This window comes from Hemitrygon akajei, chromosome 6 (assembly GCF_048418815.1).
Source record: "Hemitrygon akajei chromosome 6, sHemAka1.3, whole genome shotgun sequence".
In the NCBI taxonomy this organism is placed as follows: Eukaryota; Metazoa; Chordata; class Chondrichthyes; order Myliobatiformes; family Dasyatidae; genus Hemitrygon; species Hemitrygon akajei.
Window position 1 is genome coordinate 22,320,669 of NC_133129.1, and position 144,179 is coordinate 22,464,847.

General features: G+C 45.7%; 1 protein-coding gene across 2 annotated transcripts; it reads left to right on the plus strand.

Annotated features, from left to right (window-relative positions):
* Window positions 1-12,867: 12,867 nt before the first annotated feature.
* fbxo4 (F-box protein 4) lies at window positions 12,868-90,821 on the plus strand. 2 transcript variants are annotated; one of them, XM_073047994.1, is made up of 12 exons: window positions 12,868-12,883; window positions 12,988-13,108; window positions 20,148-20,245; window positions 21,007-21,099; window positions 32,282-32,472; window positions 39,853-40,017; window positions 52,157-52,383; window positions 71,994-72,214; window positions 72,676-72,751; window positions 75,001-75,203; window positions 77,805-77,980; window positions 87,014-90,821. In XM_073047994.1, exons 6-12 carry the CDS (start codon window positions 39,937-39,939, stop codon window positions 87,092-87,094), a joined length of 1,065 nt encoding a protein of 354 aa, XP_072904095.1. In that variant the 5' UTR covers window positions 12,868-12,883; window positions 12,988-13,108; window positions 20,148-20,245; window positions 21,007-21,099; window positions 32,282-32,472; window positions 39,853-39,936; the 3' UTR covers window positions 87,095-90,821. The 2 variants fall into 2 exon arrangements, with proteins under 2 accessions (XP_072904095.1, XP_072904094.1); XM_073047993.1 differs by lacking the exons at window positions 12,868-12,883; window positions 12,988-13,108; window positions 20,148-20,245; ... (1 more) ...; window positions 32,282-32,472; window positions 39,853-40,017 and adding an exon at window positions 47,756-48,533.
* Window positions 90,822-144,179: the final 53,358 nt, after the last annotated feature.

The window sequence follows — 144,179 nt, forward strand, 5'->3', positions numbered from 1 at the left end:
CCGGGGTACAGTACCGGTGGGGACGGGTCTGTCACTGTATAACACCGGGATACGGTACCGATGGGGACGGGTCTGTCACTGTATAACACCAGGGTACAGTACCGGTGGGGACGGGTCTGTCACTGTATAACACCGGGATACGGTACCGATGGGGACGGGTCTGTCACTGTATAACACCAGGGTACAGTACCGGTGGGGACGGGTCTGTCACTGTATAACACCGGGGTACGGTACCGATGGGGATGGGTCTGTCACTGTATAACACCGGGGTACAGTACCGATGGGGACGGGTCTGTCACTGTATAACACCGGGGTACGGTACCGATGGGGACGGGTCTGTCACTGTATAACACCGGGGTACAGTACCGGTGGGGACGGGTCTGTCACTGTATAACACCGGGATACGGTACCGATGGGGACGGGTCTGTCACTGTATAACACCAGGGTACAGTACCGGTGGGGACGGGTCTGTCACTGTATAACACCGGGATACGGTACCGATGGGGACGGGTCTGTCACTGTATAACACCAGGGTACAGTACCGGTGGGGACGGGTCTGTCACTGTATAACACCGGGATACGGTACCGATGGGGACGGGTCTGTCACTGTATAACACCGGGGTACAGTACCGGTGGGGACGGGTCGGTCACTGTATAACACCGGGGTACGGTACCGGTGGGGACGGGTCTGTCACTGTATAACACCGGGGTACGGTACCGGTGGGGACGGGTCTGTCACTGTATAACACCGGGGTACGGTACCGGTGGGGACGGGTCTGTCACTGTATAACACCGGGGTACGGTACCGGTGGGGACGGGTCGGTCACTGTATAACACCGGGGTACGGTACCGGTGGGGACGGGTCTGTCACTGTATAACACCGGGGTACGGTACCGGTGGGGACGGGTCGGTCACTGTATAACACCGGGGTACGGTACCGGTGGGGACGGGTCTGTCACTGTATAACACCGGGGTACGGTACCGGTGGGGACGGGTCTGTCACTGTATAACACCGGGGTACGGTACCGATGGGGACGGGTCTGTCACTGTATAACATTGGGGTACAGTACCAGTGGGGATGGGTCTGTCACTGTATAATACCAGGGTACAGTACCGGTGAGGATGGGTCTGTCACTGTATAACACCAGGGTACAGTACCGGTGAGGATGGGTCTGTCACTGTATAACACCGGGGTACGGTACCGGTGAGGATGGGTCTGTCACTGTATAACACCAGGGTACAGTACCGGTGAGGATGGGTCTGTCACTGTATAACACCGGGGTACGGTACCGGTGGGGACGGGTCTGTCACTGTATAACACCGGGGTACGGTACCGGTGGGGACGGGTCTGTCACTGTATAACACCGGGATACGGTACCGATGGGGACGGGTCTGTCACTGTATAACACCGGGGTACAGTACCGGTGAGGATGGGTCTGTCACTGTATAACACCGGGGTACAGTACCGGTGAGGATGGGTCTGTCACCTTATTTGTGTGCCATTTGAAAAAGCACAGCAGCACCTCTACTTTCTCAGGAGTATGCAAAGATTCAGCATGACATCTAAAACTTTGACAAACCTCTGTAGGTGGGTCATGGAGGGTTAATTGACTGGCTGGATCACATCCTGGTAAATAAACACAACTGCCCTTGAACAGAAAAGCCCACAACAAGTAGTGGATACAGACAGCCCCGTCCATCACAGCTATACTGCTCCCTAGCACTGAGCACATCTACAGTATATGAAATACTATCGCAGGAAAGCTGCATCCACCATCAGGACCCCACCATGCTTTGCTTTCTTCTCGCTGCTGTCATCAGGGGGTAGGTACAGGAGCGTCAGGACTCACACCACCAGGTTCAGGAACAGTTAATACCCCTCAACCATCAGGCTCTTGAAGTAGAGGGGGAAACTTCACTCCACTTACCCCATTACTGAACTGTTCCCACAACCTATGTACTCACTTTGAAGGACTGTTCATCTCATGTTCCCAATATTTATTGCTTATTTATTTATTATTATGTTTCTCTCTTTGTATGTGCTGTTTGTTGTTTCTGTACACATTGTTCGTCCTATTGAGGGTGATCTTTCATTGACTATATGTGCCCCTTGGATGCCTGCAAGAAAATGAATCTCAGGGTTGTACATATATGTACTTTGTTTATAAATAGACTTTGAACTTTTCTATTTTGTACTTAGTAGAGCCATGCAATCATAGAATACTACAGCACAGAAACAGGCCCTTCAGTCCGTCCAGTCTGTGCTGAACTATTAACCTGCCAAGTGCCATCGTCCTGCATCCGGACCGCAGCCCTCCACACCCCTCCCATCATGCACCTGTCCAAATTTCTCCTAAATGTTGAAGTCAGCCCTGCATCCACCACTTGTGCACAATCTCACACGACCCTCTGAGGGAAGAAGTTCCCCTTAAACATTTCACCTTTCACCCTTAACCCATGACCCTCTAGTTCTAGTCTCACCCAGCCTCAGTGGGAAAAGCCTGCTTGCACTAACTCTCTCTATACCCCTCATCATCTCATAATTTGTAAATCTCTATCAAACCTCTCAATATTGAAATCCAAACCTATTCAACCTGTCTCTATAACTCAGGACCTCAACCCCTGGGTAAAATCCTTGTAAATCTTCTCTCCGCTCTTTCAATCTTATTGACATGCCGTGGTAGGCTTGTGGTGTGAATCCAGCCTGCCACTGTCTGATCATTGCAATGGTAAATGAACTGTGGAAGGACGACAGGCTGAGAGGGAACTTGCTCACCCTCAGGCAGTCCAGGGTAACATCCATAGTTTTCACCTTGCCCTTATGCTTCTCGTCACATTTCACCTTCAAGGACCTTGCAACAGGTCTACATCTAGGCCCTGTAAACTCTGACCCCAGGATGCAACTGGGCCTACTGGGGGATAAACTAAGCAAGGGATGTGCCCCTTCCTGTAGAAATGGAAGTTAATTACTTCAACAGTTCAGGAAATTTAAATGCATTATCAGTCATTCATTGCCACAGCCGTCTGTGGAAGCTGAGTCACTGTGCATATTCAAAGTGGATTGATAGGTTCTTGATTATTAAAGGTGTCAAAGGTTGCAGGGAAAAGACCTTTGGCGTGTCTGCAACATTCTGGAATATTATAATGAAGGGCTTAAGTAAACTACTTACTTACAAAATGGATTCCACTAGGCGAGTAATCAGCTCACAACACAAAGAGATAAAGATCACAAGAATGTGGAATATCTCATCTGGCCTGATTCTCAAACTTTGCATTCTCCAAGTCAAGATGTCAGAACATGCAGTTCCCTGCTTTTATACGTCCTGCTGGGAGAGGCTGTGATTTTGTAACGTATTAACAGAGCAATCAAAGTTTAAAGTTAAAAGCAAATTGAATATCGAAGTACATATATGTCACCATTTGCAACCCTGGAATTCATTTTCATGCACGCGTACTCAGTAAATACAAGAAACGCGATAGCATCAGTGAAAGACTGCATTCCACAGGACAGTCAAACAACCAATGTGCAAAAGTCAATAACTTGTGCAAATACAAAATGTTTAAAAGTGACAGTAAATAAATAAGCGACAAATATCCAGAACATGAGATGAAGAGTCCTTGAAAGTGAGTCCTTAGGTTGTGGTCCAATCACAAACAGGTAAAAATCTGCAGATGCTGGAAATCCAGAGCAACCCACACAAAATGCTGGAGGAGCTCGGCAGGTCAGGCAGCATCAGTGGAAATGAATAAATAGTTGACGATTCGAGCTGAGACCCTTCTTCAGAAATGCAGATAAAAGGTGAGAAGTCAGTGTACGAAGGTGGGGGGGGGGGGAGGAGGGGAGGAAGAAATGCAAGGTGAGAGGTATGTCCTCCTCCCTTTCCCCCCACCTTCTCACTCCGATTTCTCATCCTTTTTCTCCACTTCTGAAGAAGGGTCTCGGCCCAAAACATAGACTGTTTATTCATTTCCATAGAAGCTGCCTCACTTGCTGAGATCTCTAGCATTTTGTGTGGGTTCCATAGGCTGTTGGAACAGTTCACTGTTGGGCGAGTGAAGTTTTTCCCTCTGGTTCAAGAATCTGGTGGTTGAGGGGTAATAACCATTGCTAAACCTGGTGATGTGGGGCCTGATGGTTGAGGGGTAATAACCATTGCTAAACCTGATGGTTGAGGAGTAATAACCATTGCCAAACCTGGTGGTGTGGGGCCTGATGGTTGAGGGGTAATAACCATTGCCAAACCTGGTGGTGTGGGGCCTGATGGTTGAGGGGTAATAACCATTGCTAAACCTGGTGGTGTGGGACTTGATGGCTGAGGAGTAATAACCATTGCCAAACCTGGTGGTGTGGGGCCTGATGGTTGAGGGGTAATAACCATTGCTAAACCTGGTGGTGTGGGACTTGATGGCTGAGGTGTAATAACTGTTGCTAAACCTGATGGTTGAGGAGTAATAACCATTGCCAAACCTGGTGGTGTGGGGCCTGATGGTTGAGGGGTAATAACCATTGCTAAACCTGGTGGTGTGGGACTTGATGGCTGAGGTGTAATAACTGTTGCTAAACCTGATGGTTGAGGAGTAATAACCATTGCCAAACCTGGTGGTGTGGGGCCTGATGGTTGAGGGGTAATAACCATTGCTAAACCTGGTGGTGTGGGACTTGATGGCTGAGGTGTAATAACTGTTACTAAACCTGATGGTTGAGGGGTAATAACCATTGCCAAACCTGGTGGTGTGGGGCCTGATGGTTGAGGGGTAATAACCATTGCTAAACCTGGTGGTGTGGGACTTGATGGCTGAGGAGTAATAACCATTGCCAAACCTGGTGGTGTGGGGCCTGATGGTTGAGGGGTAATAACCATTGCTAAACCTGGTGGTGTGGGACTTGATGGCTGAGGTGTAATAACTATTGCAAAACTTGATGGTTAAGGAGTAATAACCATTGCTAAACCTGGTGGTGGGGGCCTGATGGTTGAGGGGTAATAACCATTGCTAAACCTGGTGGTGTGGGACTTGATGGCTGAGGTGTAATAACTGTTGCTAAACCTGATGGTTGAGGAGTAATAACCATTGCCAAACCTGGTGGTGTGGGGCCTGATGGTTGAGGGGTAATAACCATTGCCAAACCTGGTGGTGTGGGGCCTGATGGTTGAGGGGTAATAACCATTGCTAAACCTGGTGGTGTGGGACTTGATGGCTGAGGTGTAATAACTGTTGCTAAACCTGATGGTTGAGGAGTAATAACCATTGCCAAACCTGGTGGTGTGGGGCCTGATGGTTGAGGGGTAATAACCATTGCCAAACCTGGTGGTGTGGGGCCTGATGGTTGAGGGGTAATAACCATTGCTAAACCTGGTGGTGTGGGACTTGATGGCTGAGAGTTAATAACCATTGCTAAACCTGGTGGTGTGGGGCCTGATGGTTGAGGGGTAATAACCATTGCTAAACCTGGTGGTGTGGGACTTGATGGCTGAGGGGTAATAACCATTGCTAAACCTGGTGGTGTGGGGCCTGATGGTTGAGGGGTAATAACCATTGTTAAACCTGGTGGTGTGGGGCCTGATGGTTGAGGGGTAATAACCATTGTTAAACCTGGTGGTGTGGGGCCTGATGGTTGAGGGGTAATAACCATTGCTAAACCTGGTGGTGTGGGACTTGATGGCTGAGGGGTAATAACCATTGCTAAACCTGGTGGTGTGGGGCCTGATGGTTGAGGGGTAATAACCATTGTTAAACCTGGTGGTGTGGGGCCTGATGGTTGAGGGGTAATAACCATTGTTAAACCTGGTGGTGTGGGGCCTGATGGTTGAGGGGTAATAACCATTGCTAAACCTGGTGGTGTGGGGCCTGATGGTTGAGGGGTAATAACCCTCATGGAGCTTGATGGAGAAGGAAAACTCTGATTTCAAACCGCTGCTGTCTTGAGGCTATACCCACTCATGGAGAAGGCTTCAAGAAAAAACCCAGAGGGAAAAGTCTTTTTTCTTATGATGAGGCAGCTCAAGTCAGTTGGCAGAGGCACTAGTGATGTCTTTGTGACCAGAGGATTGACACAGAACAACAATTTTCCTTTGTCTCCAGCCACCTTTGATGCCACTGACTTCAGAGTTCCCACAACTCCTCAATGTAACACCTGGTCAAATGCTGCCCTGATACCAAAACCACTCTCACCCCTCTTTACACCGGTGGCTCAGCAGTGGAAACTCCCGGGTGTGCGCGGCACGCACAACCCCTCGTGGTCCCGGAACATGTCCTACACAGTCAGGAAAGCTCACCAACACCTCTGCTTTCTGAGGAGGCTGAAGAGAGCTAGACTGTGCACACCTGCACTCTTGTCATTCTACAGATGGGCAGTAGAGAGCGTCCTGACAAACTGTGTCACTGCATGGTGTGGAAACCGCTCTACAACGGGTAGTCAAAACTGCCCAATGCATCACTGGCATCAGCCTACCCACCATCAAGAACATATAAACAGAAAGGTGCTGGACAACCTCATGACAGATCCCGCCCACCCTCCTTATGGACAGTTTATCCCACTCCATCACAGAGGAGGGTCTGTAGCATCCACACCAGGACCAGCAGACTCAAAACAGTGACTTTCCCCAAGCAGTGAGGCTGATCAACACCTCCACCCCCCACCCACCCCTCCACACCCCCAACCACCACTACTTTATCATTTCCTGTCAGTCACCTTATGTACAGACACTCCTGTGCCCTGTGTCACTTTATGGACATACAATCAAACTATGCATATATTTATTGTGTTATTTATCTTATTGTGATTTTATGGTATTGCATCGGATCTGGGGATTAACAATTATTTCATTCTCCTTTACACTTGTGCACGGGAGATGACAATAAACAATCTTAAGTCTTAAATCTTGAATGTTGAGCTCATTTAGACCGAGCCTGCAAAGCTGTCTCCAGGCCAGTGGTGTGCCAGGCAGGGTATGTGTTTCCTAACAGCACTACGGATGAACATTGGATCCTGGATTGGAGAGCAGTAGTTAGTCTGATTGCTGGGTTGGGAGGGGTTTCTAGGGGTGAAAGGGCTTGCCAGTTCCCTCCTGGGGCACCTCATTCACCCTGGGCTTCACCAGACGCTCAGTTCTCACCTATGGCCACACCCTGCTACACCACTTCGACGGGTGGGCTAAACCAGCTGTGGGAGCCAGTGGGCTACACACCCCGGTGAGATGGGGGCATGCCAGCTCCGGCAGACTGGGTGGCTGAGATCTACAGTGAGATTGAACGGCCAGGAAGGTGGTTCTACAACACTCCATGGAGAGCAAAGGGCAGGACAAGGCACAGAAGACGTCATGGTTATCCACTGCAACTAAGGAAGACCCCAGTTTGTGGATATCACTCATACCTCTGCACCCAGGCTTGTGAGGTCGAGAGAGTGGAACTGTCCCAGTGCAACACTTTTCCACTTTAAAAACTCTCCAGCACAGGCGTCCTGTCATTCTTGGACATGATGGACAACCAACCAGACTGATTGGTGAGAACAGGGATGTTCTTAAAGTCTCCCTCTTGCCATTAGCCGTTGAACTGTTCACAAACCGATAGGGCAAGTGATCCAATGCGGTGGTTGTGAGTTTACTCAGTTCCATCTACAAAATGCTGGTTTGCTGCTTAGCGCTAGAGTCACCAAGTCACAGAGCACAAAAACAGGCCCTCGAGCCTACTGGGGTGCCATGGTAGCACAGCAGTTAGTGTAACGCTAGTACAGCTCAAGCTGTCAGAGTTCAGAGTTCAATTCCGGTGCCCTCAGTAAGAAAGTTTGTACGTTCTTCCCGTGTGTGCTTGGGGTTTCCTCCAGGTGCTCCAGTTTCCTCCCACAGACCAAAGACATACTGGTTAGTAGGTTAATTGGTCATTCGTAAATTGTCCTGTGGTTAGGCCGGGGCTAAATCAGTGGGTTGCTGGGCGGTGTGGCCCAGTGGGTCGGAAGAGCCTGTTCTGTGCTGTATCGTTAAATAAATAAATAAACCGAGTCCATTAATTGAAGTACTGCTAATTTCCACTGAGTACTCCACTAGCTAAACATTTGCTTTTATAGGCTTTTACAACAGGTAGAAACCTATAGCCAATCTCCGGCCCACTTGTCCCATAACCAAACCTACAGTCAATCTCGTGCCCACTTCCCATTTGCATCATTCAGGCCTTCTATCATCAATTTTGTTTCCTTCTCTGTTTTCCCAGAAACACTTCCAGCCACTTCCCTACTTCCCACTCCCACCCTGACATGTCATTCCATGGACTCCTCTACTGTCATCCTGACGGGATTTCTTTAATTTCTTGACATCCATCCTCGCCCTGCACTCGACACCCTGCCTCTCCAGTCTATCTGGGCCACTGTTTAGATTGTCCCAACAGTGTATTGTGCCTCACATTAGGATCTGGGGCTCATTGCAGCGAATCGCTCCAGGTCTAGAACACGTCGCCCAGGGATTCGCTTCAGACCTGGATTTCGCTGTCGAAGAATACGTTCTCGACCTCTCCAAATCAGCTTGGCACCTAGAGCAATCCACCCTTGCCCCCAGGCCAGCTGGACGGACGTTGCGACTCCTCTGTCCTCTCTGAATCGTTCACTCCAAGAGCACGGCTCCAACTCCAAGTGTGTCAATTTTGCAGCGCACCAGCAGGGCACATCTCACAGATTCACTTTGCCCTCACTTGCCGTTTCATTGTTTGAGGAGATAGCTCAGCATAATTCACCTCAAAGAAGAATGTAATTAGTAATGCTTTTTATCAAATTCCTTTGCGTTTGAACAACTGGTAAGCTGTCGCATGTCTTCGGTAGCGCCATCTTAAACCCGAAGAATCCTGTACCTGATTTGCAGCCACTGCCCCTCTGTGCAGCTGAGAACCTGTTTAACTCTTGCGGTCATCACTTTGACCTACGATGTCTCCTTCTGCTTGAGTATGATTGAAACACTGCTTCCTCTGGGCCTGTACTTACTGGAGTTTTGGAGGATGGAGGGGGTGAGGGGGTCATCTAATTAAAATTTATTGAATATTGAAAAGCCAACATAGAGACTCTGCCACTATAGGAAACATCGAGTCTAGGACCAGAGGGCACAGATAGAGTGGATGTCGAGAGGATGTTTCCTATAGCGGCAGAGTCTAGGGTCAGAGGACACAGATAGAGTGGATGTGGAGAGGATGTTTCCTATAGCAGCAGAGTCTAGGGCCAGAGGACACAGATAGAGTGGATGTGGAGAGGATGTTTCCTATAGTGGCAGAGTCTAGGGCCAGAGGACACAGATAGAGTGGATGTAGAGAGGATGTTTCCTATAGCGGCAGAGTCTAGGGTCAGAGGACACAGATAGAGTGGATGTGGAGAGGATGTTTCCTATAGCGGCAGAGTCTAGGGCCAGAGGACACAGATAGAGTGGATGTGGAGAGGATGTTTCCTATAGCGGCAGAGTCTAGGGCCAGAGGACACAGATAGAGTGGATGTGGAAAGGATGTTTCCTATAGCGGCAGAGTCTAGGGCCAGAGGACACAGATAGAGTGGATGTGGAGAGGATGTTTCCTATAGCGGCAGAGTCTAGGGCCAGAGGACACAGATAGAGTGGATGTGGAAAGGATGTTTCCTATAGCGGCAGAGTCTAGGGCCAGAGGACACAGATAGAGTGGATGTGGAGAGGATGTTTCCTATAGTGGCAGAGTCTAGGACCAGAGGGCACAGATAGAGTGGATGTGGAGAGGATGTTTCCTGTAGTGGCAGAATCTAGGGCCAGAGGACACAGATAGAGTGGATGTGGAGAGGATGTTTCTTATAGCGGCAGAGTCTAGGGCCAGAGGACACAGATAGAGTGGATGTGGAGAGGATGTTTCCTATAGTGGGGGAGTCAAGGACCAGAGGGCACAGATAGAATGGATGTGAAGAGGATGTTTCCTATAGTGGCAGAGTCTAGGACCAGAGGACACAGATAGAGTGGATGTGGAGAGGATGTTTCCTATAGTGGCAGAGTCTAGGACCAGAGGACACAGATAGAGTGGATGTGGAGAGGATGTTTCCTATAGTGGCAGAGTCTAGGACCAGAGGGTATAGATAGAGTGGATGTGGAGAGGATGTTTCCTATAGTGGCAGAGTCTAGGACCAGAGGGTATAGATAGAGTGGATGTGAAGAGGATGTTTCCTATAGCGGCAGAGTCTAGGACCAGAGGGTACAGATAGAGTGGATGTGGAGAGGATGTTTCCTATAGCGGCAGAGTCTAGGACCAGAGGCACAGACTCAGGCTAGAGGGACATCAATTTAGAATAGAGCTGAAGAGGAATTTCTTTAGCCAGAGGGTGGTAAATCTGTGGAATTCATCGCCACAGACAACTGTGGAGGCCAAGTCATTGGGTACATTGTTGATTAGTCAGGGTGTAAAAGGTTACAGGAGAAAGCAGGTGAATGGGGTTGAGAGGGTCAATAAATCAGCCATGATGGAATGGCAGGGCAGACTCGATGGGCCAAATGGCCTGATTCCAGTCCAAAGTCTTATGGTGTTTTGTGTGTTGACTGACCTTGCCTTTGCTGCCTCAGTCACTGTTTAACGGCAGCCTTTACTGAGGACGTTTTTAGCTGCTGGAGCCGGCAGCAGAGACTGTGAAAGAATCCCATGGGTGTAGAAAATGTTTTTGAAGGTGAACTCTGTGTGAATTTAGTGCAAGAATCTGATAATTACAATTCCACATGGTGCCTGGTGCTGTGTCATGTGTGTTTACTGAAGACTATTAGAAATGTCCTTTGTTGGAGGACAGCAGGAACTCTGTCGGTCACTGTACAGTGATGGTGGGTTTGCTCTGGCCGGTAGGAACTCTGTCGGTCACTGTACAGTGATAGTGGGTTTGCTCTGGTCGGTAGGAACTCTGTCGGTCACTGTACAGTGATGGTGGGTTTGCTCTGGGTTGGTAGGAACTCTGTCGGTCACTGTACAGTGATGGTGGGTTTGCTCTGGTCAGTAGGAACTCTATCGGTCACTGTACAGATAGTGGGTTTGCTCTGGTCGGTAGGAACTCTGTCGGTCACTGTACAGTGATGGTGGGTTTGCTCTGGGTCGGTAGGAACTCTGTCGGTCACTGTTCAGTGATGGTGGGTTTGCTCTGGGGTGGTAGGAACTCTGCCGGTCACTGTACAGTGATGGTGGGTTTGCTCTGGGGTGGTAGGAACTCTGTCGGTCACTGTACAGTGATGGTGGGTTTGCTCTGGGGTGGTAGGAACTCTGTCGGTCACTGTACAGTGATGGTGGGTTTGCTCTGGGGTGGTAGGAACTCTGTCGGTCACTGTACAGTGATGGTGGGTTTGCTCTGGGGTGGTAGGAACTCTGCCGGTCACTGTACAGTGATGGTGGGTTTGCTCTGGGGTGGTAGGAACTCTGCCGGTCACTGTACAGTGATGGTGGGTTTGCTCTGGGGTGGTAGGAACTCTGTCGGTCACTGTACAGTGATGGTGGGTTTATTCTGGGGTGGCAGGAACTCTGTCGGTCACTGTACAGTGATAGTGGGTTTGCTCTGGGGTGGTAGGAACTCTGTCGGTCACTGTACAGTGATGATGGGTTTGCTCTGGGGTGGTAGGAACTCTGCCGGTCACTGTACAGTGATGGTGGGTTTGCTCTGGGGTGGTAGGAACTCTGCCGGTCACTGTACAGTGATGGTGGGTTTGCTCTGGGGTGGTAGGAACTCTGCCGGTCACTGTACAGTGATGGTGGGTTTGCTCTGGGGTGGTAGGAACTCTGTCGGTCACTGTACAGTGATGGTGGGTTTGTTCTGGGGTGGCAGGAACTCTGTCGGTCACTGTACAGTGATAGTGGGTTTGCTCTGGGGTGGTAGGAACTCTGTCGGTCACTGTACAGTGATGATGGGTTTGCTCTGGGGTGGTAGGAACTCTGCCGGTCACTGTACAGTGATGGTGGGTTTGCTCTGGGGTGGTAGGAACTCTGTCGGTCACTGTACAGTGATGATGGGTTTGCTCTGGGGTGGTAGGAACTCTGCCGGTCACTGTACAGTGATGGTGGGTTTGCTCTGGGGTGGTAGGAACTCTGCCGGTCACTGTACAGTGATGGTGGGTTTGCTCTGGGGTGGTAGGAACTCTGCCGGTCACTGTACAGTGATGGTGGGTTTGCTCTGGGGTGGTAGGAACTCTGTCAGTCACTTTAAGGCCATGGACTCATCTCTATCTGCCTGCCTTTTCCCCAATTCCCCTATTACGCAAAAATCTATCCAACCTTATCTTAAATATATTTACTGAGGGAGCCTCCACTGCCTCATTGGGCAGAGAATTCCACAGATTCACCTCTCTGGGAAAAGCAGTTCCTCCTCATCTCCGTTCAGCCCAAGGAGCTCACGCCACCCAAGTACACCCATGTGACCGATGAAGCTACCACACTGAACGTCTTTGAAGGGTGGGAAGAAACTGGAGGGATACCACATGGATCATGTGGAGAGTGTACAAACTCCTCACCGACAGCGGTGGGAATTGAACCTAGGTCGCTGGTGCTGTAATAATGTTATGCTAGTCGCAACACTGCCTCTTGGCGTTTAACTTCCCTATTCTTGCTTGCATTTTTTTATATTCACGGATATATGTGAAACTGTTCAGTAAACTTGCCAGCAAATATGTGCAGTTGCTTCCGTATTTTTGCAGAAACCTCATAGTTTTCAGTCTCAGATGTCACGGTATTTCAGCCAGGCTGTTTTATAGGTTGACTGTTATCTCAAGTCTGGGTATGAGACAACCAGGACTGCTTTTTCCTTAATCTTTTCTTCTCTCAGCTCATCTGTCCTGTCCGTTGCTTGCTCTTGAAACAGTTAATGAATCAGAATCAGACTCGGCTTTAAATTCTCTGGCCTATCTTGTGAAATTTGTCATTTTGCAGCAGCAAAGTAAGTACTTTGCAATTCATAATAATAAGATTTTAAATTACGATTACTGTCGTAAATTTAAAAAAAGTTAATCAAATCAATTTCAAATGTAATTTTCATTCAAGCATGCATGGATACAGCCGAACAAGACAAGTGTACAAGATATTAAGAGGAATAGACAGAGTGGACAGTCAGCGCCTCTTCCCCAGGGCACCACTACTCATTGCAAGAGGACATGGCTTTAAGGTAAGGGGAGGGAAGTTCAAGGGGGATATTAGAGGATGGTTTTTCACTCAGAGAGTGGTTGGTGCATGAAATGCACTGCCTGAGTCAGTGGTGGAGGTAGACATACTAGTGAAGTTTAAGAGACTACTAGACAGGAATATGGAGGAATTTAAGGTCGGGGGTTATATGGGAAGCAGGGTTTGAGGGTCGGCACAACATTGTGGGCCGAAGGGCCTGTACTGTGCTGTACTATTCTATGTTCTATTTTCTATGTTCCTCTGGGGCCAAGGTGCAAAACATACACAGCACATTCAAGATAGCAAGCACACACACATAGTCATGCAAAAAATTAAATACAGCGCAAAAACAGAGGGAAAAGTACTGAGGTAGTGTTCATGGGCTCATTGTCCATTCAGAAATCGGATGGCAGAGGATGGAAGAAGATGTTCCTGAATTATTGAGTGTGTGCCTTCAGGCTCCTGTACCTCCTCCCTGATGGTAGCAACATTAAGGGGATCCTTAACGGTTGATGCCACCTTTTTTGAGTCATCACCTTTTGAAGGTGTCCTTGATGCTGGGAGGTGAGTGCCCATGAGGGGGCTGGCAGAGTTTACAACTTTCTGCAGCTTTTTCTGATCCTGTGCAGTGGCCCCTCACACACGAGAGGGTGATGCAATCAATTAGAATGCCCTCCATGGTACAACCGTAGAAATTTCTAGAAATAACTCTATAACACCATAAGACATAGGAGCAGAATTAGGCCATTCAGCCCATCAAGTCTTCTTCTACATTCCATCAATGCTGATCCTGGATCCCACTCAACCCCATACACCTGCCTTCTCACCATAACCTTTGATGCCCTGACCAATCAGTGAACAATCAACTTCCACCTTAAATATACCCACGAACTTGGCCTCCACTGCAGTCTGTGGCAGCGTATTCCACAGATCTACTATTCTCTGGGTAAAAAAAGAAATTCTCCTTACTCCTTTTCTCAAAGGCCCTCAATTTTGAGGCTGTGCCCTCTGGTTCTGGACACCCTCACCAGAGGAAACATCCTCTCTACATCCACCTTATCTAGTCCTTTCAAAATGAGGTAAGTTTCAATGAGATCCCTCCGCATTCTTCTAAATTCCAGTGAGTACAGGCCCAAAGCTGACAAACATTCCTCATATGTTAACCCCTTCATTCCCGGAATCATCCTCCTGAACCTCCTCTGGACTCTCTCCAATGACAACACATCCTCTCTGAGATGTGGGGCCCAAAGCTGTTGACAATACTCCAAGTGCGGCCTGACTAGTGTCTTATAAAGACTCAACATCAACTTCTTGCTTTATTCTAATCCCTTTGAAATAAATGCCAGCATCACATTTGCCTTCTTTACCACAGACTCAATCTGTAAATTAATCTTCTGGGAGTCTTGCACGAGGACTCCTAAGTCCCTCTGATGTTTGAACCTTCTCCCCATTTAGATAATAGTCTGCACTATTGTTCCTTTTACTAAAATGCATTATCATAAATTTCCCAACTCTGTATTCCATCTGCCACTTTTCCAATTTGTCTCGGTTCTGCTGCAATTGCATTGCTTTCTCAGCACTACCTACCCCTCCACCTGTCTTCGTATCATCCGCAAACTTTGCCGCAAAGCCATCAATTCCATTATCCAAATCATTGACAAACAATGTGAAACATAGCGGTCCCAATACTGACCCCTGAGGAACACCACTAGTCACTGGCAGCCAACCAGAAAAGGCCCCTTTTATTCCCTCTCACTGCCTCCTGCCTGTCAGCCATTCCGTTGTCCATGCCAGTATATTTCCTGTAATACCATTGGATTATATCTGGTTCAGCAGCCTCATGTGTGGCACGTTATCAAATACCTTCTGAAAATTCAAGTAAATGACATCCACTGCCTCTCCTTTGTCTGCCCTGCTTGTTACTTCCTTGAAGAATTCTAACAGATTTGTCAGGCAGGATTCATACCTCATCCTTGACTTCTGAAGAACCTTTGGACCATGAACACCAACTAATTGCCAAAGCATGCTAATCCCATTTGCCTGTACTTGGCCCATATCTCTCTAAACCTTTCCTATCCGTGTATCATTGTGTACAATGTACTGTGTACGTTAATCAAAATGGCTTCTTTGTTTTGTTAAGAGTAGGAATGCTTCTTTGTTATCTCTTGCAGTGCTTTCTCTTGCAGTTGTTTAGCTTTAGACTTGCTGATATCGGGATTGTATTCATTTGTTAACCAATGGGGTAATGTTATTTTGTCTTGTGAGTCTGGGAGCTTGGGGGTTTTGCGGTCTTTTCAGGGGAGGGGGAAGGAGACGCCGAGGAAGGTGGACCTGCGCTGCACTGCTCGGTCGACCACCGGGGTGGTCCCAGGTGCGAGGACGTGGAGGTCAGCGGAAAGCGACGAGGGGTCGAGTGGTTCGATGGTTGAGCTCCAACGATGTGCACTAAACTGACTGAACTTTGATAAGTTTTGGCACCTTTTATTTTATTTTATTTTCCTTCACATATACTGTATTGTTAGTAACCTTTCAGTTCGAGTAAAATCTATAAAGTATATTCTATAACGGTATCTGGTGTGAGTTTGATATTGTGTCTGCGTCGCTGCATTAACTTGTTTTCCACGGCACCTGCGTATACGGGAGGTGGGGTTGGAGAGTGGCTGGACTTCTTCCCCTAGACGTAGACCAGTCTATTGAGCAGGTGTTACATTTGGACGATTGAAAGGTGCTCCTGTATGCTAAATGGATTCCACCTCACAATTTACCTCATCATGACTTTCACCTGTCTGCCTGCATGACACTTTCTCTGTAATTATAACACTTTATTCTGCATTCTGTTATTGTTTCCCCTTATACTACCTCACTGCACTGTTGTAATGAACTGATCGGCACACAAAACAAAGTTTTTCACTGTACTGTACCTCAGTAAACGTGGTAGTTACCTGGTTGGGGCAGACATGGTTAGCGTAACACTTTACAGCGTCAGCAAAAGGGGTTCGGTTCCCAACGCTCTCTGTAAGGAGTTTGCATGTTCTCCCCATGACCGAGTAGGTTTCCTCTGAGCGCTCTGGTTTCCTCCCACATTCCCCAGAGACTCATGATTGAGTAAGCTATGGGTGTAATTGGGTGGTGCGGTCTTGATAGGCTGCTTAGCACACTGTATCTCAGTCCAAATGAAATAAAGGAAAGTGATAAAGTAAACCAATTTACTAATTACCTGCCTTTTAAATGCTGTAATTATACCTGCCTCAACAATTCCCTCTGGCAACTTGCATTAAAAATGTTGTCTCTCAACTTCCAATTAATTCTCCTCCCTCTCACCTGAAACCTGTGTGCACTAATTGGTGGTTTCCTCAAAAGGGTGTGACCATCTTGATTCTATTAGCCTAGAAAAGGTCCCTCCTCCTCCTCTCCAAGGAAAGACCCAGCCTATCCAGACTCTCCTAGCCCATGCCCTCCAGTACTGTGTGAACAAGAGAGATCCCACAAAATGTATGCACAGAAGCTCGCTTCTCTCTCGCAACGCTGGACGATAGTCTTTGCCCCAGTCTGCATGTATTACCATGGTCACTCTTTACTCTGTGAGCTTCACGCGAGCGAGGGATTTAATTGCACCCTGGTGTATATGACGAAAAACTAATATTCAACAGTTCCTCAGCTGTCTGATTCCAGCTGCCTCCTGCTATGATCTCATTTCTATTTTCTCCTTATTGTTTGTTTACTTGGGTTGTACACTCCATCTGCGTTTCCTGTTGTGTCATGGCATTGCTTTTGGTGGCATTACACACTCCTTCCCTCTTCTCCTCCAATCACACCGGTCGGGTCAGCCGCGAGACAGCGGGGTTGGATAAGAGACAACAGGTCACCGGGGTGACTTCGAACGTTCTCTCGCGAGAGCAGCGTTTGATGTGAGGAAGCAGAGGAAGTTATATCCTGTGACTAATCTGTCTGAATGATTGTAATCAGAATCGGTTTTACTATCACTGGCATACGTGGTGAAATTTGTTGTTTTGTGGCAGCAGTACATTGCAATACTTAATAATAAAAACTGTAAATTACAATGAGAAGTATCTATAAAAATTAAATTAAGTAAGTAGTACAGAAAGAGAGGAAAAGTAATACTAAGTTTGTGTACATGGACTCATTGTCCATTCAGAAATCTGATGGTGGAGGGGAAGAAGCTGTTCCTGAAATGTTGAGTGTGTGCCTTCAGGCTCCTGTACCTCCTCCCTGATGGTAGCAATGAGAAGAGGGCATGGCCTGGGTGATGGGGGTCTTTAATGACAGATGCCACCTTTCTGAGGTATTGCCTTTGAAGATGTCCTTGATGCTGGGGAGGCTGATGCCCGTTATGGAGATGACTGAGTTTACAACTTTCTGTAGCTTTTCCCGATCCTGCACAGTGGCCCCTCCCCTCCATACCAGATGGTGATACAACCACAGCTTTCACAGAGCAATACAGCACAGGTACAGGCTCTTCAGCCCATCTAGTCCATGCCGACCACGGTGCCCACCCCTCCAGTCCCAATTTCTTGAGTTCAGCTCATATCACTCCAAGCACCGCCCCTTCATGTACCCACTGAGTCCATGCCAAGTGCTTCTTAAATGTTGTTCCTGTCCCCACCACCTCCTCAGGCAGCTCATTCCATATACTCACCACCCTCTGTGTGGAAAAGTTGCCCCGCCGGTCACTTTTAAATCTTTCCTCTCTAACCTACATTCCTAGTTTTGGATTCCCCTACGCTGGGGAAAGGACTCTTATCAACCCCTTATAGTCACAGTCATAGAACATTGCCTCTCAGTAACAGGCCCTTTGGCCTACCTGGTGTATGCTGTTACTCTGCCTACTCTCATCAACCTGCACCTGGACTATAGCCTTCTGTACCTCTCCCATCCACGTACCTGTCCAAACTTCTCTTAAACATTGCAGTCATAGAAAACTACAGCACAGAAATAGGCTGTTTGGCCCGTCTAGTACATGTCGAACCAGATAATCTGCCTAATCCCATTGGTTTGTACTTGGACCATAGTTCTCCATACCCTTCCCATCCATGTACCTGTCCAAACTTCCCTTAAATGTTGAATTCAAAATCACATTCACCACCTGCACTGGAAGCTCATTCCACACTTTCACCACCCTCTGAGTGAAGAGGTTTCCCCTCGTGTTCCCTTTAAATACTTCACCTTTCACCCTTAACCCATGACCTCAAGTTCTAATCTCACCCAAGCTCAGTGGAAGAAGCCAGTTTGCACTTACACTCTCTATTTGATAGAGGGATACAAAATGATGCAAAGGGATACATCATTTTGTATCCCTCTATCAAATCTTCCCTCCTGGGGATGAATAATCTATGCTTCTCACACTTCTATAAGGCAGCTCTTAACACTGCAGAAGGATTTGAAGACAGGAGATGATCCTAAGGTGAAGGTGTTGCTGGATCAGAGCAACACCTCTGATATTATCTAGTATTACTAGATAATAGATAGACAGTAGGCTGAGGCACAGTCAGGGCTGAGTTGCTGACAAGATGGTGGTCGATTACAGGAAAGGGCCGTCTACTCCAAACTCTGAGACAGGGCAGGAGACACGGAAACTCCGTTCTCTGGGTAGCCATGAAACCAAGCAGGAAAAGAAAGGCAGCACGATCACCAAACTCCAAATCTCACCTCCCCGCGGAAAAAATACAAACAAAAACAGATCAGGCATGTCAACTCCCAAATCCGCCCCTCCTCCGCCAAAAAAAATGAACAAAAATGGTACAGGTACATTAACCCCGAAATTCCTCCCCCCCCCACCACTAAAATTGAGCAAAACAGAATAGGCACACCGACCCCTAAATCCCTCCTCCCACTTAGAAAACGAGCAAAACGTATCAGGCATGTCAACATCTAAATCCCTCCTCCCACACAAAAACTGAGCAATACAGATCAGGCACATTGACCCCAAATCCCTCCTCCCACATAAAAACCAAGCAAAACAGAACAGGCATATCAACCCCCAAGTCCCTCCTCCTGTATAAAAAATAAGCAAGATGGTTGAGTTTTTTGTATGGGAGGAGTTTTTCCAAGAACAGCTTCTTCCCTCCACCATCATATTTCTGAATGGACAACGAGCCCATGAACACGACCTCATGATTTTATTCTCTTTTTGAACTACATATTATATAATGATAATCCCTTTCTCCTACGGGAGTCCACCTTCCCCTCCTATCAGATTCCTTCCTCTCCAGCCTTTTATCTTTCCTACCCACCTGGCTTCACCCATCACCTTCGAGCTATCCTCCTCCCCTCCCCCACCTTTTTATTTTGGGATCTTCCCCCTTCCTTTCCAGTCCTGATGAAGGCTCTCAGCCAGCAACATCGTCTATGGAGAGGTTTGTTAACAGACACTGCCTGACCTGCTGAGTTCCTCCAGTGTTGCTGTGGATTTCCAGCGTCTGCAGAATAGCTTGTGTTTATAATCACATGTCTCTCTTTCTTTTGTATTGTATTCTTTTTCTCTTTCTTAATATAATTTATGTCTTTTATGTATTGCAATGTGCCACTGCTGCATAACAATGAATTTCACAACATACGCCGGTGATATTAAACCTGATTCTGATTCTAAATCACTATGCGAAGGGAAACAGTTAACGTGTCTGGTGCGTGAGGGCCTTCATCAGAACTGAGTCTAGATTGCAGGAACAGCGCAATGTGATGAGAGATTTGTTTCATTTGTCACATATACATCAGATCATACAGCGAGGTACATCGTTTGTGTCAACAAGCAACACGGTCTGAGGACGTTACGGGGGGCAGCCCACAAAGTGTCACCGCGCTTCCAGCACCAGCATAGCACGCCGACAGCTCACTAACGCCAAACAGTACGTCTTTGGAATGTGGGAAGAACCTGGAGGAAACGCGCGTGGTCATGGGGAGAATGTACACAGAGTGATCACTGACTCTACACGCTAACAGAGATCTCTAACTCTTCCCTCTGCACAGAGATGGTTAAGTATAGTAACAGTCGTTGAGTCTAACCTAGCCTCGTTTTGACTTGACAGATGGGCATTTTGTGCAGCAGATGGAAGAGAATTCCAACAGCAAAGTGGATGCTGGGAATAGGGATAAAGTCTGTTCTGGAAATACTCAATAAGACACGGTAAGTGATTAGGCCACTCGGCCCATCCAGTCGGCTCTGCCATTCAATCATGACAGTTTTTATTTTGCCACATTTGCCCCATAACCCTTTAAGGAAAAGCTGAAAGTAAATTGAGATTAATTTACTCGTGGGCATTCACAGTAAGTACATAGAAACACAGTGGGATCAATGAAAAACTACACATGACAACGGCAGACAAATAGCCAATGTGCAAAAGGTTTCTTGCCTTGTGGCTGGCTGTAAGCAGACAGATCTCAAGGTTGTATAATTTATAGATACTTTGAATCTTTGAGATCCCAGCCCCTTCCCCCCCCATTCTTTCAAACTCCAGTGAATACAGGCCCAGAGCCATCAAATGCTGCTCACATTTTAACCCTTTCATTCCTGGGATCATTCTCAAGAACTACTCTGGCCCTCACCAGGGCCAGTACATCCTTCCTTAGAAAAAAGGCCCAAAATCGGCCACGTGGTCTGACCAGCAACTTATAAAGCCTTAGCATTACATCCTCGCTTCTATGCTGTTGTCCTCGTGAAATGAATGCTAACATTGCATTTAGCTTCCTTACGACTGACTAACCTGCCAGTAAACCTTCAGGGAATCCTGCACAAGTCCACTTGCATCTCTGATTTCTGAGTTCACTCCCCATTTAGAAAACAGCCTCTACTTTTGCTCCTTCTGCCAAAGTGCATGGCCATACACTTCGGTATTCCATCTGTCACTTCTTTGCTTGTTCTACTAACTTGTCCAAGTCCTTCTACAGACTTTCTGCCTCCACGACACTACCTGGCCCTCCACCTGCGAGGAAGGACGGCACGAGGACGCACTTCAGGTCAATGGCTTTTCATCACAAGAGGTGAGCGCCAGCTCCTCGTGCAGTAAAGATTACAAGAGACAAGGAGTGAACAGAAAGTTCTGCGGTAACACTGAATTCAAAGTCCAAAGTAAATTTATTATCAAAGTACATATCCATCACTATATACATTCCTGAAGTTTGCTTTCTTGTGAGCAGTTACAGTAAAGAGAAAGAAACACAACAGGACAAATTAAAAACCGCACTTAAGACAGACAAACAGTGCAAAAGATAACAAACTGTAGAAATGCAAAAAGAAAAGAATGTAATAATAATTATCATAAAATAAGCAATAAATATCTAGAACACATCGTAGAGTCCTTAAAAGCGAGTCTGTAGGCTGTGGAATCAGTTCATTGTCAGGAGAGGAAAGTTACTTGCTCTGGCTCAAGGGCCTGATGCAACTAAACTTGCAGTGGTGTAGGGGGTTGCACAACGTTGCAACGGCTCGGGACATCGAGTTCGGTGTTCAATCGCAGCATCTCTGTGAGCAGTCCGTATACCGAGGGTTTCCTCCCACAGTCCAGTTGGAAGGTTAATGGGTCATTGTAAATCGTTCAGCCATTCGGCTGGGGTTAAACTGGGGGATTGCAGGAGGGGTGGCACAAATGTCTGGAAGGGTCTGTTCTGTATCTCTAAATAAATACAAATGCAGCGCAGAGCGACACTAGGTGCCCTATATCACCAAACATGGACAAAGTGCAGGGTCAACGAGCTGATAGGAAGATTCTTCAATATTTCAGCTGGAGGTAGGGACATACGACCCGTCATAACACCTTCGCATAAAAACATAAAGAATGTCGTTCACTTTGCACTGATTCTCAGTAGAATGAATCACTGAATTATCAAAGCCAGAATCAGCATCGTGTTTAATATCACCACACACGATAACATCACTAACACATTAACTTAGCAGCGGCAGTACAATGCAATACTATCAATGAATCACTGAATTATCAGAATCAGTTTTAATATCGCTGGCACATGTTGTTTTGTCCCAGCAGTACAGGGCAATACACAATAATAAATAAATTATAGTTTACAAAAAGAAGTGTGCAGTTTATGTAAAATAAATTAAGCAGTGCAAAAAGAGAGCAAAATAAAAGCTGAGGAAGTGTTCATGGGGTCAACGTGTCACAACCATGGACTTCAGGCCTTGCACAAGCAGGCTGCACAATCGGTTTGGCAAGTGTGCCGGTAAGGATGCATGTTCCGGCTAATTACTATTTCATTATGGTGGTATTTAACTTCCTTTTTCCGTTCCAGTCTTGTCGAACTTGGCGAAAAGCACAGCAACATTTAGCCTCCCTGCTCACCTTCGTACTTGTCTGGGTAAAAGGGCTACCGTTTTGACTGACGCTGTGAAGGAGCAGTATTCATTAGTATTTCGTTATGGCTTCCAGCTGCTACATTGGTACTTTTAGTTTTAGAGTTTTAGTTAACGTCCCTGATGGTCTAGCAGTTATTCTTTTCTCTTGTCCTTTAAATTCTGCAACAGTCTCGTTAAAGTTAAAGTGAGCTGTCGCCGGCTTCAGAGCCTCTCTCTCTCTGCACTTGGGCCATATCAGACAGTAAGTCTCAACCACAAAAATAGATCAAGCAGACAGCAACGCTCACAGAATGCTTAAGGAACTCAGCAGACCAGGCAGCATCTGTGAAAATAAAAAAACAGTTGATGATTCAGGCTGAAACCCTTCATCAGGACTGATGAGAAGTCAGAATACGAAGGTGGGCCTCCATTCAGCCTGTTTAACGCTCAGTTGGAGCAAGGATCCCCTACAGCCCAGTCGATTTAGCATTTTGTTGCCAAGTTTAGGTGAGTGTTTGACCTTCCAGTACGGCACCAGGAGGCTGCCAACTGACTCCTTGACCTGCAGCAAGGTAGAGGGACAGTGAGGAACTATGCAGTTAAATTGCGCATGTTTGTGGAGGTGAAGGGATGGAACGAGAGGTCCCTCAACACTGCCTTCCAGCGCAGACTGAATGCAGGGGTCCATCAAGCAGAGCAGTCTGGATTAATCTGGCTATTCGAGCTGATGACCGGCTGACTGAGAGACACTGGGAACGAGTGACTCAAGCTCTCTGCTCCTTGGATCACCATCTGGCTTCACCCTCTTCCTCATCACCCAGCACTCAGCCAGTGGAGGAGCCTCTGCAAGTGAGGTGCATGAGGAATGAGATCAGTGCAGGGGAACAGGTCCCTGCCTGCATTGTGGCGATCCAGAACACTTCCAGGATCCCCGTCAGCAGCAAGCGAAGTCCTGACAGGTCAGCCCTCCTGCAATCAGCTTTCCCTACTTGTGTGATGCTTGTCATGGGGGGGGGGGGTCTCACACCCACGACCCTCAGACATTTGATGACTCTGAGGCAGCTGGGAATCTCAAGGACATCTCTCTGGCTCAAAGATGGGAAGATCCATCTCAAAAATTGAGAGGAAGGATCGGCGTCAAGGCCCTGGATGGAAATATGGCCAGATCGATATTTCCACCGAGTTTTTCCGACTGGTGCTGGAAGGTAACCACAGGGAACAACTCTCCTCGGTTCACCAGTGCTTTCTCCCTGGTCATCCCGACATAACCCACCGATTGTTTGTTCCCTTAAAGCACTCCAAGAAGCATGCCTGTCCTCTCCACTTGCCTGGGTCCAGCTCAAGCTTCAGCCTGCAAATATTGTCCTGCTGCTGTGGTCCTGTCCGGCATCCTGGCTGAAAATGCAGATACTCTTGCGGTTTTCAGTAAAATCAAGGCCACCTCCCTGCCTCATCACCAGCCCTACGACTGTGCCATTGACCTCTTACCGGGTACTGGTCCCCCTAGGGCCAGCTCGTTACTCTCTCCCATCCAGAACTGATGGCCACGGAGGAGCCATCGGCCTTGGGGTTCATCCGTCTGTCGATCTCGCCAGCAGGAGCTGGCTGCTTTTGTGTGAGCAAGAAGCAATCTTATCGACCCCTAAACAATATCACTGTGAGGATCTGCCCCCTCCTTCCCCCCTGTACTGATTATCAACCCCTAAACAATATCACCGTGAGGATCTGCCACCTCCTTCCCCCCAGTACTGATTATCAACCCCTAAACAATATCACTGTGAGGATCTGCCACCTCCTTCCCCCCAGTACTGATTATCAACCCCTAAACAATATCACCGTGAGGATCTGCCACCTCCTTCCCCCCAGTACTGATTATCAACCCCTAAACAATATCACCGTGAGGATCTGCCACCTCCTTCCCCCCAGTACTGATTATCAACCCCTAAACAATATCACTGTGAGGATCTGCCACCTCCTTCCCCCCCGTACTGATTATCAACCCCTAAACAATATCACCGTGAGGATCTGCCACCTCCTTCCCCCCCAGTACTGATTATCAACCCCTAAACAATATCACTGTGAGGATCTGCCACCTCCTTCCCCCCGTACTGATTATCAACCCCTAAACAATATCACCGTGAGGATCTGCCACCTCCTTCCCCCCCGTACTGATTATCAACCCCTAAACAATATCACCGTGAGGATCTGCCACCTCCTTCCCCCCCAGTACTGATTATCAACCCCTAAACAATATCACTGTGAGGATCTGCTACCCCCTTCCCCCCTGTACTGATTATCAACCCCTAAACAATATCACCGTGAGGATCTGCCACCTCCTTCCCCCCTGTACTGATTATCGACCCCTAAACAATATTACTGTGAGGATCTGCTACCCCCTTCCCCCGTGTACTGATTATCAACCCCTAAACAATATCACTGTGAGGATCTGCCACCTCCTTCCCCCCTGTACTGATTATCGACCCCTAAGCAATATTACCGTGAGGATCTGCCACCTCCTTCCCCCCCAGTACTGATTATCGACCCCTAAACAATATTACCGTGAGGATCTGCCACCTCCTTCCCCCCAGTACTGATTATCAACCCCTAAACAATATCACTGTGAGGATCTGCCACCTCCTACCCCACAGTACTGATTATCGACCCCTAAACAATATTACCGTGAGGATCTGCCACCTCCTTCCCCCCGTACTGATTATCAACCCCTAAACAATATCACTGTGAGGATCTGCCACTTCCTTCTCCCCCAGTACTGATTATCAACCCCTAAACAATATCACTGTGAGGATCTGCTACCCCCTTCCCCCGTGTACTGATTATCAACCCCTAAACAATATCACTGTGAGGATCTGCCCCCTCCTTCCCCCCTGTACTGATTATCGACCCCTAAACAATATCACTGTGAGGATCTGCCCCCTCCTTCCCCCCAGTACTGATTATCAACCCCTAAACAATATCACTGTGAGGATCTGCTACCCCCTTCTCCTGCTTGCCTCTGTACTCGAACGTGTCTGGGGGGGGGGGGGTGGGGGAAGCATATTTTCCAAGATAGATCTGTGTGCTGCTTATAATCGTCTCATATCGGAGAAGAGGACAAGTGGAAGGCAACTTGCAACACCTCCACTATGACGGCGTGCCTAGAGACATGTTAAATCAGCTTGTTTTTGTGTGTTTGCATGACATTCTGATCTGTTCTCGTTCACACCAGGAACACGTCCAACAGGCTCCTCAACAATCACCCAAATGCAAAGCCAGAGAAGAGTCAGTTCCATAAGGACCATGTGGGTCTTTGGGCTGTATACTTCCCCCATCCAGTGTTGAAATGGACCCAGGTTAAGTTCACTTGGCCAGAGCTGCCCAAACAGGTGCAGTGCTTCATGGGATTTGTGAACTTTTATCTCCACTTCATCCAAAATTCCAGCTCGACTGTGGCCCCCGTAAATGGACTCTCCAGGAAGACCTCTGCAGGATTCCATTGGAGAAACAGAGCAGATAGAGCGTTCTTGGAGCTAAAGCCATGCTTCACCACTGTCCCAGTGATGCAGCACCCTGGCCATTCATTGTCGAGGTGGGTGCTTCAGAGGTCAGCATAGGAGCCGTACTCCTCTGTGTATAGCCGGCTACACCTTTGTGCCTTCCTTTCCATAGCCTGACTCCAGCCGAGAGTAACTGCGATGTCCGCAGCGAGAACCTCTTGCTCTCAAGGGGGCCCTGGAAGAACAGCGACAGACTGGAGGGGGCAGAGCATTCCCACAAGAACCTCTGCTACATTCGTGACACTAAGAGACTCAATTCCCATTAAGCCTGTTGGGCTCTCTTCTGCACTCGATTTAATTTCATCCTCACCTATCATCCTGGCAGCAAAAACCCCAAAGCCGACGCTCTCTCCCGGCAGTTCGACAGACCTGAGGACAACGCCGATCCAGAGCCCCTTCTTGCTTGCTCGTGCATTGCTGCTCCAATAATTTGGGGAGCAGGGGTGAAGGTGAGGGCCACTCAACAGTCGGACTCGAGCCCTACCGGGTGTGGGGCAAGGTCCAGTACCTTGTGGATTGGGAGGGGTGTGGTCCTGAGGAACATTTGGAGTGATGGCCGATGACATCCCAGCAAAATTTCTCATCTGGGACTTCTGTGCACAGGTCTGTGGTGCCTCAGGAGTTGCACCAAAGGAGGGGGGCTCAGTCACAACTGGGGACTCTATATGCCCCCACGGGTGGGATCGGTACCAGATTCGACAATTGTGCTCATGAGTATGCACGTTCCAGCTAATCACTGCTTTATTGTGCTGGTATTTATCTCCCGTCTTTTCCTTCCAGTCTTGTCGAACTTGACCAAAAGCTCAGCAACATTTAACTTCTCTGCTTACCTTCGTACTTGTCTGGGTAAAAGGGTTAACGCTTTGACTGACGCTGTAAAGGAGTGGTATTCATTTAGTATTTCATTATTGCTTCCAGTGTTGGTGCTTAACTTTCAGTCTGAGAATTTTAGATAACGGCCCTGTTGGCTGAGCGTTTACTGTTTTTCTAACCCTTTAAGTTCCAAAACAGGTCTCATTAAAGTCACTGAACTTTTCACCTGCGTCAGTGTCTTCTCTCTCTCTCTCTCTCTCTCCTCTCTCCCCTGCTCTCTCCCTCCCTCTCCCCCTCTCTTTCTCTCCCTCTCTCACTCTCCCCCCTCTCTCTCCTCTCTCCCCTGCTCTCTCCCTCTCTCCCTCCCTCTCTCCCCCTCTCTCCCCCTCTCTTTCTCTCTCCCCCTCTCTCCCTCCCTCTCCCCCCCTCTCTCTCTCTCTCTATGTTGATCGTCGGAGGTGCTCTGTATGTAGTGATGTGGTGGGGGGGGTTAATGGTTGGGGGTGTGGTGTGTGTAGTGATGCAGGGTGGAGGGGGTTAATGGTCGGGGTGTTGTGTGTGTAGTGATGGGGGTGGAGGGGGTTAATGGTCGGGGTTGTTGTGTGTAGTGATGTGGGGTGGAGGGGGTTAATGGTCGGGGGTGTTGTGTGTGTAGTGATGTGGGGTGGGGTTGATTGTTGGAGGTGCTCTGTATGTAGTGATGTGGGGTGGAGGGGGTTAATGGTCGGGGGTGTTGTGTGTGTAATGATGTGGGGTGGAGGGGGTTAATGGTCGGGGATGTTGTGTGTGTAGTGATGTGGTGTGGGGTTGATTGTTGGAGGTGCTCTGTATGTAGTGATGTGGGGTGGAGGGGGTTAATGGTCGGGGATGTTGTGTGTGTAGTGATGTGGTGTGGGGTTGATTGTTGGAGGTGCCCTGTATGTAGTGATGTGGGGTGGAGGGGGTTAATGGTCGGGGGTGTTGTGTGTGTAATGATGTGGGGTGGAGGGGGTTAATGGTCGGGGATGTTGTGTGTGTAGTGATGTGGTGTGGGGTTGATTGTTGGAAGTGCTCTGTATGTAGTGATGTGGGGTGGAGGGGGTTAATGGTCAGAGTTGTGTGTGTAGTGATGTGGGGTGGGGTTGATTGTTGGAGGTGCTCTGTATGTAGTGATGTGGGGTGGAGGGGGTTAATGGTCGGGGATGTTGTGTGTGTAGTGATGTGGGTGTCGGAGGTGTTGTGTGTGTAGTGATGTGGGGTGGAGGGGGTTAATGGTCGGGGGTGTTGTGTGTGTAGTGATGTGGGGTGGAGGGGGTTAATGGTCGGGGATGTTGTGTGTGTAGTGATGTGGGTGTCGGGGGTGTTGTGTGTGTAGTGATGTGGGGTGGAGGGGGTTAATGGTCGGGGGTGTTGTGTGTGTAGTGATGTGGGGTGGAGGGGGTTAATGGTCGGGGGTGTTGTGTGTGTAGTGATGTGGGGTGGAGGGGGTTAATGGTCGGGGGTGTTGTGTGTGTAATGATGTGGGGTGGAGGGGGTTAATGGTCGGGGATGTTGTGTGTGTAGTGATGTGGTGTGGGGTTGATTGTTGGAGGTGCTCTGTATGTAGTGATGTGGGGTGGAGGGGGTTAATGGTCGGGGGTGTTGTGTGTGTAGTGATGTGGGGTGGGGTTGATTGTTGGAGGTGCTCTGTATGTAGTGATGTGGGGTGGAGGGGGTTAATGGTCGGGGGTGCTGTGTGTGTAGTGATGTGGGGTGGAGGGGGTTAATGGTCAGGGGTGTTGTGTGTGTAGTGATGTGGGGTGGAGGGGGTTAATGGTCGGGGGTGCTGTGTGTGTAGTGATGTGGGGTGGAGGGGGTTAATGGTCAGGGGTGTTGTGTGTGTAGTGATGTGGGGTGGAGGGGGTTAATGGTCGGGGGTGTTGTGTGTGTAGTGATGTGGGGTGGAGGGGGTTAATGGTCGGGGGTGTTGTGTGTGTAGTGATGTGGGGTGGGGTTGATTGTTGGAGGTGCTCTGTATGTAGTGATGTGGGGTGGAGGGGGTTAATGGTCGGGGGTGTTGTGTGTGTAGTGATGTGGGGTGGAGGGGGTTAATGGTCGGGGGTGTTGTGTGTGTAGTGATGTGGGGTGGGGTTGATTGTTGGAGGTGCTCTGTATGTAGTGATGTGGGGTGGAGGGGGTTAATGGTCGGGGGTGTTGTGTGTGTAGTGATGTGGGGTGGGGTTGATTGTTGGAGGTGCTCTGTATGTAGTGATGTGGGTTGGAGGGGGTTAATGGTCGGGGGTGTTGTGTGTGTAGTGATGTGGGGTGGGGTTGATTGTTGGAGGTGCTCTGTATGTAGTGATGTGGGGTGGAGGGGGTTAATGGTCGGGGGTGTTGTGTGTGTAGTGATGTGGGGTGGGGTTGATTGTTGGAGGTGCTCTGTATGTAGTGATGTGGGGTGGAGGGGGTTAATGGTCAGAGTTGTTGTGTGTGTAGTGATGTGGGGTGGGGCTGATTGTTGGAGGTGCTCTGTATGTAGTGATGTGGGGTGGAGGGGGTTAATGGTTGGGGGTGTTGTGTGTGTAGTGATGTGGGGTGGGGTTGATTGTTGGAGGTGCTCTGTATGTAGTGATGTGGGGTGGAGGGGGTTAATGGTCGGGGGTGTTGTGTGTGTAGTGATGTGGGGTGGGGTTGATTGTTGTAGGTGCTCTGTATGTAGTGATGTGGGGTGGAGGGGGTTAATGGTCGGGGGTGTTGTGTGTGTAGTGATGTGGGGTGGGGTTGATTGTTGGAGGTGCTCTGTATGTAGTGATGTGGGGTGGAGGGGGTTAATGGTCGGGGGTGTTGTGTGTGTAGTGATGTGGGGTGGGGTTGATTGTTGGAGGTGCTCTGTATGTAGTGATGTGGGGTGGAGGGGGTTAATGGTCGGGGGTGTTGTGTGTGTAGTGATGTGGGGTGGGGTTGATTGTTGTAGGTGCTCTGTATGTAGTGATGTGGGGTGGAGGGGGTTAATGGTCGGGGGTGTTGTGTGTGTAGTGATGTGGGGTGGGGTTGATTGTTGGAGGTGCTCTGTATGTAGTGATGTGGGGTGGAGGGGGTTAATGGTCGGGGGTGTTGTGTGTGTAGTGATGTGGGGTGGGGTTGATTGTTGGAGGTGCTCTGTATGTAGTGATGTGGGGTGGAGGGGGTTAATGGTCGGAGTTGTTGTGTGTGTAGTGATGTGGGGTGGGGCTGATTGTTGGAGGTGCTCTGTATGTAGTGATGTGGGGTGGAGGGGGTTAATGGTCGGGGGTGTTGTGTGTGTAGTGATGTGGGGTGGGGTTGATTGTTGGAGGTGCTCTGTATGTAGTGATGTGGGGTGGAGGGGGTTAATGGTCGGGGGTGTTGTGTGTGTAGTGATGTGGGGTGGGGTTAATGGTCGGGGGTGTTGTGTGTGTAGTGATGTGGGGTGGAGGGGGTTAATGGTCGGGGTTGTGTGTGTAGTGATGTGGGGTGGGGTTGATTGTTGGAGGTGCTCTGTATGTAGTGATGTGGGGTGGAGGGGGTTAATGGTCGGGGGTGTTGTGTGTGTAGTGATGTGGGGTGGGGTTAATGGTCGGGGGTGTTGTGTGTGTAGTGATGTGGGGTGGAGGGGGTTAATGGTCGGGGTTGTGTGTGTAGTGATGTGGGGTGGGGTTGATTGTTGGAGGTGCTCTGTATGTAGTGATGTGGGGTGGGGTTGATTGTTGGAGGTGCTCTGTATGTAGTGATGTGGGGTGGAGGGGGTTAATGGTCGGGGGTGTTGTGTATGTAGTGATGTGGGGTGGGGTTGATTGTTGGAGGTGCTCTGTATGTAGTGATGTGGGGTGGAGGGGGTTAATGGTCGGGGGTGTTGTGTGTGTAGTGATGTGGGGTGGAGGGGGTTAATGGTCGGGGGTGTTGTGTGTGTAGTGATGTGGGGTGGGGTTGATTGTTGGAGGTGCTCTGTATGTAGTGATGTGGGGTGGAGGGGGTTAATGGTCGGGGTTGTTGTGTGTGTAGTGATGTGGGGTGGGGTTGATTGTTGGAGGTGCTCTGTATGTAGTGATGTGGGGTGGAGGGGGTTAATGGTCGGGGTTGTGTGTGTAGTGATGTGGGGTGGGGTTGATTGTTGGAGGTGGTCTGTATGTATTGATGTGGAAATCTGAATCTGGAAAGAAAGATGCAGAGTTTTCAAAGGGAGTGGCTGTTTTTGTGCATGTTTATAGAGTGTGGACATCCATTTAGAACAGAGATAACAAGGAATTTCTTTAGCCAGAGGGTGGTGAGTCTGTGGAATTCATTGCACAGATGTCTGTGGAGGCCAAGTCATTGGGTATATTTATAAAGGAGAGGTTGATAGGTTCTTCATTAGTCAAAGATAATGGCAAGAAGGCAGTAACATGAGGTTGGGAAGGATACTAAATCAGCCATGGTGGAATAGACTCAATGGGCCGAATGGCCTAATTCTGCTCCTGTGGTCATAGACACAAATAAATGAAAACTACATGCAGGGACACTGAGTATGTGGGAAGATGAACATAACAAAATGTGGAGTGGTAACAGCTGATCATTTTGAGTGCACCCCCTGGACACGGGCTTTCTTTATCCACCAGCCCGTTCATCAGTGTTCTTCACTTCTGCAGAGCTTCAGCGGGAACAAAGCCAAGGACCATGGAAACTCTGAGTCTCTCTGGCAGCATTCCACAGCAAGTCAGCCACTAAGAATACAGACAAATAGCTCACACAAATACTTCACGCACCTGAAACTGTTAGACAGATCCAGGCAAACATGACCTTCCTCACCCTTCACTGAGGCAGCTCACACGAGCCAACCTTGTGACACGGAGCAGCTGACTGCACCGAATTAGAATGGGACCAGATCACCGGGAGAATGGCAAGAGGTTGGGGGGGAGGAGGGCAGGGGGAGGAGGGCAGGGGGAGGAGGGGGAAGGAAGGGGAAGGCAGAGCAGGGGAGGAGGAGAAGGGGGAGAGGAGGGGGAGGAGGAGGAGAAGGGGGAGGAATGGGGAAGAAGAGGAGGGGGTGGGGAAGAGGGGAGGGGAAGGGAGGAGGGAAAGGGCAAAGGGGAGGGAGAGGGAGTGAGAGATAGAGAGAGAAGGTCAGGGAGGGAGAGAGCAGGAGGGAGAAGGGTGGGAGGGAGAGAGAAAGCGAGGAAGAGGTGGGAGAGGGGGAGAGAGGTGGAGAGGGAGGGAGGGGAGAGAGTGAGGGAAAGAAAGAGGGAGAGGGAAAGAAAGAGGAGGAGAAGAATAGAGCGTGTGAGAGATAGAGTGACAGAGAGCAAGAAAAAAAGACACAGGCAGAGACCGGAGAAACAGAGAGAGAGAAAGAGAGACAGAGTTTATGTGAGAGAGATAGAAAGAGAGAAAGAGTGGGTAAAATAACATATAATGAGAGAAAGGGGCAAATGGAGTCCCACATCCTAAAGTTTAAAAAAAGAAAACTTGCTGCTGTTGCATGTGAAGTTGGAAATGGATTAGTAAACGTTGTGCTCTCCAGAAAGCTCCTCACTTTCGCTTTTCTTTGATTTTTCAGGACATGGCCCCAATAAACTGCTGAATTGTGGAATGTTATGGGAAGTCGTTCAACCAACTGGTCGCAATTCAGTCTCTCAGAGATATCTTTTTGTCCTTCAGCCTTTTTGTGCTGCTGTTACTCTCCCAGAAGCAGAGTTTTGTTTTAAATGGTATGGAAAGGAAAGGTGATCAGAGGCTTACCCTGGCTGGGTAAGTAAGACTAAGTCTGCAGATTTAGCAGGCAAATAGTATATTGGTTTATATTGCAAGAAGATTTCAAGATTCTATCTTCAATATTGTTTAATGACATTTCCAGTCAAAGAACACTACAGCACAGAGAAAGGCCATTCGACCCATCTAGTCCATGCCCAATCTACCTTCTCCCATTGACTTGCACCTGGACCATAGCCTTCCACACCCTTCCCATCCATGTAGCGATCTAAATTTCTCCTAAAGGTTGAAAATGAGCTTGTGTGCAACACTTGCACAGGCATCTCACTCCACGCTCTCACCACCCTCTGATGAGGAAGTTCCTTAAACATTTCACCTTTCACCCTTAACCCATGCCTCTAGTTTTAGTCTTACCCAACTTCAGTGGAAAAGCCATGCTTTTATTTACTCTATCTATACCCCTCAGAATTTTGTATATCTCTAACAAATCTCCCCTCAATCTTCTACATTCTTGGGAATAAAGTCCCAACCTATTCAACCTTTCCCTCTAACTCACGTCCTGGCAACATTCTTGTACTCTTTCAATCTTATTTACATCTTCCCTGTTGGTAGGTAACCAAAACTGGACACAATACTTCAAATTACGCCTTGCCAATGGTCGGTCCTCCCAAAATGCAACACTTGTCTGTGTGAAATTCCATCTGCCATTTTTCAGCCCATTTCTCCAGCTGGTCCAGATCCCTTGCTGCCCACTACACCTACACCCTTGGTGTCATCCACAAATTTGCTGATCCTGTTAACCACCTTATCATCCAGATCATTGACAGAGATGACAAACAACAATGGCTCCAGCACTGATCTCTGTGGCACACCACTAGTCACAGGCCTCCAGTCAGAGAGACAACCGTCTGCTACCACTCCCTGGGTTTTTCCACGAAGCCAAAGTCTAATTCAAAGTTCAAAGAACATTTATTATCTGAGGATGTATAAATTATACGACCTTGAGATTCATCTGCCTACAGGAGAGCAAAAGAACTCAGTTTAAAAAAGGACCAACACCCAATGAGCAGACAGAGAAAAAAAAACAAATCATGCAGAAAACAGCAGCAGCATTCAGAATAAAATTGAGTCAACCCGTAAACCCAAAGCCTCAGTTAAACACACAGCGGGGCAAATTGCTGCGAGGCTTGCAGCCAGAACTGCTGGGGCATGACACAGTGCTGAGGAGAGCGAAGCAGAGTTGGCCCTGACCCTCCAATCCTGACAACCTGCTGTTGTTGCCCCCTGCACTCAGACCCGGGGCCCGCCACAGCCATATGCTCCGGGGTCGGCTGGGCCCCACTCGACCTTTCCAAATTGGCCGGGCACTTAGATGGATCCAACCTCATTCCCAGTTTAGGTGGACGGGCTCCAAAACCCTGCTCCAACTTTTCTTCGCACCGCACTCTCTTGAACAAGCCTCAACCTCGCTTCAGCCACTCGAACCTCACTCCAACTCGGTCTTGCGCCTGCGCGCCTCAACCCTCAGATCAGCCTCTTCTTCACTTGCCTCTTCATTGTTTGTAGTGATCATTTACCACAATCTTCCACATAAAGTTTTATTTACAGAGTATTTAGTTGTATTTCCCGCTTTGAAAACTACAAGTAAGCTGTCACCCACCTTCAATAGCACCATCTTAAACTGGAAGTTTTTTACCTACTTACCCCAATTTACCTCATCTTGAATGCCAAACGACTGAGCCCTCATGACCAACCACACATGTAGGTTGTCAAGGCTCTTGCTAAAGTCCAGGTAGACAACATCCACTGACTTGCCTTCATCAACTTTCCTGGTAATTTACTGTATATAACATACATAACCATAAAATATGCTTTTCCCATGTCATACTCATTTTGTCCTCACATTGAACCTATCTATATCCCTCTGTAGACTTCTTATGCCCCTCCAGAATGTTCTCACCTAGCTTGTGTCATAGAGCCCGACTGCATGGAGACAGAACCTTCTTTCTAACTCGTCCGTGCTGACTGCATTTGGATAACAGCCCTCAAAACGTCTCCAATCCATGACTTTTCCAAATGGCTTTTAGATGTTGAAAAGGTGCCCACCTCAACCATTATTTCTGGCTGCTCATTCCAAATGCACACCAGCCTTTGCATGAAGGAGCTGCCCCTGATGTCCCTTCTCAATCTTTCGTCTCTGATCCGAAACCTCAGACTTCACCTTGTCAATACACCTCGTGAACTTACTTAGTTTACGTTTAGTTGTCATTCAACCCCGCCTGCATATCATGTATACAACCAAATGGAACAGCGTTCCTCCGGGGCCAAGGGGCAAAACACAGATCCAACAGTCACACCCAGCACAAGGCAATCACAGCACATGTAATTATGGCAACAGTAAAAATATAATCTAACCTATCCCTGAGTGTCATGTCGTGCACATTGATGGTACATGGGATACTGTTGGCATTCCATGTGGCATCTCACATCAGTCAGATCATCGCATGCTAGTGCAGGGAATGTCTACCGAGCAAACACTGGAGAACAGCACCACTGGGAGGGGCCAGTCCCCGACCCAGCATGGAAGCTCATCGCACTGCTGTCTCTCCTCTGGGCAGCTGCAACGTGCAACGCCGTGGCACAAGGCCCCTGGTCTACGCCACACTGAGACCAGCCAGCGGTCTCGCCAATGAGCCAGACTTACAGTATTCTCATTGCCAACGTCCAACAGGTCTTGCGATCACCTGAAACTTGTCAAAGACAATCATGTGGTTGGGCTGTGCACTGTCTCCGACACCTTCCAGTAGCCAGTGGCAAGACTGACTGCAATGCCCAGCTCCGGCTCCGTCACAATCAAGCAGCTCACCAGCGGGGCAGAACTCGATGGTCTCAGCTTTTAGTCATCTCTTGTCATTGTGGAAAAGACATAAAGAATGAACAATTACACCTTTGCTTGGATGCAGAGAGGCTGCTGTGACTGAGCACACCACCATCTCACTGGAAGCCTGCCAGGTCATTCAGCCTTTCGTAAGTCATGAACCAGGACACACTGATCTCACTACGGTTCATAGTGATGAGAAAGATGATTTTCGCACATTAAACACCTTTTGACCTCTCACTGAACCTATCTCTATCTCTCTGCAGACTCTTTATGTCTCCTTCACGACTTTTGCAACCTGACTTGTGTCATCAGCAGTTTGTACGTCATCACTGGAGTCCTGGACCCAGCACATAGATGCGATCACAGGGAGGGCATATTGGTGCCTTTGCTTTCCTAGGGGGTTAAGTACTTCACTTGTCACCAAACAGTCCAACAAGCTTGTACGGATGTACTGTTGGAAGCGTCCTGACTGTTTGCATCGTGGTCTGGTGTGTGGCCGCACCCAGTGTACGCCAGTTCTTTCATCGGTGAGGGTTCTGCCTCTCCTCCTCACCCGCTGTGCAATGTCAGCGTGTGAAATCCCTGTTCCAGTTAGGCTTCCACAGCGGCAACATGTACTTCAGGAAGCTCCGAGTTTAGGCATACAGGAGAAAGATTGAAATTCTGGCTGAGGGCTGCCACAACTACAACCTCTCACTTAGCCTGAGAAAAACTAAAAAGCTGATTATCGACTACAGGATGAAGAAACCGGAGGTCGAAGAGCCAGTCCTCATCGGGGGGACAGAGGTCGAGAGGGTTCCTTGGCATCACCAGTACATCGTGAGTAAAGTGTTCCCTAGCATTCAGCACATGAAACGCAGAGATTCCCACCACCCAGGCCATGCTCTCTTCTTGCAGCTGCCATCAGGTAGAAGGTACAAGAGCCTCAGGACTCACACCACCAGGTTCCAGAACAGTTACTACCCCCCAACCATCAGGCTCTTGAAAAAAAGGGGATAACCACACTCAACTTCACTTGCTTTATCATTGAAGTGTTCCTAATACCAAAGATCTCACTTTAAGGAACTTTTATCTCATTATTTATTGCTACTTATTTATATTTGCATTTGCACAGTTTGTTGTCTTCTGCACTCTGGTTAATCTTTCATTGATCCTGTTACAGTTACTATTCTGTAGACTTACTGAGAATGCCCACAAGAAAATGAATCTCAGGGTTGTGTATGGTAACGTATATGTACTTTGATAATAAAATTTGCTTTGAACTTTGAGATTTGGATATATCAGAGGGTTTGTCACTTTAGCATCATCACCCAGAAGTCCACTTTCTTTGAAGTTTGCATGCATTCAGCATGTCACCAAAACATGTCAGCTCCTGCCTGAGAGGTGACTTAGATCCATTCTAATTTTCCTCCCGGAGCAGCAGGTCCACAGCAGATGCCGTCTCATTGGCTCTTCACATCTGGACAGCAGAGATTCACAGCTCAGGGTGCTCTTTATTGACCACAGCTTGGCATTCAATACTATCATCCTCTTAAAACTAATCAATAAGCTCCGAGACCTTTGCCTCAATCCCACCTTGTGCAATTGGATCCTCAATTTCTTCACTTGGAGACCGCAGTCAGTTCGGATTAGCAACATCATCTCCTCTACAATCTCCGTCAGCACAGTTGCACACAAGGTTGTGTGCTCAGCCTCCTTCTCTACTTGCTTTACACCCATGACTGCGTGGCTGAGCACAACTCTAATACAACATTCAAGTTTGCTGATGACACCACTGTTGTGGGCAGAATCAAAGGTGGTGATGAATCAACATACAGGAGGGAGATCGAAAATTTGTCTGAGTGGTGTCATAACAACAGCCTCTATGTCAGTCCAAGGAACTGATTGTAGACTTCAGGAGAGGGAAACCAGAGGTCCCTGAGCCAGTAATCATCGGAGAAGCAGAGGTGGAGAGGGTCAGTAACTTTAAATTCCTGGGTTTTACTATTTCAGAGAAAGCAAAATAGATCCGGCACGTAATGCAATTGCAAAGAAAGCACAGCAGTGCTTCTAATTCATTATGAGTCCACAGAGATATGGCAGGGCACCTGAACCTTTGACAAACTTCTATAGATGTGTAGTGGAGAATGTATTAACTGGCTGCATCACAGCCTGGTTTGGAAACACCAATAGGCTTGAATGGAAAACCCTACAAACAGTAGTGGATTCAGCCCAGCAGATCACGAGTAAAACCCTCCCAATCGTTGAGCACATCTACATGAAGCGCTGTCGGAGGAAAGCAGCATCGATTATCAAAGGTTGCCACCACCCAGACCGTGTTCTCTTCTCACTGCCATCAGGTAGAAGGTGCAAGAACCTCAGGACTTGCACCACCAGGTTCCAGAACAGTTCCTACCCCACAACCATCAGGCTCTTGAACAAAAGGAGATAACGGCACTCACTTGCCCATCCATTGAGATGTTCCCACAACCACCGATCTCTTCATTGCTATTTATTTATATTAGCATTTGCACAGTTTGTTGTCTCCTGAACTTTGTTTTGTCTTTCATTGATCCTGTTATAGCTACTATTCTATAGATTTGCTGAATATGCCCAGAGGAAAATAAATCTCAGGGTTGTGTATGGTGACATATTCACTTTGGTAATAAAATTTGCTTTGAACTTTGTGACAATCTTCTATGGATGCACAGAGGAGAGCATCCTGACTGATCGGTGCCTCAGAAAGGTGACATCAATCATTAAGGACCCCCATCACTCAGGGCATACCCTCTTCTCATTGTTACTATCAGGGAGGAACAGATTCCTCCCGCCTGCCATGCGATTCCTAAATGGACAATAATCCTCACTTTTTTATATGTATTACTTTTGTTTTGCACTATTTTCAATCTAACTATTTAATATACACATACAGTGCCTGTAAAATGCATTCATCCTCCTTGGAAGTTTTTTTGTTTTACAACATTGAATCACAGTGGATTTAATTCAGCTTTTTTTTAAACACTGATTGACAGAAAGACTTTTTTGTCAAAGTGAAAACAGATCTCTGCAAAGTGATCTAAATTAATCACAAATATAAAACACAGAATGATTGATTACATAAGTATTCACCCCCTCCAAGTCAGTATTTAGTAGATGCACCTTTGGTAGCAAATTACAGCCTTAAATCTGTGTGGACGGGTCTCTATCAGCTTTGCACATCTGGACACTGCAATTTGTCCCCATTCTGCTTTACAAAACTACTCAAGCTCTGTCAGATTGCATGGTGATCGTGAGTGAACAGCCCTTTTCATGTCCAGCCACAAATTCTCAATTGGATTGAGATCTGGACTCTGACTTGGCCATTCCAGGATAATAACTTTATTGTTTTTAAGCCATTGCTGTGTAGCTTTGGCTGTATGCTTGGAGTCATTGTCTTGCTGGAAAACAAATCTTCTCCCAAGTCACAGTTCTCTTGCAGACTGTATCAGGTTTTCCTCCAGGATTTCCCTGTATTTTGCTGCATTCATTTTACCCTCTACCTTCACAAGCCTTCTAGGGCTGACTGCAGCGAAGCACCCCACAGCACGATGCAGCCACCACCATGCTTCACAGTTGGGAATGGTGCATTTTTGATTAAGTGCAATGTTTGGTTTATGCCAATTATAGCATTTAGTCTATTGGCCTTCTTCCAGCTGACTTCAGGGTCTCCCGCATGCCTTCTGGCAAACTCTCGTCAAGATTTCATATGAGTTCTTTTCAACAGTGGCTTTCTTTTTGCCAATCTCCCATAAAGCTGTGACTGGTGAAGCACCCGGGCAACAGTTGTTCTATGTGCAGTCTCTCCCATCTCAGCCTCTGAAGCTTGTAACTCCTCCAGAGTTGTCATGGGTCTCTTGGTGGCCTCCCTCACTAGTCCCCTTCTTGCACGGTCACTCAGTTTTTGAGGATGGCCTGCTCTAGGTAGACTTATAGCTGTGCCATATTCTTTCCATTTCTTGATGATTGATTTAGCTGTACTCCAACGTATATTCAGTGACTTGGAAATTTTCTTGTATCCATCTCCTGACTTGTGCTTTTCAATAACCTTTTCACAGAGCTGCTGGGAGTATTTTTTGTATTTTTTTGTCTTGATGGTGTAGTTTTTGCCAGGATACTGACTCACCAGCGGTTGGACCTTCCAGACACAGGTGTATTTTTACTATAATCAATCGAAACACCTTGACTGCACTCATGGTGACCTCCATTTAACTAATTATGTGACTTCTGAAACCAATTGGCTGCAGCAGTGATGGTTTGGCGTGTCATATAAAAAGGGGGGATACTTGTGCAATCAATTATTTTGTGTTTTATATTTGTAAGTAATTTAGATCACTTGTAGAGATCTGTTTTCATTTTGATACGAGTCTTTTTCTGTTGATCAGTGTCAAAAAAGCCAAATTAAATCCACTGTTATTCAATGTTGTAAAACAATGAAACATGAAAACCTCTGGGGGGGGGGGTGAATACTTTTAAAAGGCACTGTGTACCTACTGTAATTGATTTATTTATTTTTTCTATAGATACTCTCATGGAGTTCTGCTGCTAAGTTAACAATTTTCATGACGCATGCCGATGATGATAAACCTGACTGATTCTGACGCCTAATGGCCTGCTTGGAAACTCTAATCCTTAGGAAAGGAAAAGGTGACAGAAAGTGGTGGATACAGCCCACACACAGATCACAGGTAAGGCACCCCCACAATCCAGGCCATGCCCTCTTCTTACTTCTACCATTGGTCAGGAGGTACAGAAGCCTTAGGCCTAGCACCACCAGGTTCAGGAACGGTTATTACCCTACAACCATCAGGCTCCTGAATCGGGGTGGATAACTTCAGTCACCACAGCACTGAAATGATTCTATGACCTATAGGCTCACGTTCAAGGACCCTTTACAACTCGTGTTTTCAGTATTATTTATCATCTGCACATTGGTTGTTCATCAGTTGTTGTTTATGAATTTCTTTATTTTTCCTGTAAATGCCTGCAAGAAAATAAATCTCAGGGTATATGGTATGTATATATGTACTTTGATAATAAATTTACTTTGAACTTTGAGGACGTCACTGCTGTAAATTGGGTGATCACATAACTGAGGACACTCTAGACAGGCAGTGGTCAGGCTGGTGTGCTGACCAATGCTGGGGCGCCCTCTGCTGACTTCAAAACTTCTTACGGTCAAAGAGAAACACAGCAACGAATCAGGCCTCGGTCCATTGAGTCTGTACTGACCATCAACCACCTTACACAAATCTTTTTATTTTGCTTCTAGCCCACATTCCTATCGGATCCCCACAAATTCTACCCCTCACTCACATAGCAGGGGCAATTTACAGTGGTCAATTAACCGACCAACTCACACGCCTTTAGGATGTTGGAGGAAACCAGACTGCACGTGGGGTAAACCCATACGGTTACAGGGAGAGCGTGCAAACTCCACACAGACAGCACGTGGGGTAAACCCATACGGATACAGGGAGAGCGTGCAAACTCCACACAGACAGCACGTGGGGAAACCCATGCGGTTAAGGGGAGAGCGTGCAAACTCCACGCAGACTGCACCTGTGATTTGGATTGAACCCTGATCTCTGGAGTCGGGTGACAGTGGTTCCACAGACCACAAGACACAGGAACAGAATTGGAATCCTGTGACTTTCACGTTAAGGTTCCTCTGTTCCTCCATAACCCCTGGGGCTCTATCATGCACTGTGTACAGTCTGTACTAGCCTTAAAGGGCATAACCCAGACTAATCAGCTCTGTCCATCTTACCAACTGATCAATATTGCCCTGTAGCCTCTTACCAGCGTCCTCACAATCAACTACTCCACCAACCTTCATGCCATCTGCAAACCCACCTCCTGTAGTCACACCTAAACCGTTAGCATATATAGCAAACAGTCAGAACCCCAGCACTGTGGCCCCCCAATGGTCGCAAAACATTTTCACCGCCAGGATAGCCCTATTGCCAAGCCAAATGTGGCTTATTTTGGATCCTTTAGTCTCTTGTGTGTTCCCACAAGGGACCTCGTCAAAGATTTTACTTGTCCTTGTAGACTACATGAACTGTCCTGTCCTTTTGTTAACTCTTTTGTAAAGTCATACAGCACAGAAACAGGACCATTCTAACCAAGATGCTGCATCCAAACTATTGGAAAGGCCAATCGGATTAGTCAGACTGGTCCTTACCTGAACAAAACCACACTGACAGTTCCTGCCCTTCCAAGCGTAGATTCACCCTGTCTTTCCAAATGTTTCTATTCATTTCCAGACTTTTCATTTGTATTTATCCCTGTTATCCTTCTTGAAATTAACATGGAACAGTACCGCACAATACAGGCCCTTCGGCCCACAATGTTGTGCCAAACCTTTAAACTACTCTGAGATCAATCAATTCCTTCCATCCCATTTTTCTTTCATCCATGCGTCCAGCTAAGAGTTTTGTAAATGTCCATAAAGTATCTGCCTGTACCACCACCCTCTGTGTAAAAATCCACCTCAATACATTCCTCCAATCTGCTCTCTTGTATTAGCTATTTCTGCCCTGGGAAAGTCTCCGAATAAAAGAAGCACGTTTGCTTTTCTCCAGTCATCTGACAGCTCGCTTGTGTCCAGTGAGGATTTAAATATCTCTGCCTGCGGGGAGTTTGAGCAATCCCATAGTAGTGAAGGTCCAGTCAGCTTGCTAATTGTGACTTGGTATGCAATTAAAATATCACATACTACAAAATCTATCATTGTTGTGGCAATTTTGAGAGGTTTAACACATTAAGACCTGAATTTCCTGTCTGTTCACTGATCACCCTGGAGAGGGTCATGGTCCAGTGACCTTTGTGAAGCAAAGAGTTGCTAGGCAGCAAAACTTGTGCTTCTGCACTTAACTCTCTGTTGACTCCAGAAGCCGTTGTCGGCGTGACCAATACAATGACGTAGGAGGGAAGGCTTTAGATTTCTGGAACCACTTCTGAGAAGGCTGCAGCTGTACCTGAACGGGAATAAGTTCAACCTCCTTGTATGGAGGTTTGTTTGAAGGGAGCTGAGGGCAAATCTGCAATGGGACAAAGAGTAAGTTATAGCAGAGGAGAAAGAACAGGAAAATGTTGAAGAAAAAAACAAGTCTCCATGGGTATTGAGGAATGATAAAGATTAGCTTTATTTCTCAGATGGACATTGAAACATGCAGCAAAATGGCTTCCGGTAAGATGGCGGTGTGCTTGGTCGCAGTGCCTTCTACGTGATCAACCAAAGGTGTTACTGTCCTTCATAAACATATTTTTTACAATTGCATCACCCTGCTGGGCATTAAGAACTTAAAGTACTGCAGGTCTACCCCATCAGTGAGTTCTCAATGGTGGAGAAAGTGAAGGAGCTGGACGGTGTGGACCGCGATGCTGCCTGCCACAGAGAGGCGTTGGAGGAGTCAGTGTGTGAAAGCGGTGTGCAACCTAACAGCGACTGATCGTCTCAGTCACTTCCCTTCTGATCACAAAACCCTGTTGGACGTTGTTAATGTGGAATGCTGCAATTCCGAATCACTGATTTATTGGTGAACGGCGGTTGAGCTGTGTGACCTCTGGCCTAGTGGGGATTGGCCTCAGGCCGCAGGTCGCCTGTTTACAGCCTCGTAGGAGAGAGGCATTGGAGTTGGGGCACTCCATTGAGATGGTATAGCACTGAGTCCAGCCAGAGGTGGTGCTGCCCCCTAGTGCTTGCTCAGCAGAAGACAAGCCATATTGTCGTCAACTGCAGATTGATGCAACATTCACAGACTCAAGGTTTTGGACTATATTGATTTTTGTGTGACTGTATTTTACTTATATGTGCAACATGTGCCTTGATTGTCGGTGTTGTTTTGAACCTTGCACCTGGAGTAACACTGTTTTGCTTGGCTGTATTCAAGGTGTGGTTGAGTGACAATTAAATTTGAATGTGTCATTTGTGCCAAATCAAATCAGTGAGGATTGTGCTGGACAGCCTGCAAGTGTAGCCATGCTTCTGGTGCTAACATGGCATGGCCATAACTCACTAAACCTAACAGTGGGAAGAAATCACAGCACCCAGAGGAAACCCATGCGGTCACGGGTACTCCTTCCAGACAGTGCCGGGAATTGAACCCTGATCCTAAGGCTGGGTCTGTAATAGATCTGCTAACTGCTTTACCACCTATCTGAATGCAAGGATAGATTGTACAGTATTGAGTTCAGTTCTGGTCACTTCATTATAGGGAGGATGTGGAAGCTTTAGAGAGGGTGCAGAGATTTACCAGGATGCTTCCTGGATTAGAGAGCATGTCTTATGAGGATTGGCTGAGTGAGCTTGGGCTTTTCCCTTTGGAGTGAAGAAGGATGAGAGGTGACTTGATAGAGGTGTACAAGATGATAAGAGGCATAGATAGAGTGCACAGCCAGAGACATTTTTCCAGAGAAGAAATGCCTAATACAAGGTGGCGTAATTTTAAGGTGACTGGAGAAATGAATGGGGGGATGTCAAAGGCAAGATTTTGACACAGAGAGTGGTGGGTATGTGGTGATAAAGGCAGATGCATAAGGGACATCTAAGAAACTCTCGGATAAAAGGAAAATGAATGTCCTCATAACTCCCTCTACACTCTCCTACAGCTCTGTAAAGAGGTGACCTGAACTCTTTATGGCCCCAAACACTGACTGTACTCTTTTCCTCGATGCTGCCTGGCCTGCTGAGTTCCTCCGGCGTTGTGTTGCTCGGATTCCCTGCATCTGCAGATTTTTTCTTGTGAACTCTCTCTGTCCGTCACCATTCCTTACCACTTACTGTTTTTGTCCAATCACTCGTGTACTTGACTTCTGAAAATCCATCACCTCACTGCTGTCAGGATTAAATTCCATCTGCCCATCTTCCCATCTGATCTGCATCACGCTTCAGCCTCAGCCAAACTTCCTCACTATCCACAACACCACCAACTTCTCTGTCATCTACATCCTTATCAATCACGCCTGCTACATCTGCACATAGGTCAAGGTGGCACAGCAGCATCGTGGTTAGCATAACGCTTCACAGCATCAGCCATCAGGGTTCAATTCCTGCTGCTGTCTGTGAGGAGTCTGTACGTTCTCCCCACGGCCGCGTGGATTTCCTCCGGGTGCTCCACTCTGCTCCCACATTCCATCGAGTACGGGTTAGAGTTAGTAAGCTGTGGTTGCCGAGATGACGCTGGTAACATGGTGACACTAGCGGGGTGCCCCCTGCACATCCTCTGATTGTGTTGGTACGCATTCCACTGTATGTTTCAATATTTTGATGTACATGTGACAAAAAAATTTCAGGATGTACATTGTATACATTTCTCTGATATTAAATGTACCTATTGAGCAAATAAAAACTAATCTTTGAGTCAATAAAATGTATCACAAAGAGGAACAAACACCGATCCCTGTAGACGCACGAACATCTACCACCAGCCCCCGCCTCTTCTCACAGGGCCAGAGTTGGTTCTGTATTGCTAGTTCACTGACTCCATGGTGAGAGAGCAGGGACTCACGGGACTGCTGTTACAGAGCGAGGACGTGAACATAAAACAGAGAGCGATACAGCACAACATTGAGCCGAACCAACCGAATGAGTAATCAGATGGACAATTTATCTCTTCTGCCTACCCAGTGTCCATATCCCTCACATTCACGTGCCCATCTAAACGTCTCTAATGTTACCGTCTCTACCACCACCACAGGCAGTGCATTCCAGACACCCACCATTCTCCGTGTAAAAGAACCTGCCCCTCACATCTACTTTGATATTACGCACTATCACCTTAGATGTATGCCCTCTGGTGTTGGAAAAAGATATTGTCCATCCGTCTATCTATACTCATAAACTTATAAACCTCAGCCTCCACTCCTCCAGAGAAAACACTCCAAGTTTGTCCAACCTCTAGTTACAGCACAAGCCTAGTAATCCAGGCAGCGTCCTGGTAAACCTCTTCTGCACCCTCTCCAAAGTCTTAACATCCTCCCTATAATGGAGCAGGCAGGACTGTCACAACCTAAATAGAGTTTTATAAAGCTGCAACGTAACTTTCTGACTTTTGAACTCAGTGCTTTGGTTAATAAAGGCAAGCATGCCATATGTCTTCTTAGCCACCCTATCAACCTGTATTTGTATTTATCATGATTTTTTTAATTTTTGAGTTCTTTATCTTATTGTGTTTTTTTTTTGTGCTGCATCGTATCCGGGTAACAATTACTTCATTCTCCTTTACACATGTACTGGAAATGACATTAAATGCTGTGTCTGTAAAACTACATCTCAAATAAATAAATGGTCACACTTGGAGGTGAAGTTAACATGTATATTCATTTTGCAGAGAGCAACATGTCAACATGTCTGGGTAAGTTATGTCAATAATCAGTGCTAAGGGGAGTCATTGTGCTAAAAGAAATAGATTTGTAACTACACTTCCTCCCCTTTAGATTAGCGTAACATAAAACTGTATATGTAACAAAGTTTTCAATTTTCCTTTAACAGGCTGTGTTCAAATAAACATGCTTGCACAATAATAGTGATTTTTCAAAATAACGGTACATAACTAACTTCGCTATACCTGTACTAAAGATTCAGTCTGTTGGGTGGCGCTCTGCTTCTTTCAGGACAACGCCTCTGGAACTGTGTGGAGTGGCATCGGGTTGGGTAGGCGTTGTGTCAAAGACAACTTTCTCTGCTGCCGGCGTCACGTTGCTGTCAGTGACGTGATCATCACTGAGAGGCAAGTCCGTTGGCTGTAATGTGTCCCCCTTGTTGGATGCAGTTCACTCAGGTGTGGTCTTCAGCTGAGTATCCAGAATCTGGTCCACGAGCGTCTCCATGTATGATCTCCAACATCCACTCTGTACAACTTGTACAGTACATCCACTTCTTGTAGCTATTCTACCAGGTGTCCACTTGTCTTCTCAGTAATCACACACTAGGACTTCCTGTCCAACTTTGAAGAAAGTTGCTGATTCACTTGGCAACTGGTTGAATTGTTTACCTCCCTCTACGGATCTGGTTTCAGGAGGTCTATGCAAGATCCCAGATTCCTGTTCATAAACAGCATTGCAGGTGTCTGATGTGTCATCACACGAACAGAGTACAGATACACAAGAAGGAAGTTGTCCACTCTGTGCAAAGTCTGAGAGGCCACAGACTGGTCAAATCCCTGGAAGGCTCATTCTGAGTTTAGGAGAAGAGATGGGAGTACAGAGAATGTACAAAGGTTAAAAAAGTTCAAAGTTGCTTCAGTTTGACGACATCTCATCTTGGTAGTTATGAACAAAATTCAAAGTACAGTATGCAGCTGCATTTCATAGAGAGGAATGTTAGTCTGCATCATAGAAACTGGCCCATTGTGCCTATACTGGGCCTCCGTACTAATGCTATTTACCAGCACTTTGTAGCCATTTTGCTTTCATGGTTCAAGCTGTTGTCTCCATTGATATTTCAATGGTCAATGCCTGTTCTGAAGTTAGGATTCTTTCTGACAGTAGCCTTTTTTGAGTGCTTTGACTATGCATGCCACATACAGGCCTGTTCCTTAATGCATCAGAAAGTCCATCTCCGAAGTCACAGTAGTGGGAAAGTTTGCACAGTTCTGTAATGTATTCAGGAATGCTTTCATCTTTGACTGGTTGCTTTTGTGAAACCTAAATCTCTTAGCTATTACTAGTGGTTTTGGGCTCAAGCGATTTTGTAACTTTTCAACAATCTCATTGAATGTCTTGCTTGCTGGCGTTTCAGGAGCTACCAAGTTGTATACCAAGAGACTCTATATATTTTAGCACCCATTAAGCTAAGAAGTGCGTAGGCTTTCTTTTCCTCATCCACATCGTCAGCATTACAATACAGTTCAGTCCACGCAATAGATTCCCAGTCCTCATTAGCACAATAAAATTTGTCAACTTTCCGACTATCGTCATGTTATTTTCACTTTGGCTTTGCTAGTTGTGTGACTCTCTCTGTGTACCGTGCACTGTCATTCACGCATTCCTGACTGCCTTCTCTGTACTGGTTCACACTTTCCTCTGGCTGTCTCTCTCCCTTCCTCCGAGTTCTGTCACCTCAGTTATTCGCTGTCATTCAGGGTCGTACTCATTGCCAATTTGTTGTGTCTGTGCAACTGTTCTTCAGATAAATTAAAGCAGACAGCTGGAGGTGAAGTTAACTTGTATATTTTCACTTTGGAGTGAGAGAGAGAGAAAAAAGTCAATGCATAACAGGTAAGTTATCAGTTAATAATTAGTGCTAAGGTGAGTCAATGTGCTAAAAGAAATAGATTTGTACAACTACATTAAACTATCTTGAACTCACAAACACAAAGTGCTGGAGGAACTCAGCACAAATTCATGTTGTCCATAAGAGCAGAATTAGGCCATTCAGCCCATTGAGTCTGCTCTGCCATTCCATCATGGATCCCACTCAACCCCATACACCTGCCTTCTTGCCATATCCTAGGATGCCCTGACCGATGATCAACTTCGACCTTAAATATACCCACAGACTTGGCCTCCACCGCAGTCTGTGGCAGAGCATTCCACAGATTCACCACTCTCTGCCTAAAAAAATTCCTCCTTACCTCTGTTCTAAAAGGTCACCCCTCAATTTTGAGGCTGTGCCCTCTAGTTCTGGATACCCCCACCATAGGAAACAACCACCTTATCTAGTCCTTTCAATATCGGGTAATAATAGTGATAACTCGGTCAGTGATAATAGATCTTCAACTCCCAGGATCTTCTCTCTGCTCCTCACTATACTGGTGTTGTCCTTCCTCGCTGGGAAGTGGGACGTGTCCAACTGGAAAGCTCCAAAACAGAATCCTGAAGTGCACATCGCCAGCGGTAAGGGCGAGGTTTCGGGCGGCAGCCGGCCGACCGGAGTGAGGTGGAGTGGAAGCGACTGGAGGGACTTTCTGGAAGGGCAGAGTGGTCGCAACTGCCCCGCTCCCGAGTGCAGTGACTTTGTATTTACTGCTTAGTCAGCTCTAGCGTGTGATCTTCGCCCGGGGGCCGGGGGGATAAAGGTCCCGGCACCAGCTGAGCGCCGCCGATGGCGAGCGACGAGTGGAGCCGGATCGAGCAAGCGATCCGTGCGGGTCTGGGGCTCCTCCGGGACCGGTACCTGCGCAGCACCGGAGGCCGGCCGAAGGAGAGGCCCCCGCCGGAGGCCGACAGTGGCGCGGCGTCGCTGAACAGCCTGCCGGTAAGCAGCGCCTCTCCCGCCGGCCCGCCGAGCCAGCGAGGCCCAGGCTTCGGCTGAGGCCGCAGAGCCGGGGTCAGCGACCTGGTCGGGAAGTCTGCTAGAGGAACGAGCTGCGGGGTGGGGACACCACCTTCTCCCCCTCAGACCTGCTGAGATCAACACTGCCCCACCCCACCCCACCACCGCTACTCCATCATTTCCTGTCAGCCCCCTGATGTACAGGCACTCCTGTGCCTGGGGTCTCTTCATGGACATTCAGGCTATGCTCACTACTGTATTGGAGCCGAAGAGAGTTTGTAACTCTGCTGGGAGTAAATGATGTTGGGAATGGCGAGGGTAGAGTACCGTGGGGGGAGGCAGAGGAGTGCCAGGGTCAGGGTGGGACAGTGGTGGGCCCAGCCCTGAGACACCAGGCAAGGTCATCAGATTCCAAACAATTGATTTATTGATCATTGCAGTCTGTCTCTCTGGTGCTTCCCGCTCCCTCGCCTCTCCCTTTTCCCAACCATGATTCCCCTCTCCCTGCCCCCTTCCCACTCTCAGTCCATATCTCAGAATCAGGTTTATCATCACTCGCGTATGGCACAAAATTTTTTTTGTAACAGCAGAACTGTGCAATGCATAAAATGACTAAACCACTGAACAAGACTTGGGCTCTCTAGTTTTATATATATGTGCCTGAGACTTTGCGTGGTACAGTGCAGTAACTATCTTGTGTGTTGATATTCATCATGTTCTTTATCTCATTGTGTTTTTTTCTGTGCTGCATCGGATCCAGAGTAACAATTAATACGCACACACTCTCTCTCTCTCTCTCTCTCTCTCCCTCTCTCTCCCTCTCTCCCTCTCTCCCTCTCTCCCTCTCTCCCTCTCTCCCTCTCTCCCTCTCTCCCTCTCTCCCTCCCTCTCCCTCATCTCAGCCCAAAATGTCGACTGGATACTCCTCTCCATAGATGCTTCCTGACCCGCTAAGTTCCTTCAGCATTTTGTGTGTTGATCCACACTTCCAGCATCTGCAGAATCTCTAGTACTTAAGACATAAGACATAGGAGCAGAATGAGGCCATTTCCACTCATCATGGCTGATTTATTATCCCTGTCAACCCCAACCCCAACCCCATTCTCTTGCCTTCTTCCTGTAACCTTTAATCCCTTAACTAATCAGGAATCTATCAACTTCTATAACCAAATGATTTGGCCTCCTCTGCCATCGGTGTCAATGAATTCCACAGATTCACCAACCTCTGGCTAAAGAAACTCCTTCTCATCCTTCTATTCTGAGGCTGTGCCCTCTGGTCCGAGATTCTCCCGCTATAGGAAACATCCTCTCCATGTTCACTTTATCTAGGCCTTTCAATGAGATAACCCCCCCCCCCCCCGCCATTCTTCTAAACTCCAGTGAGTACAGGCCCAGAGCCGTCAAATGCTCCTCATGTGTTAACCCTTTCATTCCCAGAATAATTCTCGTGAATGTCCTCTGGACCCTCGACAATACCAGCACGTCTTTTCTTAGATAAGGGGTCCAAAACTGCTCATGTGTGGTCTGACCACTGCCTTATAAAGCTCCAGTAGTACATCCTTGCTTATATAGAAACAGAGAAAACCTACAGCACAATACCGGCCTTTCGGTCCACAAAACTGTGCTGAACTTGTCCTTACCTTAGAAATTACCTAGGATTACCCATAGCCCTCTATTTTTCTGAGCTCCATGTACCTGTCCAGGAGTCTCTTAAATACCCTATCGTATCTGCCTCCACAACCGTCGCTGGCAGCCCATTCAACGTACTCACCACTCCCTGCTTAAAAAAAAATTACTCCTGACACCTCCTCTGTACCTACTTCCAATCACCTTAACACTGTGTCTCTTGTGCTAGCCATTTTAGCCCTGGGAAAAAGCCTCTGACTATCCACACGATCAATGCCTCTCATTATCTTTTACACCTCTATCAGGTCATCTCTCATCCTCCGTCGCTCCAAGGAGAAAAGGTCAAGTTCACTCAACCTATTCTCATAAGGCATGCTCCCCAATCCAGGTAACATCCTTGCAAATCTCCTCTGCACCCTTCCTATGGTTTCCGTATCCTTCCTGTAGTGAGGTGACCAGAACTGAGCACAGTACACCAAGTGGGGTCTGACCAGGCTTCTATGTAGCTGCAACATTACCTCTCAGCTCCTAAACTCAATCCTACGATTGATGAAGGCCAATGCACCATATGCCTTCTTAACCACAGAGTCAACCTGCACAGCTGCTTTGAGTGTCCAATGGACTCGGACCCCAAGATCCCTCCACACTGCCAAGAGTCTTACCATTAATACTATATTCTGTCATCATATTTGACCTACCAAAATGAACCACTTCACACTTATCTGGGTTGAACTCCATCTGCCATTTCTCAGCCCAGTTTTGCATCTTATCAATGTCCCGCTGTAACCTCTGACAGCCCTCCACACTATCCACAACACCCCCAACCTTTGTGTCATCAGAAAATTTACTGACACAGAATGAAACTCCCTCTTCACTGTCTCATGACACACTCCCAAGGTTAGAGACAGAGTGAAGCTCCCTCCACCACGCCCCTTGGGGGATACACAGTTTGGGTTGCACAGAGTGTTAATATTGAACCTCCCTATTCCCAACTCTGGCTTGCCTCTTCTCTTCACCTGCCTATCACATCACCCTTGTACCCTCCTACTTCCCTTTCTCCCATGGTACTTTCGTCCCTCTCCTATCAGATTCCTTCTTCTCCATCCCTTTAGCTTTCCCACCTGGTTTCACCTATCACCGTCTCGCTAGTCCTCCCCTCCTCCCCTGCCCCCCAGCTCCACTTTTTAAATTCTGGTCTTTTCCATGTTCCTAGCCCTGATGAAGGGTCTTCGCCTGAAACATTGTCTGTCTCCATAGATGCTGCTTGACCTGCTGAGTTCCTCCAGCATTGTGTGTGTGTGTTGCTCTGCACTGTAGAAACCAGAACTAGATAGAATGCTCCAGGTCCAGCCCAACAGCATGACTTCCTAACTTTTATACTCAATGCCTTGACAGATGCAGACCCATGAATTATTACATCTGCTGTACATCTAAGCATACTGTGCAATGTGTTCACAACCAACACAACCTCAGGATATGCCGGGGCAGCCTTTAATGTTGCCCCACATGGTGCTGCCAACACACACATTCCACCCACCCTCTTTACCACTCCATCCACGTGCACAGCAAGATCCCTCTGTACATCAGTGATCATCTGCGGTGAGGATCCAACATTCACAAAAAGACAGTCAAAGTGAGTGAGCCATTTTACCCAGAACCTCTGCAGTCGAGTGGAGAGTAGTTCAAAATAGATTCCAGAGGGTAAAAGGCAAGGACTTTAAATGTCAGATTTTAAAAAAGACAATCCTTTGTCACTACCTCCTCCCATAGATGCTGTCTGGCCTGCTGAGTTCTGCCAGCATTTTGTGTTTTTAATCCTTTGTCCATTGCCTGCAATGCATCTGCCATGTATTTTTACTGATATTCCAACCGGACGACTGATCATTTGTGTGGTCCTCTTTCCCCACTCCGCCTCCCTGTCCCACCATTTGTGCTGTTGTTGGAAGTCCAGGCTGAGATCTGTGTGTGTTTGGTTTCAGGAAGAGTTACAACTTTACATTGTGGCTTTGCTGCCCCCCAGAGACCTGTGTCAGCTGGGGTGTGTCAGTCGCTACTGGAACACCATGGTCCGTGACCCACTGCTGTGGCGCTACTTTTTACTGCGAGATCTCCCTCACTGGAAATCTGTCGACTACCTGTCACTGCCCGATGCAGCCCTGCTCAGCAAACCACTCACAGATACAACGGAGCAGGATTATATGGCAACGTGAGTGAGATTCTTTTCCCCAAAACCCGCTGAATGCTCACCATCTGACCCATGGCGAATGGTAGTCCTGAAGCCTCTTCGAACAGACTTAATCTGGCTTGTCATCCCATGTAATAAGTATTATCTGTGATCAGCGTATCAGAATCAGGCTCATTATCACAAACAGCATCATAGAACACTACTACAGGCCCTTCAGTCCATCTAGTCCATGCTGAACTGTTATTGTACCTAGTCCCACCAACCTGCACCTACACCACAGCCCTCCATTCAATATTTAAGAGGAATTTGGTTAGGTTCATGATTGGAGGGGTATGGAAGGTTATGGTCCAGGTGTGGGTCAACGGGACTAGGCAGAGTCACAGTTCAGCACAGACTAGATGGGCCGAATGACTGGTTCATGTGCAGTAGTTCTCTATGACTCAGTGTTGAAACTGAACCCACATCCACCACCTCCAGTGGCAATTCATTTCATACTCTCACCTCCCTCTGGGTGAGGAGGTTCCCACTCATGTTCCCCTTAAACATTTCACCTTTCACCCTTAACCCATGACCTCTACTTGTCATTTCATCCGACCTCAGTGGAAAAAGCCTGCTTGTATTTACCCTGTCTGTGCCCCCCATAATTTAGTACACCTCAATCTAATCTCCTTTCAGACTTCTGTGTTCCAGAGAATAAGTTCCTAACCTATTCAACCTTTCCCTGTAACTCAGGTCCTCGAGTTCTGGCAAATCCATGGAAGTTTTCTCTGTACTCTTTCAATCTTATTGGCATCTTTCCTGCAGGTGGGAGACCAAAATCTGCACACGGTACTCCAAATTAGGCCTAGCCAAACTCTTACACATTTTCAACATAACATCCCAACTACTGACCCTAATACTTTGATTTATAAAGCCAATGGGTCAAAAGGAGTTTCAGCAACATCCTTGTGAATCTTCTCTTTCTCTTTAACATTTGTTATGAAATTTGTTGTTTTGTGGCAGCTTTACAACGCAAGATGCAGGTTTCACAGCCTCAGTCCCTGTCCCTCTCTGCCCTGTGTTGTGCTTGTAGACAGAGGATTCATAAACTCAGTCCCTGAACCTCTCTGCCCTGTGTTGTGATTGTAGATACAGGATTCAGAAACTCAGTCCCTGTCCCTCTCTGCCCTGTGTTGTGCTTGTAGATGCAGGATTCATAAACTCAGTCCCTGTCCCTCTCTGCCCTGTGTTGTGATTGTAGATACAGGATTCATAAACTCAGTCCCTGTCCCTCTCTGCCCTGTGTTGTGATTGTAGATACAGGATTCAGAAACTCAGTCCCTGTCCCTCTCTGCCCTGTGTTGTGATTGTAGATGCAGGATTCAGAAACTCAGTCCCTGTCCCTCTCTGCCCTGTGTTGTGATTGTAGATGCAGGATTCAGAAACTCAGTCCCTGTCCCTCTCTGCCCTGTGTTGTGATTGTAGATGCAGGATTCAGAAACTCAGTCCCTGTCCCTCTCTGCCCTGTGTTGTGATTGTAGATGCAGGATTCAGAAACTCAGTCCCTGACCCTCTCTGCCCTGTGTTGTGATTGTAGATGCAGGATTCATAAACTCAGTCCCTGTCCCTCTCTGCCCTGTGTTGTGATTGTAGATACAGGATTCAGAAACTCAGTCCCTGTCCCTCTCTGCCCTGTGTTGTGCTTGTAGATGCAGGATTCATAAACTCAGTCCCTGTCCCTCTCTGCCCTGTGTTGTGATTGTAGATACAGGATTCAGAAACTCAGTCCCTGTCCCTCTCTGCCCTGTGTTGTGATTGTAGATACAGGATTCAGAAACTCAGTCCCTGTCCCTCTCTGCCCTGTGTTGTGCTTGTAGACAGAGGATTCAGAAACTCAGTCCCTGTCCCTCTCTGCCCTGTGTTGTGATTGTAGACAGAGGATTCAGAAACTTAGTGCCATTCACTCACTCCCTGGTATTGAGCTTGTAGATGTAGGATTGGGAACCTGAGTCACTTCCCTTCACTGCCCTGCATCTTTCTTGTAGACATATGACTCAGAACCTCAGTCCCTAACCCTCACTGACATTTATCATTCTTGTTGACATAGGATTAAGATTCTCAGACCCGTCCCTCACCGCCCTGTATCGGGCTTGAAAACATTGGATTCAGAACCTCAGTCCCTGACTGCCACATATTGTGCTTGTAAAAGGATTGACCCTCAGTCCCTCCCCCTCACTGCCATGTATCGTGCTTGTAGAGATAGGGTTCAGAACCCCAGTCCCTACCCCTCACTGCCCTGTATCGTGCCAGTACACACAGGATTCAGAACCTCAGTCCCTACCCCTCACTGCCATGTATAGGTCTTGAATCTCCCAATGGGAGAGGCCGGACAGTCGCTGGTGTGTGTCCGCGTGCCACCTTTGCGGCTAGAAGAGACTGTGTACCACATGTACATGGGGTGTGCGAGGCTGCAGCCCCTTTTTGTGTATCTGCGAGAATTGCTCCTTGTCTTCTGGTTACATTTTAGCCTCACCCCATTTATATACAGTCATCCAGTAAGGAGGGGGCATGGAGGGATGAGGATGTCCTTGTTAACTTGCTCCTGGGGCTGGTTAAATCAGCCATCCTTGGGTCTTGGGAATGTGTGGCGGAGGGATCTGCCCTGGCAGACTGCCTGGCAATGTTTAAGAGGTATGTCCATGCCTGGGTAAATTGAGGGGGAACACGTGCTGCCCACGGTAACAATAGAGGCGTTCCGGGACCGTTGGACTAATCTCCATCGGGGATTAGTGCCATCATTGACAGAAATGGAAACATTTCAGTTTAATGTCGTTTGTCATAGTTGTATAGTAATTGTGTTAGTCAGTGGTTTATTATTATATTGAAAGTTGTCCTCTACTGTGCCTATTGTCTTGTTTATTATTTATTTATTAATTATTGTACTGCCCTGCACTGTTTTGTACACTTTACGTAGTCCTGTGTAGGTTTGTAGTCTAGTGTAGTTGTTGTGTTGTTCTGTGTAGTCTAGTGTAGCCTTGTGCTGTCTCACATAGTCTAGTGTAGTTTTGTGTTGTTTCATGTAGCACCAGGGTCCTGGAGGAACATTGTTTCATTTTTACTGTGTACTGTACCAGCAGTTTATGGTCGAAATGACAATAAAAAGCGACTTGACTTGTCTTATATATATTGGAGCACTGAACTTGTAATAAAAATATTTCATAAAAAATATAATAGGGAACCTATTAATTGAGAACCTCAGTCCCTGCCCCTCACTGTCTCTGTTGTGCTTGTAGGTGGAGGATTCAGAACCACAATCTCTGTCCCTCTCTGCCCCTACTGAGCTTGTAGACGTAGGACTGAAAACCTCCGTTCCTAACCCTCAGTATCCTATACTGTGTTTGTAGATGTATGTTTCACAACTTCAGTCCCAACCCGTCACCATCCGTATTGTGCTTGTAGATGCAGGATTGAGAACCTCAGTGTCTGCACTTCAGTGCCCTGTATTGTGTCTGTAGACACAGGGTTGAGAATCTCGGTCCCTGGCCCTCACTGCCCTGTATTGTGCCTGTGGACGCAGGGTTGAGAATCTCGGTCCCTGGCCCTCACTGCCCTGTATTGTGTCTGTAGACATAGGGTTGAGAATCTTGGTCCCTGGCCCTCACTGCCCTTATTGTGCCTGTGGACGCAGGGTTGAGAATCTCGGTTGTATTGTGCCTGTGGACGCAGGGTTGAGAATCTCGGTCCCTGGCCCTCACTGCCCTGTATTGTGCCTGTGGACGCAGGGTTGAGAATCTCGGTCCCTGGCCCTCACTGCCCTTATTGTGCCTGTGGACGCAGGGTTGAGAATCTCGGTCCCTGGCCCTCACTGCCCTGTATTGTGCCTGTGGACGCAGGGTTGAGAATCTCGGTCCCTGGCCCTCACTGCCCTGTATTGTGCCTGTGGACGCAGGGTTGAGAATCTCGGTCCCTGGCCCTCACTGCCCTGTATTGTGCCTGTGGACGCAGGGTTGAGAATCTCGGTCCCTGGCCCTCACTGCCCTGTATTGTGCCTGTAGACACAGGGTTGAGAATCTCGGTCCCTGGCCCTCACTGCCCTCATTGTGTCTGTAGACACAGGGTTGAGAATCTCGGTCCCTGGCCCTCACTGCCCTGTATTGTGCCTGTGGACGCAGGGTTGAGAATCTCTGTCCCTGGCCCTCACTGCCCTGTATTGTGCCTGTGGACGCAGGGTTGAGAATCTCGGTCCCTGGCCCTCACTGCTGTATATCGTGCTTGCTGTACTCGATTTGCTCGGGACAGATGACTATGCTTTTTGATTTCAGAGACTATGGTTCACTCACCTCAGGGATTCATCTTGCTGCACCAGCTTTGTCTCCGGTGTGTTTCTTCATGTTAAGAGACAGATCTGAACACTGTTCTCCATGCGCAATTTCATCAATTTCCTGTGGGCCTATGTTGCAAAACTTCCTTCCTTTAACGTTCTGAAAGAGGCATAGGCTCACACTCTCCTTACTGGTTAGTTTTTGCACCAATGTAAGTTTAAATGTATTTAATCCTGTCAAAAATACTGAGATACATTCAAAACATTGTCTTGCATACTGTTGATACAGATCAGAACATTACAACAGTGCTGATGACTGTGTTGCAATCATCGTCAATATGCAGGACAGACTGACAATAGCGTTGCAAGGTAGATGGTGAGGTGGGGAGACCATCTAATCCTACATCCCGAACAAAGGTTGTGAGAGTGTGCAACAAACTGCCAGCAAGCTCGAGTTCAATGTTTCAGCCAAGTTTGATAGGTACATGGATGGTAGGGGTATGGAGGGCTATGGTCCCGGTGCAGGTCGATGGGAGTAGTCTGTTTCAATGGTTTGGCGAGGACTAGAGGGGCCAAAGGGCCTGTTTCTGTACTGTACCTCAATATGACTATCACTCTCTCGTCTCAATGTTAAATCTTGCTTCACTTCCCACAGATACAGCCTGACCTACTGAGTTTCCAGCATTTGCTGTTCCTGTTTTAGTGATTTCCTGAGTTTTTTATTTATCTATACCTGTCTGTTTGTCTGTCTACGTACTTGGAGATGCCGTACTGAACAGGTCCTTCAGCCCAGCAAGCTGCACCACCCAGCAATTTAACCCTAGCCTAATCGATGGACAATTTACAAAGCCTGCCAACTCAGCGTGTCTTTGGACCATGGAGGCAACTGAAGCACCCAGAAGAAGGTCACCCACTCATGAGAACGCACAGACTCCTTACAGACAGCACTGGAATTGAACTCTGAACTCCGATCCCTGAGCTGTAACAACATCGCACTCTCTGCTACGCTACTGTGGCGCCATATGGACCCCGAATTTTCTGAACATTTACTTATTTTTATCCAGGATGTTCTAAGCACTTATTTACACACAGACCTTCCCAAACACTTACACAATCTCCTCGATGGAGAGAAATGGACAGTCTTCAACTTGAAACATCGACTGTCCAATTCCCTCCTGACTTCCTCTAGCTCCTTCGTGTGTTGCTCCGGATCTCCAGCATCTGCAGACTCTGATGTCTCCTCAGGTAACTGATCGTTTATCATGTTAAGATCAATCTTGTGCAGTAACCTTTTATTGGCACCGATCTATTCAATCACACACAGAGCATTCCCAGCATTTATTACCAATCCTTCTCTGCTCCGGAATTGAGGCAGGAGTGAAGAGGTCACATCTCTTCAAATCTAAGTCCTGTCCACTGCATCCACTCTGCCAACCTAAACTTTGTCACTTTCCCTTTCATAAAATAGTTTGACTCCGCCTAATTACATTAAAGTTTCTTGTAACTTGAATGCTTCCAGCACTTTTACAGTGATGGACAATAGGCTAACTGGCATGTAGTTCCCTCCTCCCTGGAGCAGGGCTAGTATATCTGCTGGTTTAGACCATAAGACATAGGAGCAGAATTGGGGTTAAATTCGTGCCACTGCTTGTAAGAAGTCACTATGTCTTATGGCCTTCTGGGTTTATGGAGTTTGTACATTCTCCCTGTGACTGTGTGGGTTTCCTCGGGGTGCTCCAGTTTCCTCCCACATTTCAGACATACAGGTTAGGGTTAGTGAGTTTCGGGCATGCTGTGTTGGTGCCATAAGCATGGGCTGCTGAGCACAATCCTCACATGATTTGACGTAAACAATGCATTTCCCTGTATGTTTTGATGTAAATGTGACAGATAAAGATCGTCTTTATCTCAATGTGTTCATCAGCACAGCACTTCTTCTTTTAAACCTTTGCGATTCTGGCTGTTATAGAGTCATCGAGTTAACGGCATGCAAACAGATCCTTCGGCCCAGCTTCTCCATACTGACTAAGGTGCACCATCCAAATTAGTCCTATCTGGCCCACGACCTCGGAGCCATTCCTATCCATTCAGCTGTCCAACTCTCTTTTCAAAGTAGTTCATGTCAAGGCAAGGAAAATTTAAAACAAACTGCAGATGCTGGAAATCTGAAATAAAAGCTTCAGATTTTGTGGCACAGATCAGGACCCAGGCATATGATTTAGTGGCCATTACAGAAAGCTGGTTGCAAGGTGGAGATGACTGGGAATTAAATATCCAAGGGTATCAGAAAATATGGAAAGATAGGCAGGAAGGCAGAGGAGGTGGGGTGGCGCTCTTGATTAGGGATGAGATTAGGGTGATTGTGAGAGACGATATTAAGATTTAAGGAGCAGAATGTTGAGTCCATCTGAGTAGAGATTAAGAATAGTAAAGGGAAAAAAAATCACTGGTGAGCATTGTCTATAGGCCACCTAATAAAAATATTGCAGTGGCAGAGGCGATTAACCAAGAAATAACTGAGGCTTGTAAGAATGGAATGGCAGTTGTCATGGGGGATTTTAACTTCTACATAGATTGGGTGAATCAGGTTCATCAAGGAAGTCTTGAAGAGGACTTCATAGAATGCATCTGTGATGGCTTTCTTGAACAGCATGTTAGTGAACCTACAAGGGAAAATACTATCTTAGCTCTAGTCCCGTGCAATGAGACAGGTAAGATTAACGATCTTGTAGTCAGGGATTCTCTTGGAAAGAGTGATCATAGTATGATTGAATTTCACATACAGATGGAGGATGAAATAGTTAGATCTAAAACTAGTGTATTATGCTTGAACAAGGGAGACTACAATGGGATGAGGAAGGAATTGTCTAATGTGGATTGGGAGCACAGGCTATTTGGTAGGACAGCTGAGGAACAGTGGAATACTTTCAATGAGATTTTTCACAGTGCTCAACAAAAGTATAATCCAGTCAAAAGTAAGGACAGTAAGTGTGGGGAGAGCCAGCCTTGGATAACTAAGGAAATAAAAGATAGTATCAAATTAAAAGCTCATGTGTACAAAGTCGCGAAGGGTAGTGGGAGACTGGAGGATTGGGAAAACTTTAAAAAGCAACAGAGAACAACTAAACAAGAAATAAGGAAAGGGAAGATAGAGTATGAAAGTAAATTAGCACAAAATATAAAAAAAAGATAGCAAAAGTTTTTATAAATATATAAAGCGGAAGAGGATGGCTAAAGTCAACCTAGGTCCCTTGGAAGATGAGAAAGGGAAATTGATATTGGGTGATAAGGAAATGGCTGAGGCATTGAACGACTATTTTGTATCAGCCTTCACGGTGGAGAATATGTCAAAGAATGATGTTATGGACGAAATGGGAGGTGAGGACCTTGATAAAATCACTGTCACTAAAGAGATAGTGATGAGCAAACTGGAGGGCCTGAAGGAAGGTAAGTCCCCTGGTCCTGATGGGATGTATCCCAGGGTGCTGAAGGAATTGGCAGAGGTTATAGTAGACGCGTTGGTAATCACTTATCAAAATTCTCTAGACTCTGGGCAGGTCCCAGCGGATTGAAAGACAGCAAATGTCACACCACTTTTTAAAAAAGGATGTAGGCAAAAGACAGGCAACTGTAAACCAGTTAGTTTAACATCTGTAGTTGGGAAAATGCTTGAAGCTATCATTAAGGAAGAAATAGTGAAACATTTAGAAAGGAGTAGTTCCATTAGACAGACGCAGCATGGATTCAGAAAGGGTAGGTCCTGTTTGACAAACTTACTGGAGTTCTTTGAGGACATAATGAGTGCAGTGGATAGAGGGGAACAGGTGGATGTCGTATACTTGGATTTCCAGAAGGTGTTCGATAAGGTGCCTCACAAGAGACTTATAAATAAGATACGGATGCATGGAGTCAGAGGAAGTGTATTGGCATGGATAGTGGATTGGTTAACCAATAGAAGGCAGAGAGTTGGTATAAATGGGAGTTTCTCCGGTTGGCAGTCAGTGGTGAATGGAATGCCGCAGGGATCGATGCTGGGCCCGCAGCTATTTACCATTTACATTGATGACTTGGAAGAGGGGACTGAGTGTAGCGTAGCAAAATTTGCTGATGACACTAAACTGAGTGGAAAAGCAAATTGTACAGAGGATGTGGAGAGTCTGCAGAAGGATATAGATAGGTTAAGTGAGTGGGCCAAGGTCTGGCAGATGGAATACAATGTTGGTAAATATGAGATCATCCAGTTTGGAAGGAATAATAGAAGAGCAGATTATTATTTAAATGGCGAAAAATTGCAACCTGCTGTTTTGCAGAGGGACTTGGGAGTGCTTGTTCATGAATTGCAAAAAGTTGGTTTGTAGGTACAACAGGTTATTAGAAGGCAAACGGAATGTTGGCCTTCACTGCTAGAGGGATTGAATTCAAGAGCAGGGAGGTCATGTTGCAACTATATAGGGTACTGGTGAGGCCGCACCTGGAGTACTGTGTGCAGTTCTGGTCTCCATACTTGAGGAAGGATATATTGGCTTTGGAGACAGTGCAGTAGAGTTTCACCAGGTTGATTCCAGGAATGAAAGGGTTATCTTATGAGGAGAGATTGAGTCGCCTGGGGCTCTGGAATTCAGACGAATGAGAGGAGATCTTATAGAAACATACAAAATTTTGAAAGGGATAGATCAGATAGAAGTAGGAAAGTTGTTTCCATTGGTAGGTGAGACTAGAACTAGGGGATATTGCCTCAAGATTCAGGGGAGAAGATTTAGGATGGAGATGAGGAGAAACTGTTTTTCCCAGAGAGTGGTGAGTCTGTGGAATTCTCTGCCCAGGGAAACAGTTGAGGCTTCTATACTAAATATATTTAAGATACAGGTTAGATAGGTTTTTACATAGTAAGGGAATTAAGGGTTATGGGGAAAAGGCAGGTAGATGGAGCTGAGTTTACGGACAGATCAGCCATGATCTTACTGAATGGCGGGGCAAGCTCGATGGGCTGGATGGCCTACTCCTGCTTCTATTTCTTATGTTCTTATGTAAATGCTGGAAACACTCAGCAGGTCAGGCAGGTTCTGCAGAAGGAGAAGCAGTGAACAGGAATATGAAGATCTATGAAACCAGCAGACAAGAAGTGGTTTGAAGTGGGCTGAAGTGATTCCCTCATTCTTAAAACTGGAAATTTATAAAACTGGTCATTTTGCCAACTAGTCATTGTTTAGAAATATTCAAAACCACCAGTTTGGCAATTCTCTTTCCAGATCACTACACCAAAATGTATTTCAAGTGTTCATCTGTTCTTCATTTTGAACATGTAGTGGTGTCTGTCTCCAACACTGCTGATGGAAAAGCGTACTATGATCCAGTAAATTAGCATAGCCTGAATGAACGACATCTGTTCAATCTGCTTTCCTTTCACCTCCTCCAACAACTAACAACAGATTCGCACAGTTAGACGGCACGGCCCACCATATCCATGTCAACCTCGGTGTCTCCTAAGCCAGTCCTATCTGCCTGCACTTAGCCCAGATCCCTACATGTACGTGCCCATTGTTGTCCTTGTAGCTGCCTCACCCACTTCTCTAGTAAGTTGTTTCAGGAGTTCATGATCCTCAGGTCCCCTTTAAACCTTTCCCCTCTCACTGTAAACCACAGTTCTTCTGTTTTAAACTCTGCTATGCTGGGAAACAGCCTGTGACCATTCGCCTTATCCATACCTTTATGATGTCAGCCCTCAGCCTCTTGCTTTTCAGGGAGAACAGTTCCAGCTTCCCCACTTCTCTCCGGACTCAAGCCCTCCAGCCCCATGGGAACTTTTTCTGCACCCTCTCTAGCTTAAGCACCCTACCCCTGAGTAACAAGAAGGAGCTGGAGGAAGAACTGATTTTAAAATTAGTGAAAGCAATTCCAAAATAAAAAAGAAATATAAAACATCGATTTGACCGAAGTTAGACACAATAAGGTATGCAGTTATGACCGCCTCATTATCCAGTACAGTGGAGATCGTGGAACGGGCACAGAGATCTGTAAGAGTTAAATCTCAGTACAACAGAGTACAGATAGGACTTCTCCCTTCAGTGTATGATGTTTGTGCCAACTATGATGCCAATTTGTGCTGTATATCTGCCTGCACATGGTCTGTTCCTGCCAGTTCATGCCTGTCTATTTTGTTCTACCTCAAAGCACTGTTGATCTGTACAACGCAGGACAAGTTTTCACTGTGGCTCAGTACATGTGACAATAATGAACCACATGTCCCTTAAACGGTGCTGTCACAGGCACCAACCACTTGTGAAAAAGACTTGCCCACACATTCCCCATAAAACTTCCCCCTCTTAAAGCTATGCCCTCTATTATTTGATACTTCAACCCCAAGGAGAGGTGGTGGTGTGGAGGTGTGTCTCTACCGAAGGAGGTGTAAGCTGCTCCTTCCTACGCTAGCCTGCAGGTCACCCCCTCTTCCCTCCTCCCCCCTCTCACCCACTCCGATCAGGGTCACGTGAATCCATGGGAGCAGGTGGTGGATGGTCGTATGAGCAGCCGGTGCAGATCACAAATCCTGGTTACGTGACCACTGACACCAGACAGACAATCCCTATTGATAATGGCTGGGGTCACCCGTCTCATAAAGACACAATATCGGGGGAGTGGTACTAAATGGGAGAATGGATCAGCTCATGATAAAATGGCAGAGCAGACTCGATGGGCCGAATGGCCGACTTCTGCTTCTTTGTCTTATGGACACTGTCCAGAAGATGGTAATGGCAAAGCACTTCTGTAGAAAAATTTGCCAAGAATAATCATGATCATGGTAATTTACCCTATTTGCCTCTCACAACTTTATATACTGCTACCTGGTCACCCATCAGTCTCTGATGCTCAGTGAAAACAATCCCAGACTGTCTAACCCGTTCTTATAGTTAATACTCTCCCATCCAGTAGCATCCCGACAGTTCAGAGGCACAGCAGTAGCAGAATACTTTGAGGGGAGGTGGTGCTGCATTGAATGAGGGCCGGATAAAAAGAAAAAGGTGTTTTGCTAGAATTGTTAAAAGCCCTGCTAAGTCCATTGCTGACAACTATCGTTCTGTGATTCACACATTGGAATGGATACATTAGCTTAGGGAAGGAGTGTGCTCTACCTGATGTTCTGGGGGTGTTGTAGGATACCTGATGTTCTGGGGGTGATGTCTGTGTACCTGATGTTCTGGGTGTGATGTAGGATACCCGATGTTCTGGGTGTGTTGTAGGATACCTGATGTTCTGGGTGTGATGTAGGATACCTGATATTCTGGGTGTGTTGTAGGATACCTGATGTTCTGGGTGTGCTGTCTGTGTACCTGATGTTCTGGGTGTGATGTAGGATACCTGATGTTCTGGGTGTGTTGTAGAGTACCTGATGTTCTGGGTGTGTTGTAGGATACCTGATGTTCTGGGTGTGATGTAGGATACCTGATGTTCTGGGTGTGATGTCTGTGTACCTGATGTTCTGGGTGTGTTGCAGGGTACCTGATGTTCTGGGTGTGATGTCCGTGTACCTGATGTTCTGGGTGTGATGTAGGATACCTGATGTTCTGGGTGTGTTGTAGAGTACCTGATGTTCTGGGTGTGTTGTAGGCTTCCTGATGTTCTGGGTGTGTTGTAGGATACCTGATGTTCTGGGTGTGATGTAGGATACCTGATGTTCTGGGTGTGTTGTAGGATACCTGATGTTCTGGGTGTGCTGTCTGTGTACCTGATGTTCTGGGTGTGATGTCTGTGAACCTGATGTTCTGGGTGTGATGTAGGATACCTGATGTTCTGGGTGTGATGTAGGATACCTGATGTTCTGGGTGTGATGTAGGATACCTGATGTTCTGGGTGTGCTGTCTGTGTACCTGATGTTCTGGGTGTGATGTAGGATACCTGATGTTCTGGGTGTGATGTAGGATACCTGATGTTCTGGGTGTGTTGCAGGATACCTGATGTTCTGGGTGTGCTGTAGGATACCTGATGTTCTGGGTGTGTTGTAGGATACCTGATGTTCTGAGTGTGTTGCAGGATACCTGATGTTCTGGGTGTGCTGTAGGATACCTGATGTTCTGGGTGTGCTGTAGGATACCTGATGTTCTGGGTGTATTGTAGGTTTCCTGATGTTCTGGGTGTGTTGTAGGATACCTGATGTTCTGGGTGTGATGTAGGATACCTGATGTTCTGGGTGTGTTGTAGGTTTCCTGATTATCTGGGTGTGTTGTAGGATACCTGATGTTCTGGGTGTGATGTCTGTGTACCTGATGTTCTGGGTGTGTTGTAGGATACCTGATGTTCTGGGTGTGATGTAGGATACCTGATGTTCTGGGTGTGATGTCTGTGTACCTGATGTTCTGAGTGTGATGTAGGATTTCTGATGTTCTGGGTGTGATGTCTGTGTACCTGATGTTCTGGGTGTGATGCAGGATTCCTGATGTTCTGGGTGTGATGTAGGATACCTGATGTTCTGGGTGTGTTGTAGGATACCTGATGTTCTGGGTGTGAACTGGGTTTCCTGATGTTCTGGGTGTGATGTCTGTGTACCTGATGTTCTGGGTGTGTTGTAGGATACCTGATGTTCTGGGTGTGATCTGGGTTTCCTGATGTTCTGGGTGTGCGGTCTGTGTATCAGATGTTCTGGGTGTGATGTAGGATACCTGATGTTCTGGGTGTGATGTAGGATACCTGATGTTCTGGGTGTGATGTAGGATACCTGATGTTCTGGGTGTGTTGTAGGCTTCCTGATGTTGTGGGTGTGATGTAGGATACCTGATGTTCTGGGTGTGATGTCTGTGTTCCTGATGTTCTGGGTGTGTTGTAGGATTCCTGATGTTCTGGGTGTGATGTAGGATTCCTGATGTTCTGGGTGTGTTGTAGGATACCTGATGTTCTGGGTGTGTTGTAGGCTTCCTGATGTTCTGGGTGTGATGTAGGATACCTGATGTTCTGGGTGTGATGTCTGTGTACCTGATGTTCTGGGTGTGTTGTAGGATTCCTGATGTTCTGGGTGTGAAGTCTGTGTACCTGATGTTCTGGGTGTGCTGTCTGTGTACCTGATGTTCTGGGTATGATGTAGGATACCTGATGTTCTGGGTGTGATGTAGGATACCTGATGTTCTGGGTGTGCGGTCTGTGTATCAGATGTTCTGGGTGTGAACTGGGTTTCCTGATGTTCTGGGTGTGATGTCTGTGTACCTGATGTTCTGGGTGTGTTGTAGGATACCTGATGTTCTAGGTGTGATCTGGGTTTCCTGATGTACTGGGTGTGCGGTCTGTGTACCAGATGTTCTGGGTGTGATGTAGGATACCTGATGTTCTGGGTGTGATGTAGGATACCTGATGTTCTGGGTGTGATGTAGGATACCTGATGTTCTGGGTGTGTTGTAGGCTTCCTGATGTTCTGGGTGTGATGTAGGATACCTGATGTTCTGGGTGTGTTGTAGGATACCTGATGTTCTGGGTGTGTTGTAGGATACCTGATGTTCTGGGTGTGTTGTTAAATTCCTGATGTTCTGGGTGTGTTGTTAAATTCCTGATGTTCTGGGTGTGATGTAGGATACCTGATGTTCTGGGTGTGTTGTAGGATACCTGATGTTCTGGGTGTGATATAGGATACCTGATGTTCTGGGTGTATTGTAGGATACCTGATGTTCTGGGTGTGTTGTAGGATACCTGTTGTTCTGGGTGTGATGTAGGATTCCTGATGTTCTGGATGTGTTGCAGGATACCTGATGTTCTGGATGTGTTGCAGGATACCTGATGTTCTGGGTGTGTTGTAGGATACCTGATGTTCTGGGTGTGATGTAGGATACCTGATGTTCTGCGTGTGCTGTAGGATACCTGATGTTCTGCGTGTGCTGTAGGATACCTGATGTTCTGGGTGTGTTGTAGGATACCTGATGTTCTGGGTGTGATGTAGGATACCTGATGTTCTGGGTGTGTTGTAGGATACCTGATGTTCTGGGTGTGATGTAGGATACCTGATGTTCTGGGTGTGTTGTAGGATACCTGATGTTCTGGGTGTGATGTGGGTTACCTGATGTTCTGGTTGTGTTGTAGGATACCTGATGTTCTGGGTGTGATGTAGGATACCTGATGTTCTGGGTGTGATGTAGGATACCTGATGTTCTGGGTGTGTTGTAGGATACCTGATGATCTGGGTGTGTTGTAGGATACCTGATGTTCTGGGTGTGTTGTAGGCTTCCTGATGTTCTGGGTGTGTTGTAGGCTTCTTGATGTTCTGGGTGTGATGTAGGATACCTGATATTCTGGGTGTGTTGTAGGATACCTGATGTTCTGGGTGTGTTGTAGGAAAACTGATGTTCTGTGTGTGCTGTCTGTGTACCTGATGTTCTGGGTGTGATGTCTGAGTACCTGATGTTCTGGGTGTGATGTCTGAGTACCTGATGTTCTGGGTGTGTTGTAGTCTTCCTGATGTTCTGGGTGTGATGTAGGATACCTGATGTTCTGGGTGTGCTGTAGGATACCTGATGTTCTGGGCGTGCTGTCGGATACCTGATGTTCTGGGTGTGTTGTAGGATACCTAATATTCTGGGTGTGTTGTAGGTTTCTTGATGTTCTGGGTGTGTTGTAGTATACCATATGTTCTGGGTGTGTTGTAGGATACCTGATGTTCTGGGTGTGATGTCTGTGTACCTGATGTTCTGGGTGTGATCTGGGTTTCCTGATGTTCTGGGTGTGATGTAGGATACCTGATGTTCTGGGTGTGATGTAGGATACCTGATGTACTGGGTGTGTTGTAGGCTTCCTGATGTTCTGGGTGTGATGTCTGTGTTCCTGATGTTCTGGGTGTGTTGTAGAATTCCTGATGTTCTGGGTGTGATGTAGGATTCCTGATGTTCTGGGTGTGTTGTAGGATACCTGATGTTCTGGGTGTGTTGTAGGCTTCCTGATGTTCTGGGTGTGATGTAGGATACCTGATGTTCTGGGTGTGATGTCTGTGTACCTGATGTTCTGGGTGTGTTGTAGGATTCCTGATGTTCTGGGTGTGATGTAGGATACCTGATGTTCTGGGTGTGATGTCTGTGTACCTGATGTTCTGGGTGTGTTGTAGGATTCCTGATGTTCTGGGTGTGATGTCTGTGTACCTGATGTTCTGGGTGTGCTGTCTGTGTACCTGATGTTCTGGGTGTGATGTAGGATTCCTGATGTTCTGGGTGTGATGTAGGATACCTGATGTTCTGGGTGTGTTGTAGGATACCTGATGTTCTGGGTGTGATCTGGGTTTCCTGATGTTCTGGGTGTGCAGTCTGTGTATCAGATGTTCTGGGTGTGATGTAGGATACCTGATGTTCTGGGTGTGATGTAGGATACCTGATGTTCTGGGTGTGATGTAGGATACCTGATGTTCTGGGTGTGTTGTAGGCTTCCTGATGTTCTGGGTGTGATGTAGGATACCTGATGTTCTGGGTGTGTTGTAGGCTTCCTGGTGTTCTGGGTGTGATGTAGGATACCTGATGTTCTGGGTGTGTTGTAGGCTTCCTGATGTTCTGGGTGTGATGTCTGTGTACCTGATGTTCTGGGTGTGATGTCTGTGTACCTGATGTTCTGGGTGTGTTGTAGGATACCTGATGTTCTGGGTGTGTTGTAGGATACCTGATGTTCTGGGTGTGATGTAGGATACCTGATGTTCTGGGTGTGATGTAGGATACCTGATGTTCTGGGTGTGATGTAGGATACCTGATGTTCTGGGTGTGTTGTAGTTTTCCTGATGTTCTGGGTGTGTTGTAGGATACCTGATGTTCTGGGTGTGATGTAGGATATCTGATGTTCTGGGTGTGTTGTAGGTTTCCTGATGTTCTGGGTGTGTTGTAGGATACCTGATGTTCTGGGTGTGATGTCTGTGTACCTGATGTGCTGGGTGTGTTGTAGGATACCTGATGTTCTGGGTGTGATGTCTGTGTACCTGATGTTCTGGGTGTGCTGTCTGTGTACCTGATGTTCTGGGTGTGATGTAGGATTCCTGATGTTCTGGGTGTGTTGTAGGATACCTGATGTTCTGGGTGTGAACTGGGTTTCCTGATGTTCTAGGTATCCTGATCTGGGTTTCCTGATGTTCTGGGTGTGTTGTAGGATACCTGATGTTCTGGGTGTGATGTAGGATACCTGATGTTCTGGGTGTGATGTAGGATACCTGATGTTCTGGGTGTGTTGTAGTTTTCCTGATGTTCTGGGTGTGTTGTAGGATACCTGATGTTCTGGGTGTGATGTAGGATATCTGATGTTCTGGGTGTGTTGTAGGTTTCCTGATGTTCTGGGTGTGTTGTAGGATACCTGATGTTCTGGGTGTGATGTCTGTGTACCTGATGTGCTGGGTGTGTTGTAGGATACCTGATGTTCTGGGTGTGATGTCTGTGTACCTGATGTTCTGGGTGTGCTGTCTGTGTACCTGATGTTCTGGGTGTGATGTAGGATTCCTGATGTTCTGGGTGTGTTGTAGGATACCTGATGTTCTGGGTGTGAACTGGGTTTCCTGATGTTCTGGGTGTGATGTAGGATACCTGATGTTCTGGGTGTGATGTAGGATACCTGATGTTCTGGGTGTGATGTAGGATACCTGATGTTCTGGGTGTGTTGTAGGCTTCCTGATGTTCTGGGTGTGATTTAGGATACCTGATGTTCTGGGTGTGTTGTAGGATACCTGATGTTCTGGGTGTGTTGTAGAATACCGGATGTTCTGGGTGTGTTGTAGGATACCTGATGTTCTGGGTGTGTTGTAGAATACCTGATGTTCTGGGTGTGTTGTTAAATTCCTGATGTTCTGGGTGTGTTGTTAAATTCCTGATGTTCTGGGTGTGTTGTTAAATTCCTGATGTTCTGGGTGTGATGTAGGATACCTGATGTTCTGGGTGTGTTGTAGGATACCTGATGTTCTGGGTGTGATGTAGGATACCTGATGTTCTGCGTGTGCTGTAGGATACCTGATGTTCTGGGTGTGATGTAGGATACCTGATGTTCTGGGTGTGATGTAGGATACCTGATGTTCTGGGTGTGTTGTAGGATACCTGATGTTCTGGGTGTGATGTAGGATACCTGATGTTCTGGGTGTGATGTAGGATACCTGATGTTCTGTGTGTGCTGTAGGATACCTGATGTTCTGGGTTTGTTGTAGGATACCTGATGTTCTGGGTGTGTTGTAGTATACCTGATGTTCTGGGTGTGTTGTAGGATACCTGATGTTCTGGGTGTGATGTCTGTGTACCTGATGTTCTGGGTGTGTTGTAGGATACCTGATGTTCTGGGTGTGATGTCTGTGTACCTGATGTTCTGGGTGTGTTGTAGGATACCTGATGTTCTGGGTGTGATGTCTGTGTACCTGATGTTCTGGGTGTGTTGTAGGATACCTGATGTTCTGGGTGTGATGTCTGTGTACCTGATGTTCTGGGTGTGTTGTAGGATACCTGATGTTCTGGGTGTGATGTCTGTGTACCTGATGTTCTGGGTGTGATAGATAGATAGATAGATAGATACTTTATTCATCCCCATGGGGAAATTCAACATTTTTTCCAATGTCCCATACACTTGTTGTAGCAAAAACTCATTACATACAATACTTAACTCAGTAATAATATGATATGCATCTAAATCACTAACTCAAAAAGCATTAATAATAGCTTTAAAAAAAAAGTTCTTAAGTCCTGGCAGTTGAATTGTAAAGCCTAATGGCATTGGGGAGTATTGACCTCTTCATCCTGTCTGAGGAGCATTGCATCGACAGTAACCTGTCGCTGAAACTGCTTCTCTGTCTCTGGATGGTGCTATGTAGAGGATGTTCAGGGTTTTCCATAATTGACCGTAGCCTACTCAGCGCCCTTCGCTCAGCTACCGATGTTAAACTCTCCAGTACTTTGCCCACGACAGAGCCCGCCTTCCTTATCAGCTTATTAAGACGTGAGGCGTCCTTCTTCTTAATGCTTCCTCCCCAACACGCCACCACAAAGAAGAGGGCGCTCTCAACAACTGACCTATAGAACATCTTCAGCATCTCACTGCAGACATTGAATGACGCCAACCTTCTAAGGAAGTACAGTTGACTCTGTGCCTTCCTGCACAAGGCATCTGTCTGTGTCTGTGTGATGTCTGTGTACCTGATGTTCTGGGTGTGTTGTAGGATACCTGATGTTCTGGGTGTGATGTCTGTGTACCTGATGTTCTGGGTGTGTTGTAGGATACCTGATGTTCTGGGTGTGATGTCTGTGTACCTGATGTTCTGGGTGTGTTGTAGGATACCTGATGTTCTGGGTGTGTTGTAGGATACCTGATGTTCTGGGTGTGATGTCTGTGTACCTGATGTTCTGGGTGTGATGTCTGTGTACCTGATGTTCTGGGTGTGTTGTAGGATACCTGATGTTCTGGGTGTGATGTCTGTGTACCTGATGTTCTGGGTGTGATGTCTGTGTACCTGATGTTCTGGGTGTGTTGTAGGATACCTGATGTTCTGTGTGTGATGTAGGATACCTGATGTTCTGTGTGTGATGTAGGATACCTGATGTTCTGGGTGTGCTGTAGGATACCTGTTCTTCTGGGTGTGCTTTAAGATACCTGATGTTCTGGGTGTGTTGTAGATTTTCTGATGTTCTGGGTGTGTTGTAGGTTTCCTGATGTTCCGGGTGTGTTGCAGGGTACCTGATGTTTATATAATTATACATTCTGGGCTTGTAGTCTCACAAGCATTTAAGGGCCATGTGTTTTTTATTTTTAGGATCTTTTGAGGTATTTTGTGTCACTGTTTTTGGGGCAAAAACCTTTCCTTATTGTGAATCCTGGAACAGGGATGTTGTGAAGCAGTTGCTCGAGCAGAGTGTGGAATTGTGAAACATCGTCCTTCAAAAGCCTCAGATATGGCTCATATTTGAGTTTGTTTTTTCTTGTGGAACCTTATTGAAGCCAGGATAGAGTTCAGCCTCTGTGTTCATATCTGATAGAGTTTAAAGTAAATTTGTTCACAAAATATGTAATTGTCACCATATCCTCTCCTGTGTTTCATTTCCTGCTGATGTTGACAGTAGATTCAAAGAAATGCATTGGGATCAATGAAAAACACACACAAGGTGCAAAAGAAGACAAAGTGTGCAACTACATACTGAATAAACAGACAGGTAGTTAATAGTATTGAGGTCATTGGTCCTTGAGTATGTTGTGATCTGAATTATTCCTCCTGATCCTGCCTTCCGCAATACATCAGCTACAAAAATCCATCTGTCACCCCTTTCGCTTTTCAATGTGCCAGTCTTCTTGTCTGGTCTTTACACCTGAAGTGCAGATACCGTGAGAGATGGCAGCAACAGTTAACAGGAAGGGTTTTTGTTTGTAGGTACATAAGGAGCTGTCCCGAGGGCAGAAAGCACTGGAAAGTGAGAAACCCAGTCTACAGCTCCGTGACCTCCTTCTTCTACTCCCTGGTGTCCCAGGCAGAACCTCGCTTTGCCATGTTCGGACCTGGTTTGGAGCAGCTAGATACCTCACTGGTTACAAAGATGATGAACTCGCCAAGGCTGCTGCCTGTGGCAGGCTTACCACAGAGGCAGATTGATGGTAAGTCCCTCGAGTCAGCCGCTGTCTGTTTCATTGTGAGCATTCTTTTTTGGTATTGGAAGGTGTGGCAACACTTGCTGGCTGCCCACAGCACAGCCCTGAGCCATCAAACACTCCTCGTACTTTAACCCTTTCATTCCGGGGATCCTGGCTGTATTTAAAGGGCCATCGTAGAGGGATCTTTCTCTGCATCTAAATCAATCCATCTCTGCCATGGAGTGCTTGGGTATCGTAGAACTGCCCTTCCGTACGATATCGTACCATTACTGACAACATCATGATGCACGCCATGACTACTGAATCTTAACCGAGAAGGCTGATTCGATCATTAGAGGAAGATGCAGGGATGAAGGAGAGAGTAGGAAGGGGTTTTCTATTCACTTCATGCCTGCACCATCAGAACCCGTGATCAACTCCGCTGGGCAGAATTGCTCTCCTAGCTGTGATGTTTCCTATTGCAGGAATTGGCTCGGGAATCAGCTTCTTTTTCAACAAAGAACTCAAGTTCAACATCCTGACTTTATTTTCAACAACCTGGTGAGTAGTAACTTGTTGTTCACTGGCATGGGCTCAGGACTCAGGAACACGATTCACTCAGGTGATCCCCTTTGGTTCCAGGGTTCGATTCCCCGCCGCTGTCTGTAAGGAGTTTGTACCTTCTCCCTGTGACCGGTTTCCTCTCACAGTCCAAGGGTTAGGGTTGGTGAGTTGTGGACTTGCTATGTTGGTGTTAGAATTGTGGTGATACTTGCGGGCTGCCCCCAGCGCATCCTCAAACTGTGTTGATTGTTGATGCAAACAACACATTTCACTGTGTGTTTTGGATAAATGTGACAAAGCTAACCTTTTAACATGTTTCATGCCAGATTGAGCTTAGTGTCACTTTATTCCAGTATATAAAGTGCATCAGATACATAGTGCATATCCTAGTAGGTGCTTGACAGGCCTTTTTGAAATCGCCTGTGACTGAGAGCCCTTTTAACGACTTTTGGACATGATGGATGCAGATTCTGGTTGCAACCATCGGTTCTGTTGGAGATCAGGTTTATTGCTGAAATACAAAAGCAGGGAGGTAGGTTATAGTTTAGTTACAGTTTATAGGACCATATCAGGAGCACTCTGTACAGGTTTGGCCTCCGTATTGAAGGAAGAATGTTAATGCATTAAGACACGACAAAAATTGCAGGCTTTCATCGACCAGTGACCTAGGAAGGATCCTAAACATCAGATAGACTGACAAAGTAACCAACCAGACACCGTGGGGGAAACACCAACCAGGAGTCCATGGAGATGCAAACACGCAAATGGAAATGGAGGTAGATTGGCCACACCTTGAGAAAGCCAATCGACAACATCACCAGGCAGGGATTAATATGGAATCCCCAAAGAAAGAAGACAAACGGATGTCTGAAGAACACAAGGAGGAGAGATGTTGAGGCCGAAATTTTACAATGGGAATACTCGTGGTGCACCCTTGAGAAACTGGCTCAGAACAGAGGACAATAGAGAGGGGAGGCTTATCAATGGCCTATGCCCCACTGGGAGAAGTTATTGCATTGAAAGCAATTCAGAGACTGGCACCGAGAATGGGCAGGTTTCCTGAAGACGAGAGTTGCATAGTCCAGATTGCATCTGGTGGCATTGAGAAGCACCAGGAGCAACTTGGATGAAATATGTAACTGCAAGGGTCTTTAGAGCATGCATGTGGAGAAGATGATTCCTCTTCCAGGAAATCCAGAATTAGGAGCTACTCATTAAAAATAAGCAGCTGTGCCCCGGAGAGAGATTAAGTGTTGTTTTTCTTTTAGAAGACTGTGAGTTGTTGGATCTCTCTCCATCAAAGAGTAGCAGAAGCAGACAGTGAGTATTTTTAAAGTAGAATTACATAAGGAGGGAGCTGGAAAGTGGCTGGGGGTAGTCAGGAGTGTGGAGTCAACGTTACACTTAGATAAGCCCCGATTGTACTGAAAGCCCCATTCTGATTCAGAATCGGGTTTGCTTTCACTGACGTATTTCATGAAATATGCTGTTGCAGTACAATCAAATATAATAAGAAATATCTTAAGAACAAATAAATAGTGCAAAAAGAGGCCAATAGCGAGGTAGCATTCTTGGGTTTGTTGTCCATTCAGAAATTCGATGGCGGAGAGGAAGAAGCTGTTCCCGGTAACGTTGAGTGTGTGTCATCTCTGATGGTAGTAATGTGAAGAGGGCGTGTTGCGGATGGTGAGGGTCTTTATTGAGGGATTCTGCTTCTCGAGGCACTGCCTTTTAAAGATGTTCCTCTCTTAGTTCACATATTCCTAGTGACTCGTGGTGGGAGAGCAGACTCAGGCTAGCAAGCAGCCAATAGCCAACGCTCTGAGTCTCTTCACTGCAGAATATTATTATTTATTATTTATTATTATTATTATTATTATTATTTATCGCCAGGACTTAAGAACTTTTATTAATGCTTTTTGAGATAGTGATTTAGATGCATATCATATTTTTTTACTGAGTTAAGTATTGTATGTAATTAGTTTTGCTACAACAAGTGTATGGGACATTGGAAAAAAAGTTGAATTTCCCCATGGGGATGAATAAAGTATCTATCTATCTATCTATTGAGAGGTACAGCACAGTAACAGGCCCTTCTGGCCCCACAAGCCTGCAACTCTCAATTACACCCAAATGCCCAATTAACCTACTGACCTGCAAATCTTTGTAATGTGGGAGTAGACCTGCTCTTTCCAAGAACTGTTTATGTAATACTAGTGTCTGCAGGATCACCATCCCTTTTTCAGGAAGGAAAGAGAAAGCGCGCGGAGAGCAGAAAACACAGCTGTTAATAAACTGTTTGTGCAACAAGAGCTTGCTGATGTGGACCAACGTGACGGAGAGAGTGCCCGGCAGAGGGGGACTTTTTATAGCATCATCCCTCAGGTCCAGCAGGTGTGCAGGCTAGTGGATGGCTTCATCTACGTGGCAAACGCTGAAGTGGAGAGAGGTTAGTGTGTCCCATACTTTCATCCTGTTACCGAAGGCGATGGAATTTTAGTGTCAGAAAAAAAAAGTGAATATTTCTCATATCTTGCAGTAGTAGCAAGACATAACCAATTTTATGGATAGTTCTGCACTCATATGAATTTAATACCTGGTAGTTTAAACATGCATCCCACCTTCCCTGTATTAATGCAAAGTAAAGCACTGTTCCAATAAAATCTCTCAGTGGGTCGGGGACAGTGCGGAAAATCATAGACACAAGAGAGTGTGCGGATGCTGGAAATCCAGAGCAACACACACAAAATGGAGAATCTCAGCTGGTCAGGCAGCATCTATGGAGAGGAATAGAGAGACGATGTTTCAGGCCGAGACCCTTTCTCAGTATTATCCCATGGCCACCAGGATTCCGATTCCGATTTATCATTTATCTCGTGTACACGTACAGTAAAATGCATCGTCTGCATTAACAACCAACACACCCAAGGACACGCTGAGGGCAGCCCGCAAGTCACCGTACATTGCGGCACCAATGGAGCATGCCCATAATGTTCAACAGAACAAAACAAGCCCAGCTGCCACCCTCCCACCAACCAGACCCCTCTCTCACACACAGACAGGCCTCCAACCCCAAGAATCCAGTCCTTGGCTTGGACTCACAGACTTGACCTTAAGGCCTCTACCTCTGGTCTTCAAGGGCTTCCAGGGCAGGATAACTTAGACAAGTATACTTCCCTCCACAATGTCTCATCGGATGCTCTCAAACCAAATGCGTAATGGGTTAGGTACAGAGTTAACCTCCAATACAAATCTTCTCGCTTCTCTCTTCCCCCTTTCCCAACTATGATTCCCTTCTCCTTCCCCCTTTCCACTCTCAATCCATGATAGAGACCCATATCAGAATCAGATTTACCGTCACTCACATACATCAAGAAATTAGTTTTTTTGTGGCAGCAGTACAGTGCAATACATAAAATTATTACAGTGCTGAGCAAAAGTCTTAGGCACCCTAGATATGTACGTATATGTGCCCAAGACCTTTGCGTGGTACTGCCCATCTGAGTCAGTTAACGTTGTTGGACATCAGGGGGAGTTGTGCTAATTGCTTCCGTCAGGATTCAACGTCATGGTTCACACCATTCTGAGCCTTATATTAATCACATGCCACACTGGAGGGTCTTCATGTTACACTTGTACCTCCATCGTCGGCACAACCCTCCCCACCATTGAGGACATCTTCAAGGAGGTGACATCCGTCACTAAGAACCCTCACCATCCAGGACAGGTTCTCTTCCACCAGCGAGGACATACAGAAACTTAGAAGATGCACGTTCAGAAACAGCTTCTCCCCCCTCACCTTCATATTTCTGAATGGCCCATGAACACCGCCTTGTTAATCCAGCTTTTTTTAACACTATTTATTTAACATAGAATATCAAACATTACATAAACACAAGAGATTCTGTAGATGCTGGATTGTATAGAACGTAAGATAGAAGTAGGAAAGTTGTTTCCATTGGTAGGTGAGACTAGAACTAAGGGACATTGCTTCAAGATTCAAGGGAGAAGGTTTAGGACGGAGATGAGGAATTCTCTGCCCTGGGAAGCAGTTAAGGCTTCTTCACTAAATATATTTAAGAAACAGTTGGATAGATTTTTACATAGTAAGGAGATTAAGGGTTATGGGGAAAAGGCAGGTAGATGGAGCTGAGTTTACAGACAGATCAGCCATAATCTTATTGAATGGTGGGGCAGGCTCGATGGGCTGGATGGCCTACTCCTGCTCCTATTTCTTATGTTCTTATGACAGTAGAGTACAGGCCCTTGGGCCCATCATATTGTGTTGAACTTGTAATCTAAGCTCAATCTAACCCTTCCCTCCCACAGAGCCCTCCACTTTTCCATCATCCATGTGCCTATTTCAGAGTTTCTTAAATGTCCTGAGTAAATTTGCCTCTAGCACCTCTCATGGCACAGTATTCCACACACCCACAACTCTCTAAAAACAGTGTTACAAATATATTTTTGTATTTTATGGTAATATTATGTCTTGGCACCGTGTCGCTGTTGGAAGTCAATAAATTTCACATCATCCTAAGTCAGTGAAAAAATAAAGCACACAAAATGCTGGAGACATTCTGCAGGCCAGGCAGCATCTGCGGAAGTGAATAAACAGTCGACATTTCATCCAAGACCCTTCATCAGGACTAATGAGTAATGACTGAATCCTGATGAAGGGTCTTGGCCCAAGACATCGACTGTTTACTCTTTTCCACAGTTGCTGCCGGTCTTGCTGAGTCCCTCCAGCATTTTGTGTGCATTACTTTGATTTCCAGCGTCTGCAGATTTTCTCTTGCCAATGACAATGAACCAGATTCTGAGGTCCCAGCAGTGTTGAAGTCCCTCTATTGTGGCTGAAGGCATCCTTACTGAGACGGAATGGCTCTGTATTAAATTGCTTGCTGAGCTAAATCCCGGAGAGCAGATCAGCTTGGCACTCTGATGGAATTAGAATATGTCCGGGCCTGCCGATTTTTCCTGAGCTTCCTTTGTGTAAGAATGTAAAAGGCATAATGTTCTGAAATTTAACTCGTACTCTTTCCCTCAGAGCACAATCGTGGAGAGGAAATTCTCCAGCTCCAGGCAATGATCAATCCAGCTCTTGGTCCCCCAGGCCGCCCAATCCTTGTATTGTGCTGTGTTTCGCGACCTGACGTCCAACGGATACCCTGTGTTTACGTATCTCACCAGTTACGGTTATCCCAACTTGAAGTGCCTTGGCTAGTAAGTGCAGATTTTTATTTTTAAGTGTATGATCATACCATCTGCCACTTCTTTGCTCATTCTCCCAATCTGCCTTAATCCTTCTGCCGACTCCCTGCTATCTCAACACTACTTGCCCCTCCGTCTGTCTTTGTATCATCAAGCTGGGCCACGAAGCCATTAATCCCATCGTCCAAATCATTGATATACAATGTGAAAAGAAGTGGTCCCAGCACCAACCCCTACAGAACACAGCTAGTCCCCAGCCGCCAACCAGAAACGGGTCCCTTTGCCCTTTGACAGTCAGCTGATCTACCCCTGCTAGTAACTTTCCTGTAATTCCATGGGCTCTTATCTTGTTGGGCAGCCTCGTGTGTGGCACCTTGTCAAAGGCCTTTTGAAAATCCAAATAAATAATGTCCACTGAGTCTGTGGTCTATCTTGCCTGTTATTTCCTCAAAGAGTTCCAGCAGATTTATCAGGCAAGATTTCTCCTTTCGAGAGCCATGCAGACTTCAGCCTGCTTTGTCATGTGCTTCCAAGTACCCTGGAACCTCAACCTTAATAATGGATTCCAACATCTTCCCAACCTTAAAGTCAGGCTAACTGGCCTATTCTTTCCTTTTTTCTGCTCTCTCCTTTCTTAAAGAGTGGAGTGACATCTGCAATTTTCTGGTCCTCTGAATCTAGTGATTCTTGAATGATCATTAGTAATGCTTGCATGATCTCTTCAGCCACCTCTTTCAGAACTCTAGGCTGTGCACCATCTGGTCCAGGTGACTTATCCACCTTCAGACCATTCGGTTTCCCAAGTACCTTCTTCTTCTCACACACACACACACTATCTCAGTCGGTCTGTGTTGCTCCATGACTAAGACAACCTGTCATGGAGAGGATGGAAACCTTGTAACAGTAGTAATTGCTTTTAGAACTGTCAGTCTGAGACTGGGAGTTTAAAGTCCAGCCTAAGTTTATTATCAGAATACATATACTGCATGTCACCACGTACAACCTGGAGATTCTTTCTCCTGCAGGCACACTCAGCAGATCTATAGAATAGTAACTGTAAACAGGATCAATGAAAGGATAGGAGCATTGAAGGCAACAAACTGTGCAAATGCAAATATAAATAAATAGCAATAAACAACGTGAGTATGAAATAACAAGATAAAGAATCCTTAAGGTGAAACTATTGGTTGTAGGAACACCAGAAACTGAATCACCTTTTGTACAAGAGCCTGATGGTGGAGTGGTGGTAACTGTTCTTGAAGCTGGTGGTGCAAGTCCTGAGGCTCCTGTACCTTCTACAAGATGGCAGCAGCAAGAAAAGAGCAAACGAGATAGAGAGACAATTTCTGTGTGTGAGAGAGAGAGTGAGAGAGAGATGGATGGACAGGGAGACTGAGACAGACAGTTTGTGTGTGAGAGAGAGAGTGAGATGGATAGAGAGAAGGAGACTGAGTCAGACAATTTGTGTGTGTGAGGGAGAAAGTGAGATGGATAGAGAGAGGGAGACAGTGTGTGTGCGTGTGTGTGTGTGTGTGTGAGAGAGAGGGATAGATAGAGGGAAACTGAGACAGTTTATGTGTGTGTGTGCATGAGACAGAGAGTGAGATGGATAGAGAGAGGGAGACTGTGTGTGTGTGAGAGAGAGAGAGGGATGGATAGAGGGAAACTGAGAGTTTATGTGAGTGTGCTTGAGAGAGAGTGAGATGGATAGAGAGAGGGAGACAATGTGTGTGTGTGTGTGTGTGTGTGTGTGTGAGAGAGAGAGAGATTGATAGAGGGAAACTGAGACAGTTTATGTGTGTGTGCTTGAGAGAGAGAGATGGAGTATGTATGAGAGAGAGAGTTGGATAGCGAGAGGGAGACAGAGAGAGAGATAATATTTTCCTCCAGTACTGGTGCCCTAGTGTAATCAATGAACTAAAAGAACAGGTAGCCTCATGAGAAAATGTTTTTTGGGCCAGGCGTGTATCTGGCCAAGATAATAGGCCTGTAGGGAACAGTGATCGTGGAAAGACAGAATTTGATATAAAGATTTAAAGTGATTTAGTTCAACTCAAACAAGGTCGTAACTATGAGGAAACCAGAGTAAGAACACTGTGAGTTGGGAAATCTCCATGAAGATGTACTGTATAACAGTGAAAAACAATGGCTTCCTTTCAAAGAAGTCATGAACTAAAATCTACTTTACAGATCATTTATATCCCTTTAAGCCAAAGACTAACAGGAATTGTGGTCCAGGCCTATCGAGAGAAGCTAAGGATAGTATTAGATTACTGGAAAAAAGCTTATAATGTTTCAATAACACAGTATGTCTAAGGATTGGGAAATTTCAGAATTCAACAAAGGATGATCCAGGCGCTGACAAGGTGAAGTTTCATTAGGGAGAAGCTAGAAATATTCAGTTATCTTATGAAGATAGGCTGAGTGAGCTTGGCCTTTTCTCTTTGGAATGAAGGAGGACAAGAGATGATTTGATGGAGGTGTACAAGGTATGAGACATTGATTGAGTGGATAGTCAGGGAATTTTTCCCCAAGGTGGCAATGGCTAATACAAGAGGGTGTAAAAGAGATTTGACCAGCGACCAATCCGGACTTTAGAAGGTTGAGAGGAGGAGATTTCACTCGGGTCCACTGCCCGAGTAGAAAAAGGAACAGCAAAGTGGATGTCGGGAATGTAATTGACCAGCGACCAATCTGCATTTGTGATTTATTAACAAGAGCATGTTAAAGGAAGGCAGGGGCAAGCGCGGCGGCCATCATCTGAGTGGACTGTCAGTGGTGATCTAGAGGCTTTAGTCAGAGAAAGTAAAGAAAAGACAAGCTCAAAGTTAAGGCTTTTCCCTTTATATCTGCTCAGCTAGGATAGTGAAATACTCCTCCTGCGGGATGTGTCCCTGACGCACACAACTGTGAGAAGTGCATCCAGCTGCAGCTTCTAACAATCCACGTAAAGGAGTTGGAGCTGGAACTGGATGAACTCTGGATCATTCGGGAGGCTGAAGGGGTGATAGATAGGACATATAGAGAGGTAGTTACACCCAAGGTGCAGGACACAGGGAACTGGATGACAGTCTGGAAGGAGAAAGGGGTTAAAATGTGCTGTGTGCCCCTGTGGCTATCCCCCCTCAGTAACAGGTATAACATTTGGATACTGTCAGGGGGATGACCTAACAGAGGAAAGTCACAGTGGTCAGGTCTCTGGCACTGAGTTTGCTCCTTAAGAATGGAAAGGGGGAGAAGAGGTATGCTGTGGTGATAGGGGATCATTAGTCAGGGGAACAGACGGGAGGTTCTGTGGGAGAGAACAAGATTCCTGGATGGTATGTCATCCTCTGGGTGCAGGGTGCAGGACATCTTGGATGAAGTCCTCAGCATTGTTAAATGAAGGTGTGAACAGCCAAAGGTTGTTGTCCATGTAGGTACCAATGGCATGTGCAGGATGAGTGATGAGGTTCTGAACAGGGAGTTAGGTGTTAAGTTAAAGGGCAGGGTCTCCAGGGTTGTGTTCTCAGGACTGCTACCCATGCCACGTGCTACTGAGGCTAGAGCTAGGAAGATTATACTGTTTAATATGTGGCAGAGCATGTAGGAGGGAGGGCATAAGATTTTTCGATCATTGGGCTCTCTTTCAGGGAAGGTGGGACTTGTACAGAAGGGATGGTTTGCACCTGAACTGGAGGGGAACTAATATTCTGGAGAAAAAGTTTGTTAATGCTGCATGGTGGGGGTTAAACTAGAGTTGCAGGGGGATGGGAACCAGAGTGCCAGAACAGTTACTGGAGAGGTTGTGGAGGTAGATGTCGCTAAGACCTCAGACAAGGTCAGGAATCACAAGGTTGAGCATGGTGCGACTAGTGTTCTGAGCTGCATGGATTTCAATGCAAGAGGCATCAGAGGAAAGGTGGATAACAGTGCTGAAGACGAGGTTGCTGGTTTACAAACAGAGGCACTGTGTAATGAGGAGAGGCTGTTGATGGGGCAAAATTGCAGTCAACAGGATGAGTTGCAACATAAAAGGTGGGCAAAATTGAAAAAGGTGAATACAGGGTGTTATATTTGAATGTGCGCAGTGTACGGAATAAGGCAGATGAACTTGCAGCACGGTTACAGATCAGCAGGTATGATGTAGGCGTCACTGGATCATGGCTGGGAGCTTAATATCCAAGGATACACATTGTATTGAAAGGACAGGCAGGAAGGCAGAGGTGGCAGCTTTGTTCTGTTGGTGAAAATGAAATTAAATCATTAGAAAGAGATGATATTGGGTTGGAAAGTGGAAAGAGCTAAGGAACTGCAAGGGTAAAAAGACCCTGATGAGAGTTGTATACAGACCCCCAAATACGAAAATGTGACCTACAAATGACCATGGGAGATAGAAAATGCATGGCAAGAGGGCAATGTTACTATCGTCACGGGGGATTTCAATGTGTGGAATTTCTAGATTGCCTACGAGATGGCTTTTTAGAACAGCTTGAGATATAGCCCGTGAGGGAATCAGCTATTCTGCATTGGGTGTTGTGCAATGAACCAGAATTGATTAGAGAGCTTAAGGTAAAAGAGGAAAGTAATCATAATCACGTGCCCTGAAATTTGAGAAGGAGAAGCTAAAGTCAGTATTACATTGGAGTAAAGGGAATTAGAGGCATGAGAGAGGAGTTGGCCAGAATTGATTGGAAAACAACACCAGCAGTGATGATGGCAGAGCAGCAATGGCTGGAATTTCTCAAAGTAATTCAGAAGGTACGGGATATATACATTGCCGGTGATTAGTGGTGTTCTGCAGGGTAGACTATTTTCTAAATGGAGAGAAAATACAAAATACTGAGCCACAAAGGGACTTGGAAGTGCTTGTACAGGATTCCCTAAAGGTTAATTTGCAGGTTGAGTCAGTGGTGAGGAAGGCAGATGCAATGTTAGCATTCATTTCAAGAGCAAACACGAGGAAATCTGCAGATGCTGGAAATTCAAACAACAACACACACAAAATGCTGGTAGAACACAGCAGGCTAGGCAGCATCGATAGGGAGAAGCGCTGTCGACGTCTCGGCCCGAAACGTCGAAGTGCTTCTCCCTAAAGATGCTGCCTAGCCTGCTGTGTTCTACCAGCATTTTGTGTGTGTTGTTGTATTCATTTCAAGAGAACTAGATTACAAAAGCAAGGATGTAATGTTGAAACTTTATAAAGCACTGGTGAGGCCTCACTTTGGAGTATTGTGAGCAGGGTTGGAGTTACAAGCATGGGTGGGGCATTGGCTGGTCGGCAGAAACCAGAGAGTGGGACCAAAGGGATCCTATTCTGGCTGGCTGCTGGTTACCAGTGGAGCTCCACAGGGGTCGGTGTTGGGACCGCTGCTTTTTACAATGTATGCCAATGATTGGGACTATGGGATTAATGGATTTGTGGCTGAATTTGCCGATGATACAAAAATAGGTAGAGGAGCGGGTAGTGTTGAGGAAACAGAGAGCCTGCAGAGAGACCTAGATAGTTTAGGGAAATGGGCAAAGAAGTGGCAAATGAAATACAATGTTGGAAAGTGTATGGTCATGCACTTTTGTGGAAGAAATAAACAGGCAGACTATTATTTAGATGGGGAGAGAATTCAAAATACAGAGATGCAAAGGGACTTGGGAGTCCTTGTGCAGGAAACCCTATAGGTGAACCTCCAGGTTGAGTCGGTGCAGAAGGTGAATGCAATGTTGGCAGGCATTTTTAGAGGTATAGAATATAAGAGCAGGGATGTGATTTTGAGGCTCTATAAGGCACTCGTGAGACCACACTTGGAGCATTGTGTGCAGTTTTGGACTCCTTATTTTAGAAAGGATATACTGACTTTGGAGAGGGTTCAGAGAAGATTCATGAGAATGATTCCAGGAATGAAAGGGTTATCATGTGAGGAACATCTGGTAGCTTTTGGGCTGTATTCCCTGGAGTTCAGGAGAATGAGGGGGGATCTCATAGAAACATTCAGAGTATTGAAAGGCATGAACAGATTAGATATGGCAAAGTTATTTCTCATGGTAGGGGAGTCTAGGACAAGAGGGCATGACTTCAGTATTGAAGGACGTTCATTGAGAACAAAGATGCAGAGAAATTACTTTGTCAGAGGGTGGCAAATCTGTGGAATTTGTTGCCACGAGCGGCTGTGGAGGCCAAGTCATTGTGTGCTGTTAAGGCAGAGATAGATAGGTTCTTGATTAGCCAGGGTATCAAAGGGTATGGGGAGAAGACAGGGGAGTGGGGATGACTGGAAGAATTGGATCAGCCCATGATTGAACGGTGGAGCAAACTCAACGGGCTGAATGGCCTACTTCTGCTCCTATATCTATGGTCTTATGGTCTATTTAAGGCTGAAGATTCTTGATTGACTAGGGCATGAGGGATATGGGGAAAGGCTGGAGATTGGGTCTGAAGGGAAAATTGGATCAGCTGAGAAGGAAGGACGATGCAGGCTTGATGGGCCAAATGGCCTAATTCTGCTTCCATATTTTGTGGTCTTATAATTTTAAGGAAAGCATTGGGGAGGTGTGGGTGATATAGGTAGGGTTTTTGTACAGAGTGGTGGGCGTGTGGAATGTGTTGCCGGGATCCAGATGGGGGCAGATACAGTAATTATGGACATTAAAGAGACTCTCACCCCATCGCTGAACTGACCTCACAGCCAAAGGACTCACTTTGAAGGACTCTTCATCTCATGTTCTCAATATTTATTGCTTGTTCATTTGTTTTTGCATTTGCACAGTTTGTTGTCTTTTGTACATTGGTTGTTTGTCAGTCTGTGTGGTTTTTCATTGATTCCATTGTGCTTCTTTGTACTTACTGTGACTACCCACAAGAAAATTAGTCTTGCACGTCAGGAGGGTTGGTATTCCTGGGTCAGTGTGTCAGGAAGGTTGAAGCTCCTGGATCTTTGTGTCAGGAGGGTTGGAGCCCCTGGATCATTGTGTCAGGAGGGTTGGAGCCCCTGGGTCAGTGTGTCAGGAGGGTTGGTGCCCCTGGGTCAGCGTGTCAGGAGGGTTGGTGCCCCTGGGTCATTGTGTCAGGAGGGTTGGAGCCCCTGGGTCATTGTGTCAGGAGGGTTGGTGCCCCTGGGTCAGTGTGTCAGGAGGGTTGGAGCCCCTGGATCATTGTGTCAGGAGGGTTGGAGCCCCTGGGTCAACGTGTCAGGAGGGTTGGAGCCTCTGGGTCATTGTGTCAGGAGGGTTGGAGCCCCTGGGTCAGTGTGTCAGGAGGGTTGGAGGCCCTGGGTCAGCGTGTCAGGAGGGTTGGAGCCCCTGGGTCATTGTGTCAGGAGGGTTGGAGCCCCTGGGTCAGTGTGTCAGGAGGGTTGGTGCCCCTGGATCATTGTGTCAGGAGGGTTGGAGCCCCTGGGTCAGCGTGTCAGGAGGGTTGGAGCCCCTGGGTCAGCGTGTCAGGAGGGTTGGTGCCCCTGGGTCAGCGTGTCAGGAGGGTTGGAGCCCCTGGGTCAGCGTGTCAGGAGGGTTGGTGCCCCTGGGTCAGTGTGTCAGGAGGGTTGGAGCCCCTGGGTCAGCGTGTCAGGACGGTTGGAGCCCCTGGGTCAGTGTGTCAGGAGGGTTGGAGCCCCTGGATCATTGTGTCAGGAGGGTTGGAGCCCCTGGGTCAGCGTGTCAGGAGGGTTGGAGCCCCTGGATCATTGTGTCAGGAGGGTTGGAGCCCCTGGGTCAGCGTGTCAGGACGGTTGGAGCCCCTGGGTCAGTGTGTCAGGAGGGTTGGAGCCCCTGGGTCAGCGTGTCAGGAGGGTTGAAGCCTCTGGGTCAGTGTGTCAGGAGGGTTGGAGCCCCTGGGTCAGCGTGTCAGGAGGGTTGGTGCCCCTGGGTCAGTGTGTCAGGAGGGTTGGAGCACCTGGATCAGCGTGTCAGGAGGGTTGGAGCACCTGGATCAGTGTGTCAGGAGGGTTGGAGCCCCTGGGTCAGCGTGTCAGGAGGGTTGGAGCCTCTGGGTCAGCGTGTCAGGAGGGTTGGAGCCCCTGGGTCATTGTGTCAGGAGGGTTGGAGCCCCTGGGTCAGCATGTCAGGAGGGTTGGAGCCCCTGGATCAGCGTGTCAGGAGGGTTGGAGCCCCTGGGTCATTGTGTCAGGAGGGTTGGTGCCCCTGGATCATTGTGTCAGGACGGTTGGAGCCCCTGGGTCAGCATGTCAGGAGGGTTGGAGCCCCTGGGTCAGCGTGTCAGGAGGGTTGGTGCCCCTGGGTCAGTGTGTCAGGAGGGTTGGAGCCCCTGGGTCAGTGTGTCAAGAGGGTTAGTGCCCCTGCATCATTGTGTCAGGAGGGTTGGAGCCCCTGGGTCAGCGTGTCAGGAGGTTTGGAGCCCCTGGGTCAGTGTGTCAGGAGGGTTGGAGCCCCTGGATCATTGTGTCAGGAGGGTTGGAGCACCTGGATCATTGTGTCAGGAGGGTTGGAGCCCCTGGGTCAGTGTGTCAGGAGGGTTGGAGCCCCTGGGTCAACATGTCAGGAGGGTTGGTGCCCCTGGGTCAGTGTGTCAGGAAGGTTGGAGCCCCTGGATCATTGTGTCAGGAGGGTTGGAGCCCCTGGGTCAGTGTGTCACGAGGGTTGGAGGCCTGATGTCTGCGACTGAGGGTGCAGGGCCGAGGACTGGAGGCTGGATGTGGTCTGTACTGTGGTTGGAGGCTGTTTATGTGTGAGCGAGAGTGGAAAGGGGTTTGTTTTGCTGTTATTTGTTACTGTTGTTTGTGTTGGACATTGTCAGTGTGACATGTCGACTCCAGAATGTGTGAGCTGTCCCCAGCCTATCATGAACAAGCAACACATTTCACTGTGTGTTTCGATGTAGGTCTGAGTCATGGAAAAGATAATAGTGAAGCAGTCGATTGTGTACTTGGACGTTGAGAAGGCCTGTTAGGTGTAGCGTGATGTGACTTTGGATGAGTTATCACAGTGTGTGAGCTCAGAGCTTCCTCCAGTCCGATCAACACACACACAAAATGCTGGAGGAACTCAGCAGGTCAGGCAGCATCTATGGAAAAGAGTACAGTCGACTCTGTTCTCCAATCTAATTATTTATTTCATTAGGCACAGGACTCTGATGCAGAGACGTTAGATGGGTTTCTTGAGGGCATCGAATGGATTCTTCGGGAAGTTGGGAGACTGTGAGTTCTGTGAGGGACAGCTGGACCATAATGAGGAATGGTGTTAGATCCAGGAAGCTCATCTCTTCTCCACCTCGTCAGAAGAAACCGCTGTTGACACTACCACGGAAGTGGGTTGATAATACTGATCACAAATCAGTCTGTATGTGGGATCACTATCCTTTTATAACTATTGATAAATACTGTATCTCTGGCTGGATTTTAGTCAAGTTTCAAGATAGATTAATGTTATTTCCAGTACACAAGTGTAAAGGAGAATTAAATAATTGTTACTCCAGATCTGATGGAGCTGAAAAAAGCACAATAAGATAAATAACACAATAATAATAATAATAAACACTATAAATATGAATACATTAGATAGCTTATATCCACAGACTGACTGTATGTCCACGAAGTGACGCCAGCCACAGGAGTGTAAGTACATAAGGTGACTTTGACAGGAAGTGATTAAGCAGTGGTGGATGGGTGGGTTAGTGGTGGAGATGTTACTGCCTTACTGCCCATCTTTTGGGATTTATTCCTTTCAGCTGTAATTAGTGATGAGCACTACCACCTTATTATATGAAATAAGACGTTCCCATGGAATTGTGTCAATATGCCTGATCTCCCTAGTCATGGGAAAGCAATGGAACAAAGGCAGAGATGAACTCCTGTAATTAACCAATGAATCGTGGTCACTCGATTGCCATGACCTTCACCACAGGTTACTATCTATCCCATGTCCACGTCCCTGAGGTCTTGTGGAGATCTGGGACCCCATGATTACCTCCAGACCTGTGACCCTATGACATCAAGTGGGAGTCCACGCATCCTTGTCCCTGTGACTCTCTGACACAAAGGACGGAGTCGCTGCGTTCACTTCTCTGACCCTATGACAGCACCGTCCCTGCCTCCATGTCCAGGTCACAATCAGGTTTATTATCACTGACACGTGTCGTAAAATTTGTTGTTTGATAGCAGCAGTACAGTACAATACATTAAAAACTATGAATTACAAGACGAAATATGCATATAAATATTTAAATTAACTAAGTAGGGCAGAAAGAAGCAAAAAAATAAATGGCGAGGTAGTCAGTGTTCATGGGTTCACTGTCCATTCAGAAATCTACGTTGGAGGGTAAGAAGACGTTCCTGAAACATTGAGTGTGTGACTCCTGTACCTCTCCCTGATGGCAGAATGAGAAGAAGGCATGTCCTGGGTGCTGGGGGTCCTTAATGATGGATGCTGCCTTTTGAGGCATCACGTTTTAAAGGTGTTTTCAGTGACTTGAAGGCCAGTGCCCATGATGGAGCTGGCTGAGATTACAACCTCCTGCAGCTTTTTCTGATCCTGTGCAGTGACCCCTCCAAACCAGACCAGTGGTGTCTGTGATATCATGAGTGTCTGTGTTCACAGTCAGTTCTGTGATCCCATATCAACACCGATGCAGTGTATTTAATATTCAGTAATCCTTGAGTAATATTGTAAATATATCATTGATTAAGCATTCTTTGTTTACCCAATTCATTACGAGTTATATGTAAGAAATACGTGAATAGCATACATCGTTACTCTACCACGTCCTCTGTGAGCACCTCACTAGTGAAGCTAAGTGCACGAATATTCCCGGGCCCCCGCACTTTTCTTGTGGTTAATTTCCAGAGTTACAAAATATAACAATGGGAAGTCTGTGTCCAGGTGTGGGCTAACTGGTGGGGCAGCACCCCACTTCCATGTAATTAAAAAGTTTTTTTTCCTCAATTTCTGATGCAAAGTTTCTGTATCGATGTGCTTTATCAATGTCTCTTTAAATTTAGACTAAAGTATATCTCGAAAATGAATCAAGGGGGAAACAACTCTTCAGTTTTTCCAACGTGAGGAGGATAGAGATTAGATTTTTTTATCGTACATACATTGAAACATACAGTGACTCGATTTGTTTGCATCAGATCTGCAAGGATAGGTGCTGGGCAGCCCACAAGTATGGCTACGCCTCTGGTGTCACCATAGTATGCCCATAACTCAGTAACCCTAACCCGAACATCTTTGGAATGTGGGAGGACACCGATGTGGTCACGCGTTACAGTCAGCAGTGGGCATTGAACCTGACCAGTGATCACAGGACTGTACAGTGTTACACTGACCACCATGTCACCGGCCGCTTGCCCACGAGTGCCCACATTTGTAAAATTCTACATGTGCAATGGTGCCAGAAAAAATGGAAACAGAGGCACCTCGGGACGGTTCCAATGGCATCGAGGCTCATGTCATCTTGGCTGACAGAAAACAGTCTGTATTTCCTTTTCCTTTTTTGCCTGGATTTTGTTTTTGCCTCTTCTGGGAGCTCTGCTCTTCGTGACTTGTATAAATGACTTGGAGGAGAAATTAGAAGGGTGGGTTATTAAGTCTGCAGATGTCACTAAGGTTGGTGGTGTTGTGGACAGTGTAGAAAGTTGTCGTAGGTGACAACAGTACAGTGATGTCTGCAGAGCTGGGCTGACAAGTGGCAGATGAAGTTCAACCAGAAAAGTGTGAAGTGATTCACTTTGCAACGTTAAGCTTGAAGGGTTAATGACATGATAATTGTGTACAGTTCTGGTCACCGAATTATAGGAAAGATGTCAACAAAATAGAGAGAGTACAGAGGAGATTTTCTAGAATGTTACCTGGGTTTCAGCACCTAAGTTACAGAGAAAGGTTGAACAAGTTAGGTCTTTATTCTTTGGAGCGTAGAAGGTTGAGGGGGGACTTGATAGAGGTATTTACAATTATGAGGGGGATAGATAGAGTTGACATGGATAGGCTTTTTCCATTGAGAGTAGGGGAGATTCAAACAAGAGGACATGAGTTGAGAGTTAAGGGGCAAAAGTTTAGGGGTAACACGAGGGGGAAATTCTTTACTCAGAGAGTGATAGCTGTGTGGAACGAGCTTCCAGTAGAAGTGGTAAAGGCAGGTTCCATTTTGTCATTTAAAAAATATTGGATAGGTATATGGACAGGAAAGGAATGGAGGGTTATGGGCTGAGTGCGGGCCAGTGGGACTAGGTGAGAGTAAGTGTTCGGCATGGACTAGAAGGGCCGAGATGACCTGTTTCAGTGCTGTAATTGTTATATGGTTATATGACAGGAATCTCAGCAGTGCGGAGAAACAGAGGGATCGGGGTCCATATGGTGAGTTGATGGAGTGGTTAAGGAGGGATATGGTGAGTTGATGGAGTGGTTAAGGTGGGATATGGTGAGTTGATGGAGTGGTTAAGGTGGTGTACTGCGTATGTTAATTAAAATGGCTTCTTTGTTATAAGTAAAACTGCTTCTTTGTTATGCTAACTGGTGAGGGAGTGTTTTTCTTGCAGAGCATTCTCGAAGCTTGTTTGGGTTAAAGTTGCTGATAACGGGGATTGTATTCGTTTGTTAACCATTTGGGTTGGATGTTATTTTCTCTTGTGGGTCTGGGAGCTGGGAGTGCGCGGTCTTTTCGAGAGTCGGGAAGAAGATGGCGAAGAAGGTGGACGGGTGCGGCACTGATGGTCGATCACCAAGGGTAGTCACAGGTGCGTGGGTTGTGGAGGTCGGAGGAGAGCGACAAGGGGTCAGAGGGTCAATGATTAAGCTCCAACGATGTGCACAAATTGACTGAACTCTGATAAGTTTTGGCGCCTTTTCTTTATTTTCTTTCCCTTCATATATATTGTATTGTTATTAATCACTTAGTTCTAGTAAGATTCATAAAGTGTATTCTGTAAACGTACTGGGTGTGAGCTTGATATGGTGTGTGTGAGCTTGTACTAGCATGTATTTCACAGCATCCACGTATATGGGAGGCGCGGTTTGGCGGGTGGACAAATTTTCCCCTAGACATACACCATCTGGTCGCGTAAGCGTTACAGTGGGATATGGTGTGTTGCATCACACCATGTTGTTGGAGGAACTCAGCAGGTCAGACACCATCTATGGAACAGTATAAACAGTCAACGTTTCAGGCTGAGACCCTTCTTCAGAACTGGAAAGGAAGGGGGAAGAAGCCAGAATAATGTGTTGGGAGGAGGTGAAGGAGTACAAGTTGGCAGGTGATAGGCGAGACAGGTGAGCGGGAAGGTGTGTGAATGGGAGAGGGGAGGGATGAAGTAAGAAGTCGGGAGGTGATAGGTGGAAGAGGAAGGAGGCAGGAAACCAGAGGAAATTGACAGGTAGGTGAGGAGAAGAGAAGGGGTGAGCGGGAACCAGAAATGGGAATGGATAAAGAGAGAAGATGAGGGCAGAGAAATTACCGGAAGTTAGAGAAATCGATGTTCATGCCATGAGGTTGGAGGCTAGCCAGATGAAATATGAGGTGTTGCTCTTCCAACCTGAATGTGGCCTCATCATACAGCCATAAGGCATAGGAGCAGAATTTGGCCATTCAGGCCATCAAGTCTGCTTCTACATTCCATCGTGGCCGATCCCAGATCCCCACTCAACCCCATACACCTGCCTTCTCATCATATCCTTTGATGCCCTGACCAATCAGGAAATGAGAAACTCCCTCCTTAAATGTATCCAGGGATTTGGCCTCCGCCACAGTCTGTGCCAGAACATTCCATAGATTCACTACTCTCTAGCCAAAAAAATTTCTCCTTACCTCTGTTCTGAAAGGCCTCCCCTCAATTTTGAGACTGTGACCTAGAGTTCTAGATACCCTTACCATATGAAAACATCCTCTCCACATCCACCATCCTCCACATCCATAATGCTTTCAACACTCAGTAGGTTTCAATGAGATCCCCCCACATTCTTCTAAATTACAGTGAGTACAGGCCCAAAGCAGCCAAATGCTCATGTGTTAACCCCTTCATTCCTGGAATCCACATGAACCTCATCTGGTCTCTCTCCAATGACGACACATCCTTTCTGAGATATGGGGCCAAAACTGTTGACAATATTCCAAAATGCGGCCTGACTAGTATCTTATAAAGTCTCAGCATTATCTCCTTGCTTTTATATGCTTGAAATAAATGCTAACATTGCATTTGCTTTCTGTACCACAGACTCAACTTGTAAATTAACCACCTGGGAGTCTTGCACGGGGATTCTGTTGTTTGAACGTTCACCCCATTTAGATAACAGTCATTGTTCCTTTAACCAAAATGCAATATCATACATTTCCCAACACTGCACTCCACCTGCCACCTTAATGCCCATTCTTCCAATTCGTCTAAGTCCTTCTGTTCAAAGCTGCTACGCAGGTTGACACTGTGGTTAAGAAAGTGTACAGTGCATTGGCCTTCATCAGAGAGGCAATATTGCAGCTATATAGGACCCTGGTCAGACCCCACTTGGAGTACTGTGCTCAGTTCTGGTCGCCTCACTACAGGAAGGATATGGAAACCATAGAAAGGGTGCAGAGGAGATTTACAAGGATGTTGCCTGGATTGGGGAGCATGCCTTATGAGAATAGGTTGAGTGAATTCGGCCTTTTCTCCTTGGAGCGATGGAGGATGAGAGGTGAGCTGATAGAGGTGTATAAGATAATGAGAGGCATTGATCGTGTGAATAGTAAGAGGCTTTTTCCCAGGGCTGAAATGGCTAGCATGAGAGGGCATAGTGTTAAGGTGCTTGGAAGAAGGTACAGAGGAGATGTCAGACACAGAGAGTGGTGAGTGCGTAGAATGGGCTGTCAGTGGCGGTGGTGGAGGTGGAAATGACAGGGTCTTTTAAGAAACTTTTGGATAGGTACATGGAGCTTAGAAAAATGGAGGGCTATGGGTAAGTCTAAGTAGTTCCAAGGTAAGGATATGTTGGGCACAGCTTTGTGGGCCGAAGGGCCTGTATTGTGCCGTAGGTTTTCTATGTTTCTGCAACCCCATTGCTTCCTCAGCACTACCTATCCCTCCACCTATCTTCATATCATCTCCAAACTTTGCCACAGAACCATCAATTCCATTATCCAAATCATTGACAAACAACATGAAGAGTAGCGGTCCCAGTACTGACCCGAGGAACACCACTAATCACCAACAGCCAACTAGTAAAGGCCCCTTTTCTTCCCATTCGCTGCCTCCTGCCTGTCAGTCATTCCTCTATCCATGCTAGTATCCTTCCTGTAACACAAGGATTTTATCTTGTTCAGCAGCCTCGTGTGGCACCTTATCAAATGCCTTCTGAAAATCGAAGTAAGTGACACCCACTGCCTCTCCTTCGTCCACCCCGCTTGTTACTTCCTTGAAGAACTCTAACAGATTTGTCAAGCAAGATTTCCCTTCACGGAATCCATGCTGACTCTGACTGATTTTATCTTTAGTCTCCAAGTACCCAAAACCTCATCCTTAATAATCAACTCCAACACTTTCCCAACCACTGAGGTTAGGCTAACTGGCCTATAATTTCCCTTCTTTTGCCTTCGTGGAGGACATTTGCAACATTCTAGTCCTCCGGGACCATGCCAGAATCAAGTGATTCTTGAAAGATCATGACCAATGCATCTGTTATTTCTTCAGTGACTTATCCACCTTTCAGTTTGTCTTGCACATTTTTCTTTGTAATACCAATTGTACTCACTCTTGCTCCCAGATACTCTTGGTCCTCTGGCACACTGGGGTGTCCCTGCTTAATATTATTGGCTAGTCTGCTTTGAGATTTCATCTTTTCCCTTCTTATAGTTGTTTTTTTTAGGTTGGCTTTTGTTGGATTTTAAAAGCTTCCCAATTATCTAACTTCTCACTCATTTTTTTCTACCTTGTATACCCTTGCCCTGGCTTTTAAGCAGTCCTTAAATTCCTTTGTCACCACAGTTGCCTTCCCTGCCATTTGAGAACTTCTTCCTCTGTGGGACACATCTATCCTGCACCTTGTGAACTATTCCCAGAAACTTCAGCCATCCCTGCTCTGCTGTCATCCCTGCCAGTATCATTCTTCAATCCACCTGGGCAAGCTCCTCTCTCACGTCTCTGTCATTCCCTTTATTCCATTGTGATACTGATACATGCGACTTATGCTTCTCCCTCTCAAATTGCAGTATGAATTCAATCACATTATGATCACTGTCTCCTAAGGATTCCTTTACATTAAGCTCCCTAAAGAGATCTGGATTATTATACAACACCCAATCTAAGATGGCCTTTCCCTCAGTAGGCTCAAGCACAAGCTGCTCTAAAAAGCCATCTCATAGGCATTCAACAAATTCCCTCTCTTGCGATCCCACACCAACCCGATTTTCCCCAATCCCCTTGAATATTGAAGACTCCATTACCGTTGTGTCATTACCCTTATTACATGCCTTCTCCAGCTCCTTTTGCAATCTCAACCTCACACCTTGGCTACTATTTGGAGGCCCATACAAGATTCCCAAAATAGTTTTTTTCACCCTTGTAATTTCTTAACTCCACCCACAAAGATTCAACTTTCTCTGACTCTATGTCACCGCTTTCTAAAGACGTAATTCCACCTCCTGCCAACAGAGCCACACCACTGCCTATGCCTTCCTGCCTGTCCTTTTGATATAAAGTATATCTTTGATGTTAACATAGCAATAAAGGAGGCCGTAGATAGACCATATCAGAATGGGAGTTGACATGTCTATGGCCTTCTCCCAAAAGGTAGCAATGCAGGTAGGGTGATAATGAAAGCATACCAAATCAAAATCAAATCAAGTTTAATTGTCATTCAAACCTGACAGGGATACAGCCGAACAAGACAGCATTCCTCTGGGCTAAGGTACAAAAACATACACGCGCATTCAAAATAGCGAGAACGAAAAGATCGTCACGCAAGAAAACACATTTTATTAGTCGGAGACCCTGGGCGACATCCTGCAAATTGATGGTTCCTGGCGATCCAGCCATCATTCAAACATCGGAGGGGAGCATCAGCAGGAAGAGCCACTCCAACTGAGCACGGATGCCACACTACACCGGCCTCCTCACCTGCACTGCGGCAGCTTGAGGCCAAGCTCTCGGTACATCAGACATCCCACCCTGCAAAAGCTCATTTCAGGGGGGCAGCACCATCAATTTGCCAGAGACTCCCAGAACTTCCGGGAGAGGTGGGATGTCTGCAATAGAGTAGCTCCTTAGCAGCGAGCCAGCTAGTTTAAATAACGTTAGCTATGCTCATGAACGAAGGACACCTGTTAAACTCACCTCAACATGTCTCTTACATTTTAACCCACCATGGGCAATAAAAAAGGCACTGTTGCAAACAGTGCAGCGAGCAAAACTCATTATTTTTGACCCCTATCAGGCAGGGGTACACTTTAGTGTAGTCTGGGGTGAAGTATATTTTCTTTTTTGGAACACTCTGCCATGGCGCTCTTTCATTCTCTCTCTCTTTCACTCTCTCTTTCTCTCCCTCTCACTCACTCTGAAAAAATCGATTTCCGGGATATTGTGTATAATTTGCGGGTGTCAGGGAGCCACTATCAATATGCAGGAGACTCCCAGAACTTCTGAGAGAGGTGGGATGTCTGCTGCATCCAAGGCTACACTGCTGCCTCTTTGCCTGTCTCACCACCAAACAAGGGAAATGGACCTGCGGCAATCAAGAACACAAGAAATAGGAGCAGGAGTAGGCTATCCATCCCACTGAGCCTGCCCTGCCATTCAATAAGATCATGGTTGATCTGGCAATGGACTCATCTCCACCTACTACCCTTTCCCCATAACCCTTAATTCCCCAACATTCAAAAATCTATCCAACCTTGTCTTAAATATATTTACTGAGGTAACCTGCATTGCTTCATTAGGCAGAGAATTCCACAGATTCACCACTCTCTGGGAAAAGCAGTTCCTCCTCATCTCCATCCTAAATCTACTCCCTCAAATCTTGAGGCTATGTCCCCTAGTTTTAGTCTCACCTACCAGTGGAAACAATTTTCCTGCCTCTATCTTATCTATCCCTTTCATGACTTTATATGTTTCTATGAGATCTCTCCTCATTCTTCTGAATTCCAGCGAGTACTGTCCCAGGCGACTCAATCTCTCCTCATAGTTTAACCCCCTCACCTCTGGAATCAACCTGGTAAACCTCCTCTGTACTGCCTCCAAAGCCAGTATATCCTTCCTCAAGTGAGGAGACCAGAACTGCACACAGTACTCCAGGTGCGGCCTCACCAGTACCCTGTACAGTTGCAGCATGACCTCCCTGCTCTTAAATTCAATGTCCGACAGGGTGTTGTGATCGCGAGAGAAACCTGAGGCTGCCACTGCACGCTGCATGTGGACACCAACCAATGATGGTGGTGGAAGATGAGAGAGGGTCCAGAGCGGGTGGAGTCTTTGATGATGTTGGCCAGTTTACCGAGACAGCGGGAAATTATGCTGAGCAGATTCTTTAACTGACCAGATACACAAAAACATGACATGGGCATCTCTTCATACATTTAAGGTTCACATAGAGTCATAGAACACTACAGCACAGAAACAGGCCCTTCAGCCCATTTAGTCAGTGTTGAACCATTAATCTGCCTCGTCCCATCAACCTGCACCCGGACCATAGCCTTTTATAACCTTCCCATCTATGTACCCATCCAAATTTCTCTTAGATGTTGAAATCTAATTTTTACTGAGTTAAGTATTGTATGTAATTAGTTTTGCTACAATAAGTGTATGGGACATTGGAAAAAATGTTGAATTTCCCCATGGGGATGAATAAAGTATCTATCTATCTATCTAAATCAGCCCCACATCCACCATTTATGTTGGCAGCTCGTTCCACACTCTCACCACCCTCTGAATGAAGCTCCCCCTCGTGTTCTTAAACATTTCATCCTTAATCCATGACCTCAGGTTGTAGTCTCACCCAGCCTCAGTGGAAAAAGCCCACTGGTATTTACCCTATCCGTGCCCTTCATAATTTTGAATAACTTAATTAAATCTCCACTTATTCTTCAAAGCTCAGGTGAATAAAATCCAAACCTATTAAAACTTTCCCTATAACTCTGGTCCTCAAGTCCCAGCAAAATCCTTCTACATCTTCACTACATTCTTTCAATCTTAGTTTATATCTTTCCTGTAGGTAGATGACCAGAATTCCATACAATACTCCAAATTAGGCCTCACCAATGTTTAATACAACTGAAGATAATATTCAAACCATAGTACTCAATGTTTTTGATTTATGAAGGCCAATGTGCCAAATAGAGTTACAAGAAAAAAAAATTAAATCATTTAGATCTGAAATACCCTTTCTTAATGAGATGACAATACAGAATATTTTTAAATGTCTGTTAGCAGGAAATTACTGGGACAAGAACTTTGGTTGTGTTATAACCACACATGGCCTCATGGTGGCGACATGGTACCTATGATGAGAATGGTTTTGGCAGTAATTGGGCTGGGGTAAATTAATGCAATTTCAAGCTCCTGGTTGTCAATATCTCTGAGGATCTAACCTGGACACCATTATTGATGCAGTTATAAAGAAGGCAAGACAGAAGCTAAATTTCATTAGGAGTTTGAGGAGATTTGGTTTGTCACCTAAATACTTGAAAACTTCTACAAATGTAACGTGGAGAGCATTCTGACTGGCTACATCACTGGCTGGGATGAGGGTGTGGGGGCTACTGTACAGGACCAAAAGAAGCTGCAGAAAGTTGTAAAATTAGTCAGCTCAATCTTGAGTACTAGCCTCCATAGTATCCAAGATATCTTCAAGTAGCAGTGGCTCAGAAAGGCAGTGTCCATCATTAAAGACCCCCATCACAAAGGAGATGCCCTCATTGTTGCCATCAGGTAGGAGGTACAGGAGCCTGAAGGCACACACTCAGCGATTCAGGAACAGCTTCTTCCCCTCTGCCACCCAATTCCAAAATGGACGTTGAACACATGAACTCTACCTCTCTTTTATTGTTTCTGTTTTTTGCTCTGTTTTCAATTTAACTATTTAATATACATATATACTTACTGTAATTGATTTACTTTCTTTCCCAGTATTATCATGTATAGCATTGAACTGCTGCTGCCGTTAACAAATTTCACAACATAAGAACGATCTGATTCAGCCTCCTCTTTAGGAAAATAATCAGTGGTTCTGCAGTGGATAGCACTTTCACTAGTTCTAGTGTGGTGCATTCAAGACATGCTCAAGCTCCGGTTTCCTCCCACAGACCAAAGACGTACTGGTTAGTAGGTTAATTGGTCATTGTAAATTGTCCTGTGAGTAGGCTGGGATGAAATAGGTGGGTTGCTGGTACAGTCCTCAGGGTCAGAAGGGCCTGTTGCATGCAGTATCTCTAAATAAATAATAAAATAAAACACATTCCCTGTGGTATACTGATGAGAACATGATCTCTCAGATCAGACGTTAAACTGGGGTCCTTGACAAGAGTATGGGAACGATCCCAAGCTGAACTGGGGTTCTCGGCAAGAATATGGGAATGATCCCAAGCTGAACTGGGGTTCTCGGCAAGAATATGGGAACGATCCCAAGCTGAACTGGGTTCCTCCACAGGAATAAGGGAACGATCCCAAGCTGAACTGGGGTCCTCCACAAGAGTATGGGACGATCAAGCTGTTAGTTCTAATTTATCCAGGGCCCAATACATCGATGCAGTCACAAAGGTGGTACACTAGCATCTCTACATCTTTTGGTTATGTCACAAAAGTCACTTACAGATTTTGCAGAGAGAGTTCAGCCTGGCTGCAACGTCACTGCATTGCAAGAGGCCACAGAGTCAGTCAGCTCCATCACATGCACATCCCTCCCCACTACTGAGGACATCTTCAGGAGACAGTTCCTCCAGAAGGCAGCATCCATCACTAAAGACCCTCACCATCTCAGACATCCTCCCCTCACATTACTGCCATCAGAGAGGAGGGACTGGAGGCTTGAAGACACACAGTCGATGATTCAGAAACAGCTTTTTCCTGTCCACCATCAGAAATCTGAATGGTCCATTGTTCCGTTGCTTTGCACTATTTATAAATTTCAGGAATCTGTAGCCACTGCACTTGGTTGCTGCTGCAAAGCAACACATTTCACGACTATGATAATAAATCTGATTCTGGTGAAGAGAGACGGAGTTGCATCTAATCAGTAGTCATTATCATATCGCTGTGTGTGGAGTTTCAGGATGCAGGCTGTCTGCCTGCTGTATGTAAGTTTACAGATTTTGCTACTTTCCAAAAGTCCAGAAAGACCCCAGTGCAACACGTGTATAATTGTAAATTGACAATTAAACTACCAGGATGTAAAAATCCATATGGTCCAGGACAGAAATCCGCTGCCTTGTTCAGCACAATTAAAGATGGAAAAATAAATGTTGTCCCACTGGAAAATGAATAACTATTAAAGAAAGCTTTTCCTTTACAAATCAACATCTCCAATTCTTACTGCTCTACCACCATATCGCCTCTGCAAGTTCAAAGTAAATTTATTATCACAGTACGCACATGTCACCACATACAACCCTGAGATTCATTCATTCAGGCATACTCAGTAAATTGAAGAACCATAATGGAATCAGTGAAAGACCACGCCCAATCAGATGTGCAAAAGACAACAAACTGTGTAAATACAAATGAGAAAAATAAATAAATAAGCAATAAATATCAAGAACATGAGATTGAAAGTGAGTCCATAGGTTGTGGGAACAGTTCAGTGATGTGGTGAGTGAAGTTATCCTCTTGATGAATGCCGCTTTCCTGTGACAGTGCACCCTGTGGATACGCTCAGTAATGGGGAGAGCTTTACTCATCATGGGCTGAGCTGTATCCATACTTCTCGTAGAATTATCCAACCAAGAGCTTTGGTGCTTCTATACCAGACTGAGATGCAGCCAGTCAGTATACTCTGCACCACACACCTGTTCGTCAGAGTGTTAGGTGTCATGCTGAATCATCGCAAATTCCTAAGGAAGTAGAAGCACTGTTGTAATTTCACTTCAATTGCCCTCCCAAATGTTAACGCCAAGTAATTTAAAGTTACTGACTCTGATTCCCTGATGAACCCTGGCTTGTAGACCTCCAGTTCCCTCTTCCTGAAGTCAATAATCAGCTCTTTGATTTTGCTGACATTGAGTGTGAGGTTGTTGTTGTGGCACCACCAATCTCCCTCCTACATGTTGATTGATCACAACCTTTGACTCGGCCAACGACAGTGGTGTCATCAGCAAGCTTAGGTATGGCATTGGAGCTGTGCTTAGCCTCACAGTCGTAAGGGTAATGCGAGTAGAGTAGATGGCTAAGCACACAGCCTTGTGGTACCCCTGCGCTGATTGAGATTGTGGAGGAGATGTTGTTGCCAATCTAAACTGATGGGTCTGCAAGTAAAGATCCAATTGTACAGGATGTGCTGAGGCCAAGGTCTCGAAGCTTATTAGTTTTGAAGGGATGATGGTATTGAATGCTGAGCTGTAGTTGATAAAGAGCATCCTGATGCACGTACCTTCGCTGTCCAGATGTGCCAGCGTTGAGTGAAGAGCTAAGGAGATGGCATCTGCTGTGGACCTGTTGTGACGGTAGGCAATTGGAGCAGACTGAAGTCACTCTCAGGCAGGAGTTGATATGTTTCATCACCAGCCTCTCAAAGTGCTTCATCACAGTGGATCGAAGTGTTACTGGCTGATAGTCATTGAGGCAGGTTACCACGTTGTTCTTAGGCACCGGTATAATCAAAGCCTGCTTGAAGCAGGTGCATACCTCAGTCTGCTGAAGCAAGATGTTGAAGATATCAGTGAACACACCAGACAGTTTGTCAGCACAGGTCTCCAGTACTCAGCCAGGTTCTCCGTCTGGACTGGATTCACTCTCTAAAGGCAGGCCACATGTCACCTTCAGATACTGAGACCAAAGGAGTATCGGGAGGCATGGGGGTGCGCGATTGTTCCTCCACGTTCTGGTGGTCAAAGCGAACATGGAAGACATTCAGCTCATCTGGAAACGAAGCTCTGCTGTCCCCTATGTCACTAGATTTATCTTTGTAGGAGGTTATGGCATTCCAACCCTGCCACAGCTGTCAAGCATCCCTCGTTGATTCTAATCCAGTCCGGAATCTCCACTTCACCCACGAGATGGTTTTCCGGAGATCATACCTGCAACTCTTGTGGCATTCTTGATCTCCAGACTTGAATGCCACTGATCTGGCCCTCAGAAAATTCCAGATTTGATGGTACATCCAGGACTTCTGATTGGGGTAAATCCTGAAAGATTTCATGAGGATACACGTATCTACAGCTGTTTTAATAAAGCCTCCAGGGAATATTGGACTTGTATGCACAGGATATACACAATGAATAGTAGGGAATGCTGAGGAATAGGGAAACCTGGGTGTACAAGTCTGTAGTTCCCTGTAGGTGGTAGCACAGGTATATATGATGAAGAAGGCATATGGAAGACACTAGACTCGAGATGGCAGATACTGGAATCTGGACCAAGTAAACAACCTGCTGGAGGAATTCAGAAGGTCAGGTGGCATCTGGGGAGGAAAAATTCTTGAGATGCCCTGGGCCTTCATTAGCTGGGGCTTAAAATATAAGAGCAGGGAGGATATAGTATGGCTTTATAAAATAGTTTAGAGGTGATATCTGGAATATTGTAACTTTGGATTCCACAGTAGGAAGGACAGGATTGCTTTGGGAGGGTGCAAAGGAGATTCACAGATATAATGTCGAAGTTTATGAGGGTGACTGGACAGGCTGGGCTTTCTTTTTCTTTGATCAGATTAAATTAATCTTTCCTGCCTACACAAAGTCAATACAGTATTTTATTTTTATTTTATTGAGATACAGCGCAGAATAGCTGAGTGAACACTAGGGGGCATGGACTGCAGCCCTTTGAGCCACGCCGCCCATCAATCCCACCGTTTCATCCTAATTTAGTCACAGGGCAATTTACAAAAATGAATTAACCTACAACTGGTATGTCTTTGAAATGTGGGAGGAAACCGGTGCACCCAGAGGAGGCCCACACAGTCATGGGGGGAGCATGTAGACATTAAGAAAGAGGATGTACTAGAGCTTTTGGAAAGCATCAAGTTGGATAAGTCGCTGAGACCGGATAAGACATACCCCAGGCTACTGTGGGAAGTGAGGGAGGAGATTGCTGAGCCTTTGGCGATGATCTTTGCATCATCAATGAGGACGGGAGAGATTCCGGAGGATTGGAGGGTTGCGGATGTTGTTCCTTTATTCAAGAAAGGGAGTAGAGATAGCCCAGGAAATTATAGACCAGTGAGTCTTACTTCAGTGGTTGGTAAGTTGATGGAGAGGATCCTGAGAGGCAGGAATCAAAAACATTTGGAGAGGTATAATAGTAGGAATAGTCAGCATAGCTTTGTCAAGGGCAGGTCATGCCTTACGAGCCTGATTGAATTTTTTGAGGATGTGGCTAAGCACATTGATCAAAGAAGAGCAGTAGATGTAGTGTATATGGATTTCAGCAAGGCATTTGATAAGGTACCCCTTGCAAGGCTTATTGAGAAAGTAAGGAGGCATGGGATCCAAGGGGACATTGCTTTGTGGATCCAGAACTGGCTTGCCCACAGAAGGCAAAGAATGGTTGTAGTCGGGTCATATTCTGCATGGAGGTTGGTCACCAGTGGGGTGCCTCAGGGATCTGTTCTGGGACCCTTACTCTTGGTGATTTTTATAAATGACCTGGATGAGGAAGTGGGGGGATGGGTTAGTAAATTTTCTGATGACACAAAGGTTGGGGGTGTTGTGGATAGTGTGGAGGGCTGTCAGAGGTTACATTGATAGGATGCAAAACTGGGCCAAGAACTGGCAGATGGAGTTCGACCCAGATAAGTGTGAGGTGGTTCATTTTGGTAGGTCAAATATGATGGCAGAATATAGTATTAATGGTAAGACTCTTGGCAGTGTGTAGGATCAGAGGGATCTTTGGGTCTGAGTCCATAGGGTGCTCAAAGCAGCTGTGCGAGTTGACTCTATGGTTAAGAAGGCATACGGTGTATTGGCCTTCATTAATTGTGGAACTGAATTTAGGAGCCGAGAGGTAATGTTGCAGCTATTTAGGACCCTGGTCAGTCCCCACTTGGAGTACCGTGCTCAGTTCTGGTCACCTCACTACAGGAAGGATGTGGAAACCATAGAAAGGGTGCAGAGGAGATTTACAAGGATGTTGCCTGGATTGGGGAGCATGCCTCATGAGAATAGGTTGAGTGAACTTGGCCTTTTTCCTTTGGAGTGACGGGGGATGAGAGGTGACCTGATAGAGGTGTATAAGATGATGAGAGGCATTGATCGTGTGGATAGTCAGAGGCTTTTTCCCAGAGCTAAAATGGCTAGCACAAGAGACACAGTGTTAAGGTGCTTGGAAGTAGGTACAGAGGAGGTCAGGGGTATTTTTTTTACGCAGGGAGTGGTGAGTGGTTGAATGCGCTCCCAGCGACTGTGGTGGAGGCAGATACGATAGGGTATTTTAAGAGACTCCTGGACAGGTACATGGAGCTCAGAAAAATAGAGTAATTTGTAAGGTAGGGACATGTTTGGCACAACTTTGTGGGCCAAAGGGCCTGTATTGTACTGTAGGCTTTCTATGTTTCTGACATACAAACTCCTTACAGACAGCGGTGGGATTGAACCCGGATTTCTGGCTCTATAGAGCATTGTACTAACAACTACCCTACCATAACATAGAACAGTGCAGCACAGAACAGGTCCTTCAGTCCACAATGATCTGCCAAACCAATTAAATTAGTAATGAAATGGATAGCTAAACTAACTCGGTTTTCCTACACAATGTCAATAACCTTCCATTTCCCTCACATTCATGTGCCTATATAAATGTGCTCTTAAAAGCCCCAAATGTATCTGCCCCTGCCACCTGCCCAGGCAGTGTATTCCAGACACCTGCCACTCTCTGCGTAAAAAAAAACTTGCCCTCACATCTCCTTTGAAATTACTCCTCACCTTAAAATGCATGCCCTCTAGTATCAGACATTCATCCCTCCATTTTCTGCAGATTCATGTGCCTCTCTGAAATCCTTTTAAATGTCTCCACTAACACCTCTAGCAGTGCATTCCGGGCACACACACTGTATATATTTCAAGCCCAAGATTAATTATCATTCAACTATACATGAATATCCAGGAATACAGTCATAATGAAACTACGTTACTCCAGGACCAAGGGGCAAAATGCAGGACCGGCAGTCACACAAAAAAAAATAGAGTCCAAGTCCCCAAGTCCACGAATGTTGCAGCTATCTGCAGTCAAACACAATACATCTTGTCTTCTGCTGAGCGAACACTAGAGGGCAGTGAATCCAGCTTGGATGTTGCACCACACCACCCCCGGCACTCAAGTGGAGCGCACCGATTCCAATGCCTCTCTCCTGGGCAGCTTGAAACAGGCAACACCTTGGCTTGATTCCTAGTCCTTGCTACGACGAAGGCCACACATATCCATCCCCCACCATTCGCTAATAAGTCAGCCAATCAAGCTTGCAGTATCCCACATTAACAATGGCCAACAAGGTCTTGCATTGACACACAAATTGCAGCTAAGATGCTCACTTGCTGTTAGACTGCGTACCTCCCTCACATTCCAACTCAATGTCTCTGTGACACAGGCAGCAAGACGGACAGCACCAAGCCCAGCTCCGTTAAGCTCTTCGCCAACGAGCAACTGATTGATGGGACAGACCTGCAGTGCTCCAAGGTTTTAAATGTACAGCAGGGTCTTTTGATTATAAAAAATATATTTAAAAACACAATACACCTTTGGTTGGTCCCACAGAAACCACTGCATCCAAGCAAGCCATGATCTTACCAGAGGTACTGGAAAGAGATTTTGTCCTGTAGATCTCCTTTGAAATAACTCCCTCTCACCTTAAATGTATGCTCTCTAGTATTAGACATTTCAACTCTGGGAAGAAAGATATCAGATATACTCTGCCTTTTGTAATCTTACAAGCTTCTATCAGGTCCCCCTTCAACCTCTCCTGCTCCAGAGAAAACAAACCAATTTTGTCCAGCCTCTCCTTACAGCACGTACCCTCTAGTTTGGGCAGCATCTGAGTAAATCTCTTCTCTCCAAAGCCACGGCACCCTTCCTAAACTGGGCAACCAAAACTGAATGCCGTTCTGCAGGAACGGCCCAGCCAGATCTTTATAAAGCCGCAATGTAATTTCCCAACTCGGTGCCTGAGCCAATAAAAGCAAGCTCTCCATACATATTTATCGCCCTATCAATCTGTGCACTCACTTTCAGCAAACTATTGACCTGGAGCCCCAGATTCCTCTGTACATCAACACTGTTAATGTACAGAACTGCCTTGTTCTCACTCTTGGTCAGATTAAACTCCATCAGATTTCTATCCAATAACTGCAACTGATCTATATCTTGCTGTATCCTTTGGAGTTCATCAACATTGGTTACAACACCACCAATATTAATATCATCTGTGAACTCACTCAGTCAAACTATTTTTATATATATATATATATATATCATGAACAGCAAAGGGCTCAGTCGAAATGGCCAAATCAGCATGAATCCCATACGTCTTAATCTACTGGATGAGCCTCCTAGGAGAGTCCCTAATGAAATCCACAGGTCTACCTTCGTTGATCACCTGTCTCCTCCTCATAAAGCTTAGCCAAGTTAATAAGACATGACTTGTTCTACACTGAGCTGTGCTGACTGTCCCTAAGTAGCCCATGATCTCCATTTCTCTCCTTAAATAATGGAACAACATTAGCTACCACCCAACACTGAACTGATTCCACAGCCTATGGACTCTACAACTCATGTTCTCAATACTTATTTACTTTTTCTATTTGTACAGTTTGTTGTCTTTTGCACATTGGTTTTTCTCATCCAATTGGGTACGGTCTTTCATGGATTCTATTGTGGTTCTTGGATTTACTGTGCATGCCTGCAAGAAAATGAATCTCAGGATTGTATATGGTGACAAACTTGACTCATCCCTGCAAACGGAAGAAGTGCTACACCAGCCCCCACACTTCTTCCCTCACCACCATCCCAGGCTCCAGACAGTCCTTTCAGGTGAGGCACCACTTCACCTGCGAGTCAACTGGGGTGATATAATGTATCCGGTGCTCCCGATGTGGCCATTTATACATTGGGGAGACCCGTCGCAGACTGGGAGACCATTTCGCCGAACACTGGCGCTCAGTCCTCCAGCAGTGGCGGGATCTCCCTGTGGCCACACACTTCAATTCCACAGACCTCTCCCACTCCGACATGTCTGTCCATGGCCTCCTCTACCGTCAAGATGAGGCCACACGCAGGTCGATGGAGCAATACCTTATCTCCCGCCTAGGTAGCCTCCTACCTGCCAGCATGAACGTCCAACTCACAGATCTCCGTTGATACCCCTGCCCCCCCTTACCCCCATCCCTATCTATTATTTTAGTCTGGTTCTCTTTCTCTCTCTTTTCTCCCCCCTCACTATTATCTCCCCCCAGCCCTACCTTTCTTTCTCTTTTATTTCCCATAATTCTCCACCTTCCCCCTAGCCCATTTCCCTCCAGCCTATCACTTCTCAGCTCTCTACTTTATCCCTCCCCCCACTTCTTATCTCCCCTCGACCATCCCATGTTACTTCACTCCTGATGAAGGGTTTCGGCCCGAAACGTTGTCACTACCTCCTCCCATAGATGCTGTCTGGCCTGCTGAGTTCCGCCAGCATTTTGTGTTTTTACTTTGCTAATAAATTTACTTTTAAAATTTGTACTCAGATTTTCAGGACCCTGACTGTGGCGAGTGAGGATCCAAAGTTCTTGATCCCAGCAATCTGATCTCATGCCTCTCTCAATGACTGTGAGTACACTCATCAGGTCATTTTAATGTCCTTGATAAGAGCCAACATTATATTGGATAGTTCTGTCCTCTCCCCGGTTATAGAAACACAGAAAACCTACAACAGAATAGTGGGCCTTTAGCCCACATGCTGTGTCGAACAAGTATTTACTTTAGAAATTACGTAGGGTTACCCGTAGCCCTCTATTTTTCTAAGCTCCATGTACCTGTCCAGGAGTCTCTTAAAAGGCCTTATCGTATCGGCCTCCACCACCGTTGCCGGCAGCCCATTCCACACACTCACCACTCTCTGCATAAAAGCTTACCCCTGACATCTCCTCTGTACCTGTTTCCAAGCACCTTAAACCTGTGTCTTCTTGTGCTAGCCATTTCAGCCCTGGGGAAAGCCTCTGACTATCCACATAATCAATGCCTCTCATCATCTTATACACCTCTATCAGGTCACCTCTCATCCTCTGTCGCTCCAAGGAGGAAAGACCGAGTTTACTCAACCTAGTCTCATAAGGCATGCTCCCCAATCCAGGCAGCATCCTTGTAAATCTCCTCTGCACCCTTTCTATGGTTTCCATATCCTTCCTGTAGTGAGGTGACCAGAACTGAGCACAGTACTCCAAGTGGGGTTTGACCAGGGTCCTATATAGCTGCAGCATTACCTCTTGGCTCCTAAATTCAATTCCATGATTGATGAAGGCCAATGCACCGTATGCCTTCTTAACCACAGAGTCAACCTGCGCAGCTGCTTTGAGCGCCCTATGGACTCGGACATCAAGATCCCTCTGAATCTCCACACTGCCAAGAGTCTTACCATTAATACTATATTCTGTCATCATATTTGACCTACCAAAATGAACCACCTCACACTTATCTGGGTTGAACTCCATCTACCACTTCTCAGCCCAGTTTTGCATCCTATTGATGTCCCGCTGTAACCTCTAACAGCCCTCCACACTATTCACAACACCCCCAACCTTTGTATCATCAGCAAATTTACTATCCCATCCTTCCACTTCCTCATCCAGGTCATTTATAAAAAAATCCCAAAGAGAAGGGGTTCCAGATAAGATCCCTGAGGCACTCCACTGGTCATCGACTTCCATGCAGAATATGACCTGCCTTCTGTGGGCAAGCCAATTCTGGATCCACAAATCAATGTCCCCTTGGATCCCATGCCTCATTACTTTCTCAATAAGCCTTGCATGGGGTATCTTATCAAATGCCTTGCTGAAATCCATGTACACTACATCTACTGTTCTACCCTCATCAATGTGTTTAGTCACATCATAAACAATTTCAATCAGGCTCATAAGGCACGACCTGCCTTTGACAAAGCCATGCTGACTATTCCTTTTTTTTTGTAATTTGAAGTTCATCATCAAACAAACATTTCCATAAGATGTATTTCAGATATTGTACATATCTATCATATAGGCATATATGTCACAAATCTCCACATAATACTTATCTGAGGTATACACTTATAGAAAAGAGAGGAAAGAAAGAACAAGCGAAAGGAGAAAACTATGTACAAGTAGGGAGTGATCTTTTTTTTACAACATATTCATTGATTTGTGAGAATAAAATCAGGCCTATGAGGTGTTATGTAGTTAAACCATTTTTCCCAGTATGAATCAAATTGTTCCAGTTTATGATTAACAGATGTTGTTATCTTCTCCAGTTTGTAAATGTCCATTGTAATTTCCATCCATGCATTTAATGTTGGGCTCTCCTGTGATAACCATTTCCTAGTAAGGGTCTTTTTACCAGCCACCAACAGTATATTCATTAAATATTTATCTCTTTTCAACCATTCTTGAGGTATATAGCCAAAATATATGGTCTTACTTTTTAAGGGTATTTCACATTTAAAGATGTCTTGTAGTGCATTGTGTATCCCATTCCAATAGTCTTTGAAAATGTGGGCATTCCCAGAAAATATGATAATGGTTTGCATTTTGATTTCCACAATTTCTCCAGCAAACAGGGAGGTTACTATCATAATGGGATTTCTGAGAGGGTGTAATAAAATATCTTATCAAGTTTTTCCATCCAAACTCCCTCCAATTTCTGTGAACTGGTACACTTCCTTTGATATCTCCATATTGTTGTCCATTCTTCCTCAGATATAATTATCTCTTCTTCCTTCTCCCATTTTGTTTTAATGTATGAAGTCAAATGTGTTTTAAGATTTGACCATCCCTTATACATGCTTGAAATGATTCTACTACCATTATCTGAATTATATGCTTTTCTAAATATTTCTATCAAACTGTCCTATTAACATATTGTTGCATTTGTAAATACTGATAAAAGTCTTGTTTTTCTAATAAGTGTTTCTCTTTAAGCATTTCAAAACTGAACAGTGTTCCTTCTCTCAATATATTGCAAAGAACTGTTATTCCATTAGCTGTCCAGTCCATAAATCTAGCATCCAGTTTATTTGACATAAAATCCGAGTCATATGTACACCATTTAAGAATTGCAATATCTCCCTCTATTTTATATTCTTTTATAGTAGTTTTCCATATTTTAAGAGTCAATTTCACCCATGGGTTATCAATAGTATTTATGTACCTTTGCAGGTTGTTATCAGCCAAAATTCCCTGTGGGAAGTACCCGCTCCTCAATGTTTTTCCATTGAGCGTCATATGATGGGTTGCACCAACATATTACAGCTCTCAACTGTGCTGCAAAATAATAATCTCTAAAAGAAGGTAGGCCCCATCCCCTCTTTTCCTTGGCTAATTGCAAAGTTTTGAGACGAACTCTAGGCCTTTTACCCTGCCAAATATACCTTGATAGCATCTTGTTCCATTCATTGAATTGATTTTGATTAATCTCTGTTGGTAGGGTCTGAAAGAGATATAACAGTCAGGGCAGTATATTCATTTTAATAGACTCAATCCTTGGACTGAGACTAAAAACAGGAATTAGGTTCCATTTTGTTATATCTTCCTTAATTTTTTATATATAGGCTGATAATTGCATTCTGATAATTTTGCCAAATCTTTTGGCATAATGATGCCCAAATATTTGAAAGACTCTGTTTGCCATGCCCAGGGATATCTACTTTCAATTTATCTTGGTGGGCTATAGTTATATGAAAGTAATTGGGTTTTATCTATGTTGATCTTGTATCCTGATAATTGACCATATTGTTCAAAGGATTACATCAATCTAGGTAAAGAGTATGTTGGTTGCCCTAGATAGATAAAAATGTCATCCGTGTAACAGGCCAATTTATGCTCTGTCCTTTTAATAGTAATTCTCCTAATATCTTCACTTTGTCTGATGTATTGAGCTAATGGTTCCAGATATAATGCGAAGAGTAGCGGTGACCATGCACAACCCTGTCTCGTGCCCCTTTCTAGGGTAAGACTATTTGATAAATAGCCATTGATTTTAATCTTAACAGTAGGGTTGTCATATAGTGCCTGTATAGTTTTAATAATTGTGTCATGGAAACCAAATCTATGTAAAACTCTGTAAAGAAAATTCCAATTATGCCTTTTCAGCATCCATGCTTATCACTATTGCTTCGATTTTTTTTTGTATATGATCCATATGTGAAGTGTCCTTCGTATATTGGCTTGTGTCTGGCGTTGTTGTATAAAACCTGTCTGATCATTACATATCAGTATGGGTAGAAACTCCTCTAATCGTTTGGCCATGATGGAGGTAAATAACCTATAATCTACATTAAGAACAGATATTGGTCTAAATGACCCACATTCCATTTTATCCTTGCCTTCTTTCGGTATAGCTGAGATTATCACTTCCTTCCAACTGGGTGGCATTTGTGCCTTTTTTAGAGCCCAGTTCAGTGTGAGGAGTAAGACAGGAATTAACTCATTTTTAAATTCTTTGTACCACTCTGCTGTATACCCATCTGATCCTGGTGACTTGCTTAATTTAAGCCTACTAATTGTAGCTTTTAGTTCAACTTCAGTTATGTCAGCAGTCATCGTTCTATTTTGTTCTTCGCTTAAAGTGGATAACTCTAGAGAATTCAGGAAGGTGTCAATTTGGGTTATGCTTCCCCCTGAAACTTTGGGATATAGAGTTTTGTAAAACACTTCAAAAGCTCTCTTGAATTTCACTTAGTAGCTTATTTTTTAAATCATTTTTGTTCTTGCATCCCCAATTCTATGAATTGTGTTTTCTGCTATCTTTTTTTCAGTTTCCATGCCGGTATTTTCATAGACTTAGATCCACTTTCATAATGTCTCTGTTTCAGAAACATTAAATTTTTCCTGATTTCTCGTGTAGCCAAACTATTAAATTCATTAAAATTTCCTGTAATGTATCCTGTACCAAATTCAATTTGTGTTTTTTTCTCTAGTTCCTTCAGCCTATTTTGTAATTCCTCTAATGTTTTATTCCTTATATTTTTCTTATATGAAGATATCGCTATAATTTTCCCTCTTAAAACGGCCTTCAGAGTATCCCATAGAATGGGAGGTGAAACCCCTTCATTATCATTAAATTCTAAGTAGAGACCAATTTCTTTTTAATTTGTTCCTTAAAGTACGGATCATTGAGTAGACTTGAATTTAGTTTCCAAATAGTATTCTTTGGTCGTAGGTCAAAATCAACAGATAAATATATAGGTGCATGGTCACTTACATCCATTGTCCCAATTCCACAGGTGTTTATTTTGTCTTTGTCTTTTCCAAATATTATGAAATAGTCTATTCTTGTATATACAGAATGGGGAGCAGAATAATGAGTGTAATCCCTTCTGTAAGGGAAAGGTCCCTCCATATATCAATTAAACCAACATCCTCAAAAAGTGTATTGACTTTCTTATGTAAAGATTTTGTTTCATAGGTTTTTCTATTGGAAGAGTCTAAGTTTGGTTGTAATTGTAAATTTAAGTCTCCCCCACATATCAGGAGACCTTCTGTTTCCGTTACCATAATATTAGTAATTTTCTGAAAGAAACCAATATCACTTCCTGGGGGTGCGTATATATTCAATAGAGTAACTGAATTTCCATCTATATTCCCCCTTACCAGAATATATCTGCCCTCCTTATCTCCTATTTTGAATACTTTTTAAAATTTAGCTTGTTTGAGATAAGAATAGCAACTACTCTCCTATGTCCTGATTTATACAAGGAGAAAAACAAATTAGTGAAGCCCATTCTCTTTAGTTTTTTATGCTCATTATCACTTAAGTGAGTTTCCTGTAAATATACTACATGGGCTTGTTCTTTTTTCATTTTGGATAGAATTTCACTACATTTGATTGGATTTAATAGCCCATTGACATTAAAAGAAATGAATTTTACTTTGTCCTTAGCCATGTGTATTTATCTGTCAATATATCATTGAAATTAGCAGAATAAAACTTAATTGATCTACTCCCTGAACAAATAAGAAACAAGAAACGCGAATAATAAAAAAAAGGCAACGAAGGTGTGATTCCAAGGCTGAGGTCTCTAGTAGATGACCCTAGGTTCAGCTGGAGGAAACGTCTAGCTGTGGGGGGATAGCCCCTCCTACCTGTGAGTCGAGGGTCCCCATTGCAGTACCCATAAAAGTAAGTGAACAAATCTATATCCATTACACAGAAAAGATTTCCCTGTGGACTCCTCCCATATATATATTCTCATTTAGGTGGGGAGAAAGGAGTGAATGAATGAATAAAAAAGAATAATTGAGTAATATAAAATCCATATTATAATAAGTATTTCTCGAGATAGTTATATCACAGTCTTTTTTGCTTCTGTTTAGTTTCTCAACACTTTTAAAGTTAGCCAAAACTTATGGCTCTTCTGGAGGGGGTGAGGGCTGTCTTCGGAAAACTCACAGTCTCTTCCTGATATACTATTCTCGCCTCCTCCTGTCCCCTGCTTTCTCAATTCTCTCACTGTTTCCCCTGCAGAGCGGGATAACTGCTCAGCCAGGCTTTCCCTCGGTTTGATCACACTGACGGGCAATCATCTGGCCTTCATGTCTGTAGTCGCCTCTTCCACAGTCTGGTACAACCGCATCCCGTCTTCATAAAACACTCGAAGTTTAGCAGGGTACGGAGTTTGAAATCTAATCTTTCCTTGCTTTAATATTCACTTTACTTTAGAGTATTCTTTACGTTTCTGCAGGACCGCCGGAGGGTAATCTTGATCGAAGTATATTAATTTCCTGTCCAAAAACATCCTCTTCTTACCCCAGGCCCTTCGTAGAATCTCCGCCTTGGTATGGTAGATTCCGGGGCGAGCGCACAATGTGCCCTCTCAATTTCAAGCTCCATAGTCAAAGGAAGCTGCAGCGCATCCTGCAGCAACTTTCGTACAAACTCCGTCATAGACAAACCTTCTGTTCCTTCGGGAACATTGTATATCCTGATACTTTTCCGCTGTTATCTTCCCTCCTGGTCAAGCAGTTTACTTTCTTGTTGATTTAATATTTTTATTGTCTTACTTAGTATCTGTTCCACGTTTTGCATGCAATCTTCCACCTTCTCAATTCATGTCTCTGCCACCGCTATTTTTTGATTGACGTTGGCGAGCTCTGACTTGATATCATTTAGTCGCTGTTTTATGTCTTTCTGGAATCCCCATATCTCTTCCGGAATTTTGATCATATTTGCTGCTTCGCCTGAACAAGGCCCATCGTCAGCCTCGCTAGCACGCATTCGGGTAGGAGAGCTGTTCACTGCACCCCTCTCGCAATGATGCTTTTTTAATATCCATTCTTTTTCCCCATTCTTGCCCCCCCTTATGAATTAGATATTTTCAAAAGATCTTATATTTGATGGATTAACGGGTCAAAATATGCGTTTTTCCAGAGGAGCTATTGACTTAAGCTGCCATATTGCACAATGATGTCACCTACTCCTGACTGCTCCTAATCATATTATATCTCTCCAAATGTTCATAAATCCTGCCTCTCAGGATCTTCTCCCTCAACTTACCAACCACTGAGGTAAGACTCGCTGGTCTATAATTTCTTGGGCTATCTCTACTCCCTTTCTTGAATAAGGGAACAACATCTGCAACCGTCTAATCCTCTGGAACCTCTCCTGTCCCCATTGATGTTGAAAAGATCATTGCCAGAGGCTCAGCAATCTCCTCCCTCGCCTCCCACAGTAGTCTGCTGTACATCTTGTCTGGTCCTGGAGACTTATCCAACTTTATGCTTTCCAAAAGCTCTAGTACATCCTCTTTCTTAATGTCTACATGCTCAAGCTTTTCAGTCTGCTGCAGGTCATCACTACAATCACTAAGATCCTTTCTCGTAGCGAATACTGAAGCAAAGTATTTCCTAAGTACCTCTGCTATCTCCTCCGGTTCCAAACACACTTTCCCACTGTTGCACTTGATTGGTCCTATTCTCTCACATCTTATCCTCTTGGTCTTCATATACTGGTAGAATTCCTTGGGGTTTTCTTTAATCCTGCTCGCCAAGGCCTTCTCATGCCCCCTTCTGGCTCTAATTTCATTAATAAGCTTCTTCCTGCTAGCCTTATAATCTTCTAGATCTTCATCATTACCTAGTTTTATGAACCTTTTGTAAGCTTTTCTTTTCTTCTTGACTAGATTTTCAACAGTCTTAGTATACCTCGGTTCCTGTATCCTATCATCCTTTCCCTGTTTCATTGGAATGTACCTATGCAGAAAGCCACACAAATATCCCCTGAATATTTGCCACATTTCTGTCGTACATTTCCCTGAGAACATCTGTTCCCAGTTTATGCTTTCAAGTTCCTGTCTAATAGCCTCATATTTCCCCTTACTCCAATTAAACACTTTCCTAACTTGTCTTTTCCTATCCCTCTCCAATGCAATGGTAAAGGAGGTAGAATTGTGATCACTATCTCCAAAATGCTCTCCCACTGAGAGACCTGACACCTGACCAGGTTCATTTCCCAATACCAGATCAAGTACAGCCTCTCCTCTTGTAGGCTTATCTACATAATGTGTCAGAAAACCTTTCTGAACACACCTAACAAACTTTACCCCGTCTAAACCCTTTGCTCTAGGGAGATGCCAATTGATATTGGGGATATTAAAATCTCCCACCATGTCAACCCTGTTATTATTACACCTTTCCAGAATCTGTCTCCCCATTTGGTCCTCGATATCCCTGTTACTATTGGGTGGTCTATAAAAAACACCCAGTAGTCATTGACCCCTTCCTTGTCGTGGTCCGGTCTGGGGTCCGCGTTCCGGTTCACGGTCCGCAGGCTCCGGACTCCGGGTCCTCTGGCTGTCCCTTGTTTCAGTTGGACTAAACCATAGACACCTGATGCTCATCTTGTTGGCTGGAATATTAGTGGCCCTGGGATTGAGTGTGGTCGGGGGTGTGGGGTGGTGTTGTGTTGTGTTGTTGTTGTTGTTGTTGTCGTCGTTGTCTTGTCAAGCTTCCCTGGCAAGATTCTCATGGAGCAAATGGCTGGTGGAAGGCTGGTACGGCCACTTGCCATCTTTAGGCTGTGTTGGAGAACCATTGCTTCTTGGAGCCTTACTGTCAGTAGTCGGAGCTGTCATTGAGGTATGGATTTGGCCATTTTCCGGGCCGGCTGGGTGGCCGTCAGCCTCTCTGAGCTAGGTAGGGATCCAGTTGTTTCCATAGCCAGCCGAGGTTGCTGGCCATAACGGCTACTTGGAGCAGCCCTGATGCAAAGATGGAACTGCCTGTCGTTCTTCAGTGTTAAGTAAGTAAGGCCATCCTGCCGTTGCCCTGCGGGGGGAATCTGTCTTGTCTTTGCCTCCGTCGGGTAGATCAGGCTGTTCTGCCATTACCTGATGGATGGTCCTGCTCCACCTTGGTGTGGAGTGAAAGCTGAGTCCCGGCTTGTCGAAGGAGAAGTCCCGGCTCTATGTCTATGTACAGTTCCCAGCCTCGACTCCAGCCTCCACCCCTGCCTCGACGCCCCAAGTCTCTAGCCAAGCCTCATCATGTCTTCGCCTGGGTTTGGGGGTCTGAGCCCGAGGCAAGACCCAGGTTCTGGGTCCTTGTCCAGTCTCGGGCTCGGAGTTCACCCCAGGCTCCTTGTTCCCAGTCCCTCATCCTGCCCTGTTCCTAGCACTGCAGTGTCTCCGTCCTGCATTTGGGTCCTGATACAACACCCCCGTATGACATTCCTGTTTCTAACATCCACCCACAGAGACTCCGTGGACAATCTCTCCATGACCTCCTCCTTTTCTGCAGCTGTGACACTATCTCTGATCAACAGTGCTGCGCCCCCACCTCTTTGCCTCCCTCCCTGTCCTTTCTGAAACATCTAAAACCTGGCACTCAAAGTAACCATTCCTGACCCTGAGCCATCCAAGTCTCTGTAATGGCCACAGCATCATAGCTCCAAGTACTGATCCATGCTCTAAGCTCATCCGCTTTGTTCACAACACTCCTTGTGTTAAAATAGACACATCTCAAACCTTCGGTCTGAGTGCAAACCTTCTGTATCACCTGCCTGTCCTCCCTCTCACACTGTCTACAAGCTTTCTCTATTTGTGAACCAACCGCCCCTTCCTCCATCTCTTCAGTTCGGTTCCCACCCCCCAACAATTCTAGTTTAAGCTCTCCCCAGTAGCCTTAGCAAACCTCTCCGCCAGGATATTGGTCCCCTTGGATTCAAGTGAAACCCATCTTTTTTGCACAGGTCACACCTATTCCTGTTCTCACTGTCACATGGCACAGGCAGTAATCCCGAGATGACTACCTTTGTGGTCCTGCTTCTCAACTTCCTTCCTAACTCCGTGTAGTCTGTTTTCAGGACCTTCTCCCTTTTCCTACCTACGTTATTGGTACCAATGTGTACCATGACCTCTGACTGTTCTCCTTCCCACCTCAGAATGTCTTGGATGTGATCAGAAACATCCCAGATCCTGGCACCTGGGAGGCAAACTGCCATCTGAGTTTCTTTCCTGCGTCCACAGACTCACCGATTACTGATACCTTCTTCCTTTCCCTACCCTTCCGAGCCACAGGGTCCGACTCTGTGCTAGAGGCACAGCCACTGTTGCTTCCCCCAGGTAGGCTGTACCCCCCCTCCCCAACAGTACTCAAACAGGAGTACTTATCATAAAGGGGTACAGCCACAGGGGTTCTCTCTGTATCTGACTCTTGCCCTTCCCTCTCCTGACTGTTACCCACTTATCCATCTCCCAAGGCCCTGGTGTGACTGCCTGTCTATACAGTGGCATGCAAATGTTTGGGCACCCCTGGTCAAAATTACTGTTACTGTGAATAGTTAAGTGAGTAGAAGATGAACTGATCTCCAGAAGTCATTAAGTTAAAGATGAAACATTCTTTTCGACATTTTAAGCAAGATTAGAGTATTATTTTTGTTTTGTACAATTTCAGAGTGAAAAGAAGGAAAGGAGCACCATGGGCACCCCAAGAAATTTGAGCTCTCAGATAACTTTTACCAAGATCTCAGACCTTAATTAGCTTGTTAGGGCTATGGCTTGTTCACAGTCATTGTTAGAAAAGGCCAGGTGATGCAAATATCAAAGCTTTATAAATACCCTGACTCTTCAAACCTTGTCCCAACAATCAGCAGCCATGGGCTCCTCTAAGCAGCTGCCTAGCACTCTGAAAATCAAAATAAATGATGCCCACAAAACAGGAGAAGGCTATAAGAAGATAGCAAAGTGTTTTCAGGTAGCCGTTTCCTCAGTTCGTAATGTAATTAAGAAATGGCAGTTAACAGGAATGGTGGAGGTCAAGTTGAGGTCTGGAAGACCAAGAAAACTTTCCAAGAGAACTGCTCATAGGATTGCTAGAAAGGCAAATCAAAACCCCCGTTTGAATGCAAAAGACCTTCAGGAAGATTTAGCAGACTCTGGAGTGGTGGTGCACTGTTCTACTGTGCAGTGACACCTGCACAAATATGATCTTCATGGAAGAGTCATCAGAAGAAAACCTTTCCTGCATCCTCACCACAAAATTCAGCATCAGAAGTTTGCAAAGGAACATCTAAACAAGCCTGATGCATTTTGGAAACAAGTCCTGTGGACTGATTAAGTTGAAATAGAACTTTTTGGCTGCAGTGAGCAAAGGTATGTTTGGAGGAAAAAAGGGTGCAGGATTTCATGAAAAGAACACCTCTCCAACTGTTAAGCATGGGGGTGGATTGATCATGCTTTGGGCTTGTATTGCTGCCAGTGGCACAGGGAACATTTCACTGCTAGAGGGAAGAATGAATTCAATTAAATACCAGCAAATTCTGGAAGCAAACATCAGATCGTCTGTAAAAAAGCTGAAGGTGAAAAGAGGATGGCTTCTACAACAGGATAATGATCCTAAACACACCTCAAAATCCACAATGGACTACCTCAAGAGGCGCAAGCTGAAGATTTTGTCTTGGCCCTCACCGTCCCCCAATCTAAACATCATCGAAAATCTGTGGATAGACCTCAAAAGAGCAGTGCATGCAAGAAGGCCCAAGAATCTCACAGAACTAGAAGCCTTTTGCAAGGAAGAATGGGCGAAAATCCCCCAAACAAGAATTGAAAGACTCTTAGCTGGCTACAGAAAGCGTTTACAAGCTTGATACTTGCCAAAGGGGGTGTTACTAAGTACTGACCATGCAGGGTGCCCAAACTTTTGCTTTGGGCCCTTTTCTTTTTTCGTAATTTTGGAAGAGTAAAAGATGGAAATAAAAAAGTAATTTTGCTTAAAGTATTAAAGAAACGTGTCATCTTTAACTTTATGCCTTTTGGAAATCAGGTCATCTTTTACTCGCTTAGCTATTCACAGTAACAGAAATTTTGATCAGGGGTGCCCAAACTTTTGCATGCTACTGTAGCTCCTCTTTATCACCTCCTCACTCTTCCTGACCAGACGAAGGTCATCGAGCTGCATCTCCAGTTCCCTAACACGGTCCCTTAGGAGCTGCGGGTCGACACACCTGGCGCAGATATGGTTGTCCAGGAGGCTGGGAGTCTCCCAGACTTCCCACATCTGACACCCAGTACAGAACACCAGCCTCACACACATATCCTCTCAGTCAACACCTCTCTCGACGTCCCTTCCTTACCTTGTCCATCCTTCTTGTCTTGTACTGTGTGCAGTTGGTCATTAAACACCTGCTGCACGTCATACGTGGACTGGCCCAGAAACAGCCAATCCCAATTAGACCTCCATAGTTCCCAAATCCCAATTAGACCTTCATGGTTCCCAGGTCCCAATTAACCCTCCGTGTTCCCAAATCTGAAATCATCCTCCCTGTTCCAAATTAACCTTCCCTATTCCATAATCCAAATCAACTCTCCCTGTACCCTGATTTCAATTACCCTCTGTAATTCTGCCTCATTCTACTAATACACATCCTTCAGGTTTTCAAAAGGAATCAGATGAGATGAACTGGAGAATTTAATTAAAGATTTAACTGCCAAACAAACATTAATCAATAAACAAATTAACAGCAGTCAGAACATATTTTACAATATTTGTTGAGCAAGTTAGCTCTTGATCTAGTGGAAAGTAAGTTAGCCTGCAGCTGCCAAGTTAAACTGATAAAAGGTTAATAGTTGTTTGTCTTTTTTTGCAACCTTATAAAACTATCCATCCCTGCTTCTTGTGAACAAAAAATACTCACTAAATTGAAAAAGGAAGATTGATGAACACCCTCAAAGAATTTTCAGTAACAAAATGTTAAATAACTTGTTAAATTCACAAATAGCTGTCAGTTGAAAATATTTGTGCGAATCCTAAAGGATGTACGGACTGACTGAAAATGTTAGTCATCCAGAGAAGCCCCTAAATAGTATTCTATCAGTATTCATCAGCATTTCATTTATGGATATCTGAACTTTAAACCATGATTCTTAACTAAATCAATGAATCTTGTGCTGAAAACCTAAAGGATTCATTTTGTCTTGATGTTTATTTTATCCAAACTACCTACTTTAACTATCATCCAAGGCCATGCTGTTATTTTAATGCTTGAATATAAATTTCAGCCAGAACTCAGTCATAGAAAACTACTGCACATAAGCAGACTTTCAGCCCATCTAATCTGTGCCGACAGTAGGTAGTGTTTGTCGTCTGAATCAGATCCTTAAGGAGTATGACATGGTGGATGACAAGAAGTTTCTATCAGGAGTCTTGAACAAGGAGCCATACTACCAGGTTGTGAAATGTTGCTTCTCAGAAAGGGTTATCTCTGGAATTCTCACCCCTGGAGGGTTGTAGAGTGTGAGGGTTGTCACTGGGATTCACACCCCTGGAGGGTTGTGGAGTGTGAGGGTTGTCACTGGGCTTCTCACCCCTGGAGGGTTGTGGAGTGTGAGGGTTGTCACTGGAATTCTTACCCCTGGAGGGTTGTGGAGTGTGAGGGTTGTCACTGGGATTCTCATCCCTGGAGGGTTGTGGAGTGTGAGGATTGTCTCTTGAATTCTCACCCCTGGAGGGTTGTGGAGTGTGAGTCATTGGGGTATTTATAGAAGCAATAAATAAATATTTGAAATTGAGGGTTGATTAGGATTACCTCTTTGTTTTAATCTCTGCTATTCTTCATTAAAACACATTAAAAAGAAAGCCTACAGTGCAATACAGGCCCTTCAGCCCACAAAGCCATGCTGAAAATGTACTTACCTAGAAATTTTCTAAGCTTACCCATACCCTCTATTTTTCTAAACTTCATGTACCTATCCAGGAGTCTCTTAAAAGTCCCTATCATATCCGCCTCCACCACTGTTGCCGGCAGCCCATTCCACGCACTCACCACTCTCTGTGTAAAAAAACTTACCCCTGACATCTCCTCTGTATCTACTTCCAAGCACCATAAACCTGAGCCCTCTCATGCTAGCCATTTCAGCCCTGGGAAAAAGCCTCTGACTATCCACACAATCAATGCCTCTCATCATCTTATACACCTCTATCAGGTCACCTCTCATCCTCCTTCGCTCCAAGGAGAAAAGGCTGAGTTCACTCAACCTATTCTCATAAAGCATGCTCCCCAATCCAGGCAACATCCTTGTAAATCTCCTCTGCACCCTTTCTATGGCTTCCACATCCTTCTTGTAGTGAGGTGACCAGAATTGAGCACAGCACTCCAAGTGGGGCCTGACCAGGGTCCCATATAGCTGCAACATTACCTCTCAGCTCTTAAACTCAATCCCATGGTTGATGAAGGCCAGTGCACTGTACGCCTTCTTAACCACAGAGTCAACCTGCGCAGCAGCTTTGAGTGTCCTATGGACCCGGACCCCAAGATCCCTCTGATCCTCTACACTGCCAAGAGTCTTACCAGTAATACTATATTCTGCCATCATGTTTGACCTACCAAAATGAACCACTTCACACTTATCTGGGTTGAACTCCATTTGCCACTTCTCAGCCCAGTTTTGCATCCTATCAATATCCCGCTGTAACCTCTAATAGCCCTCCACACTATCCACAACACCCCCAACCTTTGTGTCATTAGCAAATTTACTATCCCATCCCTCCACTTCCTCAACCAGGTCATTTATAAAAATCACGAAGAGAAGGGGTCCCAGACCAGATCCCTGAGGCACACCACTGGTCACCGACCTCCATGCAGAATATGACCTGTCTACAACCACTCTTTGCCTTCTGTGGGCAAGCCAGTTCTGGATCCACAAAGCAATGTCCCCTTGGATCCCATGCCTCCTTACTTTCTCAATAAGCCTTGCATGGGGTACCTTATCAAATGCCTTGCTGAAATCCATGTACACTACATCTACTGCTCTACCTTCATCAATGTGTTTAGTCACAGCCTCAAAAAATTCAATCAGGCTCGTAAGGCACGACTTGCCTTTGACAAAGCCATGCTGACTATTCCTAATCACATTATGCCTCTCCTCTGGTACGCTTTAGAAGGACAAACTCCAGGGCAGAGTACAAAGTAAATGGCAGGATACTTGGTAGTGTGGAGGAACAGAGGGATCTGGGGGTACATGTCCACAGATCCCTGAAAGTTGCCTCACAGGTAGATAGGGTAGTTAAGAAAGCTTATGGGGTGCTAGCTTTCATAAGTCGAGGGATAGAGTTTAAGAGTCGCGATGTAATGATGCAGCTCTATAAAACTCTAGTTAGGCCACACTTGGAGTACTGTGTTCAGTTCTGGTTGCCTCACTATAGGAAGGATGTGGAAGCATTGGAAAGGGTACAGAGGAGATTTACCAGGATGCTGCCTGGTTTACAGAGTATGGATTACGATCAGAGATTAAGGGAGCTAGGGCTTTACTCTTCGGAGAGAAGGAGAATGAAAGGAGACATGATAGAGGTATTCAAGATATTAAGAGGAATAGACAGAGTGTACAGTCAGCGCCTCTTCCCCAGGGCACCACTGCTCAGTACAAGAGGACATGGCTTTAAGTAAAGGGGAGGGAAGTTCAAGGGGGGATATTAGAGGAAGGTTTTTCACTTAGAGTGGTAAGTGCGTGGAATGCACTGCCTGAGTCAGTGGTGGAGGTAGATACACTAGTGAAGTTTAAGAGACTACTAGACAGGTATATGGAGGAATTTAAGGTGAGGGGTTATATGGGAGGCAGGGTTTGAGGGTCGGCACAACATTGTGGGCTGAAGGGCCTGTAATGTGCTATACTATTCTGTGTTCTATGTTCAAATTCCTAATCATATTATGCCTCTCCTAATGGCCCCTTCTGGATCTCCTAATTTCATTCTTGTTCCTTCCTGCTAGCCTTATAATCTTCTAGATCTCTATCATTGCCTAGTTTTTTGAACCTTTTGTAAGCTTTTCTATTCTTCTTGACCAGATTTCCAACAGCTTTTGAACACCACAGTTCCGGTATCCTACCATCCTTTCCCTGTCTCATTGGAACGTACTTAAGCAAAACGTCATGCTTAAGTCCCCTGAACATTTGCCACATTTCTGCCGTACATTCCCCTGAGAATATCTGTTCCCAATTTATACTTCCAAGTTCCTGCCTGACAGCCTCATATTTTTCCTTACTCCAGTTAAATGCTTTTCTGACTTGTCTGTTCCTATCCCTCTCCTTTGCTATGGTAAAGGAGATAGAATTGTGATCACTATCTCCAAAATGCTCTCCCACTAAGAGATCTGACACCTGACCAGGTTCATTTCCCAATATCAGATCAAGTACAGTCTCTCCTCTTGTAGGCATGTTCTAAGACACGGTCTCTTAACTAGCTTCTTAAATATAGAACTGATTTTTGCTGGTTCCTCTCTCACCCCTTCCCTTCTCCTCACTTGCCCATCACCTCCATATATAGTTCCTCTCTTCCTACCCTGTCTCCCATGGTCCACCGTCCTCTCCTATCAGATTCCTTCTTCTGTCGCCCCTTACCTTCTCCACCTAGTTCCTCTGAACTTCTTACTTCATCACCCTCCCCTCCCCCACCTTCTGCCCCATTCCTTTCCAGTCCTGATGAAGGATCTCGACCCAAAACATGGATTGGTTATTTCCCTCCAGGGATGCTGCCTGACTAGCTAAGTTCCTCAAGCGTTTAAGACTTTAAACCCTTAATACATAGAAACAGAATTAGATCATTCAGCCTATCCAGTCTGCTCTGCTATTCAATCATGGCTGATTCATTGTCCCTTTCAACCCCATTCTCCTGCCTTCTTCCTGTAACCTTTGATGCCCTGACTAATCAAGAACTCATCAATTTGCACTTTAAATATACCCAATGGCTTGGCTTCCACAGCTGTCCGTGGCAATGAATTCCACTGACCCACCACCCTCTGGCTGAAGAAATTCCTCCTCATCTCTGTTCTAGAGGGATGTCCTTGTACTCTGAGGCTATGCCCCTGGTCCTAGACTCTCTCACTTTTTGAAACATCCTCTCCACATCCACTCTATTTAGACCTTTCAATATTTGAGAGATATTTGTTGCTCAGGATTTCCAGCATCTGCAGAATCTCTTGTGTTAATGATTTGCACACACTACGTCTGAGCTAGTGAGGATCTCCACTGGAACTGAACTCTTGCAAAATGGCCTCAGTATCATTTACCTCAGCACTAGGTTTGAACTGTGCTCAAGGTTGTAGACATACAAGCCTGTCAAGATCTATAGCTTCTTGCTCAGAAACACTGAAGCACAGATTTTCCGTTCTCACTTTTTAAACACAGGATATATTTCTTTTAAATTGAGATGATTCTGGCCAGGCTCCTGACTGAAAATATCAGAAGGCAGTATTGGATAGAAAATGAGCGAGAGTGATGTTTGTTTAGTTATCTGAACTGAGAGGGAAGCTGGACTCTGAGCTGCTGGCAGCCATTTCTGATTCTCTGCCAGGCAGGGAAAATCACTACATTGCGCAGAGAAATAAATATTTTATTTTCAGAATTTTGGACTATCTGTTCCAACTTCATTAGAGGTCCTTTATAATTATCCCATAGACTATCCCTAATGAATTTCTTCATCTGCCATATCAGCTGCTCTCGTTACTTGATAAACCTCAGCTGTGTCCTCTCTGATCATCCTGTCTGGGATTGCGCTTTAGTGCCAAAGCTGAATTAGAGGTGTCTTTGAGCTACGCATGTTCCAACCACAAGCATTTGTTTAAGAAAATCCCTAAGTGATTTCACAGACTCTTTCAGCACTGCAGCAGATCAGCTGACTGCTTCCAAGCCAGATCTCAGAGATGAAGTTACGTTGGTCATCCAAATCCGAGCCTCCCTCAGAGAGGAAGAAGGTACTTGTACTCTAGGAAGAGGCTAGACCACTCAGCAAAATGGGTGTAAGAAGGATTTCATTGACCCAGGGTTCTGTATGTGTGGCAGACCATAAAATAAAACATAACAATAAATCATATTCTAATGCAAAATAGATTTGAGTCTTTAGAAATTGCAGTAGTCATAACATGGGAGATCATTAGGCCAAAAGAACATCGAACAGGACAGACCTTTTGACTCACAATGTTGTGCCGACATTTTAATCTACTCTAAGATCGATGTAACCCTTCCCTCCAACCCAGCCCTCCATTTTTCTTTTATCCATGTGACTATGTAAGAAACTTTTAAAATGTTCCTGAAGTATTTGCCTCAAGCACGACTCACCACTCTCAGTGTAAAGAACATACTGTACCTCTGACACCTCCCCCCCCAGACTTTCCTCCAAACACTTTAAATGGATGTCCTCTGGTATTGGCCATTTCTGTTCTGTGGAAGAGGCACTGGCTGTCCACCTGATCTATGCCTCTTATCACTTTGCACATCTCTCATCCTCCTTCACCCCGAGACAAAAGCACTACTTGTTCGATTCATCTTCACAAGAGATGCTCTCCAATCCAGGCAGCATCCTGGTAAATCTCATTGCACCCTCTCTAAAGCTTCCACATTCTTCCTATATATACTGAACACAACACAAGAGTAGTCTTACCAGAGTTTTATAGTGCAACATTACCTCAAGGCCCAGTTAGTTAAATACTTGCTCTGTGACTGTGTTGTTCTGAACATTATTGCTGAATAAAGGTTATAATTAATAACTAAATCAGGCATAAATTAGAGAATATAAAGCTGTGTTTCCTGTTTTTTGGTAAAATAGCCCCAAGAATATTGTCATTACCGCAGTTTCAGCTGTCAATTCAGTCTAAAGATGGAGACATGCAACTCAGAGTAAAACCAGTATTTTGTGATTTCAACTCAAAAAGAAACAAGCTCATCTCCACCCTGTCATCGGTTATCTACCTTCAGTATCCCTGGATTAGGAACATAAAATCAGCCAGGGTTTGTCATGCAGTAATTTCTTAAACTCAATGTAGATTTGCATAATGATAGGAGAAATGGTAAGACTCTTGGCAGTGTGGAGGATCAGTGTGGGGTCTGAGTCCATAGGACACTCAAAGCAGCTGCGCAGGTTGACTCTGTGGTTAAGAAGCCGTACGGTGTATTGGCCTTCATCTATCGTAGGATTGAGTTTAGGAGCTGAGAGGTAATGTTGCAGCTATATAGGACCCTGGTCAGACCCCACTTGGAGTACTGTGCTCAGTTCTGGTCGCCTCACTACAGGAAGGATGTGGAAGCCATAGACAGGGTGCAGAGATTTACAAGGATGTTGCCTGGATTGGGGAGCATGCCTTATGAGAATAGGTTGAGTGAACTCGGCCTTTTCTCCTTGGAGCGAAGGAGGATGAGAGATGACCTGATAGAGGTGTATAAGATGATGAGAGGCATTGATTGTGTGGATAGTCAGAGGCTTTTTCCCAGGGCTGAAATGGTTGCCACAAGAGGACGGAGATTTAAGGTGCTGGGGAGTAGGTACAAAGGAGATGTCAGGGGTAAATTTTTTACTCAGAGAGTGGTGAGTGCGTGGAATGGGCTGCCGGCAACGGTGGTGGAGGCGGATACGATAGGGTCTTTTAAGAGACTTCTGGATAGGTACATGGAACTTAGAAAAATGGAGGGCTATGGGTAACCATAGTAATTTCTGAGATAGGGACATGTTCGGCACAACTTTGTGGGCCGAGATGCCTGTATTGTGCTGTAGGTTTTCTATGCTTCTATGTTTCTAAATGAGGATAAATACTCAAAACTCAGCTTAATGATTTTAAATGGACTTCTAGAACAGCTAAACCCAAAGGATGTTCAGCACAAATTTTTGAAAGTTGTATGACAGGTTGATGATCATACATTAGTGAAAATAATTCTTAGCTTTATTAATAAAGGTACATGACACAACAAACAAGTTAAACTTTTATTTATCAATAATTAGGACTCAGTTTTAAAATACTCTTCCAACTTTAGACACCAGTCTTTAAGAAGAAAGGGGGTTGAAAAGGATAAGGTGAAGATGGCACTTAATAGAGCAAAGAGCAGACTCCAGAAGCTTAGGTTACCTCCTTTAAAGTAGGGAAGATAATCGATGGGAGAGTATTAAGGGGCTGTAGGAAGATGCCCATAGATAGTTAAATGTAGCAAGATAAGACAGATACATTGCTTAACATGGCCTTTGGATTGTCTATTTTATTATCAGCTGCAGAATATTGTTGCTTGTTGGGCCACAGCTTGAGTACTGTGTTCCGTTCTGACCACCGTATTCGAGGAAAGGTGTGAGTGCAGTAGGTGGAGAAAGAGCCAAGGTTCATGAGGAAGTGGATGAGACGGGAAAGTTGTGCTATGATAATGAAGTAGGTTTTCAAAGCTTGCAGAGAGATTTAGGCCAGTTAGAAGAGTGGGCTGAAAGATGGCAGATGGAGTTTAATGCTGATAAGTGTGAGGTGCTACATTTTGGTAGGAATAATCAAAATAGGACATACATGGTAAATGGTAGGGTATTGAGGAATGCAGTAGAACAGAGTGATCTAGGAATAATGGTGCATAGCTCCTGAAGATCTCATGTGGATAGGGTGGTGAAGAAAGCTTTTGGTATGCTGGCCTTAATAAATCAGAGCATTGAGTATAGGAGTTGGGATGTAATGTTAAAATTGTACAAGGCATTGGTGAGGCCGAATTTGGAGTATTGTGTACAATTCTGGTCACCGAATTATAGGCAAGATGTCAACAAAATAGAGAGAGTACAGACAAAACACAGAATATGCTGGTGGAACACAGCAGGCCAGGCAGCATCTGTAAGGAGAAGCACTGTCGACGTTTCGGGCCAAGACCTTTCGTCAGGACAGAGTACAGAGGAGATTTACTAGAATGTTACCTGGGTTTTGGCACCTAAGTTACAGAGAAAGGTTGAACAAGTTAGGTCTTTATTCTTTGGAGCGTAGAAGGTTGAGGGGGGACTTGATAGAGGTATTTAAAATTATGAGGGGGATAGATAGAGTTGACATGGATAGGTTTTTTCCATTGAGAGTAGGGGAGATTCAAACAAGAGGACATGAGTTGAGAGTTAAGGGGCAAAAGTTTAGGGGTAACACGAGGGGGATCTTCTTTACTCAGAGAGTGGTAGCCGTGTGGAACGAGCTTCTGGTGGACGTGGTAGAGGCAGGTTCAATTTTGTCCTTTAAAAAAAATGGGATAGGTATATGGACAGGAAAGGAATGGAGGGTTATGGGCTGAGTGCAGCTAGGTGGAACTAGGTGGGAGTAAGCGTTCGGCACGGACTAGAAGGGCCGAGATGGCCTGTTTCTGTGCTGTAATTGTTATATGGTTATATGGCTATAAAATACTGGACCGAGACCATTTTAAGCGTGGAGGTTGAGGGAGAAGAGGTAGATAAAGTTATGAAGATTCTGCAGTAAAAATAGAAAAAAACCTTTCCTTTATCCGAAGGATCAGAGTTTAAAGTAAATGATAGTAGGATTTGAGGGGAGGTGGAAAAAATATTTCATCCAGAGATGGTAGGGGGTTTGGGCAGAAACGTAAAGTGAGCTAGAATTCCCCATCACATTATTAAAGAGTACTTGAAGAGCTTTGATCTCCAGGGTCACAAACTAATTGTAGGAAAGCAGAATTAGCCTGGCTCCACTTTATGATGTGGCAATGACACAATACACTAAATAACTTCATTCTTCATAACAGGGTTTCTAAGCGTCTAATGATAACATTGGGCGCCACAGCATAGCGATCAGCCTGAAGTTATTACAGCTCTGGGAGTTGGAGGTTTGGAGTCCAGTCTGGTGCGATGTGTGTGTACGTTCTTCCCGCGAGCACACGGGCTTCCTCTGAGTTCTCTAGATTCCTCCCGGGTTCCAAAGATGTAGAGGTCAGAATGTTAATTGATCTTTGTAAATGGGTCCCTCCGCTAGAGTTAAATAGGTGGGTTGTTGTGTGGTGCAGCTCGGTGGGCTGGAAGGGTCTGTTTCTCATTGTCTCTCCAAATAAATAACATTTTAAAAATGAACATAGTTCATCAGTATGCAGCCAAGAAAGGAACAGATGACACAAAATAATCCTTCATTTTCTTCTTTATAGAATCGCCTACATTTATCATAAATCATCAGTGAATAGATCACTGATCCAACGAGCAAAATAGGTGACTACTCTCATTTTCACTGCTCCATAGTTCTGAGCAGAGCTGGCTGATTCCAAGTGGGAAGACTTCATTTATTAGTTTTATTTTGTTAAGTGATACAATGTGGAGTGGGCCTTTCTGGCCCTTTGAGCTGCGTGAAAACCTGATTAAACCTAACCTAATGAAGAGACAATTTACAATAACTAATTAACCTAGCCAGTAGGTCTTTGGACTGTGGGAGGAAACTGGGACGCCCGGAGAAAACCCATGCATTCCACGGGGACGAAGCACAGAGGACTCCAGAACTGAACTCTGAACTCTGATGCCCCAAGCTGTAAAAGCATTGCAGTAACCGCTATGATACTGTGATACCGGATCTCGGCTTGGACTGTCAGAGAGACTGTAGAGCGGTATAAGCAAAGGTAGAGACCCTTTGGTGCAGTAGGTTATCCTGACCACAGTGCCGACACAGTTAATTCCCATATCCCTCTAAGGCACACTTATCCAAGTGCTTCCGAGGCATCATGTCTCAGAGGGTCTTTCCTCATTGATGCCCTCACACATCAGCAGCTATGCTTCATTAGGAGATTTGACATGTCACCAAAGATTGGTAGGTTTCTACAGATGAACAGTGGAGACGATTCTGACCGGTACGGAGGCTGCATTGTTCAGGATCGAAAGAAGCTGCTGAGGGTTGTAAACTCAGCCAGCTGCGTCACAGGTACGATCCTCCGCACCATCGAGGATGTCTTCGAAAGGTGGTCCCTCAAAAAGATGGCATCCATTTTAGAGAACCTCTGCATTTAGGACATGCCCCCTTCTCGTTACTACCATCAGGGAGGCAGTACAGGAGCCCGAAGCCACACGCTCAATAATTCAGAAACAGCTCCTTCCCCTCCACCATCAGGTTTCATGAACACTAACTCACAACTGCTTTTTTGAAATATTCATTTATTTACATTTTGTATCTTATAGAAATTATGCCTTGCTCTGTACTGCTGCTACAAACATGTCAGTGATGATAAACCTGATTCTGGTTCTGGTCCTGACGAAGGGTCTCGGCCCGAAACGTGTTTGAGCTGTACCTGCCTCAACTCTGGCAGCTTCTTCCATACGCTCACCCTGCTCTGTGTGAAAATGTGGTCCCACACATTCCTTTCAAGTGTTTCCCTGCTCACCCTAAATCAATGCCTCCTGGTCTTCCCTAGCCTGGAACAATCTAGAATTAAGTTCTAAATAGTATGGAATACTTCGGCAGGTGGATGGCAAACTGACCAGAGTTTCATTTCAGGACAGTCTGAAAGAGGGTGAACAGTATCAAATGCAACATCCTTAAAAGGATGTGACTGAGACTCGAGGAGCTGATGTATAGGGAAAGGGTGAATAGATTAGGACTTAGGAGTGTAGGAGAATGAGTAGAGATTTGATAGAGCATTACAAAATTATGAGCGGTATAGATAGAAGGCATTTTCCACTGAGGTTGGGTGCCTGTACAACTGGAGATCTTTGGGTTAAGGGTGAAAGGTGAAATGTTAAAGGGGAACATGAGGGGAAACTTCTTCACTCAGAGGCTGGTGAGAGTGCTGAAGGACCTGCCAGTGCAGGTGGTGCCTGTGAGCTCATTGAAGAGACCTACCTGCATGAGAGGGGTATGGTGGTATGGTCCAGGTGCAGGTTGATGGGACTAGGCAGATTAAGATCTCAGCACAGGCTAGATGGGCCAAGGGGCCTGTTTCTGTGCTGTGGTGTTCTATGGCTCAATATGCATCTGTACTGATCCCACTGATCTCCAGATCCCTCTGTACTCATTCAAGTACCTGTTCAGAAGCACGAAATGTTGTTACTGTTCCTGTATTTGCAATCTCTTCTGGCAGCTCTTTCCAGATACCAAACATGTGAAATAATTACTCCTCATCCCTCTCACAATAAACCTGTGCCCTCTAACCTTAGATGCCCAACGATGGAAACAGACACAATTTACTCTAAGTTCTCATAATTTTATATATTTCTGTTGTGTCACCTCTCAGTTTCCTTTTGCTCAAGTGAAAGCAAATCCAACATGTCCAATCCCTTATAACCTAAAGGCTGCAATCCAGGCAACGTGAATTGTATTTGCCCTGGTCAAACTGTGTCACATCTTCCCTTTTGTGTGGTGCACATAATATTCTGTGTGCTCTTGTAAAAACTTCAAAGTGACATGGTAACTCTTATACTCTGTGCCTCAGCCAATTAAGGCAAGGAGAGAGAGAGAGACAGGGAGAAAGAGAGAGAGAGGGAGAGGGAGGAAGAGAGAGAGAGAAGGAGAGAGGGAGAGACAGCAGAGAGAGGGAGAGACAGAGGGAGAGAAAGAGAGTGAGAGAGAGAGAGAGAGAGACGGGGAGAGAGAGACAGAGGGAGAGAGAGAAGGAGAGAGAAAGAGAGAGGGAGAACAGACAGCATTTGGGAATACACTGACGGTGAAAGGCATGATCTGTATTAGGGTTGACAATCAGCAGAGAAATCACAAGAGTTTGATGTTGAAATAAGTAAACTACGCATTGAAAATGTGGCACTGGGAAGAGTGCCAGTCAGGAGGACTGTTAATTAATCTGCTGAATCAGGGACATAGAACTGGAATTGGGTGGCCTTCCCTGTGTATCTCTTTCCATCAAGCATCATAGTACAGAGGGCGAGAGAGATAAGTGTGGTTGTTTTGGACTCTTCTTGTGATTTATAACATGGCCGTTTTTGTTAGCAATCGCCCTTATTTCTCATTTCATGAGGACTGTAGATGCACTTTCAGCTTAAAGCAGCTGCCATTCAGGAAAGGATTGTACGTTCCCCACTGATTGGGCCGTTTACAGGTGTTTTCCTTTATTTTTCACCGCTGCCCCCCTCATGACATCACCATGACTTTTGCCTCACTTCATTCACAGCACAGCTTGTCTGATTCACATACTAACTCACCCAACTTCCTTGACACCCTCTACTCATCCTCAACAAGAATAATCTTACTTGATGGCAACACAAGTGAATCTGCCAATGCTGGAAATAAATAAAAACACAAAATGCTGGCAGAACTCGGCAGGTCAGACAGCATCTATGGGAGGAGGTAGTGATGACGTTTCGGGCCAAATCCCTTCATCAGGAGTGAAGTAACATGGGATGGTCGAAGGGGGATAAGAAGTGGGGGGAAGGATGAAGTAGAGAGCTGGGAAGTGATAGGCTGAAGGGAAATGGGCTAGGGGGAAAGTGGAGAATTATGGGAAATAAAAGAGAAAGAAAGGTAGGGCTGGGGGGAGATTATAGTGAGGGGGGAAAAAGAGAACCAGACTAAAATTATAGATAGGGATGGGGTAAGGGGGGTGCAGGGGTATCAACGGAGGTCTGTGAGTTGAATGTTCATGCCGGCAGGTAGGAGGCTACCTAGGCGAGAGATAAGGTATTGTTCCATCGACCTGCGTGTGGCCTCATCTTGACGGTAGAGGAGGCCATGGACAGACATGTCAGAGTGGGAGTGGTCTGTGGAATTGAAGTGTGTGGCCGCAGGGAGATCCCGCCACTGCTGGAGGACTGAGCGCTGGTGTTTGGCGAAACGGTCTCCCAGTCTGCGGCAGGTCTCCCCAAAATATAAATGGCCACATCGGGAGCACCGGATACAGTATATCACCCCAGCTGACTCACAGGTGAAGTGGTGCCTCACCTGAAAGGACTGTCTGGGGCCTAGGATGGTGGTGAGGGAAGAAGTGTGGGGGCAGGTGTAACTTCTGCCACCTCCTACGGGATCCCACCACCAGACACATCTTCCCCTCCCCCCGTTCTCGGCTTTCTGGAGGGATCGCTCCCTACGCGACTCCCTTGTCCATTCATCCCCCCATCCCTCCCCACCGACCTCCCTCCAGGCACTCATCCCTGCAAACGGAAGAAGTGCTACACCTGCCCCCACACTTCTTCCCTCACCACCATCCTAGGCCCCAGACAGTCCTTTCAGGTGAGGCACCACTTCACCTGCGAGTCAGCTGGGGTGATATAATGTATCCGGTGCTCCCGATGTGGCCATTTATACATTGGGGAGACCCGTCGCAGACTGGGAGACCGTTTTGCCGAACCCCGGCGCTCAGTCCTCCAGCAGTGGTGGGATCTCCCTGCGGCCACACACTTCAATTCCACAGACCACTCCCACTCTGACATGTCTGTCCATGGCCTCCTCTACCGTCAAGATGAGGCCACACGCAGGTCGATGGAGCAATACCTTATCTCCCGCCTAGGTAGCCTCCTACTTGCCGGCATGAACATTCAACTCACAGACCTCTGTTGATACCCCTGCCCCCCCTTACCCCATCCCTATCTATAATTTTAGTCTGGTTCTCTTTCTCCCTCTTTTTTCCCCCCTCACTATAATCTCCTCCCAGCCCTACCTTTCTTTCTCTTTTATTTCCCATAATTCTCCACTTCCCCCTAGCCCATTTCCCTTCAGCCTATCACTTCCCAGCTCTCTACTTCATCCCTCCCCCCCCACTTCTTATCCTCCCTCGACCATCCCATGTTACTTCACTCCTGTTGAAGGGTTTCAGCCCGAAACGTTGTCACTACCTCCTCTCATAGATGCTGTCTGGCCTGCTGAGTTCTGCTAGCATTTTGTGTTTTTAGTTTTACTTGATCTCCACTTCACTCCTCGGGCTTCTCAGATTCTTTGATCCCTTTATACTTTTGGCTGCTAATTTTATTGGTTTCTTCAATCTCTTTCCAATCTTAGCTCAGCTAAGTCTCCTTTTCTTACACAGCACGAACTATTACCTGTTTGCCCTCCTTTATACAATTAATTGTGAAATACAACTATAGTTTTCACAACTTCATCTTCCTAAGGCAATTACTCTTATTAATGTTTCGTTTACTGGGACCTACATGAAGAAAAGAGATTGAAAGACTTTGGGTAGATGTGATTTGGACATCTTGCTGATGTAAAGGGTAAATGAACAGTTCTGTGGATCTCATCTACACTCTGGAAGATACAAAATGCTGAATGCCTGACTCTTGAAGCTGAGATGAGCTAAGGTCAAGTGGTCACTGACCGGCTGCCCAGTTTTGCCCTTCTTTTCCCTTTCAGCACATCTGACCATAAACCAGGGGAGCACCGTAAAGCACCTCGCTCCCTGAAACTGTAACTCACACAGAAAAAAATCACGTCATTTTAGGTTAAAGGTACACTCCTCCTAGCCTGGGCCCCTCAGATCAGCATTCCATTGTGTCTTAAAGGAACGTCACTGCATTTCTGACTTCTTTAACATACAGTATTGGCTTTGTGTGAGAAGCCAGAGAGGTAGTAGATGTTAGCCTCTGTGAGGAGTGTAGTGCCACAGGTATCGGCGCTCGGTCAGTTGTCGTTTGTCGTCTATGTCAATGGTCTGGATGGTAATGTGGTTCACCGGTCAGCAAACATGCGGATGACACCAGGTTCAGGGGTGCAGTGGGTAACGAGGGAGGCCGTCATGGCTTGCAGAGGGATCGGGACCAGCTGGAAAAATGGGCTGAAATAGAAAATGGAATTTAATGCAGACAAGAAAGGTGTTCCACTTCAGTAGGACCAACCAGGGTGAGTTTTACATATGAACAGTAGAGCATTGTGGAGTGTTGTAGGACAATGGGATCTGAGAATACAGGTCCATAATTTGTTGAAAGTGGCATCATAGAGAAGGTCGTAAAGAAATCTTTTGGTATATTGATACTTTTGGTACATACCTTCATAAATCAAAGTATTGAGTACAGGAGAGGGGATGTTATGTTGCGGTTGTATTAAGATGTTGGTGAGGCCTAATTTAGAGAATTGTGTCCAGTTTTGGTCACCTACCTACAGGAAAGATGTAAATAAGCTTGAAAGAGTAAAGAAGTAAAGAGTAAATCAGTTTGAGGCTGTGACTAAACACATTGATGAAAGTAGAGCCGTAGGTGTAGTGTATATAGATTTTAGCAAGGCATTTGATAAGGTACCCCATGCAAGGCTTATTGAGAAAGTAAGGAGCCATGGGATCCAAGGGGACATTGCTTTGTGGATCCAGAACTGCCTTGCCCACAGAAGGCAAAAAGTGGTTGTAGACGGGTCATATTCTGCATGGAGGTCAGTGACCAGTGGTGTGCCTCAGGGATCTGTTCTGAGATCCCTACTCTTTATGACTTTTATAAATGACCTGGATGAGAAAGTGGAGGGAGGGGTTAGTAAATTTGCTGATGACTCAAAGGCTGGGGGTGTTGTGGATAGTGTGGAGGGCTGTCAGAGGTTACAACGGGACATTGATAGGATGCAAAACTGGGCTGAGAAGTGGCAGATGGAGTTCAACCCAGATAAGTGTGAAGTGGTTCATTTTGGTAGGTCAAATATGATGGCAGAATATAGCATTAATGGTAAGACTCTTGGCAGTGTGGAGGATCAGAGGGATCTTGGGGTCCGAGTCCATAGGACACTCAAAGCTGTTGTGCAGGTTGACTCTGTGGTTAAGAAGGCATACGGTGCATTGGCCTTCATCAATCGTGGGATTGAGTTTAAGAACCGAGAGGTAATGGTGCAGCTATATAGGACCCTGGTCAGACCCCATTTGGAGTACTATGCTCAATTCTGGTCGCCTAACTACAGGAAGGATGTGGAAACCATAGAAAGGGTGCAGAGGAGATTTACAAGGATGTTGCCTGGATTGGGGAGCATGCCTTATGAGAATGGATTGAGTGAACTTGGTCTTTTCTCCTTGGAGTGACGAAGGATGAGCAGTGGCCTGATAGAGGTGTATAAGATAATGAGAAACATTGATCGTGTGGATAGTCGGAGACTTTTTCCCAGGACTGAAATGGCTAGCATGAGGGGGCTTAGTTTTAAGGTGCTTGGAAGTAGGTACAGAGGAGATGTCAAGTGTAATTCTTTTTACGCAGAGAGTGGTGAGTGTGTGGAATGGGCTGCCGGCAGTGGTGGTGGAGGCGGATACAATAAGGTCTTTTAAGAGACTCCTGGATGGCTACATGGAGCTTAGAAAAAATAGGGGGCTATGGGTAAAGCCTAGGTAGTTTTAAGATAGGGACATGTTCAGCACAGCTTTGTGGGCTGAAGGGCCTGTATTGTGCTGTATGTTTTCTATGTTTCTAAAAAATTCACAAGGATGTTGTCGGGATTGGAGGACCTGAGATATAAGGAAGGATTGGATAGGATTGTTAGGGCTGTGTTGAGGGGAGATTTGATAGAGGTATACAAAATTATGAAGGGTATAGATAGGGTAAATGCAAGTAGGCTTTTTCCTCTAAGGTTGGGTGGGACTATAACTAGAGGTCATGGGTTAAGGTGAAAGTTTAAGGGAAACATAGAACATAGAAATCTACAGTACATTCCAGGCCCTTTGGCCCAAAATATTATGCCAACCATGTAACCTACTGTCTGGAAACTGCCTAGAATTTCCCTACCTCATAGCTCTCTATTTTTCTAAGCTCCATGTACCTATCCAAGAGTCTCTTAAAAGACCCTATTGTATCTGCCTCCACCGCCATTGCTGGCAGTGTATTCCACGCACCCACCATTCTCTGTGTAAAAAACTTACCTCTGACATTCTCTTGTACCAACTTCCAAGCACTTTAAAAATATGCCCCCTCATGTTAGCCATTCTTGTCTTGAGAAAAAGCCTCTGGCCATCCACATGATCAATGAATCTTATCATCTTATACATCTCTATCAGGTCACTCACATCCATCATCACTCAAAGGAGAAAAAGCCAAGTTCACTCGACCTGTTCTCATAAGGCATGCTCCCCAATCCAGACAACATCCTTGTAAATCTCCTCTGCTCTCTCTATAGTATCCATATCCTTCCTGTAGTGAGGTAACCAGAGCTGAATACAGTACTCCAAGTGGCATCTGACCAAGGTCCTATATAGCTGCAAGATTACCTCATGGCTCTTGAATTCAATCCCATGTTTGACGAAGGACAACCTGCATGGTAGCTTTGAGTGTCCTATGGACACAGACTCCAAGATCTCACTGATCCTCCATACTGCCTAGAGTCTTACCATTACTATTATATTCTATCTTCAAATTTGACCTACCGAAATGAAACACTTCACATTTATCTGGGTTGAACCTTATCTGCCACTTCTCAGCCCAGTTCTGCATCCTATTGATGTCCTGCTGTAACCTCTGACAATCCTCCAGACTATCCACAACACCCCCAACCTTTGTGTCATCAGCAGATTTACTAACCTACCCTTCTACTTCCTTATCCAGGTCATTAATAAAAATCACAAAGAGGTGGAGTCCAAGAACAAATTCCTGCAAAACTCAACTGGTCACCGACCTCCATGCAGATTACGAACCATCTACAACTACCCTTTGCCTTCTGTGGGCAAGCTAATTCTGGATCCACAAAACAAAGTTTCCTTGGATCCCATGCCTCCTTCCTTTCTGAATGAGACACATGGGGAACCTTATCAAATACCTTACTGAAATCCACATACACTACATCCACTGTGCTACCTTCATCAGTGTGTTTTGTTGCATCCTCAAAGAATTCAATCAGGTTCGTAAGGCACCACCTGCCATTGACAAAGCTACGCTGACTATCTCTAATCAGATTATGTCTCACCAAATGCTCATAAATCCTGCCTTTCAGGATCTTCTCCAACAACTTGCCTACCATTGAAGTCAGACTCACTGGTCTATAATTTCCTAGGTTATCTCTACTCCCTTTCTTAAACAAGGGGACAACTTTGCAGCCTTTTAATCCTTTGGTACTTCTTCCATCCCTATTGATGATGCAAAGATCACCACCAGAGGCTGAGGAATCTCCTCCCTCACTTCCCACAGTAGCCTGGTATATCGCTTTCAGATCTGGCAACTTATCTAACTTAATACCCTTCAAAATCTACTGCATATCCTGTCTCTTAATGTCTAAACACTAAACGTGAGGGGAAACGTCTTCACTCAGAGGACTGTGAGAGTGTGGAATGAGCTGCCAGCACAATTGGTGCATGCAAGCTTGATTTCAATGTTTAAGAGAGGTTTGGATAGGTACATGGATGGTGGAGATATGGAGGGCTGTGGTCAAGTGCAGGTGGATGGGAGTAGGCAGTTTAAATGGTTTAGCATGGACTAGATGGGTTGAAGGGCCTGTTTCTTTGCCGTACTTTTCTATGACTCATTTCAATGTCTACTTCTTCAAAAAGAAGGAACAATGTTATTGCTTCTTGTATGTGATAATCAATTGCATTTATATCTTGAGTTTCCTAGTGTAGTTTTTTTTCTCTCTGTGTTGTTTTTTACGTAGTTCAGTTTAGTTTTTGTACTGTGTTATGTAACACCATGGTCCTGAAAAACGTTGTCTCATTTTTACTATGTACTGTACATAGCAGTTATGGTCGAAATGACAATAAAAGTGACTTGACTTGACTTGTTTACGTGCCCCTTTTCTTTAAATGGAAGGCCCACATTTGTATGCCACAGAACTTATTACTTTCTTCCTTGATCCTTCTGCCTATTTCCCAGTCTCACCTCTCACTTGTCCATTGTCCAGTCTCACCTCTCACCTGTCCATTGCCCAGTCTCACCTCTCACCTGTCCATTGTCCAGTCTCACCTCTCACCTGTCCATTGTCCAGTCTCACCTCTCATCTGTCCAGTCTCACCTCTCATCTGTCCATTTCCCAGTCTCACCTCTCATCTGTCCATTTCCCAGTCTCACCTCTCACCTGTCCATTGTCCAGTCTCACCTCTCATCTGTCCATTTCCCAGTCTCACCTCTCACCTGTCCATTTCCCAGTGTCAGCTCCGATCCATTCTGTCAATTTTTGAGTTTCACTTCTCACCTGACATTTTTCAGTTTCACCTCTCACCTGCCCATTTCCCAGTCTCAGCTCTCTTGTCCATTTCCTAGTTTCACCTCTCAGCAGCCCATTTCCCAGTCTCACCTTCAATCAATTCTGCCTATCTCCCAGTCTCATCTCTGATCTATTCTACCTACTTCACAGTCCCATTTCGACTATTTCCAGCATTGACGTCAGTCCCTCCACTCCTTCGTTTGACATCAGGTTGGTCCAAGGCTTTAACCAGCCATCCACCAGTAACAACCTTTTCACCCAGCCAAGCTTACTTCTTACTATAAGAAACTTCTTCTTTAAGTCAACACATTTTCTCCAAATCAAAGATGTGTCTACATGGGTTTTTGAGATTGATTGATTTTTGGTCTTCTGGACATCTCCCCTGCCACTGTTGTAAAGGCATACAGCACAGAAACATACACTTGCACGTTGATGGGTCTGCTGACTCTCAAATACACTAACTCCATTTACCAATACTTGGTCCATTGCCTTCTATGCCTTGTGATTCAGAGACTCACACAAATTACTTGTAAATATTATGCAAGTTTCTGCTCAGAAAGTGTGTTCCAGGTTGGAACCTACATCTGAATTAAAAAAGAACAATCCTGATCTGTTCAAACCTTTTCACTCCTCACCTGAAAGCTATGCTCTCTAGTTTTTGAATCCTCTTTATGGAGAAAAGTTTCTCACTATACAACCTACCTTTGTCTCTCATTAATTGTCTAAAGTGTCTCCCGTCAACGTCCTCGGAGCAAAACTAACACAACATGTCCAGTCCCTCCCCACAAGAACCCTTGGAGGATAGTGATCATAATATGATAGAATTCACCCAGTAGTTTGAGAGGGAGAAGCTAAAGTCAGCTGTATCAGTATTATAGTGCAGTAAAGGGAATTACAGAGGCATGAGAGAGGAACTGGCTTAAGTTGATTGGAAGGGGACACGAGTAGGGATGATGACAGGACAGCAGTGGCTGGAGTTTCTGGGGGCAATTCAGAAGGTGCAGGATAGATACAGTACTTTCCAAAAATGACTAAGTATTCTAAAGTGTGGCTGACAAGGGAAGTCAAAGATAGCACAAGAGGAAAAAAGAGGGCATATAATATAGCAGAAATTAGGGAGAAGTTAGAGGATTGGGAAACTTTTAAAAACCAACAGAAGGCAGCTTAAAAAACCATATCAAGGCAAACTAGCCAATAATATAAAAGAGGATACTAAAAGTTTTTCAGATATATAGAGAGTAAAAGAGGCGAGAGTGGGTAATGACGCTGGAGAGGTAGTAATGGGGGCAAAGAAAAGGCAGATGAACTTAATAAGTATTTTAAGTCAGTCTTCACTACTGGTCAAGGTTGTACCTACGTAGATCGCTCCCACGGTCAACGTCTTCTGAAAAGACCGTGAACATATATATTTCACTTCTTTTATGTCTTTTACGTTTGTTTTCATCTTGAATGTGATCCTGGAAACGTTGGAGCCTGTGATTTGGAGTTTGGAGATTGTTTGAGTGTTTCAGCACTCTGCGGTCTCTCAGAGGATTCTGGGAGGCAGAGGCAGTGTGCGAACCTTGTGGCTGGAAGGCTGCAAGCCGATGTTCGACTCCATTGTTCGCTGATTAAAGCAACGAGGGAGATTGAAGCATCGAGGCAAAGCCAGCCTTTTGTTTGCTGAGGGATCTCTCTGCTATGGAGAGAGAAGACTGCATTTTGATGGTGAGTGGGAACGTTCTGCTGCCAGAGAGAGGAGAGGTTCCCGCTGTCCCGAGAGAATGTTACTCAGGTTTTCAGTGTTTTGGATATGGCCTTGACTATGGAAGTTTTTCATTAGACCGTAAGACCACAAGATACTGGAGCAGAATTCGGCCATTTGGCCCATTGAGTCTGCTCCACCATTTCATCATGGCTGATTCATTTTCCCTCTCCGTCCCAATCTCCTGCCTTCTCTCTGTATCCCTTCATGGCCTGAGTAATCAAGAATCTATCAACCTCTGCCTTAAATATACATAAAGACTTGACTTCCACAGCTGCCTGTGGCAAAGAATTCCACAGATTCACCACTCTCTGACTAAAGAAATTCCTCCTCATCTCTGTTCCAAAAGGATGCCCTTTTATTCTGAGTCTGTGTCCTCTGGTCTTAGACTCTCCCACCACAGGAAACATCCTCTCCACAATCACATTATCAAGGCCTTCACCATTTGATAGGTTTCAGTGAGGTCTCTTTCATTCTTCTGGTGAATACAGGCCCAGAGCCATCAAATTCTCATTATATGACAAGCCATTCAATACTGGAATGATTTTCAGTCTTATAATTTTTTATATTCTGTGTTTTTCACCTGATTTTTCTAATTTTTTGTGCACGGAGAAGGGGGATTTGGCAGTCGATGTGCCTGTTCAGATTTAATTCATTTTGAGGGGCTTTGGGGGTTGATGATCATGGTGTCATTCTTTTCTTCTTGGTTTTATGGTTATCTAGAGGAGAAGAATTTCAGAATTAAATACTTTGATAATAAATGAACCTTTGGACTGTGGCTGACAGTAGCATTATTTCAGGGGGCAGAAGTGACTGTAGTTGCTATTAGTAAAGAGAAATTCCTTGGGAAGTTGAAAAGTCTGAATGTTGATGAGTCACCTGGACTAGATGGACTAATCCCCAGGGTTCTGGGAGAGGTCTCTGAAGAGATTGCAGAAGCACTAGTAATGATCTTGCAAAAGTCACAAGTTTCTGGAATGGTTCCAGAAGACTGGAAAATTGCAAATTTCACTCCACTCTTCAAGAAGGGACAGAGACAGAAAAAAGGAGAATACAGGCTAGTTAACTTGGCCTCAGTGGTTGGGAAGATGTTGGAGTCCTTTACTAAGGATGAGGTTTCAGGGTACTTAGAGGCATGATAAAATAGGCCAAAGTTAGCATGGTTTCCTTAAAGGGAAATCTTGCCTGACAAATCTGTTGGAATTCTTTGAGCAAATAACAGGCAGGACAGTCAGTGGATGTCGTTTACTTGGATTTTTGGAAGGCCTTTGACAAGGTAGCACATGTGAGGCTTAACAAAATAAGAGCCTGCTGTATTACAGGAAACACACTAGCATGGTTAAAAGATTGGCTGACTGACAGGAGGCTCTTTCTTGTTGGCTGCCAGAGACCAGTGCTGTTCCACAGCAGGTGGTATTGGGACTAATTCTTCTCACATTATCTGTAGGTGATTTGGATGAATGAATTGATGGCTTTGTGGCCAAGTTTGCGAATGACAAAGATAGATGGAGGGGCAGGTAACGGTCAGGAAGCAGGAAGTCTGCAGAAGGACTTGAACAGATTGGGAGAACTTGCAATGAAGTGGCAGATGGAATACAGTGTCGGAAGGTATATGGTCATGCATTATGCAAGAGTGAATAAATGTGTAGACTATTTTCCATACAGGAAGAAAATGCAAAAATCAGAAGTGTGAAAAGACTGGGAGTTCTTGGGAACGATTCCTTAAAGGCTAACTTGCCGGCTGAGTCGGTGGTGAGGAAGGCAAATGCAATGTTAGCATTCATATTGAAAGGACTAGAATATTAAAGCAGGGATGTGATACTGAAGCATAAGGCATTGGTCACACTTGGCCCTTTATCTAAGAAAAGATGTGTCGATATTTTCCAGAGAAGATTCATGAGAATTATTCTGGGAATGAAAGGGTTAACATGTGATGGCTCTGGGCCTGTACTTACTGGAGTTTAGAAAAACGAGCGGGGATCTCACTGAAACCTATCAAATATTGAAAGGCCTAGATAGAGTGGATGTGAGAGGATGTTTCCTAAAGTGGATGAGTCTCGGACCAAAGGACACAGCTTCAGAATAGTCCATTTAGAAGAGACATGAGCAGGAATTTCTTTAGCCAGAGGGTGGTGAATCTGTGGAATTCATTGCACAGACAGCTATGGAGGCTAAACCAATTGGTTTATTTAAAGTGGAGATTGATAGGTTCTTGATTAGTTGGGGAGTCAAAGGTTATAAGGAAAAGACAGAAGAATGGAGAGTTAATAAATCAGCCATGACAGAATAGAGGAGAAGACTTGATGGGCCGAGTGGCCTAATTTCGCTCTTATGCCTTAGGATCTTATTGAAAAGAAGGAAAACTGATTGCAAACCTCCGCTGCTTTGCGACTATACTCACACATGGGGAGTAAACCCTGAGGGAAAATCTGAAGTAGGAGTCCCTAAAGCAGTCCCACGTTGAGTTCAATGCTGACTGGTAAAATCTGAGATGCCGATGGTGCCAAACTGTATTTGTCTCTGCCGTTCCTTTGGATTGAATAGACAGCTGCGTAGAGAGGAGGCACCTGCTACGCGGGCAATAAGTTACTCTCCATATTGTACTGCCTTGGCTTGCGTATTGACTTTGATGTAAACAGTTAGGATGCAACATCTATGGTCAGCCCCAACCAATAGAGGCCACAACTTCACAGCATCATAAGACCATAAAATATCAGAGCAGAAGTAGGCCATTTGGCCCATTGAGTCTGTTCCGCCATTCAATCATGGGCTGATCCAATTTTTCCAGTCATCTCCACTCCCCTGCCTTCTCTCCATACCCTTTGATACCCTGGCTAATCAAGAACCTATCCATCTTGCCTTAAATACACCCAATGACTTGGTCTCCACAGTTGCTAGTGGCAAAAAATTCCACAGATTTACCACCCTCTGACTAAAGTAATTTCTCTACACCGCTGTTCTAAATGGACGTCCTTTAATCCTGAAGTCGTGCCCTCTTCTTCTAGACTCCCCTACCATAGGAAATGACTTTGCCATATCTAATCTGTTCTGGCCTTTTAACATTCAGAATGTTTCTATGAGATCCCCCTCATTCTCCTGAACTCCAGGGAATACAGCCCAAGAGCTGCCAGACGTTCCTCATACAGTAACCCTTTCATTCCTGGAATCATTCTCGTGGATATTCTCTGAACCCTCTCCAATGTTAGTATATCCTTTCTAAAATAAGACAATAGACAATAGGTGCAGGAGTAGGCCAGCACCGCCATTCAATGTGATCATGGCTGATCATCCACAATCAGTACCCCGTTCCTGCCTTCTTCCCATATCCCTTGACTCCGCTATCTTTAAGAGCTCTATCTAACTTTTTCTGAAAGCATCCAGAGAATTGGCCTCCACTGTCTCCTGAGGCAGAGCATTCCATAGATCCACAACTCTCTGGGTGAAAAAGTTTTTCCTCAACTCTGTTCTAAATGGCCTACCTCTTATTCTTAAACTGTGGCCTCTGGTTCTGGGCTCCCCCAACATTGGGAACATGTTTCCTGCCTCTAGCGTGTCCAATCTCTTAATAATCTTATATGTTTCAATCAGATCCCCTCTCATCCTTCTAAATTCCAGTGTATACAAGCCCAGATGCTCCAATCTTTCAACATATGACAGTCCCGCCATCCCGGGAATTAACCTTGTGAACCTACGCTGCACTCCCTCAATAGCAGGAATATCCTTCCTCAAATTTGGAAACCAAAACTGAACACAATATTCCAGGTGTGGTCTCACCAGGGCCATGTACAACTGCAGAAGGACCTCTTTGCTTCTATGCACAACTCCCCTTGTTATGAAGGCCAACATGCCATTAGCTTTCTTCACTGCCTGCTGTACCTGCATGCTTACTTTCAGTGACTGATGTACAAGAACACCTAGATCTCGTTGTACTTCCCCTTTTCCTAACTTGACACCATAAGGCCCCAAAAACTGTGCACAATACTCCAAGTGTAGTCTCACGAGTGTCTTACGGATCCTC

Excerpts from the sequence above, each read along its gene's own strand:
- fbxo4 (XM_073047993.1), top strand. The coding sequence starts at position 48,381 with ATGGCGAGCGACGAGTGGAGCCGGATCGAGCAAGCGATCCGTGCGGGT. Across the intron at positions 48,534-52,156 it reads CGTCGCTGAACAGCCTGCCG|GAAGAGTTACAACTTTACAT; the intron begins GTAAGCAGCGCC and ends GTTTGGTTTCAG. Across the intron at positions 77,981-87,013 it reads AACTTGAAGTGCCTTGGCTA|GCACAGGACTCTGATGCAGA; the intron begins GTAAGTGCAGAT and ends TTATTTCATTAG.